This window comes from Impatiens glandulifera, chromosome 2, assembly GCF_907164915.1.
Source record: "Impatiens glandulifera chromosome 2, dImpGla2.1, whole genome shotgun sequence".
In the NCBI taxonomy this organism is placed as follows: domain Eukaryota; kingdom Viridiplantae; phylum Streptophyta; class Magnoliopsida; order Ericales; family Balsaminaceae; genus Impatiens; species Impatiens glandulifera.
In genome coordinates, this window is record NC_061863.1 from 18,930,567 (window position 1) to 19,071,363 (window position 140,797).

The 140,797-nt window shown below is 29.8% G+C and overlaps 11 protein-coding genes across 11 annotated transcripts; 8 read left to right on the top strand and 3 right to left on the bottom strand.

Annotated features, from left to right (window-relative positions):
- Positions 1–4,490: 4,490 nt before the first annotated feature.
- LOC124926599 lies at positions 4,491–7,333 on the bottom strand. Its single transcript, XM_047466850.1, has 3 exons — positions 7,128–7,333; positions 5,722–5,958; positions 4,491–4,724 (listed from the first exon to the last, which is right to left on the bottom strand). The coding sequence occupies exons 1-3, from the start codon at positions 7,143–7,145 to the stop codon at positions 4,674–4,676; spliced, it is 306 nt and encodes a 101-aa protein (XP_047322806.1). The 5' UTR covers positions 7,146–7,333; the 3' UTR covers positions 4,491–4,673.
- Positions 7,334–20,102: 12,769 nt separating this feature from the next.
- LOC124927722 (probable ATP synthase 24 kDa subunit, mitochondrial) lies at positions 20,103–24,933 on the top strand. Its single transcript, XM_047468179.1, has 7 exons — positions 20,103–20,259; positions 20,688–20,778; positions 21,503–21,647; positions 22,150–22,260; positions 23,180–23,326; positions 24,174–24,296; positions 24,698–24,933. Exons 1-7 carry the CDS (start codon positions 20,221–20,223, stop codon positions 24,759–24,761), a joined length of 720 nt encoding a protein of 239 aa, XP_047324135.1. The 5' UTR covers positions 20,103–20,220; the 3' UTR covers positions 24,762–24,933.
- A 992-nt stretch (positions 24,934–25,925) lies between these two features.
- Positions 25,926–29,392, top strand: LOC124926824 (TSL-kinase interacting protein 1). Its single transcript, XM_047467133.1, has 8 exons — positions 25,926–26,078; positions 26,317–26,487; positions 26,658–26,830; positions 26,913–27,154; positions 27,243–27,438; positions 27,731–28,276; positions 28,748–28,867; positions 29,068–29,392. Exons 2-8 carry the CDS (start codon positions 26,367–26,369, stop codon positions 29,089–29,091), a joined length of 1,422 nt encoding a protein of 473 aa, XP_047323089.1. The 5' UTR covers positions 25,926–26,078; positions 26,317–26,366; the 3' UTR covers positions 29,092–29,392.
- Positions 29,393–30,532: 1,140 nt separating this feature from the next.
- LOC124924455 (zinc finger MYM-type protein 5-like) lies at positions 30,533–31,657 on the top strand. Its single transcript, XM_047464492.1, has one exon. The coding sequence runs from the start codon at positions 30,533–30,535 to the stop codon at positions 31,655–31,657; it is 1,125 nt and encodes a 374-aa protein (XP_047320448.1).
- Positions 31,658–32,406: 749 nt separating this feature from the next.
- On the bottom strand, positions 32,407–32,988 carry LOC124924456 (uncharacterized mitochondrial protein AtMg00810-like). Its single transcript, XM_047464493.1, has one exon. It carries the CDS (start codon positions 32,986–32,988, stop codon positions 32,407–32,409), a length of 582 nt encoding a protein of 193 aa, XP_047320449.1.
- Positions 32,989–49,431: 16,443 nt separating this feature from the next.
- On the top strand, positions 49,432–49,905 carry LOC124927814 (protein RADIALIS-like 3). The gene has a single exon (XM_047468296.1). It carries the CDS (start codon positions 49,497–49,499, stop codon positions 49,734–49,736), a length of 240 nt encoding a protein of 79 aa, XP_047324252.1. The 5' UTR covers positions 49,432–49,496; the 3' UTR covers positions 49,737–49,905.
- Positions 49,906–52,923: 3,018 nt separating this feature from the next.
- On the top strand, positions 52,924–53,420 carry LOC124927848 (protein RADIALIS-like 3). Its single transcript, XM_047468330.1, has one exon. It carries the CDS (start codon positions 52,991–52,993, stop codon positions 53,225–53,227), a length of 237 nt encoding a protein of 78 aa, XP_047324286.1. The 5' UTR covers positions 52,924–52,990; the 3' UTR covers positions 53,228–53,420.
- Positions 53,421–56,364: 2,944 nt separating this feature from the next.
- On the top strand, positions 56,365–56,669 carry LOC124924457 (protein RADIALIS-like 3). Its single transcript, XM_047464494.1, has one exon. It carries the CDS (start codon positions 56,430–56,432, stop codon positions 56,667–56,669), a length of 240 nt encoding a protein of 79 aa, XP_047320450.1. The 5' UTR covers positions 56,365–56,429.
- A 5,679-nt stretch (positions 56,670–62,348) lies between these two features.
- LOC124927804 (protein RADIALIS-like 3) lies at positions 62,349–62,588 on the top strand. Its single transcript, XM_047468282.1, has one exon. The coding sequence runs from the start codon at positions 62,349–62,351 to the stop codon at positions 62,586–62,588; it is 240 nt and encodes a 79-aa protein (XP_047324238.1).
- Positions 62,589–68,012: 5,424 nt separating this feature from the next.
- On the bottom strand, positions 68,013–78,989 carry LOC124924458 (zinc finger BED domain-containing protein RICESLEEPER 2-like). Its single transcript, XM_047464495.1, has 6 exons — positions 78,964–78,989; positions 71,493–71,721; positions 71,337–71,387; positions 70,324–70,399; positions 68,136–70,079; positions 68,013–68,056 (listed from the first exon to the last, which is right to left on the bottom strand). The coding sequence occupies exons 1-6, from the start codon at positions 78,987–78,989 to the stop codon at positions 68,013–68,015; spliced, it is 2,370 nt and encodes a 789-aa protein (XP_047320451.1).
- A 5,400-nt stretch (positions 78,990–84,389) lies between these two features.
- On the top strand, positions 84,390–84,727 carry LOC124928230 (protein RADIALIS-like 3). The gene has a single exon (XM_047468763.1). The coding sequence runs from the start codon at positions 84,467–84,469 to the stop codon at positions 84,704–84,706; it is 240 nt and encodes a 79-aa protein (XP_047324719.1). The 5' UTR covers positions 84,390–84,466; the 3' UTR covers positions 84,707–84,727.
- The last annotated feature ends 56,070 nt before the right edge of the window (positions 84,728–140,797 follow it).

Sequence of the window (140,797 nt, forward strand, 5' to 3'; positions counted from 1 at the left end):
ATATATATATATTTCAGTATTTTTTATCTCCTTATCATATATATATTTATATTTTTTTTACACTAATAATATAAAATATTTTTTATCAATAATTTTATATTAAAATATATAATATTACATAACATATTTATTTTTATATTTAATAATAACAATATATATAATAATGCTTAATCTATTAATATAGAAGTTTATATAGAAACTCATCATATATTAATAAATATTTATTTATTTTTATATATAATAACGTTTATATGATTTATTAAATTAACAATAAAAAATCATTATAATTTTCAGTTACTTTCTCTCCTACTCTATTTTTCTTAATTAAATTATATTTATAATAAAATATTAATTATAAAACCTCCAACAACATAAATTCTCATTAATTTAACATTAAATATTAATTATAAAACCTTTGCAATTAAACCAATTAAATCAGACTTTTCATTTTCTCCACCTAAATATTTTTTCTACTTATAAATAATAGATCACATGATATTTTCTCCCTCTTCTCTCTTACTTTTTTTCTTAAAAATTTTGCTTGTAGTGTTAAAGCAGATGGGGGAGATGTTACAACCGAGAATATTCAACTCGGAGTACCCATGGATCGTTGAGCTCTAGTCAATTACATTGGAAACTGCGTAAAGTTTCAGATAGCAACGATAAAGGTTGCATCTTTGAAAGGGGAGAAGGTTTGGCGATGACGATAGCGCCGACTGCTATTCTAGAGGCGATTGTAAGATTGGCTAAATGAGTTGTGAAGGGGGTAGAGAACTGGTTATCTGATGCATGATTATCTGATGCGGATTCAGACTTTGTTGGTCCAAAATTGTATGGCATTGGTGGGTTGCTGCATTTTGAGTTGTATGAGACGGATTTTGGATGGAGCCGGCCGGTGAAGGTGGAGATGATTTCCATTGACACTGCTGGAGTTTTCTCTCCTCTATGATGTTAGAGATGACCAAAGCGGGATTGTCTATGATGCTAGAGATGACCAAGGCGGGATTGCTTTTAATAAACATAAGATTGAAGTCAATCTTCCATGAAGGGCTTGAGGATATTGGTAATATTTAATAATTTAATCTTCCAATTTATTATTGTAGTTTATGGATTTTGTGTTATCCTAAATAAATTTTGTATAAAAAACTTCTTTTTCGTTTCTTATTTTGTCCTTTGTTTAATGGAAATATATATATATATTAATTAGGTTGTACTTTTTCAATTTTTTGAGTTCAAATAAATTGTTTTTTTTATCTATTTTAATGTCTTATTTACGTTTTTAAAACATGTTTATATATTAAATTAAATTTTATTAAGGAAGAACATCAACTTCAAAATTTTTGAACAGGTATTTTTTCATTTTTTTATCAAATAAATTGTTTTTTATTATTGTTTAATATTTTATTATCATAATTAGATTGTTAAAAATACAAACAAATTTGGAGATACTCGAATGACAATTTATTAGGATGAAAAGGACAGAAGATTTAATTTCTATTTTTTTATTTTACGTTCTCTAATTTCGTTTAGTGGAAGTTGTTTTTTATTAATATATAATTCAACCTGTTTTATTTTTTCGATAATATATGATATCTTAAACTATTGTCTTTCAATTTTTATATATGGTCTTTTAAAATTATAAAATAATTCATATTGAATAATCTATTTTAACTTAATTTTTTTATTTTGTTTTCAATAGTTTAAATCAATAGTAAAATTAGTTGTTTTCATAATTAATTTTATATAAATATATTTTTTCTTACACAAATTTTCCCCACTATTTATATATTATATATTTATATATATATATATAAATAAATATATAATTTATATGACTATTAATTAAAAAAAAACACAACTAAATTTACATTAAAAAAATCATTATTTAATATTAAAAAAATAAAATTATAAAAATAAATAAAATAATATTGCAAATTTATGTTTATATGTATATAAAAATATTTGATTCATAAAAGTTTGTTTCATAATTTTTTTCCATATATATATATAATATTACATATTTACCTATAAGAAGAAATAATTACTAATAACTATTTTTTTTCTATGTTTTTCTCTAATTATATGTATATATATATATATATATATATTATATTTTCTCTTCATATAAATATATTCTCTTTTATTAAATTAAATATTTTATAAAAACTTCGAGGATATAAACAGTAAACGATCCACCGAAGATTATGAGAATTATTCGGATAAAAAAATTTCGAAATAAAAAACTTGATCCGACTAAATAAGATGTCATATCAAACAAAATATAACATCAACTCAAATCTAAGTAATTTAAAAAAATATGACACCCCAGTGCTAAAAAAATCATCGAAGAGTCAAGAAAAAATGTTTTTTCAACTTCTCTGCAACTTTATTCTAAAAAGAAAAAAAAAATAACTTGGATGAATTATTTTATAATTCGTAATTATGTAAGAATATTTTAATTTCCCGTACAACGTAGGGTATCCTACTAGAGCATCATAGTTTTTGACTTATAAGTTAATTACTTTTCACTTAATTAACTCTTTTCTTTATTTTGATTTTACTTTTTCCCAACATTTTCACTAAAACGAAACTGATTTAGAGCATCATCTATAAATATCATTATCGACAAAATGAACAACCAATATGAACAAGATGAACAAGTAATGTGAAAAAGATTAACAGTAAGATGAACAATAAGAAAAACTCATGATTTAGGGTTTGAAGATGAATATAATGGAAATAAGAACATAAATCGATCCAATCACATGATATTAGAACGGGTTTTGGTCGTCGATCTGAATGATATGTTCGTTTAGGGTTCTGTCGCCGTCATCGTCGCGAGAGAGAAAGAGAATGCAGAGTATAGAGAGAAAGGAAAATAACGAAATGAAAAAAAATTAAGTATTTATATAAAGAACTTTTTCCAATCGCGTTACGCAATGGGGTATTTTCGTCAAAAAAATATAAAGTAGCCATCAGCGCAATTAAAATTATACGCTGGTCATCAGCACATTTAAGACTCTTTTCACCGGCACATTTAAAACCTTTGTAGGGTCATTTGGTCAAATTTCTCTTAATATTAGTATCGTATTTTCTTATAAACAATTATTGGATAAAATAGTGAAAATCTGTGCAGAAAATCGAGTTCGCAAATAGACTTAGTACTTTATTTATCATGTCTAGTTTCATGGGTAAAAGAAAATATTAAAATATGTAAGTATATATTAATCCTATAAAAAGAATTTAAACAAGTTAAAGAGGATGTTTAATAAGTCAAATATTTTAAATTTATAAAAAGAATTTGTAAGACAAGGAGGTCCTTATAAAAAAATTGGTTCTATGTAATATATAGGACTAGTTTGATTCAGTTTATTCTCATCTTATTAACGTCACCTTATCCAGTTTATTTTCAGGTATGAGGTATGATTGATATAATCTCAGCTTATTAAATCGTTAAGCTTGGGTATGTTTGATTCAGCTTATACGCCCAATTTATTTATTTTTTATATTTATAATATATTATTTAATAATTAATATTATTTAATAATTAATATTATATATTAATAAATTATTTAAATTAAAAAATATTATATATTTGAAAATAAATTATATTAATATATTATTTTTATAAATTTTTATTAATATATTATTTTAAATATTAATAAATAACTTAAATTAAAAAATAATATATTTTTAAATAAAGGATATGATATTAAAAATCATAATGTATTTATATTTTATATTTTATTTAATTATTTTATATATTAAGATACATATATTATAAATAATAAATAAAAATATATTTAAATGTATGTTTTTTTATTATAATAATTTTATATAAATATATAAAAATATTATAAATATATAGAATAGATGAGAGAGAATTAATAAAATGATTAGAGAGAAATTAAATTGATAAGAGAGAATGAATAAAATGATTAGAAATGAATAAAATAAATGAAAGAGAATGAATAAAAAAATATTTAAAATTGATGAGAGAAAAAAACTCTAGATTATAATATGAGATTATAATCTTAAAAGTTAGAAAAAAATTTGAGTTTAAACGCAAAAGTGTGTTTAATTTTAATTTTTTGCGTGAGCTTATTACGCAAAGTTACTGTAGCAGCTTATTACGCAAACGCCAATAAGCTGCTTATTAACGCCGAATCAAACGTGCCATAAAGTTCGAGTTTGGTATCCTTTGATTGGTTCAAACGATAATTTTGGGTCGATACTCTTTTGCAAGTTTTGTCCTTTTATACCTATGTCTCTTCTTATAAATCAAATGCCTATAAAATAGGGTATGAAAAATCAAATGTCTATAAAATAGGGTATGAAAGGACAAAAATCACAGAAAAGCAGCTGCAATTCAGGCTTAATCACATAAAAGCAGCTGCAATTCTGACTGCCAAAATATATTCAGTGAAAAATGACCAAACTTTGAAGTTAACTAAGAAAAGTTTTGCTTAATGCTTTCCAAAACTCATAACTCTAATAAATACTTGTATTAAGTAATATAAATAAGAAGAGAATCAACCATCCACATCCAATTCTAAATAGACCCCAAACAACACTTTCAGAAACCCTCCTTTGCTACAAATACAATCAGCAATTCATATGTTACAATTGCTATGTGCATTGGTTTGTTCATTCTGATTAATGATCTCTCTCCTTTAGGCCTTCACACAACAGTTGAAGCAGCTGAAGATGCTCCTCCTCGCAGTCTGATCAGAGAAGGAAAATGAGTAAGAAACCAGCCGAATAGGCAACTACAAAATGCTAGTACAAGATTTTGCTTTGAAATGCTAGTATTAGATTTGCTTGATTCTTTTGATGTTTTTGTCTGTTGTGATCTGGCTTTGATTGTTTTTGTTTTTGTTAATGTTGGCATGTTTGTAGCTTCTTAATGTCGTCATGTAATACTTTGTGTGTTTATAAATTAAAAATATAATCAACATGTTTCCAGCAAAAACAAAAAGATTGCTTCAGTCAATCCATCACCCAATAAACAGAATGGATCAAATTAACCCACAAAATACCAGTCAAGAAATATATGTACCAAATATAAAACTCATCACTTAGCTTATGATATGACAGTTACTTAATCTAAATGATTAATAATTACCATTTAAAGTCACTTAATTATCTAGCTACAACTCAGTTTAAGCTAACAATTCTGGCTTAATTTAGTAAATTAAGAATAACTTGTTCAAAAGTTCAAAAGATAATGTTAACCCCTGAAATTAAGCAAATTATGTTATTATAATGTAATTAAAGTACTCTCCCCTCAACTTTCATACCAAATACCATTTTTGTTATGTTTATTCAGCATTTAAAATTCAGTATTTAGTATTAGAAGCATCTAACACTTATTTTTCAGTTTTATAAGAAAATATATGCACATCAAATGATTCACTCACTAGTAACTAAAAGGAATTTTGTCCAAAGATGTCATAATTCAATACAAAGTTCATAGTACACCACATTATTAGTTTAGTTTAAAGGTAACTCAAGTGACAAAGTACCTAAGATACCAAAGGTCTCACACCCCAGGGAAATAACCCCGGGGTCACCAAAAAACCAAGAGTTGCAAAAATATTTGTCAATAAAAGGATAGGGTTTAACAATTTGAAGTGGTTAGCACGGAAGTATGGGAATGCCAATATTCATTTGAATATATGGAAATTGACATGAGATCAAAAGGAGGTAAAGGAATCTTACAGTTGGGGAGTGAGTGCTATGATGATAATGAGGAAGAGGATCGATATTCGCTGTATTATCAGTCCTTGTGGTAGAAGAGATGAGCTCTTCTTCATTCCCCAAGCTGGCTCTTGATACATCCCTCTTGTTCTGCTTCCTCATTTCCCTTATTTTCGAGAAATCCATAGAGTAGTCTGGCATTACGCCCTTTTGCTCCCAGTCCCCGAATTGTGGGACTGACATCCATGGCATATTCTTCTGCACAGTTAAGAGATATCATTAGTCTTAGTACTTAAGTTGAATGTCTGTGAATAGTCAATCTGTTCATGAGAGCATGAAATTGAGAAAAAACAGTTTATAGCCATTTCAATCTCTGAGAAAAAGCAGAATAGTCCATGAGAAACAATCAATAAATTTCTTTGGCAACACTTTTTCTGTCAGGTATCTCATTGGATGTGGAATTATATGAAATCACATTTGGAAACAAAACATCCTGAGATACATTAGAATATTTTTGACGGTTTCAAGTCTGTATCCAGAATTAGATTCGGAAAGTGTTTCCAAATGGACCATATGCATATTTGGAAGCAGCATTGTGAATGTTTGATATATATGTGTAGTTCAAATTCAAATAAAAAATGCAAATAAAGACGGTTTTCATGTATTTGAATCAATCAATGTTGTGTGTGACGGTTAATAAATTAGGGTTTTATAAGTAGTGGGTTGAGGCAAATGGTATTTTAGCTTAGGTCTTGAAATGTAGTGGATTGAGGAAAAGCTTTTTTTAACAACTTACCGACATGATCAATATGGTATTTTCATCTAAAATTGAAGTATAAGGTGGGAGAGGAAAAGGGTATTCGGACATTGCATCATTAGGTTTTGAAAATCTATAGAATTGACAACCCATCAAGGAAGTAGGCCTTCTTTAAATCTTGTGTTCATTTATTTACAATATTCTCGATTGTTTAGATTATGCTCAACAAATCAACAACGTAATACAATCACAAGACCATAGAGATTTCAACATTATCAAAATTAGATGATTTGGGTAAGAACACAGTTTTCTAAATAAGAGTCTGCATGTATCTAACTAAAATCTGAAATTAAATTTACCCATTAGTGCATAGAAACAACAGGATGAGAAATTTCACCAGCCATTTCAAAATACTCTATGAGTTTGATTTTATAACATATCTAGGGCTTAAGAGGCTCAAATCAAACTTGGGAGAGAAGTTCGCTGGTTTCAATATCGTAATAGATCGATCAGGAAATGAAAACTCAAAATTCAGAAGAGCGAGAACTGGACAGCGATTGGTCGCATGGTATATGGTACTCAATCCTCAAATCAAATCAAAAGAAATTGAAGAAATCAAGCGGAGAAACCAAAACATTTGGGGAGAGAAGCAGATAGTGAGAGATTTTACCTCTTTTTGATCTTCCATTCGATTACAACTTCGTGGTTGAAACGATGACTCTCTCTCTCTCTTTCTCTATGAATTGTGGGTGTGGGAGATGGGGAGAGGAAATCGTCTTCCTTTAAGAATTTCCCTCGGTGCTCACAGCCAGACGACAGCGCACAGAGCAACAGACCAATCTCTCTCTCTCTCTCTCGTTCAATAGCCGAAAGGTTGGCTCGGCTCAACTCATGAGTTGTCTTTTTGTTTGAAAAAGAAAGTTGTCATCTTTATCCTCGTCATTCCCATGATCCCATCTGCACCTTTCTTTAATATAAATGATGAATCCCAATATAATGAAAAATATATTATCTGTCAATAAGTTAGGCTTGTTTGATTTATTTATTGCATTATATAATAATAAGACATAATATTATATTTATTTAGTTTAAAAAATAATAGGTATAATATTTTATATATATTTAATTAAGTTTTAATTTTTTGTTTTTATTTTTTAAAATTATTCTTATATATTTATTTGTGTTTGAAATAATTAGAATTTTTAAATAGTAAAAAATCAAGAACTTAACTCCAAATATAACACTCCAAATATAACAATTATTATTTTAAGGTCAAAATTTGAACTTTCTTGATAACTAATTTAAAAATTATCGATCGGGTAAAATTCTAACTAGGTTGCATTTATCAGATTTGGACTACCTTATTTTAACTAAAATAATTTATTTCATCTTCAAATAAATTTATATTCATTATCATTCTCAATTATTCTCGTTTAAGGAATAATCGTCATTTTCATTTAAGTCTATCTAGTCATTTTGATTTAAGTCTATCTAGTATTACGAATTTTATATTGTGATGATATTCATAAAATTAATTAATGATAATTTGTAATTATATTATGTCCTATGATTTTATAGGAACAAATGTTTAGATGATATATTTTTCAACAACATTTGAATGTGTGTTTTATTAGGTATATTTTATTATACTCTTTAATTAGATTGTCAAATTAAGCATACAATTCAATATAATTAAAATATATATTATTTATTTTAATTTTAATTATTTTTATTGTTAAATTTTATTTTAAAAATTTTTAACATATAGGAGGAATAAATTATTGAATACTATAAACACTAAAATTTTATCTATTCAATTCATAAATTTTAAAATAATTATTTTAAATAAATAAATTCAAGATAATTAAAATTAAGGTCAAAATGTGATTAAATAATTAATTTGAATAATTATTATAGTAATTAAACCCAATTAATTAAAATAATGGCCAAAGAAAATAAATAAAATAATTTGAGGAAAATGTTGTATTCATTTTTCTTAAATTAATTTTAAGGGGTCAAAATAAATAATTTAGAATAAATATTTTATCAATTCTATCCCAAAAATTATTTATAAAAAGCCCCAAAATATAAAAAAAAAAAAAAAAAAAAAAAAAAAAAAAAAGGCAAAAAAAATGTAAAATTTATTTTTTAAAAAATTATATATTTTGTAGGTTAAAAATGTAGCCAAAAGGTATTAAAAAAATTGATTTCAAACAAGCTCCAAGGTTGGAAAAATGGCTAGAATCTACTGCAACCGAAATCGGGAAAATTCAATAAAACAGACTCTACAACCATTGGATGAGCGTCCAGACTTCATCCTACGAACAATAAGAACCGCGTAACCCACTGCAACGGAAGAGAAGCGCTTCCTCACAACACTATATCAACTAACGCGCGCCTCAACAACGTTAGCCCAAACGCGAACGCGCACGGAACGTCTAAATGTTCATGCTTTGGCCAGAAACGACGTTGTTTAAGACTCCATTAGCGCTCAAACGCAGAAGAATCAAACGACGTCGTTTCCACTCCGCTTTGTCTTCTTCCTCGCGACGAACGACATGTTGAACGGTCGAAATATTTGATTTCTCAAAGATGGAACTCTGACGTTAGTCCACCAAATCGACTAATTTGAAAGTTGAAATAATCACCCTAACATGGTGATCATTTCACCTATGATCATAGGCTTCATCATCACCTATATCGATCAACTTGATGAAGAACAGACAAAAGTCATTAATTGTGTTTTGCCTGAAATTCGATACACTTGGTCGATCAACCAATCTTGTGAGGCTATAAATAACTTCATCTAGGAAAATTGAAGGCAATGATCATAATCCCAAACCCTCAATCAATCCTATACAGAATCCGCCACGCCATTAAAAATTTTAAACAATTCTTGAAAATTTTGAAACTTTGTATAAGGTTGTAATGCTCGGATCTAGGCACTTACGAAGCTTTTATAAGAGTTCAAGAATTCTCTCCAACTCATAGTAAGCTTTCAATCATGTTGTAATTCAATTTATAAGTTCAAATTAAAAAAAATTAGATTTCAATTCTGCCAATTTTATATATTGTTTGATTGTTCAATTTCTTGATTGGGATCATGAGATCATTTACAAGCTTTCTGTTGAAACTAATTTAAATTAATTGATCCAAATCTAAAGTACCCAAATTTTCATTTTGAAATTTTCAAAATTGGGATTTTGTTCTTGAGTTATAGTTCAAAAATAGCAACCCAGAAACATTTCTAAGACGTTCCTAAGGGTGTTAAGAGTATATCCAAGCCTATTCCAAGCCTATTCCAAGCAATTTCGATCATGTTTGAACAAAAACTTATTTTTTTATAAAAATCAAATTTCTGTTTTTGAATTGGTTAAAATGAATAGGTATTGTTCATGTTTTGGTTCCATCCAACCATATGAAATACAAGGAAGTTATTGGCAAGTATTGCTAATATGAGCAATACCAAAATCACCGGCCTCATATGTTGAGGAAAAAAAATTTAACGTGATGTAGAATGAGTATAATCACCACTTTCCACAATCCAACCAATCTCATCACAAGACATATTAACATTCTCAATATCATTATAACAAACAATAAGGAAATAATCAACAATAACAACATCATCATGATTTTTACCTTCATTGTGGTTGGAAGTAGTGGGTGTTTTCGATGTTTCTTTTTGTTCTCCTTCTTCAATTTAAAACAAATTTTATTGATATGACCTTCAGGCCACAATGTTGACACTCACAATTTTCCTACTTATTAGAAACCCCCACGAGATTTGTTACGATTACTTACATCTCACAATTTACTTCCCCCCTTGATTCTGTAACAAATATCTCATATTATAAAAAATATGTCTTTTGTCTCATATCTTCATTCAACACACTAGCTACTTTTTACTAAATCCATTGAAAGAACACCATTTGTAGTAGAATTGGACAAAGTTGTTCTAAAAATCTCTCATTAATTAAGTAGAGTACCAAGTAAACATACACCATATATCTCTTCATCAAAGGTGAGTTTTATTGCCTCCAACTGATTAATAATTCCCACAAAAGTATTCAAGTGCCCAGACATCGGAGAACCAACTTGATACCTTAAGGACATCAATTGTTTGATAAAAAAAATAGCGTATTACTACATGTCTTTCTCTCATACAATTATTCAAGTTAGTCCAAAGGGTACGAGCATCAGTAATCGAGATCATATGGTTCAAAACATTATCATCAACCCATTGACGAATATAAGCACATACTTGTTTGTGCACAAATTTCCAATCATCCATATATTTTTTCTGCAGTCTTAACTGAAGAGAACACTGGTAAATGAAAACTTTTTACATACAACAAATCTTCCATTTTAGCCTTCTAGATATTATAATTAGAACCATTCAAGCTCACCATTCTGGTTGTGTTTGTCTCCATCCTTATACTCAAATATAAAATTAGGCTCTAATACTACTTTAATGGGAAAATTTATTCTTACCAATTATGCAATTTTGTTTTCTCTTGAATTGACTTAGAAGCTTTAGAAAATAGATTTTCACCGTTCAAAATGTATCCTCATAAATAACCAACAAGTTGTCAACGATTGAAGTCGATTAAACGGTGCAAACTCTGACAAACATAATTTTTTTCAAGTGCTACATCAAACTTCTGAATCTCTTTTTGGTTTGCTCTTTCTTGTTGTTCTATAAAACTCATTGAAAATCTAAATGAAAAATAATGTCCATTCACATTATATATTCTAAGCCTAAATAAAGCCCAGATTAGGTCTCTAATTAGGAGGACAAAACTCAACAAAAACATCACATCAGTCTCTCTTTCATTATATCACTTAATTCATTAATTAAAATATTAAAATATAATATATTTTAAATTATTATTTTTTATTTTATTTATATATATATATATATCAATATCATTTAAATTTTCTTTAAAAAAATAATCATTATATCTTTAAAATAATCACTTAATCATTATTTTTCAAACTAGCATGTATCCCGTGCATTTGCACGAGTAATAATATAAAAAATCGTAAAAAAAATATTATGTTAAAATTTTATGGGCGGGTCAACCCAAAATCCGACCCAAGTATCCATTTACTCTCACATATATCCAAATTAACCACAGTTCTCGACCCGACAATCCAGACACTTTAAAAATTAAGCATCATTATATATATATAAATAACTAAATTTTCTTAATAACTTTAATAAGAATTACACTAAATAAAAAAAATCAGAAAAGAAGATTGAAGAGACTTACAATGATAGGGCTTTTTCACGACCAAATATATCGGGAAATTGGACGAAATGACCCTAAAAATTGGGTTATTTGCCTCCGTGGTCACCCAATAATAAAATTGATCTGGTGACCACTTTATTTTTTTTAGACTAAATTACCCTTTTCGCGTAACGCGAAGGGACTTCGCGAAACGCGAAGTGAAACAGTGTGAATATATATACTAAAATTTTTTCATTTTCTTCATTTCGTTTCTCTCTCTTCTCTCTCTGTTCTTGTTCGTCGGCGGCGGCGAAACTTCGGCGACAACAACTTCGGCTATGCCTTGAATCTACAAAGATAAGAAACCTTAACCCTGAATCGATGTTTATAATACAGATTTATGCTCTTATTTCCATATCTTAATTTCAAACCCTAACCCTAACCCAAATCGATTTATGTTCATGTTTCTAATATCTCCATCTGAAAACCCTAAATCAATTTATGTTCTTATTGTCTATTATCTTCATTTCAAACGATTTATGTTCTTTTTAATGAAACCCTAACCCTAAATCAATTAAATCTGTTCATATTGGTTCATATTTGTTCATATTTGTTAATATTGGTTCATATTGGTTCATATTGGTTCATATTGGTTCATATTGGTTCATTTTTTGTTCATCTTATTGTTTTTATGTCGATGATGATATTTGCAGATCATATGGGTTCCGTTTCACGAAGGGCTTCTCGTTACGCGAAGGGCTTCTCGTTATGCGAAGGGCTTATCGTTACGCGAAGGGCTTATCGTTACGCGAAGGGCTTCTCGTTTCGCGAAGGGCTTCACGAATCTAATCTTGGGCGAAGATATTGAAAGAAATGGGTCGGAATTCAGTGAAGAAGTACTTACAGCAAGACGAAAACCGGCTAAGTGTTATGGATGAAGGGTTTTCTCAATAGTCAATACAATTGAGTTGTTTTCATTTAGGTGTTCTATAATTATATGTTAAAGGGTTTGTTTGTAGAATTGCATTTTGATAGGGGGGAGACATAGAGAAATTGAGATTGGACTATTATTTAATATCATTGTTTTACTTCTCACAGCTGATGGGATTGAGGTAATCTTGATCAATTTGATATGGGTTGTTTTAGAATCACCTTAGAGAATGTTTGTGTGTCTGGCTGGGTCCCGTTTTTGATTTGGTTATGATTTGAGGAAAACAATCTTTAATATTAATATTGATTGATTCCATTCAAGTTGTCAAGCTCATTCTTTAGGTCAAAGATTAACATGTCTTATTCAATAGAATTAGTCCATCAAGTTAGATTAATAGGTGAAGAGGTTATCTTGGGCTAAATCTTCTATTTTTATATTTAAAAAATGCTTCTTTAAGATGTTTGACTTGAGATTAACTCAAGTGGCAGATCGTGGGTTCGAATCTTATTTAGAACGCCTTAAGTTGAAGTGGATATGATTGATAGCTTCCAACATTCAAAAAACAAAACTTATTTATATGGAATCGATCAATTCTTAGTGAGGGGGTGAGTCATGTCTTATTTTTGCAAAGTTTTATCTTTTACTATGTTTTTTGTTGATACTATTTAGGGTGCTGATCTTATGGTGAGAGCTGCTAAAAGGTCAATTGTTGATGAGCTTGAAGCAATGCTGGATGTGGTTGATCCTCAACCACCGGGTAAGTCAATCTACTCGAGGAGGAGAACATTTGACATAGAGAAATTGAGATTGGACTATTATTTAAGATCATTGTTTTACTTCTCACAGCTGATGGGATTGAGGTAATCTTGATCAATTTGATATGGGTTGTTTTAGAATCACCTTAGAGAATGTTTGTGTGTCTGGCTGGGTCCCGTTTTTGATTTGGTTATGATTTGAGGAAAACAATCTTTAATATTAATATTGATTGATTCCATTCAAGTTGTCAAGCTCATTCTTTAGGTCAAAGATTAACATGTCTTATTCAATAGAATTAGTCCATCAAGTTAGATTAATAGGTGAAGAGGTTATCTTGGGCTAAATCTTCTATTTTTATATTTAAAAAATGCTTCTTTAAGATGTTTGACTTGAGATTAACTCAAGTGGCAGATCGCGGGTTCGAATCTTATTTAGAACGCCTTAAGTTGAAGTGGATATGATTGCTAGCTTCCAACATTCAAAAAACAATAAGATGACGAGAAGCCCTTCGCGAAACGAGAAGCCCTTCGCGAAACGAGAAGCCCTTCGCGTAACGAGAAGCCCTTCGCGTAACGAGAAGCCCTTCATGTAACGAGAAGCCCTTCGCGTAACGAGAAGCCCTTCGTGAAACGGAATCCATATGATCTGCAAATATCATCATCGACATAAGAACAATAAGTTGAACAAAAAATGAACCAATATGAACCAATATGAACCAGTATGAACCAATATGAACAAATATGAACAAATATGAACCAATATGAACCAATATTAACAGATTTAATTGATTTAGGGTTAGGGTTTCATTAAAAAGAACATAAATCGTTTGAAATGAAGATAATAGACAATAAGAACATAAATTGATTTAAGGTTTTCAGATGGAGATATTAGAAACATGAACATAAATCGATTTGGGTTAGGGTTAGGGTTTGAAATTAAGATATGGAAATAAGAGCATAAATCTATATTATAAACATCGATTCAGGGTTAAGGTTTCTTATCTTTGTAGATTTAAGGCATAGCCGAAGTTGCTGTCGCCGAAGTTTCGCCGCCGCCGCCGTTTCGCCGCCGCCGACGAACAAGAACGGAGAGAGAAGAGAGAGAAAAGAGAGAAACGAAATAAAGAAAATGAAAAAATTTTAGTATATATATTTACACTGTTTCACTTCGCGTTTCGCGAAGTCCCTTCGCGTTACGCGAAAAGGGTAATTTCGTCTAAAAAAAATAAAGTGGTCACCAGATCAATTTTATTATTGGGTGACCACGGAGACAAATAACCCAATTTTTAGGGTCATTTCGTCCAATTTCCCAATATATCAAAGGTAGTTGGTCAAGGGAGGGAGCGTGCACTTAAGAGAGCAATAACAGACTAAAGTGATTTGTTTTTATAGGTACTTTATTATTTAAAGATGATAATTATAATTTATTATTTAAAGATGATTATAGGTGCTTTGTTATAGGTACTTTATTATTTAAAGATGATTTTTTTATTTGAATAATCTAGTTTGTGATTTCTAGTTTGATCGTAGTCGACGATATTGATATTGGGTTCTAACTCCTCCGAACACTAATAAACACAATTAAATTTATAATATTATATATATATATTTATTATATAAAAATTTAAGTTTATTTTTTAAAATAATATAAATTTTTAATATATTATATAAAATTAATTTTTTACATAATTTTATCATATATATATATATATATATTTTTAGATATATATATATATATTAATTAGCTATGTCTTATTAATTAGACTTTCTATTAGTTAATTTTTAAAATATTTTTTAACTAACTTTTTATTTTTATTGAAGAGTTTTATTACTCTTACAAATACATCAATTGTTTTATAAATATTATTTATTAAATAAATCATAAGTTTTTTTAATTCAATCTTGTAACCCTTGGGAAGTTCCTTCCGTAGCTTAGCACGTGTCGATTGACACATGACAATACGGAGAATCGCGGGTAAGCTTGAGGTTTAATGCGTTTCAACATTAGTTTGCGTGTCAGAGATCTTTTTAAAATGAAACATTATTTTTTTTTTAAAAAAAAATAATAGTTATTGGCTGCTAACTTTAAATTTAACTATATAAAAACAATTAATTTTATTCAAAATTTAATAATCTGAGGATCAAATGATAATTTGATTAAAACTCAGTTTAAATTAATTAAACATAATTAATTTAATAAAAGATTATTTATTTGAATTTTAGAAAAATCAGTAAAAGGTAGGCGAATAAGCGTATTTTATACTAGAGTTTCTATAAGAGTTCGTTTTTTGTTACGCTTGGGAAAGGGCTTTCGCGCTATGTCATTCGCGCCCGTCGAAGACGGTTTTATCTTGCTATTGAAAGATTTATTTATAACATTTATTTCATTTAATTAGTAGTATGGGAGTCCTAAACAAGGATAAATTTAAATTATGTAAATAATTGTACAAAATTATTTAGAAGGGCGTACCTACGATTGCGTTGATATAAGATTAAGTATACTACCTTTTGGGATTATTTGAAAATCGATTGGGGTTCCAAAATTACAAAAATAATTTTGGATTTTTTAAAAGTTGAACCAAATAGTCCTTAGGACCGGAGTCCTAGAGCTTGGGTCCATTTTTACTGATTTGGACTCGGACGGACTCAGTCGCGCTCGGTCTAGACTGGGAGTGGTCTGGATCGGGGCTCGGGACACTCGAATAAGGGACCAGAGGGTTCAGCCCTAGGGTTCGGGAGGCTTGGTCTCGAATTCAAGTTATTCAGTCCTAGGTCTAGGAGTCTTGGTCCCAGCTCTAGCTTCCTCGGTCGTGGACCTGGGAGTCTCAGTCTTAGACAAGACCTCTTGGTCCTAGGTTAGAATCCTCAATCGGATTCCTCGGTCCTTACTCAAGAACACTAATCCTAAGGATCGGTCCTAACTCAAGTAAACTCTTTTGACAAGGTTCCACCTTTGCTACATCTCCATCATAAATGTGGAGTTTACTTTATAGTTTATGAACCTCATAATGGGGATGAGGCCCTAAGATCGATAATTTCATTCATTAGTGTGAAAGTTATCGATCTAAGGGACCAATGCGACATCCGTCAGCATAGACATGGCTGGAGAGTGTGATGGTAGAAGAGGAGAGTATTGCAATTATAAAAATAAAAGCAAATATATATGCAAATAATGTGACTTATAGTAAACATCTCATAAGCATTTTGTATATTTGCTTTATGGAACTCCGATTTTATATAGTTCAAAATTTCGGGGTTCATAGTTTTCTATGTTGATTATACTACTACTTTCTAACTCCTCGTTATACAATAGTGGTAAAACTAAAGTTCCATTTTAGGGGGAGCGAGTTATGCTGCAGCAAGTAGAGGTGACAGAATCTTTACTCTCTTCTTCTCCTTGTTGATGTCGATACTCATCTATGATTTGGTCGATGTAATCCTTTTTGTCTTTTGGGATGCCCATTTTGACTACATCATTCCACAACTCAAGGTAGTTTGCAAAGTCATTGTGTTCAATCAGCATGTCTATGGCAATCACGCAATCACGACAAGGAGGCATGCAGTCTTAGTCAAATTGCTTAAAAATATCACTAGTGTAGTAAGAAGTAATCCATTTGAGACCCATAAACATAATTACGAGTTGATCATTCATTAGATAAACCATCTTTTTAATAACATACCATGGTAGAAGTTTGCGTATGGAATCATTGTTATGGATGAATATTTTTGGTTTGGCACTCCTGATGCGTCGACACTAAACCGCGACACACATCTCACTACTAAGGACCGGGGAGGTATACACTCTATCTTTTCTAAGAGTCATATGTAGATTATAATCGAAGTCCCTCTCTTACTGAGGTAGTAGGTGAAGTATGATTCATTTAATCCTAACAATGTTTCAGTTAGAATAATTCCAATAGGATCCTTATTTCCTCTCTTGAGGTGGTAAGTCACTTATAGTATTTTTGAGGATGGTGGACGGTTGCCTAACGGGGTGAGGAGAAAGTGAGCCATCATGATCGTCATGGTGAGTTTCAGTGGAATTTCTCCGGTTTGAGTGGCCAGCTTCACTCAGCGTGGCATGTCCAATTAAGTTCTTGCCAGGATTTTGTTAGTTGTGGTCTTTGTATACCCAAACTCCTCATGGATAAGGCGTTTGAGAGACATGGACTCCGTAAAAGGCTTGAGTCTTATGATGTTCTTGTTATCGATATCATGATTGCTTTGAATTCTTCGATAGTTGGACAAATTTGGCGATCTCTTATGATGAAGTCCATGTGTATTGGATCCCACTTTCGCTACATTTCCATCATAAAGTGAGTGTATTTGAGGGAAGTGTTTAAACCGTAGCCTCGGTAGTATCATTCTAATTCATAGAAATAGTGGCTCTAGAGGAACATATCTTTGTTCTCTAATAGAAACATTCTACGATCATATAATCAACTTGACAAATATATCGTTTAATTTTGATAAAGCATATATGTTTAGAGATGTTTATTTTATCTATTATAGGTATGCATGTACAATAAATAAACACGTACATATTAACTTGTCGAGACTTTGTTGTTTGGGCACGTCAAACAACGGTTGAATATAGTAACTAGGTTTTGTGTGTTAAGGTTATAATCCTCGATCGGATTCCTCGGTTCTTACTCAAGAACATTGGTCTTAAGTCTTGGTCCTAACTCAAGAACACCGGTTCTTAGTCTCAGTTAGGACCGAGGATTACCGATCCTACTTCTCGGTCCTACAGGACTCGGTCCAAAAGGACCGAGTGTTCTTCATTTGGTATGAAGATTGCAGGTTAGTATCTTTTGATACAAATAATGAAAACATGATCTGTAAGTCACAAACAACACATATGGATATAAGGACCATAATCCTTAATCCTAGACACGATCAATCGAGCTTTAATTCGATCAATTTCTCAACCCAATTTAAACCCAATTTATAGGGCAAGAATTGTGAACTTTTGATTTAGGTAATCTAATTGCTTAATTCTTGTTCCAACAACTTCGAAATGATGTTTATAGTCGAACACAACCAAAACAAGAACATCAATCAAACTTTGTAACAACTTTCAAAATTTAAATTTAAATTTTTTATTTCAAAATTTTTAGTTTGATCAAATATGATCGGGATGAATGAAATATGATTTGGAAATCATCCTAACATGTTTACAAACATGTTAAACAACTATTTAAATTAAAAATTCAAGTTCAAAGCTCAAGAACACAAAATTTTAAATTTTCATATTTTCAAATCAAATTTGGGTTTTTGATTAAGATTGAATTGATGAAATCTCTTTCGACAGAAAGCTTAGAAAACATTTAGGGATTGATTTCGACTATAGAAAGAACAAAACTGAGCCCTAAAAATGATCAACTCGATTGAATTGGAAAATCTAATTTTGAATCACAAATTGAATTACAGGTGAACTGGAAGCATACTAATGATTGGAGAACACTCCAATGATGTGTAGGAAGTTTTCTCAATCCATGGATCAAAGCTTAGATCGCCGAAGAAGTTTTTACAAAAATCAGTCGTCGAAGATTCTATGAAGATCTTCAATTAGTCTGTAATTTGTGATGTTTATTCGATGGATTGGAAGAAGAACACCTAGAGATTATTTATACCGGAACTAGGTCGATTTTGGAGATCGAATTCAACTTCAATTTCTCTTCTGAAATCTTTCTTCAACGTTTCTGTTTTGTCTCTAGCAGCCTAAGTCTAGCGTAGGATTTGACTTCTAATCCTAGGGAAAATGATGGCGAGGAGGAGACGTGCACATGAACATGGGTGAAAGAATGGAGGGATAAGGTTGAGAAACGAAGAAGATAAGATTTCTAGAAGGATCGTCGGCGTCGATCACGAGCCTTTGGCGTTCGCCCAGTTGATCGGGTTAGACGAACAAAACGACATCGTTTCATTTAAAAATGAAACGTGCCTTTGCATTCTATTGGCGACCCGCGTGGACCTGGGCGCGCGTTACTTCCATTCGGCTACGCCGCATGTTCCTGGGCGTTGGATGAAAATTCAGCGTTAATCTGATGGATATGGATCTTGCTGCAAAATTTAAACACAATTTTTACCACACAATATTATTAGTTTATATTTTTAATATAAGAGTTATTTGAAATCGAATTTTTAACGCTTTCTTGCGTTTTTTTCACCAAATTAATAAAAAAATATTTTTAACAACATAATAAAAATTATGATCATTTATTTTATTTTTGAGTATTTTTAGATATTTTGGGGTATTTATTTAATTATTTTAACGCATAAATTATATATAATTTATGTTTTAAATCATAATTAAATTATTTTAATCCCTTTTGTGGTTTAATTTGGGTAAAATAAATACAGTATTTTAACCTCAAATTATTTTTAATTTTTATTTATTTTTTTTAATTAAAGTTTAATTATCACACTATTTGGCTCTAATTGACTCTTAATTCTCTTTTTAATTACTTTGAATTAAAAAATTAAAAATATTATTTTAATATTATTATAAATTAAGATAGGTTATGTTACCCAATTTAATTAAAATATATATATTTTTTAATTTAAATTCATGTTATATATATAAATAAAATTTAATCATTTATAAGGTTAACTTCAATTTGAACATTTATAAGTTTATACAAATAAAGTTTAGATCCCATTTTAAATATTGTATCATAATTTAGGTTCATATTGACATTCCTCTTTACCGGTAAGAAGAGCTAATTAGGGCCCAAATGAAATGAAGCCGATAGATCTCTGTATTTCTCCAAAGTCCAAACCTAGGCTGAAGCCACCAGACGACGGGGAAAGACGACGACGAAAACACCACTCATCGCTATGGCCTTGACATCTCGCATCCTATCGAAATCCAACCAGGTTTCTCTCTTACATCATTTTGTTTTCTCGATTCATAGATTTTCGTGTCCCTGTTGCTTCAGTTCATCGATCGAGGAATGGACTCTACTATGATTTAGTACTGAACAGATCTTGATCCTATATCACGGAAAAACATCGGAATTTTTCATCGCAAGACTTCAGTTTGTTTATTATGTAGATAGATGGGTTGCGTCATTCATCCAAATGCTAGTCAACCTAAGAACGGAATATTGTTTAGCATTTTACCAAATTGAAACATAGTACTCAAAGACGAGACAATCATAATCATGTTTTATAGACATGTCTATTGTAAAATAGGATTCATTAGTTGGATTCACCTGGAAAATTTTAAGTTTGATTTAGCTAGTCTTGCCCCAAAAGGGTAGTTTTTGAGTTATTTTATTTTACTTTCTTGTGTGATTATGCAGTTACATGCTGGACGCATACTTACTCAACACCATGGTGTATCTGCTCATTTCTTTTCCAGTGGAGCTCCTCCTAAACCGCTTAAGGGAGATGGTAATACATTTGTTCTCCTTTTTTTCTTCTTTTGACTGATCAATTCATGGTTAAGAAATTGTGAAAATAGCAATGTATATTTTGCCTGCTGCTTCTAACTAGAGTCTGTTGGATAGTAATGGCTATGTTTTTAGGAGAAAGTGGGAGATCAACTATGTTTTAGGCTCTAGCTTGCAGTTAACTTTATAGTCGATATTGGATATTCTATGTTTTCTTTATTTGCATGTTTATATAGATTGTAGGGTAACATTTCTTCATGAGTTTGTTTATCAATGCTTTGAATCACTATGTGACTTCTAAATAAGGTGTGTGTATTCATTGGTCTATCTTTTGCTAGCTAATCTCCATCTATGTGAACCCAATGCCCAATGTTAATATTCTAAAGAATCTGTATAACACAGTACCTTTTTTTTAATGATCTAGGTGCTATGTACACTGACAGATGATATTACTAGCTTCTTGTGCTTAATGAATATAACTTTTGATGATGGTGATGGTGTCATCAAAGCTAACTTTGATTATAGACTTGATTTTTTTCTAAATTATTCTCTGTTTATGTTCTTTCATGCAAAACATGTCATTTGTCTGGGATGTATCTTAATTCTTAGGAATAATATTTTATATGAGTTCCAGGAAACAGTTCGTTACATCCCATGAAAGTGGATTCGTTTCTAGAATCAGATCACCTATGAATTTAATAGTGATCTTTATTTGACATGCACAGAGATGCTGAAGAACATTTTCTTGGATGTGAAAAACAAATTTGAGACGGCCATTGGAGTTCTTCGGAAGGAAAAGATCACCATCGATCCTAAAGATCCTGCTGCTGTTAAGCATTATGCAAATGTGATGAAGACTGTTAGAGAAAAGTGAGTTATTTCTTTGTTTTCTGAATCTATTAAGTGGTTGCAATAGCTAGATCCTCTTATGTCATGTCCTAAAATATGGATGGGAGCTATTAAATTGTCATAGCTTGATGTTCATTCATGTCTTGAAGTAGGAACATGTTATGCAAGCTATATGAAGTCCTTCTCCTTCAATTTAGATAACTAGAATCTGGAGCAATATATTATTGTGATTTGAGACTCTAGGAGCTTGTTTATTCTATTGTTAATGTACTTCATTTAATATCACTCTCGAGGTCGTGAGTTTGGTAGTCGATCCTTTCAGACCAGTTTTGAGCTGTAAGTCATAGACCACATCATAAAAAAGAAGGATGATCAAGAGGTTTCAGATACAGAATTTTCTTTCCTAAGTTGAAGTGGATATATTAATATGCCACCATCTTTTTTACTTCCATTTTGTTTGAGCTGATATATAAATTTTCTGGTTTGTCCATGATCCATCTTCTTGTGCTTTATACTATCTCAGGGCAGATTTATTTTCTGAATCCCAACGTATCGAGTATACCATTCAAACACGCACACAAGGTATCCCAGATGCTCGCTCATATCTTATAACTTTGAAGGAAATAAGGATCAGGTATGTCGTTTTGCTCCTCTAATAATTTAAATAATCTGACTTGATCAATGTGTTCCATGGTTTCTGTTACGTGTGTAATATAAAATATAGAATATAGAATAGAATAGGAGATGAGATAGGAGATGAGACTTAGAGAATATGTGAGACCTAGATTGATATAGAAGAGAAGATAGATCACCACATCATTCTATGCAATACTACATAATTTGAAGCAACCGTCCTTAAATAGGCCTTGGCATAACAACTTCTTCCAGGTCACTATCAAAAGGAATATAGTCTTTATTTATTTATTTTAAAAAAAAAAGTCTTTATTTATTTTTTGAATGAAGGAATATAATTTGTTACTATAATCAATATCTTCTACACCTTATCTTTGTTATCACAATCATTGATTAACTCATGGCCGTGTCCCAGTGATTCTTCTTAATGCTTATCTCATTTATATCCAATTCACATATTTTAGTTTGTGTAGAGTATTGTTTCAAGTCGAGCAATATTTGGTTGCAATTGCTCTCATGCTATGAACTGTGCTTCCACTCCAACCAAAAAGAAGATATTTTTATAAATGTTGAATTTCTGAATCATTTCTTTAAAGCCCGGTATGAGGATGTGAAACTAAGCATTTTCTCAATATTTGATTTATGATTAGAAAAGAAATGATAAATATTTTTCCAACCTATTTTCAAGGTTGAGAATCAAGAAACTTGTTTTCAACTGACACATTTATGTCATTTGATTATATAAAACTTTATCCTAGTATATTTATTCTGGACATTTCTTATTCAAATTCTCATAAATTTCTGAGTCCTCAATTTTAAATGTGTACCTATAATCCCTATAATCTTCCATTAAAGTCCAGATTTTCTGTTCCTTGGTTTGATTGTACTGCATTTCCCCCTCAAGCATCAGTATTTTGCAGGAGAGGGCTAAATGATCAACTTGGTGCGGAGGCTTTGATGATGGATGCGTTAGAAAAGGTTGAAAAAGAGATCAAAAAACCTTTGATGAGGGATGATAAGCAGGGAATGGCTCTTCTTACAGCAGAGTTTGAAAAGATCAACAAGAAGTAAGCATTCAAACCTGTAAATGAATTATTCCTGGCTTGTCTGCATTGATTTCCACTTGTACAGTCACTTCACATGTGACGTCTTTATACTCAAGTCATTAAGGTTTTGGGGGGTAGCTGTAATGAGTAGTGATATGGAATTATTTTGGAATAAAATGCTCTTAAAAAGTAAAGAGGGAAATAAAAAAGTTAGTATTGATTATAATTATTTTGATTGATATTGGGTTGCTGAGAGAAATGTTTTTTATTGAAAAAGGTAATGTATATAAGATTAATTTGGAATTGTGCTAAAAAGTAAGTGGGTTTATTACCGTGATCAAATTTAAATATCTTCTATATAGGATAAATTGAGTATTTAGCATGTTTATGGGAACTAATATTTTCAATTTATACATGGACCTTGTAGGCTTGTTTGATTTGGGGTTATTTTAATAACCACCTGGTTGTTTTTGAATAACCCTGTTTATTATAGGTTATAAAAAAACAAATTATTTGAGTAAAAAAATATTAGGGGTGTAAATATACTTTTTAAATGAATGGTATTTTGTTTACCTTTGTTGATGGTTTTTGAATGATGTGATTGTAGTTTTTATGGTGTAAATTATTATATAGTGGGTTGTATTGATACACACATAAGATGGACAACCATAAACTGTTATTATGCTATGAAGAATTGTCTGCTCTTCAATTATTGTCATGGATTTTGAAACAAAAGTTTTTTCTTTCTGAAAATGACGCACATTCTTTCTGTTTATTGAATTCCAACATTGTCCAAGATGAAAATACGGTTTATTTGTCTTGGAAATAAGAAAAAATTGGAATGGAAACTAATATTTTATGTTTCCAGACTTGGAATTCGCAAGGAAGACATGCCCAAGTATGAAGAAGAGTTGGAACTAAAAATTGCCAAAGCACAGTTGGAGAAGCTGGACAAGGATGCTACTGAAGCTATGGAAACACTAAAGAAAAGGTACATGCTTATGTCGGTCTTCATTTAATAAATGTACAACAGTTATCATGATGAATATTCCTTGTTGTTGTTTTCTGCAAACATCACTCATACTTGGATCTTTATGATTTTAATCATCCCCTTTAAAATGCATGTGGTTGGTATCTTACCGTTGGACATGAGATGATTTTTTTGTAGATTTTTACTGATCATGGTAAAAAAAATGCATACAAAATTAAATTCAAGTGGAAAATCACCAGGTCATACTAGGCTTCTTTGCGATTTCTCTGTGATCCCAATCCAGATTCATAAGTGTTTCCAAATACCAGACCAAAACAATTATTTTCATCTTTTATATACGAGATATTTAGGTTGGTTATGGTTTTCATGGTTCTATGAAGTTTGTTCTTGTTATTTTGCAGGGATGAATTTAAGGATGAGGAACCTGTTGAGGTGAAGTCGTTGGACATTAGAAACTTCCTCTAAACGAGACAAGTTTAAGATTTCCGATTCTTCTCATATCATCAAATAATAGAGAGACGAATCCAATCGCCCTTTAGTTGGAAGTGAGGGTGGTGAAGAATAAACTACTTTTGTAATCTGTATTTGCAAAAACTGATGAATATTTTGCATCTTTCAATTTATTTGGATTTTAAACTAACTGTTTCCTGATTTTCTTATGAGAGTCAACTTAATGTCTTTATTTACTATTCATTATTTGTGAAGAACTGCCTTATTTGATCTGTGATATTAGGAAAGCACCTTTAATACAACTATACAAGTTTATTGACAGTGTTAGTGAAATCTGAGAAAACATTCAAAATTTTGAGTTTATAAAAATACTTTGTAATTTATAAACTCTATTTTTTAATCTATTCCAAAATTATAATAAAAATTTCTTCATCCATATAGTGTTACACAATGTTTCATTTTAGAAAAATTAAAAATTATTTTTATTATTAGATTTTTATTTCACTCAGAATGAAATTCTTTGTATCATTAGTTCATTACTCTTTATTTATATTGTATGTTTATAAATATTTAGTTTTTTTAAATATAAGTAAAAATATGTTAAAAATAAGAAGTTGAAATATTATGTTTACACCTTGTTGATTAATTTTGAACACATTGAGAAGACAAGATGATGGTTTTCTCCTGTCCCCTAATTCTTATCTCATATATTTATATATTTTTTTACCCGAAATTTATTTTGGAACATTTTTAATTTTCTCTCTCTTATTCAATTGCTTCTCTTATTTTGGTTTTAGGAAAGAGATGGATTAGTTGATAAAAATTAGAAAAAAATTATTTTTAAAGTTTAGATATTTTTATTTAATGTTTTTTAATTTTAAATATTAAAATTATTCCGTAAAAACATTAGAAAAAAACAAATTTAGAAATTGGTTGATAAAATGTTTCTAAAAGGAGTGATAGATAAAAGATATTTGGATAAGTGCAGAGGGAAAATGATTTTTTTTAACCAATCAAATTATTTGTTTTTAAATATATTATATTTATAAATAAATAAATAAAAATAAAACAAATAAATATTGATATCTTCAAACCTAAATTATATGTGTGTTAGGTCATAGAAGAATAAAAAATAGATTTTCTTATTACTACATTAAACCCAAATTTGTTTGAAATTTAGGCGGTGAGTTCTTGACAATTCAGTTCCCGCTTCTATGAGTTATCTTTCTCGTCTCTCCTGTGTGAATGTGTGTGCGTAATCTCCTTCCCAAGGAGGCGATACAGTACACACGATTTGATCTACAATCGGTGCGACTATCGACACAAGAACAGGTACAATTTCCCGATCCATCCTGTTTCTTTCGCTATTGGATCTTGTATGTGTCAGCTTCTATCTCAATTTGTTCACAAGAGAAACTTATATGTTCATCCGTTTGTTGTAATAAGCCGGATTTGATACATTATTTGTTAGGATCGTGGATATTCACATCCGGAAGCGCTCTTAAACAGTAGTTGTCTTTTGAATTACGGGTTTATGATGTAAACATGAGTTAATTCCTGTATAATTTAGGTTACTAACAGAGTTATAGAGCTGATTTCGCTGTGAAAAGCGAAGCTGATATGAAAACCACAAAGCGGCTTAAAGAAAAGAGGGTTCCGGCTCCTAAGAAGCCAAATGCGGTTGTCAGTTGCTCTGGAGTAAAGAAACCTAGAGCAAGAATTGAAAAACAGAATAAAATGGGTAAGGCATCTTGATTGAAGCTCTATTTGCAATATTTCAAAACCCTAAGTACTTGTTAGGTTGAAGTATGTGTGCTCAATAACTAGTTTGAATTGAGAAAAATAATACTATTTCATGTTCGCGTTCTGTTGTTAATCTTATTTTTGATGATCTTCGCGTTATTTGTACAGGAATCAACAAAAATCAACAGGATGCCCAACTTTTTCAGCAAGTTACAGTGACAGGCGTATCTTCTCACGATGCAGAAGTTGCACATAAGTCGGAGTCTTTTGATGTGCTTAATGAGAAGATCAAACTTCAGCTTTTTCCTATTGATGAAAAAACTCGGATAGCACTTGAGAAGGTTTGTTCTCTGCTTCTTTCACTGTTTATATATTTTTCTTCTTACTTCTGTTAATTTTTTTATCGTCTTATTTTAACCATAGGATGGTCATAATCCATTTCTGGAGCTCACCTTACGAGCTCGAAAGAAGATATCATCTGTGCTTAAGCATCTACATAGCAAATGGGGTGCATCTTTTGTTGCTGCAGGGGAACCCATTCTTTATCCATACAATATACAATTAGGGCAATTGAATTCATACGAACAGTGGACAATGAGAGACAACAATATTATGGCAGATTTCGTATTTAAAGCAGTAGGACGCCCCTCAATTTTCCGGCTAAGGTGATTATTGTAGTGTTGGCTTCATTCTTTAATTGTTAGAAGCATGATGTTTTTTTCAGCTTAACATCCAACTTTTTTTCCTATCCAGGTATGGATGGTCCTCCAAGAATGAGGTCAAAGGTACTGTGGAAGCACCTATATTAATTTCTTCAGGAGATTGCTCAATGAATGTTGAAGGGAGGAAAAATGAGACACCAAGAGAAAACTCATATATCAGCATAAGGGAAAGAGCGTATACAGATGGAAATCAACATATGCTGTTAGATCAACCTGCTCAAAATATGGTGAATTTATGCTCTAACCATCAATTTTTTATTAGTTCAACCTGCTAGGAATAGCCTGGAACCTTAATTTAATAAATGTAATACAAAGTCACAAAATAAGGAAGTAAAAAAAGAAACGATACCCCATAAGTAAATCTTTTATTTTTTACTTCCTTGTTTTGTAGGTGACTTTTTCTTTCATATGCTAAATTAAAGCCAGGTCCTAGAAAACAAATCCACTTTAGTTTATGGTTTAATTTCTGTTTTGGTATTTTGGTTGTCTGAAGGATGAGTATTTTTGCTTCTTTGTCAGGATGCCAAGGAGAATGCTATTAATAGTCTTGCAAAAACAACAATGCCATGGGATGATAATTTGTCTAACCTCAGCTTAACCCGTCTGATAACTGAAACATCATTTCCTCGAAATACCAATAGCCTCACTCAAAGAGCAAAAGGAAACAGCTTGGAACCACTTCAATTGATCTCATCTGACATAAGTATGGGTGCCCTACTATCTGAAGCATCCATGCAGAATAAGATTGATAACATCAAACCAGAATTCAATGCCCATGATTCAATGCTGAACCCAGAGATTTGGGATGGTGGTTTATCCAACTTAAGCCTTGGAGGCTTGTTTTCTGATTTATCCATGCTGGGTAAGCTTTTGGGTTCAAATTCCGATAAAAGCAAATCAGGCTCACAAGATCCGTTTACTACTTACCCGTCAAATTTACAGCCAAGCCAGTTGAACCCATCATCAAATTTCTCACATTCATCTATCCTAGACGCTGAGGAGACATGCCATGCATTCAATTTCAGGAAAACTTCTTTGTTGGGAAAAGATGCTGCACATTCATCTGTGAGTTCTTATGATCTGTTTTTTCAATTTTTTTACACATACTGGACCCATTTGGAAACGGTTTGAAAGCTAAATTAGTGATCCAAAAACACATATGGATGTGATTCTGTTTGGTGTTTGGTATCCAGATACAACTGTTTCTGCTGGACCCAGATGCTGTATCTCTTATAGTCACACTTTTCATACCAAACACATATTATTGTTCAATTTCTGAGCCAGATCCAGTTACAAATGTACAAATAATTGGATCATTATTCTTTCAAAGCTTCAATGTTATTGCTGTTATATGCTTGTCAGTAAACTTCCAAGTTACAAGTTTCTAGTATGACTGTTAAGAGTTATGTCCTCTATAGTATATCTTGATTGCACATATAATTTTGGAATTCATTAGTATTACAAATTTGTGCAATGTTTCTTTCATACATCAATTTTTTCCTTTCTAATTTTGCCAACTCCTCAATTCTTTTGTAGTTGAAAGGCCAAGCTGAATTGGGTCAACAATCTTCTCCAAATGGGAAGAAAAAATTGCTACCTCCTCAAGGCCAGTACAATCACTCCAACTATAGTCGCGGACTAGCGGATATAAAATGGGTAATTCTTTATTTCCTTGTGATTTTCTCCTACTTTATGTCGTTTTTTCTCAACTCCCTTTATTTATAAGATGATCTTATGCCAAAGACACATTAATATCAATTCTAAACTTGTTATTTTTTTATATTGAGACCGACAAAATATCAGATTTCAACATGATTTGTTGTGTTTTTTTTGTGTGTCTATTTTGAGTTTTGCAGAATGATTCGTTGGGGCCACATTGATTACAGAGGGCTCAAAGTGGCAGTTGATTGATTAGATGAGATGATAATCTAAATTGCAGCTCCTAAAAAGTTAGATAAATGCTTTTCTTGGTGTTGTTAATAGAAAGGAAAAAGGGAAAAACATTTTCTAGAATACTTTAATATACAATTGAGATTAGATAAAAAGATGTTTTTTTTTGACTGTTTGTGTTTAATATTTTTTATTTTTATTTTTATTTATTGATAAAATTAAACATATTCTGAGTATGTTGCTCAAAGAGTATGTTATGTGGATTAATCTGAAAACGAACAGTTACTTGGAGATCTATCTGATTCATATTTTTTCTTTTTTTTTTGTAAGGGAGAGTATATTTTTTTGTAATTCCATATTTTAAGATTTTAGGTTTCATATTTAATTATTAAATTATATTTAAATAAAACTAGTTTGGCTGCAGTTTTGTTAGAAGTTATGCATTATTTGAACAAAAAAACAAATTCCTCCATCAGTTTTGATTATCAAAATCAACCTCTCTTCTCCAACAAAGTTAAGCTGTTTTTCAAGATTGTGGTAATAAATTTATGAAAAAATATTTTGGATGTTGGGTATAATGTAGAATCAAATAATGTTTGCCTAAAAATCACAAAAAAATGATTTCATTGATGCTATGGATACACATTTTCTCTGAAAACATAGTTTCAGTCACCTACACCCTATGGATAATGAGGCATTTGTTTGATTAACTCAATTGTTGCAAATAAATAAAATATTAACGAGTGTAGAATATTTAACAGATTCCCGAAGAGAGCCAACACTCTCCGATCCCCGAATAGAGCCAACACCCTCCAATTGAGCACTTGGGCTAGATATTGTTGTGGGAGTTTCGGTTCTAAAACTCTGTTTAGATTCACTTTTCTGTTATTCACAAAAATGATTTTGGTTAATTCTAAGTTGATGATTCCACCAAGAATTTGATAATAAGTTAACATACTAATGCCTTAGTATAAAAGAAACACAGTATATACAATATGTTCAAATAATCATTCTTGAATTTAATAATTCATTATAAGTATCATGCTATTCAGGCCGGCTATTAGGGTGGGCAAGATGGACCACTGCCCAGGACCCCAAAATTAAGAAGGCCCAAATTTTTTTATGCAGTACTATAAAAAAATAATAATTAGGTTTTATGTTTCTTTCTACTCGGCTCTCTCTCTATAAAATCCTTCTCTCAATAGTGACTCAAAAGTTTAATTAGATCTTTGAAATCCTTCTCTCAACAGAGACTCAAAGTTTAATTAGATTGAAGTAGGTAACATTTGATCGAAGGTGGCAGCTGCGCTGGGATTGGGAAGGTGGGTGGGGATTCGGCCATTCGGGAACATTTGATCGAAGTTTATTTAATTAAATGTTAGTAGTGGTAGACAATAGTTTATCATTTTAACTTTGTTTTGTTTTTAGATAATGCCTCCCACTCGTAAATGTGAATCTGGTTATGACAAACTTAAAAAGAAGAAACGAATAACAGAGTTGATAAATTCTCAAAGGGGAGCTTTGGACAAATATGTTATGAAAGAAACTCAAATTTCAGTTGAAAATGAATCTGATGATGTTGAAACTATGGAAAAGAATGAGAATGACAATGATAATGTTGAGAATCATGATAATGATGGTGTTGTGCGTAGTAGAGACACAAATACAAGTGAAACTTGTAATTACCCTGACATATTTGATCCAAGAAGATGGGATGGTCTTGATGCTAAAATGATTGAATTGTTAGTGTTAGAGGGTCCCAAAAGAGATTTAAACATTGTCAATGGGCCTCTTGATAAAGATAATAGACGATTTTCTTCAAATTTGTATACTAGAGTGTTACCAAATGGAGAGAAGTTTGATAGGAACTGGCTTGTTTACTCAAATGATCTTGATAAAGTGTTTTGTTTTTGCTGTAAAATATTTAGAAAAGGGGTGGGTAAGGGTGGATTAACATGTGAAGGCTTTGACACTTGGAAACATGTTAATATGAGACTTAAAGTTCATGAGGCGAGTATGGAACATGTTACAAATATGAATACTTGGTATGAATTGCGACAAAGATTACAAAAGAATCAAACTATTGATAAAGAAGCTCAAAATCTAATTAACAAAGAAAAAGATCATTGGAAAAAAGTCTTGCAAAGAATTATTTCTATTGTGAAGTTTCTTGGTAAACATAATTTAGCTTTTCGTGGTACTAATGAGAAATTGTATCAGAATAGTAATGGTAATTTCTTGGGTTTGATTGAAATGTTGGCAGAATTTGACCCAGTCATCCAAGATCATGTTAGACGAATTACCAATGATGAGCTTCATTTTCATTATATTGGTCATAACATCCAGAATGAGTTGATACTTTTGCTAGCTTCTGCAAAAAAGAAAAAGATCATTGAAAAAATAAAAAAAAAGTATTTCTCTGTGATACTTGATTGTACTCCTGATATAAGCCACCAAGAACAAATGACTTTGATATTGAGATATGTCGATAATGAGTATAACGTTGATGAATCGTTTCTGGGGTTCTTGAATGTGAATGACACCACTGGACAATGAATTTTTCAAGTTTTAGAAAATGAATTAAAAAATGTTGATCTTGATATTTTTAATGTACAAGGACAGGGTTATGATAATGGGTCGAATATGAAGGGAAAACATCAAGAGGTGCAAAAAGGCTCTTAGACATCAATCCTAGAGCTTTTTATATTTTCAATTCCTTGGTGTTCTCGGAAGGTTGCATTTCGAAACGATTTTGTCGCTAAATCATTAGGGTTTCTGAATTACTCTATTTCTGCATTTACTCAGCTTTATTATTTTGTTCTGCTCTTAAACAATGGGGAATGTTACAAGATTGAGAGAAAAAGTATAATATTGTGCATATTTATTCAATATAATAAATGTATTTATACTTGTGTTACATTAGCAATATAAGGAAAATATAATAAACATAATATAATATATTATATTATATAATATCTTATTATATTATATACACTAACACCTTCCCTCAAGTTCAAGATGAAAGAACATTGAACATTTTGAGATTGAAGACTAAATCTTGAAAACGTTGAGGAGGATGTGCTTTTGGTAAAAATGTCAACAATCTGAGCTTGCAAAGAAATGGGAATCAATTGTATGGTACCATTAACGACATGATGTCGTGTTAGATGACAATATATTTCTATATGTTTGGTACGTTCGTGAAATACATCATTATGAGCAATCTGCATTGCACTATTATTATCACAGAAAAGTGGAATAATTGCGGATGAAGGAACACCCATATCTTAAAGTAACCATTGTAGCTAGAGAAGCTTAGAGGTAGTATCTATAAGAGCACGATATTCGGATTCTGTACTAGAACGAGAAACAACAGTTTGTTTCTTACTTCTCCATGAAATGAGAGATGTGCCAAGAAAGAAACAATAGCCAATAGTGGATCGACGATCAATTGAATCACCTACCCAATCAGCATTAGAGTATGCTCGTAACTCTAGAGGAGAAGAGTGAGCAAAATTTAGTTCATGAAATAAAGTTCCTCTAATGTATCGTAATATACGAAGAACGACAAAGAAATGAGTTGCACGAGGAGATGATATAAATTGACTAACGATATGGACAACATATGCAATATTTGGCCGAGTGATAGTAAGATATATAAGACTACCAACTAGTTGTCGATAAAGTGTTTCATCACTTAATGGAGTACCATCAGTAGCAGCCAAATGTTCTGTGGAGTTAAATGGTGTGTTCACAACTTTTGTGTCAGTAATACCAGCCCGAGATATGAGATCAGTTGCGTACTTAGTTTGTGATAAATAGTAACTGGATTTGTCGAAAGCTATTTCAAGTCCCAAGAAATAACTTAAATGTCCAACATCTTTCATTTCAAATTATTGTTGTAGAAAATTCTTTAGATCGCGAATTCTATTTGTGTCATCACTAGTAATTATCATGTCACCCACATAAAGTAAAAGTAAGGTACAACCTTGATCTATTTTACGCAAAAACAATGCATGATCATAAGAGCTGAATTTGAAACCAAGATTACCAATGGTGTAGCTAAATTTGGCGAACCACTCCCTAGGAGCTTGTTTGAGACCATAAATATCTTTTCACACTCTAAAACTTTATTTGGAGAGGTTGTATATACACTTCTTCTGTTAGTTCACCATTAAGGAATGCACTTTTGACATCCATTTGAAATAGTTTCCATCTTTTGCTAACAACTACTACAATGAGGCTACGAACCGAGGTTAATCGAGTGAAAGGAGAAAACGATTCCTCATAATCAATATCATATGCTTGATTATATCCCTTAGCAACAAAGCGAGCTTTATATCGTTCAACTAAACCATCTGCTCATGTCTTAATTTTAAACACCCATTTACAACCAACGACTGACTTATGTGAAGGTAAATCAACAAAGTCCCAAGTTTTTGTCTTGGTAAGTGCTTGAAATTCTTCTGTCATTGCTTGATGTCATAAGGGTTTAGAGTTAGCCTCGCGAAAAGTACGAAATTCATAGAGAGAGACAATAGTTGAGTACACATGAAAGTTACAAAGACGAACAAAAGGTTGACTTACACGATTGGTACGACGAGGAGGTGGTGGTGATGGAAAATAAGAAGATATTTGAATGATATGATCAAATGAGGTATGTGCCAGATTTTGAGATGGAGAAGATGTTAATGTAGGAAATGTAGATAGAGTTGAGTCGCATGAGTTGTTAAATGCTCCTACACAAGAAATGTCAGGAAATAGAGGTATGGTAGGATCACGAAAAAATTGAGTAGGAGGTTCATTGACTCTAAATTTAGATATAGTTGAAAACATCTTATGTTCCCAAAATGATACACGACGAGAGATACGAAGACGTTGAGACAATGTATCCCAATACCTGTATCCTTTGTGTTTGATTCCATAACCTAAGAAACAACATAATCGAATTCAAGGTTCTAATTTATTGTATCCATGAGCTTGTAATAAAACAAAACAAACACATCTAATTCGAGGTCAAGCACAATGTTTTACCTTCCGTGACAGAATATATAATAGTAGCCAAATAGACATAGACTTTGCTCGAAAGCGCCAACAGAAATGCCCTCGTAGCGGGAACAACGGTGAAACAAACCTAGCCCCTCTTGATTTAGTTACACCTAATTCTTTTGACAATGCCTACTTTAAGAATTTGGTTCAAAAGAAAGGTCTTCTTCAATCAGACCAATCAGACTGACAAAATTGTTCTTAAATACATCAAGAATCCTTCGAAATTCAGAGCAGATTTCGCAAAGGCCATGATAAAAATGGGAGACATTAGTCCTCTCATGACTCCGAAGGGTGTCATTAGAAGGATTTGTAATACACTAAACTAGATACTCATGTCCCTTCGCACAGTCCTCTCTCTCTATATATATGCAATTTGATTATCTTGTTAATTTATTTCATTTGATATAGTGATCCTTCATAAGTGTTCGATCATTCACACAAGTGTATATTCAATAATAAGTTTGTTCATGTGGTCACTTTTCTTGTTATTCAATTCAGTGTAAATTGTAATACCTAAAGTATGAAGCAATTAGAATGTCTATATATCTATCATTTGATAGTTACTTGAGTTGTAAAATGAATGGAGTTTAGGTCGTGTTTGTTCAATTATTAGTAGTTGTACATAATTCTTTTAAGTCAACATCATATTGTGATGGTTTGAGTGAAGATTTGAGTTCTTGTTAAGAGGTAATAACAAGTTAATGTTAGATTCTTTAATTTAGATATTTATTCTATATAAATCTATAATCTTAATACTCTATTTGGATAAATTAAAATAAACATTAGTTATGAAAATTTACCTAAAATTTTAATGAAGAATGGTTAATTAAGTAGTTCTTTATTGTTCTTCGGATGTTCTCTCGATATTAGATTTCCCGGTTCTAGATATTGACCTGGATCAGAATGTGTAATGTGTGTGGGTTTAAGCCTTTCATTCCAATCCTTATTGATAGCCCCTTAAGAGTTCTTGAGAGAACATGTCTTCCACCTTTAATTTGATGAGTTTAACATAATAGGTAGGCTATGTATATGAGTTTGGGGGGGGGGGGGGGGGGGGGGGGGAAATTTGACGAAATGACCCTAAAGATGCATGTATTTTCATCCGGGGTCACCATATAATTTAAATTGATTTGGTGAACACTCTATTTTTTTGGACGAAAATACCCTTTTCGCGTGACGAGAAGGGATTTCGTGTTTCGCGAAGTGAATTAGGTTTTGTATAAATACTCAAATTTTTTCATTTCATTCATTTACTTTCTCTCTCTTCTCTCTCTCTTCTCTCGGCGGCACAACGACGTAATCCTAACCCTAAACGAACACATTATATAGATCGATAAAGAAAACTCGTTCTAATATCAGGTGATTGGATCGATTTATGTTATTATTTCCATTATGTTTATCTTTAAACCCTAAACCATTAGGTTTTTTTATTGTTCATCTTGGTGGTTCATCTTTTCGATGATGATGTTTGCAGTTGATGATGCTTTGATGCTTTGATGCAGTTGATGATGCTTTAAGTTTAAGCCGTTATGTTTAACTAAAAAGTTGACAGAAGGGCCATTGATGACCTTTCTAAAAGTTGAAAGGGCAATTTGTTTCAAAAATTAATATAAAGGCTAAAAGTGAGCGAATGGAGTAATTAGAGGGCCCGCCCAAGTAATTTACCCTAAATAATCAACATAAATACCCTGAGAAAAATACATTTGAACTATTTTAATAATTACTTAATGTTCTCATTTTTCCTTTACTTTGATGCTTCAATTGTTTATTACTTGTATAATAATGTCTTGTCATTATCTTTGTCTTCCCTATATTGATCAACTAAAAGAACCAAGTTGTTTCTTTATTTCATTTATGTAGCTTATTATCAGAGACTATGATTTAAACTAACTTGAAAGACATTTTTTTAATTGCAGGTGAATGTAAATCTTTTTTTATTATCTACTCATACTTAGGCTATATATAAATTTTATGCCATTACATCACTTTCTTCTCAAGATTCTCATTTACATTTCATATGAAAATTGATGAAAAATTTTCTGTATCGTTGATATTCCATGAAACTATTTTCACAGTAAAAATGTTACTAACATGTTTATATGTTTATGCTTCATATTTAGTTTGGAGTAGAATTTTAGACAAGATAGTCAATGTGTCTTCTATGTTGTCAATGAGGCATGTCTTTGGAAATATGAATGTCCACAAAGCATCAATGTTTCTCTCTTTTGTTACATTCTTCCAATCAATTTCTTCTCAATGACATCAATCTGCTAGATACAAATAATATACTGCCAACCAAACACAATTTTTACATCACATTGTCTCCACATTTTAATTGTTTTACATCTGTGAACATCTGTATATTTAATCTGGAATAATAAATTTGTCTTTTTTCCTTATAATTTTGTTTAGTTAAAAATTTATTGAATTTGTGCTAGAATCACTTGATAAGAAATAGTATAACATATATTGATATAATTGGTGGATAACTAACAATTTTTCTTGAATTATTATAGGGTGTAGTTAAACTAATTATGTGTTCGCCTTTACCTTAAAGATGACGAAACTGATAAAGATGCATTTAAGATAAAATTAATCATCATATACAGAAAATAACTTAATTCACAATAATTATTAATATGTAAAAAATGTTTGGATTAGATATTGCTAGAGTGAAGCATTGACCATATATATTAAGACTCTACAAACTATGTTTATGCTGAAATTTTGAGTTATAACATTCTTTTTGTGTTTTTCAGGTACAAGTTTATAAAGTATTGATGACTTTTTGGTCCTCATTGTCCGACACAATATATACATATTTACTTGTCTTGAAAAGAATACAACCACTAGATAAATTTGTCTCACTTCAACGAATTTTGAAACTCATAAATAAAATGTAAGTATCACTTCGACGAATTTTGAAACTGATAAACTGATAATTTCTCCTCAATCATGTGGTAAGAATCAGTTACTTAGTGTATACAATTTTTATATAGAAATTTTGTGGTATCCTCTCTGTACTAAATTGATTGGGTGATAATAGTGGATAATTAATTAAGTTTTTGTCTCTATGAATTATATAGTATCATATTTCAATATACTTTTGTTGAGCTAATATATTTAGATGTTTGAGTTCAATAGTTTAAAATTGTGCAAATAGATAACAGTGTTGCTGGAAGTAGGCCAACTATTTTACCATAGTTAAAAAATGTGCAGTATGTTTATTTGACTTTTAGTTTTTATTTTATTTTGAGAAACTTTCTAGAATTGTAAAGATTTTGGATGCTATGAGTAGATGGTTTACAAGTTTGAATAATTTATAAAAGTTTCAAAATTGGGTATATATAATTTAGCTCCATTATCTTGTGAATAAATGATTAAAAAATAATATCATATTTGAAAGAATAACTTTTTGATACACATATTTCAGAATTTATTGAAAGTTTCTCATATAGATGCAAAAAGTATTTATACATAGGCCTAATTTCATTGCATTTGGTTAAACATTAGGCATATTGATATTAACTTGAAACTGCACCATTTAAAATCACTTTTTTCTATCATATATATACATCATGATATTAATCAATTTTGAAATAGAACTTAGTCACTTACCAATTTATAAATTTATTGACAGAAGGTCTAGAAAAAATTACATCTAATGAACATTTTTGAACTAAATGCAGATACAACTCCAACAAGTAATGGGGGCTTGTTGGATGAAGAATACAAAGAAATTGGTAAGATCATTACTTCATACAGGTACAAAATATTGACTACATTTTATCATTTCTTAATACTGGTTGGAAAATGAAAAGTAAATCGGATGGATTATTGATTGATTTATTTATGAGTTTCTAGCTATTAGTGTGTTTGAAGCCATTTATTTTTGGTACAAATGGTATAATTTAGTTTTTGTCCTTTTGAGGTATATGTTGAGAAACTTTTCTATTAGGATACTTTTGCAAAACCTTTATGATTGAACATTTTTTATTTTTGTTGTTTTTCATTTAGTGCTTAGTTAAACTATATTTATATTATGATTTAAAACATTGTAACTTCTCTATATGAGTTTATTAAGAATTGTTAGTTCATGCACCAATTATCTCCCAATGAATAATAATAAGTTTTATGATCGATTAATTCTTGTGTATGAAAAATTTTCATGTGTTTTAATTGGACAAGTGAAACATATTTGGTGATCTTAATTATTAATGTGCTTTTAATATCGTTTCTTTTAGATTCATTAGGATTGATGACAAAAGTTTTATCTTTGTAAGGTTAACTAATATTCTTATTAAATTGATGTGTTACAGGTTTATTTACTCATACGATTCTCTAAACTCGGTAAGGGTTTTAAACAATTTTTATTTGTATGGTTTTAAGATTATTTTGTGGATCTTGATAATTGAATTAAATAGATTGAAAAGTCAAAATCAATATCCACAATATTTTGATAGCAATGGTTGTATTTATTCTTTTTTTTCTTCATTTTTTAGGTTATGTCTCTCAATTAAAGAACTCTATATAAATAGTATATGTTCATATATGGAAATAGGTAGAAAATATATAATTTGTTGATAAACAGAATTTTGGCATAAAATTTGTGTGATTAATTAAGAATTTTGTGTAATTATTCAATTATATGTTTGTTTAATTAAATATTTGATAATTTTTATGTTATTATTACATTAAATAGAGTTCTTGGCATTTAGTAAATATGAAATTCATTGAAAATAAAAAAAGTAACGAATTAAATAGAATTGGTGAATGAAGAAACAAAATCAATGGGTTGAAAATGCTTTTTTTTTAAATAGACTTTTAGCCACAGTATTTTTATCCTGATGACATATTTTTAGCAACGGTAATAGATCCCGCGGAAAAACTATTGGCGACGGAAGCAACACGGACAATTGGCGACGGGTGAAAACACTTTGGTTTTAGATTTTTAGAGAAAGGAAAATAACCAACAGCGACTGTATTTACCGTGGTTGTTGCTCTCTTTTTTACTAGTGTATGTTGCATAAAAAAAATATGTTATAACAATATAAACAACAATCTAATAAGACAATCTAATAAGAGTAAGAATATCAAATTAATAATATGTTCAATTTGAAAAAATGTGTTATTAAAAAAAATTGATTCATTTACCAATAAGAATATAATTAAATTACTAATATAATTAAATTATTAATATAAATAAAAGAATAATAAATTAATAAGGGTGTGTTTGATGAGGGGGAATTGGAATTGGAATTGGCATTAGAATTCTAATTCCAATTCCAATTCCATGAGAATTGACATTGAATTATAATTCAATGTTGGGAATTTTGAAATGAAGATTACTTTTATACTGTAATCTAGCAATGTGAGATGGGTAAATGCACAGGTTATCCAAGTCTAAAACAAAAGATCAAACACAGAACAAAACAACACAAGATTTACGTGGAAAACCCTCTCAACCTGGAGGGTAAAAAACCACGGGGCCAACCAACAAATTTCACTATAAGCAAAAAAACAGATATAAATGTTCTTCTCAACTTTAAACCAAAGTTGAGGCATACAAACAGAGAAAACCAGATTCATTCAGACTTAAGCTAGTCTAGATATAAGATAACAAGAGATTGAAACCTGAAGGTGAAAATGTAAGATATCTACTGCATTCTTCTCTTCTTCTTCATCTGTTTCTTCTCTTCTTTGTAGAATGGCTTCTCTCTCTAGAAGTGATAGAATGAGCAGCATTCTTAGGGTTTTGCTTGTTTTATTAAATGCCTAATTGGGCTGGACCGAAAGGCCCAACAATCTCCCCCTCCAGCCCACGGAGAGAGGTACACCGATCTTCAAGTCATCACTTGGTATTCATGCCGACAAGCCGACAATAGAGCTCGAGCTTGTCTTTTGGAACAATCTTCGTAAACATGTCTGACGGATTCTTATCCGTGTGGATTTTCTTCAACTTCATCTGCTGGTTTTCTATTACATCTCTTAACCAATGAAACCTCACATCAATATGCTTAGTTCTGGAATGATATGTAGCATTCTTGCTCAAATCTATGGCACTCTGGCTATCACAGAAAACAATTGCATCTTCTTGTTGCATACCAAGCTCTAGGAGAAATCTAATCATCCACAATAACTCCTTACCAGCTTCAGTTGCTGCAATGTATTCTGCTTCTGTTGTTGATAAAGCCACACATTTCTGCAATTTGGATTGCCATGACACGTCTCCCCTGCAAAAGTAAACACATAACCCGAAGTGGATTTTCTGTGATCTAGATCTCCAGCCATATCAGCATCTGTGTAACCTTCTAACACAGCTTCACCATTTCCAAAACTCAAACACAAATTGGAAGTGCCTCTTAGATATCTAAGAATCCACTTCACTGCTTCCCAATGTTGTTTTCCTGGATTAGAGAGGAACCTACTTACCACACCGACTGCATGCGCTATATCTGGCCTAGTGCAAACCATTGCATACATCAAACTCCCTACAGCTGAGGAGTATGGAACACTTGACATTTCATCATTTTCTTTCTCTGTTGATGGACACATCTTCTTGCTCAATTTAAAATGGCTAGGAAGTGGACAACTTACTTCCTTTGCTCCTTGCATGTTGAATCTTTCAAGCACCCTTTCAATGTACTTATCTTGTGACAACCAAAGTCTCTTAGCTTTTCTGTCACGAGTAATCTGCATTCCCAATATCTGACGTGCTTGGCCCATGTCCTTCATGTCAAATGTCTTGGACATCTCCTTATTCAACATTGCTATTTTCTCAGCATCATGTCCTACAATCAACATATCATCAACATAAAGTAAAAGGATCAAAAACTTTCCATTAGAAAATCTTTTGAAGTAAACACACGGATCTGCCTTGGTTCTTTGGTACCCATGACTCATCATAAAAGAGTCAAATTTCTTGTACCACTGTCTCGGAGCTTGTTTCAACCCGTATAGACTCTTCTTCAATTTGCAAACCATGTTCTCCTTTTCTTTCACTTCAAAACCCTCTGGTTGCACCATGTACATCTCTTCCTCCAAGTTACCATGAAGAAATGCAGTTTTTACATCAAGTTGCTCAAGCTCAAGGTCTAAGTTAGCTACTAGACCTAACACTGTACAAATGGAAGTCATCTTTATCACTGGTGAGAAAATCTCCTCAAAGTCGATGCCCTGTTTCTGTCCAAAACCCTTTACAACAAGTCGAGCTTTGTACTTCATAATTTCTCCATTTTCATCTCTCTTTAGCTTGAACACCCATTTGTTTCTCAATGCCTTTCGGCCCTTAAGAAGTTCCACCAGCTCATATGTGCCCATCTCTTGCATGACTTCATCTCATCTTTCATTGCATTCTGCCACTTAGCTTTGTCTTTATGAACTTGTGCCTCTTGAAAACTTTTTGGCTCTCCTTCTTCTGTCAATAATATATACTCTGAAGAAGGGTACCTTTTAGAAGGTTGGTGCTCTCTCTCAGACCTTCTTAATGGGGACTCTTTTGGCTCCTCTTGACGATGTTGCTCCCCCTGCTCAGGAATACCATAAATAGTCTCATCATCATTACTACCATTCATGTCAGAGGTTTCCTCAGTGGCTTCTTCATTTTGTTCATCTTCATCTGTTACTGTTGACTGTACATGTGAAGGAATTGGTATGAGTTCTATGGACTCATCAACCCTCTTTGACTTCTCAATGATTTCCGGATTTATCCCATTCTGACCCTCGAAGAACACAACATCTCTACATCTAACAATTCTCTTCTTTTCTGGGTCCCATAATCTGTACCCAAATTCCTCATTTCCATACCCAAAGAAAATACATGGAATTGCTTTATCATCCAACTTGGATCTTTGCTCCTTTGAAATATGCACATATGCTTTGCATCCAAACACCCTTAGATGCGAGTATGAAATATTCTTCTTAGACCATACACTTTCTGGTATTTCAAACTTCAAAGGAACAGAGGGTGACCTGTTTATGAGATAGCAGACTGTGCGAACTGCTTCTCCCCAAAACTGTTTTGGCAACTTTGCCATCTTCAGCATGCATCTCACCTTTTCTACAATGGTGCGATTCATTCTCTCAGCCACACCATTGTGCTGCGGAGTTCCAGGCACTGTCTTCTCATGTCGAATACCATATTTGGTACAGTATGCTTTAAATTCCTTGGAGGTATACTCTCCCCCGTTATCAGAGCGAAGACATTTCAGCTTACTGTCTGTCTCTCTTTCTACCATGACATGGAACTCTTGAAAGTAATTGAATACCTGGTCTTTTGTTCTCATAAAATAAACCCACACCTTTCTAGACGCATCATCAATAAATGTTAAAAAATATCGATTGCCACCCAATGACTCCACTTTAAAAGGACCACACACATCAGAATAAATCAAGTCTAACACATTATGTTTTCTTTCTGATGTCTGACTAAAAGAGACTCGATGTTGCTTACCAAATGGGCAATAGTCGCATAGATCCAAAACCTCATCTTTGGTTGAGGGGATGTGCAGCTTCCTCACCAGAATTCGCAGCCCTTTCTCACTCATGTGGCCAAGGCGTTGATGCCACAGATTTAGAGAGCTTTCAGCTTGTACTGCATTCAGATCATCTTTGAGTACCTTCACATGTGTTCTGTACAATGAGTGCCACGACTTCACTTTTGCTACAATCATTGATCCTTTGCTGAGTTTCCATTCACCACCACCAAGATAATGCTTGAATCCATCTTTGTCCAATGCATCACCTGATATCAAATTTAGACGCAAATCAGGAATATGCCGCACATCTTTCAGTGTTAACCGATGCCCCTGTTCTGTCTGCAAATAAATGTCACCAATACCCACAATGCTTGAGTGACTAGTATTACCCATCTTCACTGTACCAAGATCTCCAGCCTTGTACGTGGTGAAGAACTCTTTATTCGGTGTAGCATGATAGCAAGCACCTGTATCAACTATCCACTCAACTCCTTGGTGATCTTCTACATGTAGATATTGTTCCTTTTCACAAGAAAGAATAACTACATCCTCTGCAGTTTCTGTGGCTGTGGTATTTCTGTTTTCATCATCTTTCTTCTAATTTTTGCCTTCATTCTGTAGTCTTTTCCAGGCTCTACAATTTTTCTTCATGTGACCTTTTTTACCACAGTGATAACATTGTCTTCCCTTAGATTTTGATCTGCCTCTGGACTTGCTATGGTCTCTTGATTGTTGTCAGTATTCAGCTCTTCCCCCGTTCTCTGTGACAAGGGCCTGTGCACTATTTGTATTAGTTGACTTCCTTCTTGTCTCCTCATTGAACAAGCTGCTAGTAACTATACTCATAGTAAGAACACCATTCGGAGCTGCATTACTGACTGTCACAACCAATTTCTCCCAACTGTCGGGCAATGATCCCAAGAGCAATAAAGCTTGCAACTCATCTTCTAAGGTCATATCCATCACTGACAATTGATTAATCAAGCTCTGGAAATCATTTAAATGCTCAGTAACACCTGCACCTTCTCTGAATTTCAGATTTCCTAACTTTCGAATCAGAAACGCTTTGTTACCTGCTGTTTTCTGCTCATACAATGACTCCAGCTTCTTCCACAACTCATGTGCACTCTTTTCACTTGCTACATGGTGGTACACGCTATCATCAAGCCACTGTCTGATTGTGCCAACTGCTTTCCTGTTCAATTTTGTCCAATCACTGTCAGACATATCTTTTGGCTTCGCACTATCTCCTTCAACCGGCTCATACAAGTCTTTACAGTAAAGGATATCCTCCATCTTGGATTTCCAAATCTGCCAGTTATTATTTGTCAACATGATCATTGTGCTATTGCCTTCCATCTCAACCTAAAAAGCACTCTTCAAAATAAACCTAAACAGCTCTGATACCACTTGTTGGGAATTTTGAAATGAAGATTACTTTTATACTGTAATCTAGCAATGTGAGATGGGTAAATGCACAGGTTATCCAAGTCTAAAATAGAAGATCAAACACAAAACAAAACAACACCAGATTTACGTGGAAAACCCTCTCAACTTGGAGGGTAAAAAACCACGGGGCCAATCAACAAATTTCACTATGAGCAAAAAAAACAGATACAAATGTTCTTCTCAACTTTAAACCCAAAGTTGAGGCATACAAACAGAGAAAACCAGATTCATTCAGACTTAAGCTAGTCTAGATATAAGATAACAAGAGATTGAAACCTGAAGGTGAAAATGTAAGAGATCTACGTCATTCTTCTCTTCTTCTTCCTCTGTTTCTTCTCTTCTTTCCAGAATGACTTCTCTCTCTAGAAGTGATAGAATGAGCAGCATTCTTAGGGTTTTGCTTGTTTTATTAAATGCCTAATTGGGCTGGACCCAAAGGCCCAACATTCAATACCTATGTTTGGAAAAATGATAGAATTGTAATTCAATTCCAATTCCTATGTTTGAGAAAATGATAGAATTGTAATTCAATTCTAATTCCAATGTTTGTAAAATAAAATATCGGTTCAAAATGTTAACTTTTAAAATATGTTTTCACGTTTTGACACGTTTAATACGTTTTTGACATTTTTCACACGTTTTAACACGTTTTTCACACATTTTCACGTTTTTCACGTTTTTCAAACGTTTTTCACATGTTTTTCACGTTTTTCACACGTTTTTCACGTTTTCACGTTTTTCACACGTTTTCACGTTTTTCACGTTTTTCACACGTTTTAACACGTTTTTTTTACACATTTTCACGTTTTTTACGCGTTTTAACACGTTTTCACATTTTTCACACATTATAACACGTTTTTCACATTTTTCACACATTTTTCACGTTTTTCACACGTTTTCACACGTTTTTCATGTTTTCACGTTTTTCACACGTTTTAATACATTTTTCACGTTTTACACGTTTTTCACATGTTTTAACACGTTTTAACACATTTTCACGTTTTTTACACGTTTTAACACGTTTTTCACGTTCTTCACACGTTTTAACAAGTTTTTCATGTTTTTCACACATCTTTCATGTTTTTTACATGTTTTTCACATGTTTTTAACACGTTTTCACGTTTTTTACACATTTTAATACATTTTTTTACACGTTATCACGTTTTTACACATGTTTTACACATTTTTGGCACATTTAACATGTTTTTGACATTTTTAATACGTTTAACATGTTTTACACACGTTTTGATATGTTTAAAACGTGTTAAACCTATCAAAAACATAAAAACATGTTAAACGTATCAAAAATGTGTTAAATGTGTCAAATAAGTGAAAAACTTGTTAAACGTGCCAAAACGTGAAAAACGTGTTAAAACGTGTTAAACGTGTTAAATGTGTTAAAAATGTGTCAAACGTGTCAAAAACGTAAAAAACATGTGAAACGTGTCAACAACGTGTTAAACGTGTTAAAAACGTTTTAAACGTGTTAAAAACATGAAAACGTGTCAAAAACGTGTTAAACGTTTCAAACATGTGAAAATCTTGTTAAACATGCAAAAACGTGAAAAACGTGTTAAACGTGTAAAAAATGTGGTAAACGTGTCAAAAACATAAAAAAAGTGTTAATTGTGTTAAAAACGTGAAAACATGTTAAACGTGTCAAAAACGTAAAAAAAACGTGTTAAATGTGTCAAAAACGTGAAAACGTGTTAAACGTGTCAAAAACGTGTTAAATATGTGAAAAACTTGTTAAACGTGCCAAAACGTGTTAAACATGTCAAAAATGTGGTAAACGTGTCAAAAACGTAAAAAAATGTGTTAACTGTGTTAAAAACGTGAAAACGTGTTAAACGTGTCAAAAACGTGTTAAATATGTGAAAAACTTGTTAAACGTGCAAAAACGTGAAAAACATGTCAAAATGTGGTAAACATGTCAAAAACGTAAAAAAAACGTGTTAAATGTTTCAAAAACGTGAAAACACGTTAAACATGTCAAAAACGTAAAAAAACGTGTGAAATGTGTCAAAAACGTGAAAACGTGTTAAACGCGTCAAAAACATGTTAAATATGTGAAAAACTTGTTAAACGTGCCAAAACGTGCAAAATGTGCCAAAATATAAAAAACGTGTGAAACGTGTCAAAAACGTGTTAAACGTGTTAAAAACGTGAAAATCATATTAAACGTGTCAAAAACGTGTTAAACGTGTCAAAACGTGTTAAACGTGTCAAAGACATGAAAAACGTGCTAAATGTGTCAAAAACGTGTTAAACATGTCAAGGACGTGAACAATGTGTTATATGTGTCAAAACGTGTTAAACGTGTCAAAAACGTGTTAAACGTGACAAAAACGTGTTAAACGTGCCAAAAACGTGTTAAACGTGTTAAAAACGTGAAAATCATGTTAAACGTGTCAAAAACGTATTAGACGTGTCAAGGACATGAAAAACGTGTTAAATGTGTCAAAAACGTGTTGAACGTGCCAGAAACGTGTTAAACGTGCCAAAAACGTGTTAAACGTGCCAAAATATGAAAATATGTTAAACGTGTAAAAAACGTGTCAAACGTGTTTAATGTGTGAAAAACGTGTTAAACATGTCAAAAACATGAAAAACGTGTTAATTTGGAATTATAATTCCGACCTAAAAAGATAGGAATTGAGAACTATCAAATTACACTATATTGAATTCCATTGGAATTCTAATTCCAATTCCAATTCTTAATATTAAAGTATCTAACAAACATAAGAATTGGAATTGGACCCTCCAATTTCAATTCCAATGCCAATTCCAGGGTTATCAAACACACCCTAATAGTATTTGATTATAGATATAGAAAATAATTACACAATACAAGAAGATGAAAGTTTCAAAATATAAAATAATTTAAGAAAGAAATATGTAAAGAAAGCATCAAAATAAGAAATGTAACTAATCTAAATTTTGGAATGAATGATGAATTTTATTTTTTGAAAAATGTGTGATTTTTAATTTAACCCCGTTTTGTGGTGGAGATCACTACCAAATGGATAAAATTTTGGGGTTAAAACTCCAAGCCACGTAATTTTTTTATAAAAAGCATAACTCACACACTTAAAAAAAAATTAACTGAAACTTTAACAACATTCAAATGTTTACATATTCTAAATCTTACACGTTCCCAAATAATTGAAGCCTCTGTTCGGTTACGTTATGCCACCAATTCCCAAAAGAAATGCGGATACAACTTGGAAGTAACCAAACACAATTCATATTTTTTGTCGCGGTAGTCCAAACGTGTCTCGAAACTCACAAAACATGAGTAATTGTATCAATATTTATTTTCTAACTTTCATCTTCTTAATCCAATTAAAACTATTACGTCGAACTCTTCAAACGTCGACTTGGAATCGAGGGCGCCTCGAGCTTGAACCTAATCAAGGCGTCTTTTGGTATGACTTCAATTCTCGAGGATGATATGTTTCTCTATGGAACGGATTTAAAACAACATTTATCATGCCAATTTATAAGTGTATTAGACCCTTAGTCGATGAAGGAATCTGATGACTCGTTAATGGTCGGTCGGTTAATATTGAGAATTCAATGTTTGTTGCACTAAACACATCATAAGAACCCACACAAATAGCAAATAGGGAGGATACATGTATTTGATTGTTTGGAATGCCAAAGAATATACAAAATCATGATCTTATTAGTTGGGCCAGTAATGATTTTTGAAAATTTATTGAGCTCGATGAGAACACGAACACCCTGTTATGGTAGAAAATCGATTGGATTAGAATTAGGGTGCATCACTCCGATTCATATATTTGTTACCCATAATTCATTTGTGCTGAAAACGGAACAAAAGTGTATAAGGTGATGGTATAGCCCGAATGTCATATTATCGTGTCTCTTTCATCGGGAATAAACATATCGATCTGCCCGTGTTGAAGCCATCAACTTCGTTTTGGTAAACACAAGAGTCAATGAAAAAATATTAAGTAAGCTATTTTGGGTGTAAACTTTAATGTTAAAAACCCAAGGACAATAATGCATAAAATGTCGAGGCTTCGAGCTTGTATAAAGAAACATTAACATCCATATAGCAACTACAAAAATGAGAAGTATTTTTAGATGGATAATTTTTTTCAAAAAATCTATTTCTATGGTAGCAGAGAAATGTGTATCTAAATATTCAATTAATATAATTTGGAATAAAAGAAAAAAAAAGAAAAAGTGCAGCCTCAATATTCTAAAGCTATACATTTAGAGGGAGGGGTTCACCTAGCTACCTAGAGAACAAGATACATCTAATCATCATCCATCAATTAGACATCACATAAATATCTTTATTTTTTTCATCATATAAAATATATATAATATTGAAAGATAGAATAAGAAGGATATAAGTGGCCAAGTTTATTCTCATCAGTTGAATAAACTTCACTAACGCGATTCACTAACGCGATTCACTAACGCGACGTATATGCACTGATTATCACAACTATACATATGCTGAAATCTGAGCTAGAACACCCTATTTTTATTATTTTTTCTAAAATAGTTAAATGATAATAAAATGTTGAGATTTTTGTAAGTATACAAGGACACAAAGTATATATAACATAAGAGAAAATAAAATAAAAATGCCACAAAACAAAATCAAGTAATCTAGCGTATTATCGAGCATCTATGTGCTCGAGAAATATGATTACGCTCCCACAGTTTTTAGTGATACAATTCAGTCGAAAACAATCTGAAGATACAATAATTTCTTTTGAGCCTAATCAAAATAATTACTCAAAAATTAAGACACCTATATCAGTTGTCTCAACCAGTGAATCTCAACCCTATTCTAAAATAGACTCTAATACCAGCCACATGGACAATACAAAACATGTGAGATACAATTCAATCTCCACAAGTCACATATTGCGACGACTTATTATAATACAATAGTGTTTTTCATCCACACGTCATTCTCACAATATTTAAATTTTTTTTTTATCAATTTTTCAAAATAAGTTGATGATTTTCTTAATAATATTTAGCCGTTAAAACTGAAAACTGAATAGTGAAGAAATCTTATAACTATTTATTGTTTTCTAAAATCTTATATATTTTCCCTCTTGCAATAATTCCCTTATTTGTGGGAAATCTAATAATTTTGTGGTTGGTAAGGAAACGAGTCATTCGGATCTTTACTTATTCCTTGTTCTTCTTACCCTATTATCTCTTTTTATTTTTTTATATTATAGAATATGAAATTCTCACCCACCAACTTGCATAGGTCCTGATGAATCCCACATTCTCTTCTCCAAATTAAGCATTATATAAACACCCAATTCCATCCAACTTCTTCACACCACCAATTACTCTATCCTTTTAATAATAATCAATCTGTTTCTCGAGTTCAAAGTCGAGTACTCAATATATACATCATGGCTTCGAGTTCAATGAGTTTAAGAAGGTCAACATGGACGGCCCAAGAGAACAAGCTCTTCGAGAGGGCCTTGGCACGTTACGATACTGAAACACCCAACAGGTGGCACAACATTGCCATGGCCGTGGGCGGCAAGACTGCGGAAGACTGCAAGTTTCACTTCCAGATTCTTCTAGATGATCTATACCAAATCGAGTCCGGCCGTGTTCCCTTTCCCAATTACATGCATTCATCATGATCGATGATCAGCTACCGATTGCATTAGATGGCTAAACAACTATGTCTGACCATCAAGAAAGGCCCCTAATTACCCCAACCACTAATTCATCTCCTTTTTTATTTTAATTAATTTAAGTTGTATTCGCAAAGTGCATGCGCATTCTCAATTTCTTAAACTATTAATCCATTTCAACACTATGAATCTTGCTCCACATTTCATTATAAGTTTTATATATAAAATGATATGGAGTTGGGTCTTTTTATTTATATTTTTGATTTTAAATATTTAGTTTATGTATTTATATTATATTAAAATAATTATCGTAAAATTGAAACTTAAAAATAATAAAATCATCTACAGAATAAACATATATATCGGCATTTTATGTGTTTGTAAATATTATTATCGACGCATATTAATCATATACCGACGTAATCTTATGTGTCAGTACAAATTATTACTGACACATAAATAAAAATGTTATATTTAAATATATTAGAATTTGTAATTTAAAAAACAAATTGTTAAAAATATTTTTAAATTATCATTGAGTTTAATAATTATAAATTTATTATATTTATATATAAAAATCAAATAATTAATTTTATTAAAATTTTAAATCAAATTTTAATTATAATTTCAATTATTATTAATTTTTATTTTAAATAAAAAATTAAGTGAAAATACAAAATATTTATTAAAAATAAATAAATTTTAAGACTATATATTTTTGACTGAAATTCACTTAAAGAAACTAAAGTAAAAGGAAGCTTGACAAAGAAGGTTGAAATTGCTAATAGTTGAAAAGTGTGGATAATACAAGAATCGAGCACTAACATCTGTCGCTAAAACTAAAATCATAGACTAAAAAGTGTTTCTAAATACTAAAATCAGCGGTTAAAAAGCGTCAATTAAAATTCTTAAATTCCTAAGTGTCACTACAAGTTTACATACATATCTTCTGACGCAATTTTCTCTTTTTTCACCTATATATAGTTATATATATACAATAAGACCATCTATATAACAAATATAAAAATTTAAATACAAAACAAATAAAAGAATGCAAATCTAATTCTATTACAGCTCCGAAAGAGATTCATATATTCAAATCATATCATTTGGAATAAATGAAAAAAAGTGTGTACCCTAAATATTCCAAAGTTATACTTTCAAGGGGGTTCACCTAGCTAGATTGTATTCCTTGTGAGAACAAGATTCATTTAATCATTGATCAACTTAATTAGACATCTCACAAATTTCTTTTTTTAATCACACATATATTACTTTTTGAAAAGTTATATATTTTTTTCAATAATTTCCGGGTGGAGTTGGATACGAAGGAATAATAAAAAAAAAATCAAATTAACATAAATTATAAAAAAAATCCAACAAGATCGGAAATCACACAAATTTCTACCGGTAGCACCATCTATATGTTTGCACTGATCTCTACCATATATAAATTTACTCTAATTTTATTATTTTCTCTTTTTTACTTTTTATTGATTAACTTATCATTTTTTTTTTTCACTTAATATTTTCTCATCAATTAAAAATTAAAAATAATTAAACAAAATGAAAAGTCATTTTACTGATCACTCTTTAAGTTATGTTTTTTTTTAATAAAGCTTTTATTCAGTAGTAAAAATAAATAAATTATCATAAATAAAAATTAAAATTAAACATAAGAAAATAATAGATAAGAAAGTATCTCAATAAAACTTAAAAAATTTTGATAACAATTTTAATTGTGATGATATAATAATATATAATTATAAATTTTACCCACATTTTCATTAAATTATAATATAATAATACTAAATATGTAAATTACAAATTCATTAAATTTCTACCCACTTTTCGCGTCTACTTTCTCAAATTACCCACACTTCCCATTTCTTTCCCCAAAGTACTAACCATTTTCTATTTTTACATTAACATTCTTAAATTAATAGTCTTTCTAAATTTATTTAGATTTTCATTCAACAAATAAATTATTTAATTTTATAAATTATTAACTTATTTTATTCAGATAATTATTTAAAAGTTTTAAAATATTTTAAATAATTGATATTCAAATTATTATTTCTAAAACTATGTACATGTTAAAATTTATATCTACACACCTTACATATTTAACATATTAATTAATTTTTTAAATAACATATTTAACACATTTAAGTTTTCTAAATTAAAATAAATTAATAATCTTATTTTATATTTTTACTAACAATATAATTTAATATAAATATAAATAATTAATTAATTAACATTAGTGTGTCAAGATACGACATGACAGACATGCAAATGAGCATCGACACAACACGACACGAATAAACTCGTGGACACGACATGAAAGAGGTGAATCATAATATTTTAATTGGATCAAGACACGACACGTCACGCATAAGATTGATACACGATACGATACGATATTGAAAGTCTAACACGACTTGCCCGAATCGAATACGACCGTTTATACACGCTTCCCAACTCTACAACCAATCAATAATATGTCGTGATAAAAATATCACAAAAAAATATATGAGATAGAAAAGAAGAAAACCTAGAAGGAAATTAAGCTCAACCTGGTTAGGTTAGAAGGAGGACCATAAATAAACCGACTTATGAAGTAATGGAATAAAGAGTCAATTGGTCCAAACCTTGGCTTTGGAGAGATCTTTATACCACACCAATTTAATATATATATATATATATATATATATATATATATATATATATATATATATATATATATATATATATATATATATATATTAGTGAGTGAAAAGAGGCAGAATTATATTTTCTTTGATCTAGCCGGACCCCATTTATCTATCTATTTTTAGATATGGAGTTCATGCAACAAAACTAACTTTACCGGCGCATAATAATATACGCCGCAAAAAGTACATGTTAGATACCGACGCTTAAATGTAATATTTTTGATATTGGAATGAAGGTGGTGATTCTGTGGTTGTTAAGGGGACGAGTCACTTGGATTCTACATCTCATTTTTAAATTTCTTGTTAAGTATTCTCTTTCTCTCTACCAGCTTTTGGCTTAGAGAATCAAAAGATCAAAGTCTCTATGTGACCCCACCAACTTGGGTTCCTCAATCGATCCCACTTGCTTAATTTCTTTCCAAACAAACCAATATATAAACACTTAAATCCATGTCCAATTTCAATTCACAGCAAGCACCAAATATCACCTGCTTCATTATATATCTCTTTTTGTGTCTCTTTAATTCTTTCATATATTTATATATGGCTTCATTGAGTTCGAGAAGGTCAACCTGGACGGCCCAAGAAAACAAGGTGTTCGAGAGGGCTCTAGCACATTACGATACCGAAACACCCGACAGGTGGCACAACATTGCAAGGGCCGTGGGCGGTGGCAAGACGGCAGAAGACTGCAAGTCTCACTTCCAACTGCTTCTGGAAGATGTATGGAAAATCGAATCTGGTCGTGTTCCCTTTCCAAATTACATGCATTCATCATGAAAGGCCGCAGCCTTGCTTAATTCTGAAGAATACACGAAAGAACAAGTGTGGCCATTGTAAGGAAGGCCTCCACTTCTAATTCATCTACTTTTACTCTTTTATTCTATTTTAATGTCACTCTAATTAATTAAGTAACCTCTTCAATATATATTATATTGTGTATGGCCTGCATGATTTCTGCAGTTTATGTCAAGTTGAACTTAATTATTCTACTACCTTTTAAGAATATTTTCAATTTTGGATAACTAGCAGATTATATATATTACACAATGATTCATGATTTTTGTGATCAATATCACAAAATAAATAATAATTCGTAAAAATCAATTCGATACAAACATTAAAAATTCACCGAGAATTTGTGATCTATAAAATTAAAATAGGTCAAAACTAACGAAACATCAATAAAGAAAATCTCAAGACTCATAATACAACAATATGTGAACTTGGAAAGTCGGTATTCGACTTCATTATAAGCTCATCAACTTGTCTTTTCCGGGTGTACTTAAGTCGTTGTGCATAATATAACGTACTTAATGTCGTTATGCATAATAAAACCACGTTACCCAATATGTGATTGAGCTCGTAGATAATTTCATACTGAATTCATCAGTTTTTCGAAACGAATCTAAAAAAACTTATGAGTTAATTTTCATATTATATTTTAAAAATAGAAAATTTATTTTATCTATATCTTTGTTTTTCTAAAATCTCATGCGTTGTTTGGTTATTACATTTTTACTTTATTTTCCAATGAAATTTCTATTTTAAAGTATTATTGAATGACTATTTCAATATAAACAACAATCTAATAAGAGTAATAATAACAAATTTATAATATGATTCAATTTGAAGAAAACATATTAATTTTTAGAAAAAAGTAATATGGTTCAACTTGTAATAAGAGTAAAAGAAAATTAATAATATAATTCAATTACTAATAAGAGTAAAATAATATATTAATAATAGGATTTGATTAAGGATAAGTGGTCAAAATTTATAAAGATGAAAGCTTGAAAAAATATAAATAATTTAAGAAAAAAAAATGTAACTAATATAAGATATGGAATAAATGATGAAATGTTTGAGAAAAGATAAATAAAGAAATAAAAGAAATGGTTCAAAAAATTTATGTACATGTTAACAAGATAAAAAAATATAAAAAATATTAGAAGTATTTTTATTTTGTAATAAAATGTTAATGAAATGGGTTGAAGAATATGATTCATAAAATAATGTTAAATTATATGATAAATAAATAAAAAACAAAAAAAAATTCTGTACCATTTATGCATGTTAATTAATTACTGAACATTTTTTATATAGAGAGATCATGAACAGAAGATCACCTTTCATCCAGCATCCATATAAGGAATTTACCCACGCTAGCTAAAATAAATTATGTAGGTAAATTTATTTTATTTTATTATTTTTTAACATAATTAATTTAGCAACTTAATTCTATTTATTTTTGTCCATATTTTTTTACCATTTTCAGACATTAATAATTTTGAAAGAAAATGATCAACTTAATCCATGATAGTTACAATATTATACATTGCATGCATCTTTTTTTTTCTCTGGTTCAAGAACTCATATTGATATAAATCAAAATGCATACATTCAGTTTATCTTAAAAATCACTAGGCAACTAATACATGAAGATTATAATAATTTTAAAAAAATTGAGATACAAAAATATATTTTGTACATAAATCCAATAAAACCGCTTCATAAATCCGTTTTCAATTTATAACATGTTTAAAAGAAAATACAAAACTTGTTTCCGCTATATACAATTAATGAAAATAAACTTACTCTAGTAATTAGTAGTCTTGTTTCCCTTTTTTAAGTAAAATATATAAAATATTCAAACAATGAGAGACTGAATATATATCACAAAATTAAGCTTGATAAGAAATTAAACAGACTTTTTTGGGGTAAACTTTAAAGTCAAAAAACCTAAGGATTAACTATGCATGCATAACACGTCAAGGGTTCGAGCTTGTCCTAAAAAATATTAACATAACTATATTAACTACAAAAATGTGAAGTTTATTTAGATGGATAATATTTAAAAAAAAATTACAAATCTGTTTCTGTGGCAGCAGAGAAAGACATGTCTAAATATTCAATTCATGTCCATCAGAATAAAAGAAAAGTGAAGCCTCAATATTCTAAAGCTTTACTTTAGAGGAAGGGGTTCACCTATAGAACAAGTGACATCTAATCATCGGTCGATTTAATAAATTAGACATCACATAAATATAAATATATATATATATATATATATATATATATATATATATATATATATATATATTTATTGTAAATGAGAATAAGAAGGATATAAGTGGCCAGGTAATTCATTTTCATCAGTTGGAATAAAATTGACTAAACTGATGTACATGCACTTGATGCCACAAATATGCATATGATATAATATGAGTACAAAATTATAGTAAGATAGCCATATAAAATTAATCGGGATGGGATGGTTATTCAAAAATTAAAGTGCAGTCGTATTATTTTTCTAATACACACTTCTAAACTCTGTACTCAAAACATTTAGACATTACCCAATTAATCTCAATTATACTTCACAAAATATTATTCTAGAAACCAACCACTCCAATATTAAAAAAAAGACGAGACACCAATTTTACCATAAGACATTTTTATTAAAAAATTGACATAATACAATATTTTTTTATCATTACTTGGTTATACTCTTAAATGCTTTATTTTTATCAATTTCTCAAAATTAATGGATGGTTTTTACTCTACAAAAATTAAATAAAATGATGATTTTCTTAATAATATTTAGCCGTGAAAACTGAATAGTGAGGTAAACTTTAAAGTTTATTTTATCTTTTCTAAAAGTAGAATACATACTCTTGCATTAATTCCATTATTTCTTATTTGTGGGAATCTATTGATTTTGTGGTTTGTAAGGAAGCGAGTCATTGCTCTTTTCTTCTTCTTAATTCCCCATTTCTTTTCATTTTTTTATTATAGAATATGAAATTCTCACCCACCAACTTGCTTAGGTCCTGATGAATCCCACATTCTCTTCTCCAAATTAAGCATTATATAAACACCCAATTCCATCCAACTTCTTCACACCACCAATTACTCTATCCTTTTAATAATAATCAATCTGTTTCTCGAGTTCAAAGTCTGAGTACTCAATATATACATCATGGCTTCGAGTTCAATGAGTTCAAGAAGGTCAACATGGACGGCCCAAGAGAACAAGCTCTTCGAGAGGGCCTTGGCACGTTACGATACTGAAACACCCAACAGGTGGCACAACATTGCCATGGCCGTGGGCGGCAAGACTGCGGAAGACTGCAAGTCTCACTTCCAGATTCTTCTAGATGATCTCTACCAAATTGAGTCCGGCCGTGTTCCCTTTCCCAATTACATGCATTCATCATGATCGATGATCAGCTACCGATTGCATTAGATGACTAAACAAGTCTATCTGGCCATCAAGAAAGGCCACCTAATTACTCCACCACTAATTCATCTCCTTTTTTATTTTAATTAATTTAAGTTGTATTCGCAAAATGCATGCGCATACTCAATTTCTTAAACTATTAATCCATTTCAACACTATGAATCTGCCTTGCGCCCTCCACATTTCATTATAAGTATTATATATAGAATGATATGGAGTTGGGTCTTTATATTTATAATTTTGATTTTAAATATTTAGTTTAAGTATTTATAATGTATTAAAATAATTATTGTAAAATTGAAAAATAATAAAATCGTCTATAGAATAAACATATGGATCATATACCGGCGTAATCTTATGTGTCAGTAATATATATATATATATATATATATATATATATATATATATATTTTTTTTTTTTTAAAATTAATCCATGCAAAAGGATATAAATGAAAATTATTTCAGCTCAACGAAAAAAATATTACAAAATTGAAAGAAAAATTTAGAAAAAAAATAACACAAAATAATTCACTAATAATGAAACAAATTTCTTTTTTTAACGAGCACAGAAGTCTTAAAAAAGATCAATGAGTTGTCCAATTGTCTCAAACGTTTTATCCAATGAAACATCCCTGATATTCATAGAATTAATTTTTTTTATGGAATTAAAAGAGAACTAGCATTACACCTCACATCTATGGGGGAAATTTGATCAAATAATCCTGAAAAGGGTTGTTAGTTTAAAAATAACCTAGCCCAAAAAGTTTATGCAAAAGTAACATTTTTTCAAAAAATTTGACCATTTTACCCTTAATATACATATTTTTCTTTTTCTTTTCTCCCTGATTTTCTCTTCTCTTCTTTTCCTCTTCCCCCGGGCGACCGTTCCTATCCTCCTTCCCCGACTCTCCGAACGATCATTCCGAACGATCGATCGCCATTATTCCTCGACCGACCGACAAGCAAAGTCGAACGCTTCCTCGCATCAGCATTCACCATTAAGTGAGTTTTCGTGTTTTTTCCCTACTTGCATGCTGATCAGTATGATAGGTTTTAAGGTTTTAGAGTTTTAGGTGAATTTTTTTCTAAATAGTTTGAATGTGGTTTGAATGAGAATGGTTATTCTGAATGAATGTGTGAGAATCTTTCTATATATGACGTCCCACGCAAATTACATTTTCCGTGGGACGCAAACTTCAATTTTTGTCTCACGCAAATGGTAATTTGCGTCCCACGAAAAATGCAATTTGCATGGGACGAAAAATGAAATTTGCGTTCGTCACCTTCTTGTTGATATTATCCAAATCTATTTCTGAATCTTCAAAATATGGTAAATCCTTTTCTTCAGCTGGCATACTTGCTCCATCTGTGGTTTCTGCAGCATTGTAGGTAGTTCCTGGAAAGGTCTTGGTGCCTCCAGTTGTTGATCATGTCCTGGGACAAGCCCTAGATGCTTCGCAAGTACTTAAGGTATCATCATTTTTTTTTGTAAATGCACTTTCATGTCTTATACATGTAAATGCAGAGAAGTTATTAAGAGAAGTTATCATTTGATAGATTATTATTCTCCTTATTTTGGTTTCTTGTAGGAGCACGGTTTCTAAAGTTTATCCTACAATGTAGAATGTTACTGAACTTTCTTTTGATGATGTTACACCAAAAGACTCTAACTTTCCGTCAATTTAAGGTAGCAATAATTCTTTAGATGTTTATTAAAATGATATGAGAGTTATTTTTCTTTATCCTGTTCATCATTGTTTCTTGGTTCTCTAGGCCTAGCTGAAGCTGGACACATCTCAAGCAAGCTCTCAAGACATGATCTTTCTTCTTCATTGGAAGACGATGAAAGTTCCTTGTTTTTTTCACCTCAAAGGCTGACATTTGAATTGACAACAATAGTTTCGTCGCTTTTCTTTCTTTTTATTATTTTTTCTATTCCAGGATAGTCAAGAAAATAAATATAGTCGCACTACAAATATATGTACTAAAATAGAAGACATCCTTTTATTGTATGAATGGTAGCTCAAATGGTGATGTCTCAAATCCGATTTCTACTTAAAACACATTGATTAAAGTGGAGTGTCATAACCGTTAGCCTCCTGCACGGAAAATAAACAAAAAAATATGGGAATTCTAATTTTCCATTAAACTCTACTTCATTGTGCTGCATCAAGCAAAAAATATTTTTTATTCACTATGTATAATAAGCTGTACCTTACTTCCTTTTGCTTTTATGAACATATCCTACAACAACTTTCTGGTTTCATAGACATTAACAAGATCAACCCAGATGCCTGGCCTGCTATTGCTGCTGATGTGGCAGCGGGAGAACAAGGAATCATAGCTCTTGCATTTGGTAAGTTTCTCTATACCTTAATTTTCAACCTTAATTTAATTAACTTCAATTTAACTTTAGTTTCTTGAGCATATTCTTAAAAAATAGGCTACATCAGGCTGTTCCATCCAGATAAGCCTGTAACTAAGGCACACGCCGCAATTGCTCTTGCAACTAGCGAGGCTTCTGAAATAGTCAACGAAGAGCTTGCACGTATAGACGTAGAAGCTTTAGTAGAGAATTCCGTGACTGTACATAATGCATTATTAGCTGAGGTTGAGAGAGAGCTGTAAATGCTACTTTTGAAAAAGAGCTATTGTTAGAAAGACAGAAGATCGATGCCCTGGACAAAATGGCAGAGGAAGCAAGAATTGAATTGGAGAGGTTAAGAGCTGAAAGAGAGGTAGATAAAATTAACTTAATGAAAGAGAATATTGCTGTTGAGTTAGAAATGGATGTTCTCTCAAGGTTAAAGGCATGAAATAGAAGAACAGTTGGAGGGCCTATTGAGTAACAAAGTTGAGATATTATATATGCATAGAGATTAAAATGCATTAAATGAGAAACTTGAGTTTAACTTTTTAGTACATGTGTGATGAATAAATGTGGATTATGAGGTTATATTATGTTTATACAGTTATTGATATTGATCATGTTGATTGTAATAATAGTGGCTAATATTAAAGTTCAAGGTCTTCTGCATGGTTCTCATCAATTCTGAATGTGAATATTTTCTATGCATAAGAGATCAAATAAATAGCGATTTTACATAATAAAGATGTATATTTTGTTCTCATTAATTTTGGCATGTGCATAGTTTGTATGCATAAGAGAAAGAGATCAAATAAATAGCAATTTTACATAATAAAGTTGTATATTTTCAAAACACTAAACCATACATGTTGATATTGTGGTCATATTTTTTTTACCAACATAGTTAAAATCGAATAAATCGAAGAGAAGAGAAATAAAAAAAAATATAAAACCTGTTTCCGCAATATACAAATAATGAAAATAAACATACTCTAGTAAGTAGTCTTGTTTCCCATTTTTTTAGGTAAAACACAATTAAAAGAGTTGGAAAATATATAAAATATTCAAACTAGAGACAAATATCAAAATCAAGATTGATAAAAAATTAAATAGGTCATTTTGGGCGTAAACTTTAAAGTTAAAAACAAAAGGAATAACAATGCATATATAAATAACACGCCGCCGATGGTTCAAACTTGTACAAAGAAACATTGACATCCTTATAGCAACCACAAAAATGAGAAGTTTATTTAGATGGATTAATTATTTTCTCAAAAAAAATTGATAATCTGTTTCTGTGGCAGCAAAGAAAGACAGATCTAAATATTCATATCATTTGGAATAAAAAAAAAGTGCCGCCTCAATATTCTAAAGCTATACTTTTATAGGAAGGGGTTCACCTAGCTACTTAGAGAACATGATACATCTAATCAATTTCAATTTAATCAATTAAACATCATATAAATATTTTTTTTTCCTTATATCATATATATATATATATATTGAATTGGCCAGGTTTATTCTCATAGCTTGGAATAAGCTTGACTAAGTCCACCTATATGCACTCGTTAAGTAACGGATTTATGTAGGGTTCGGGTACCCAAATTTATATTTTTTTTTATCTAATTATTAAAAAAATGATAAAATTTACCTTTATCCACTAGTTTTATCCAAAATTTTCTCATTATGTTATTAAGTTCACCCAAATTATTTTCAAACCCACTCTAACTCTAAATCATGGATTCGTCCTTACTCGTTACTACAACTATATATATATATATGTTGAGTTAACATATTATTATTAATAATTTTTAAATAATTAATGATAATAATGAATGATAAGAGTTGCTTAAACATTACTGCACAATTATATAAAAAATAAAATAAAAATGTCATTAGACATAAAAAGAAGAAATAACATGTCATCCAACATATTATTGAGTATGTAGATCCTCCAGAAATGTGATTAATTAAGCTTCCCAATAGACTCCACATATAATTAAGCGGCTACAATACTTGAAAGTAAGGCGACTATTTTTTGATAACTATAAAAAAAACAATTGGGATGATTACTAAAAAAAATTAAAATACATCGTATTAGTTGTCTCAATCAAACTTCTATATCTTAAGAATTCAGATATCACTTAGTGACTCTCAATTATATTTCACAAAATATTATTCTAGATACCAACTCCCATACAATGAAAAAAAAGATGAGACACCGATTTCACCTCCTCAAGGCATAGAAAATAACGAATTGACATAATACAACAATTTTTTCATCAACATGTAATCATGTTATTTTATTCTTGAATATTTCTTTTATCAATTTCTCAAAATAAATTAATGATTTTCTTAATAATATTTATCCCTGAAAACTGAATAGTGAGGAATGCTTCAAACTTCTTTTTTTTTTCTTTTCTAAAACTTTTGCATTAATTCCCTTATTTCTTATTGGTACATGGGAATATAGTGATTTTGTGGCTTACAAGGAAACGAGTCATCTCTCTTTTCCTCTTCTTCTTACACTATTTCTTTTCATCTTTTATATGAATGAATATGAAATTCTCACCCATCAACTTGCTTAGGTCCTGATAAATCCACCTTCTCTTCTCCAAATTAAACCATTATATAAACACCCAATTCCATGTCCAACTTCTTCACAGAAGCAATTACTCTATCCTTATAATAATAATCTCTTTGTTTCTTGAGTTTAAAGAGTATTTCAATATATACATGTCTTCGAGTTCAATGAGTTCACGAAGGTCAACATGGACGGCCCAAGAGAATAAGCTCTCCGAGAGGGCTTTGGCATATTACGATACCGAAACACCTGACAGGTGGCACAACATTGCTAGGGCAGTGGGCGGCGGAAAGACGGCGGAAGAGTGCAAGTCTCACTTCCATATTCTTCTAGAAGATCTCTACCAAATTGAGTCCGGCCGTGTTCCCTTCCCTTACATGCAGTCATCATGATTCCATGATCAACTGCCTAGCTATCCTCGTTTCTCATCTTATATTACATGAATGAATATGTCTACTCCACCACTAATTCATTTCTCTTTTCCTCTTCTTCTTACACTATTTCTTTTCATTTTTTTATATGAATGAATATGAAATTCTCACCCATCAACTTGCTTAGGTCATGATGAATCCACCTTCTCTTCTCCAAATTAAACCATTATATAAACACCCAATTCCATGTCCAACTTCTTCACAGAAGCAATTACTCTATCCTTATAATAATAATCTCTTTGTTTCTTGAGTTTACAGAGTATTTCAATATATACATGGCTTCGAGTTCAATGAGTTCACGAAGGTCAACATGGACGGCCCAAGAGAATAAGCTCTTCGAGAGGGCTTTGGCATATTACGATACCAAAACACCCAACAGGTGGCACAACATTGCTAGGGCTGTGGGCGGCGGAAAGACGGCGGAAGAGTGCAAGTCTCACTTCCAGATTCTTCTAGAAGATCTCTACCAAATTGAGTCCGGCCGTATTCCCTTCCCTTACATGCAGTCATCATGATTCCATGCCTAGCTATCCTCGCTTCTCATCTTATATTACATGAATGAATATGTCTACTCCACCACTAATTCATTTTCTTTTTATTTTAATTAATCTCTATTTATCGATCTAATTCGTATGCGGAAACTGCATGCGCATTCTCAATTTCTTAATCCCCGTTCCAACACTATGTATCTGCCTTTCAGCACATTTTTATTATAAGTTTAATATATATAATAATAGGTTTTAAAATAACACCCAATGCAAGATGGAAAACAGGTCAGTTCTATTTCATTAAATAACTGTCCTACTTAAAATACCTAGAGCATCACCAAATTTAAAATTAAAAAACAAACGACAATATAGGAGATTGGATCGACATGATCCCAATGATGTGATTATCGCCTAATCCCTCGATAAAGCAAGTAAGTGCCTTCACCAAATGGTGGAGAATTTATTTTGTAGTTGTTTACTTAGAGACCAATATGTTGTCCCTTTTATTCACCTTGTTGCTTGTTGAAATGGTCCTATCCATTACAAATAAGTGAGCAAGGAGAGTTTCGAAAAGAAAACTTTGTAAACTCTAGATATGGAGTTCGGTCTTTTTTATTTATAATTTTGAAACAATAATAGTAAAATTAAAAATAATAAAATTGTCTAGAATCAATATATCGGCGCAATTTTATGTGTCAGTAAACATTATCGGCGCATATAGATCATATACCGGCGTAATCTTATGTGTCAATAAAAATTATTACTGACACATAAATAAAATGTATTATATATATTAGAATTTGTAATTTAAAAAAACTCTTTGTTTAAAAATCTTTTATTTTTAAATTATCATTGAGTTTAATAATTATAAATATATTATGTGTATTTATATATTTAAATTATTAATCTTATTAAAATTTAAAATAAAATTATAATTTTAAAATATTTTATTATTTAAAATAAATAATTAGTGAAATATGGAATATGTATTAAAAATAAATAAATTTTAAATTGAAAATGAAGTGATGCAATGGTTTGTGATTGCCTTTACAGATGTTTGACTGAAATCCACTTATAAGAAACTAAAGAAAAAAGAAGGTTGGAATTGATAATAGTTAAAATGGTGCCGTTAATTTTTTTTTTAAACGACTTCATGTTGTTTCATTAAAAATTTTCAAAAACGGAAAAAAAACTTAAATGTGTTTCTGTATTTTCCTAGACAAATCTATAAAAATTAAGTTCGTTACGGTCTATAAAAACAAATGAACTACAAAGAATCATCAGAATTACAAACAAATTTAAATTTCGTTTATCTCGCTAAAAAAATAGCGTCTTTGGTGACTTATTGATATGATACCTTACAGTTCCTGTAGAGAATCTAATTCTGTTCATTTTTCGAGACTCTTTTCCACGTCTGGATGTATGCGCTACAATTAGTTACAATATCATCACATGTCTACTCCAGACTTCTTCGATTCCTCAAGAATGCCCTTGCGTTTCTCTTCCGCCAGATGTTGTAAACTGTTGTAAACTGTTGAGCGAATCCGCATTTGAAAGTCTTTGACTTAAACTTTGTTCCCTTCGCTTTCTTCACAACCACTTCCTTGATTTCTTTCTAGTCTCCCAGGAATCTCTTCATCTCTATATTTTTTACAAATTTATTCCAAAGTTTCGAGGCAAATGAACAGTTCCCGAATAGATGATTAGATGTTTCTTCATTCCCTTCACACAACACACAACTTGAATCTGAAATTTCCATGTACTTCATGACTCGATCTCTCGTGTTTAGCTTTTCCCGAAATGCAAGCCATATGATGAATCGGTGTCTCGGGATAACCTTTAACGACCAGATCAAATTAACCCTATATATTGTCTGCTCCTTCACTAGGATAGTGTTCCACACTTTACTTGAAATCATCTTCTCGTTTTCCTCGGCTTTCCATCGATGTACGTCAGTTCTTTCTTTGAATTGGATGTTACTGATATGTTCAAGAATGCACCGCCCCACCGGTATTCGTCTAATGAGCGAATTCCATAGCCCGTCTTTAATGTCTCTAACCTTGTCATCTAGACAGTCTCGTATGATCCTCACGTTTCTGAATTCCTCTTTATTGATTAGCGGTTGATCGTCATACAAGGGATCATGCCAAAACAATGTATTTCTACCGTCTCCCCAGCAAATATCAAAAAGTCTTGCAATATTGTTTCTTAGCTTAAGGATTTTCTTTAACGATCATCCCATACCTTCGCTTATTCGTGTTTCATAAACCGGGTGTGCACCCACTTGATATAGAATGATTCTTGTTTGCTCTCGATGGCTCATAGGTGCTTATACGTCAACGCTTTATTCCATTCAACACAGTTCTTGAGTCATATGCCGCCTTCTTCCTTTGGTTTGCAAAGTGCGGTCCACTTAACCTTCTTCCCACCTCTCCCGTTACTTTCTCAAATAAAGTTTCTCATTAGCGCGTCAAGTTCTTTCATTACCTTCTTCGGGAGCACGAGTTGTTGCGACTAGTAACCGATGATTCTCATTACCATGCTTTTGACCAACTCAATTCTTCCAGCGTATGTAAGTTTCTTTGCTGCCCAACCAGAATTTGTGTTTTTCACTTTCTCGACCAATGTCGCTAACTTGTTAAACCTATAACTATAAGGTGTCGCTAATACGAGAATGAACCGCTAAAAATTGTCGCTAAAACACAAGTTATATATATACAACATGACCATCTATATAACAATTTAAAATTACAAAAACATAGAACTAAAGATTGCAAATATAATTCTACCTCAGCTTAGAAAGAAATCCAAATATTCAAATCATATCATTTGGAATAAAAGAAAAAAAAAAGTGTACCATAAATATTACAGAGCTATTCTTTCAAGTTTTCAGAACAAGATTCATCTAATCATTTATTAACTTAATTGGACATCACACAAATTTCTTTATTTGGCTCATTATCATACATATATATATATATATAAATATATTATAGAGAGAGGGAATTTGAGAGAGGGAATGGGGAATGAATAATGTGTCACTACTAGTTGAAAAATCATAAAAATTGAGGAGGGAGAAGAGAGAAGAGAGAAATATTTTATTATTCTTTTAAGGATGGTTGAAAAATTAGCCTAAATTATAAAAATGATTATCATAAATTACAAAAAAAAAAAAAACATTCAAACACAGCCACAACTTTATGTGGTGATAGCGCCTCTATAGGGTTGACACTGATTTGATTTATGTATTGTAGTTTTCTTTCATTTTATTGTTTTGTATTTTTAACTTTTTATTTATTCTTACCATATTTTCACGTAATATTTTCTAATCAATTTAAAATTTAAAATAATTAAACAAAATACAGGCGTTTTACTGACAACTTTAAGTTTTTTTTTTTAAATAAAGAAAGTTTCTCAATAAAACTTAAATAGAACTAAACAAAATTGAGAAGGTAAAATGCATTTATACCTTACTCAAAGCTAGTTATGGTAAATTATTGTCAGTTATTTTTATATCTTTTCAAACGAAATATCTTATTATTTTATCATACAAAGTTATCAAATAAATATTTTGTTTTTAATTTAGAAAGTTAACCTACCAAATAAATATATTTATTTCATCGAGAATCAAATTTAAACAAATTTGTTTAACATTCGAGCTATCCTAATAGTTTAAGTCAAACAAATATCTTAATAATATATATTTTTTAAATTATTTTTATTATATTATTTTTCAAACATAAAAATTAAAAATAAATTAAGATTTAAAATTTTTTCAAACATAAAAATTGAATTATAAATAAATGCCTATTCATATCAAATTGCAATTAGCTAGAATTCAATTTTCTCTCCTCCAAATATATTCTAATAGATATTTAGATTATGAAAGTGTACATTCAATATTCTAAACATCACACATATATATATTCCAAACCTTTAGTATTCACCTCGATCACCCTTTTTGACTATATTATAGAAGATTCATCTAATGATCAACTTGAACATCACACAAATATCTTCTCATCATTTCTAAAGAGATAAAATAATATATGCCTCCAATTGGTTAATTTATTCTCATTGGTTGGCTTTCGTTCAACCAGCCTAGATCAACTTCTTATCTCCACTAGTTTATGAGATAGAAAAGAAAACTTAGGAGGAAGGCTCCAAGTGGTTAGGAAGAGGACCATGATTAGACCAAAAATATATGAGGAAATGGAATGACTGTTCGAATCGGTCCAAACTTTGGCTTTCGAATTGATACTTTCGAGAAATACCACTTTTTATACAACACCAATTCTTATAAGAAAAACAAATATATTGTTTTCACCTCATACATATATATTAGTGAGTGAAAAGTGGCATCATCATATATATTTAGGGCTGAGCATTTGGGTAAAACCAATCCGTTTTACCCAATCCATAATAGAACCAAATTAAATTTGTCCAATCCATAATCCAATCCATTTTCCTAATTAATACGGATTGGATACGGATTGGATTGGATATGGTTTGGACAATCCAAACTAAATAATATTCATATTTTTTTGTTAAGTTTCAACTTAATATTATTCAATAATAATTTTTATTCTATAATTCACTAATTTTATTTATAAATAATAAAAAAATGAAAAAGTGAATTAAGTATGTTATATATATATATATAAGTTTATATTTATTTATTTTTATATATTCGACAAATTTTTTTTACTAATTTAATTAAAGAAGTTTTTATCATTCATACCAAATAAAATATAAGAGTTAAATATTTAATTAAATATTATAATTAAAATATCTTAAAAAATTAAAATTTTACTGAATTTGACATATTTTTTACATCCAACTTTATTAATTGATCATTCATAGTTTAATAAATCCTAAACATCATACCTGTAGATCATATTAACAATAAAAAATCTCAATTTTTCTATTTTCATTAAAAAAATCTAATAATAATTGAAAAACTTTCTTAATAAAAACAAATCAATTAAAAGAAAAAACAATAAAAACAAATACACAATTAACTAAACAAATCTTAATCCAAATCAAATTTACAAACTTAAAAAAGTAAATTCAACAATAACATCATCAAGGAGAAGTTTCACTTCATCAAGAAATATCTCAAAAGTTGATTTCATCCCACCGAAATTAAAATAGATTAACAATCTCTTTATCAACATTATCAACAATCTCTTAAAAGGTAAACTCAACAATAACATCATGAAGTAGAAGTTTCACTTCATCAAGAAATATCTCAAAAGAGTATTTCATCCCACCAAATGAATTAAAATAGATTAACAATCTCTTCGATCGATCTGCGACATAATCAATATAAAAGTTGCTCTAAAACAATTAGTTTAAACCAAATAAAAACTATTTAACAAAAAGAATGACAACGTTTCAATTTATATATACCTGCAACTTTATTTGACTTCATTTGTGATTTGACGATTATCACATTTCCATTATCGTCGAATCAATAAGTAATTCTGACAAATCTGTAAAATGAAACAAATTAAATTATATAAAGTAAAAACATAAATATTATAAAATCTTATAAATAGAATAATATAATACCGTTATCTAATTTTTCCATGTTATCTATCTCTTCAGCAATGTCTTCAAGAGATGGAGATGCACGAAGCCAATCTTGAGCGCATATTAGACTTTGAACAATTCTTGGAGTAAGTGAGCTTCTATACACATTTAAAACTCTTCCGCCAGTACTAAATGCAGACTCTGAAGCAACGGTGGAAATTGGAACAGCTAATACATCACGGGCCATTTGTGAAAGGATAGGAAATCTATGATAATTAATTTTCCACCATCCCAAAACATGAAATCCATCAACATCTTTTTCAGTATCTTCATTTAAAAACTTGTCTAACTCTGACTTTGTTTCTTCACTCCCGGTTTCCATTTTGTGCCTTTTGTAACGCATCGTCATAGTATCTTTCATTGGTGTTGACGTCGATACCAATTCACTTACTTGTCCTCTTTCACTTGTATCATTGGATGAATTCAATGCATCTTTGTATCCGTTGTATAATTCGTAAATAGCTTGTTTCACTTGTATGCTCATTCTTACTCCAATGACTTCACCGTACATTTCTTTTAAAACAAAATCGACATAATCCATCTTTTGTCGGGGATCAATTATAGCAGAGATAAAAATCAACTTATTCATCTTTTCTATGTCTCCCCAATACTTGTCATATTTCATTTTCATCCTCTTCGCCATATCGCGTATATGACAATCATCACTCATTTCACAATCTTGCAATATGCAATGAACCGTACTAATCTCATTTAGAAAACTATTGCAAGTCACATATGCAGAACCCGATACTCGTAGAGTAAGCTCATAGAAATGTTTCAACATGAAACAAAATGCCCGACTATATGTCCAATCATCAACATTTGGCATTCCAGCCCCATTATCAAGGTCAAAAAAAAGAGTAGCATCTTCTCTTTTATACCTATCAAACACCCTTTCAAATTTTTGAGCAGTGTCCAACATCAAATAAGTCGAATTCCAGCGAGTTGATACATCTAAACAAAGCCATCTTTTTGATTGCACCTTTTCTAGTTCGGCAAATTGTTTAAATTTAGCCAGTCTTGATGGAGATTGACGCACATATCGTACTGCACCTCTAATTCGACTTATAGAATCATCAACTTCTTTTAAGCCATCAGTAACTATTAAGTTGACAATGTGGGCAATACATCGCATGTGCATCAATTTTCCTTCTAAAATGTTAGTTCCCCAGTTTGTAAAAGTTTTCTTCAAATATGCCACTGCGGTATCGTTAGAACTAGCATTATCGACAGTTACGGTGAATATCCTATCAATGCCCCAATCAATTAAACATTTCTCCACCGTTTTACCAATTGACTCGCCGGAGTGACTTGAAATTGGACAGAAACATAGTATTCTTTTCTTTAACATCCAATCAATATCAATAAAATGACCAGTTATACACAAATAATTCACCTTTTGATTTGAAGTCCAAGTGTCGGTGGTAATTGAAACCCTTTGATCATTGTTCTTGAAATAAGTCATTAGTTTCAGCTTCTCAATAATGTACAAATCATAACAATCTCTAGCCACTGTCCATCGAGATGGAATAAGAAACTTAGGACAAGTGTATGACATGAACTGTCTAAATCCTTCACCATCTACAAAGGAAAAAGGAAGTTCGTCTATGATAATCATACGGGCCAAACTTTTGCGTGCTCCATCTTGATCAAATTTCCATGCCGGAGGAGTACCCTTCCCTTTCAAAGGATTTTCTGGACAACTATTTAAATGTTGTTTTAGAGTAGTTGTTCCATTTCTCGATTGTGCATTGTAAACCTTCTTACAGTGCATGCACCTAGCCATCTCATTTCCGTCATCATTTACAAATCTTTCATAATGCATCCAAACATCAGATCTTGGTTTCATTTTTTTCCTTTGCGTCATTGAATTTGTAGAACCAGAAGCATCATTACTCATATTATTTGTGACACTCATCGACTCTTCAGAAATTAGTGACATCTTGTAACGAAAATTCGAGCAGAAATTAGGAAAGGGTCGCAACTTTGTTTGCTTTGGTATCCTCCTTCAGTCAGATAACTCCCAAATTGTGCCACACGAATCCGTTCATATAACTCCTAAAATCGAACATCAAATTCCATTGGTCAGGACTTATTTGAAATTGGTTATCTTCCACCTAATTAATCTCAACATTGAATTAGATGAAAAAGAATGGAGACAAACAACCTTTTGCAAGACCAGGAATACAAATCAGCCATGCCTCTTCTCCTGGAGGAGATTCAACCAACCGATTCGATAATATCTGTATAGACATTAGGCAAAATAACAGTTGATCAGTAAAAGTATTTGGAGAATAAAAATAATAATAATAGTAATATGAATGGATAAATGATGTTCCTGCACCTCTAAAATATCAAATTTTCAAATAGGATCATTGACTAGTAGTAGTTAGGCTCGTGGATAAATGTATATGGGTTGTGGGCTTGTGGTTAAGATCACTTATTTCACTAACTCCAAATATAGAGAATGCGTCTGACAAGTGGGCTTCAATTGAATTTCAAAGCCATGGATGGAGACTTCTGAGTTCTGTTATGACTAGAGGATTTAGAACCTAAGGCATGCCAAGTTTGTTACTTATTGATGAATTTTGAAAACAGAAAGAAAATAAAAAAAATTCTTGCATAAATGCATACAAAAATCTCGGTCAAGAAACAATGCAATGAGTTGAATCATACATAGAAAAGGGAGTCCCCTTTCCCAAGTAAAAGGTCTCACTCCTTTTTCCTAGTTTCAGGACTTTATAAACTGCTAATAGCACTTAACTTTTGCTACTTAACCCAAGTTTTGAATGAAACGAGTTCTTATAAAGAAACAAAAACAAACTGGTACTGGTCAAAGACTAATTAATTGTTACGGTCAAAAGCTAGAAAAGATTCATTCAACATGCCTTTCTACCCTATCTACAAAGTAGAGCTTTGTAGAGCACCAGTAGCAGATTCTTGAAATTTCAAGTTAAGTTGAATATATTTAAGATAATAAGCAGCCAATGTGTTAGGTGTATGAGAAACAATAATTTGTAAAAACAAAACATAAAACTACATCTTAAGTCTCTCAATACATCTCTAGGCTATAAATAATGAAACTTTCAAGTTCTACCAGCAGATCTAAGGAAGGAGAGGAAAGAAGAAGACTCACGACTCCAGTTGGGGAATAGGTCGTGATGGTGAATTTTTGGTCACTCTGATAGTCCCCTGTATTATAGATTGGGGAGTAGGACCTGTATAGAAGATCTAAAGACATGAAATTGGAAATGTAATCAGTACAAAATTGAAACAAGACCCAAATTCGTGGAGCTAAGAAGGGTAGAGAAAACAATAATATTTCTTTACACTTACCAGTAGGACTAGAAAAGAAGCATTTACCGGATGAGTCTTGACTATTGAACGACCTAGCAAAGGTTTCCGATGAGGAAGACGAATCAACCGGATATGTAAAAGAAGAACTTGACTGTTGAGCGAACTAGCGAAGTCGCCGGCGAGGAAGTAGAAGTTTTCCGATGTCTCCACAATCGCCAGTCGACAGTCGAATCTTGAATCTGTAGAAAGGGGCCGGTGTTCGCCAGATCTGTAGAAACTAGAAAGAGGTGAAAACTGAAAACTGTAGAAAAAAAATAAAAATATTCTCTTATTTAGGTAAATATATATATATATATTTTTTTAATCAGAATTATTTTGGATATATTGGATAATCCGAATCCAATCCGAAATATACTCGATCCGAATTTAATCCGATCCGAATTAAATCCAAACCGAAATAGTGAATCCAATTTAACCATTTGTATTTGGTTCGGATTGGATTTTGGATTAACCCATCCAATGCTCACCCCTATATATATTTGCTCCGATGTAGCCGTTCCCCCATCTAGGGGGGAGCAAACGGGTAAACCCAACCCGTATTACCCAACCCATATTCAACCCAAATTAAATTTACCCAACCCATAATTCAACCAATATTATTTACTAATATGAGTTGGGTATAGGTTGGGTTGAGTATGAGTTGGATAACCCAAATTATTATTTTTTTTTTATTTAACATGTATTTGACTCATTTAAGACATTTTTATTCGTTTAACACGTTTTTCACGTTTTTGACATTTTTAATACGTTTTCACACGTTTAACACGTTTTTGGCACGTTTAACACATTTTTGACACGTTGAACACATTTTTCATGTTTTTGGCATGTTTAACACGTTTTTAACACGTTTAACACGTTTTTGACACGTCTGACACATTTTTGACACATTTGACACGTTTTTCACGTTTTCGACACATTTAACACATTTTTGACACGTTTAACACGTTTAACATATCTTTCACATTTTTGACACGTTTCATACGTTTTTCACGTTTTTGGCACGTTTTGACACGTTTTCCACGTTTTTGACACGTTTTCTACACGTTTAATATGTTTGTCACATTATTGACACGTTTCACACGTTTTTCACATTTTTGGCACGTTTAACACGTTTTGACACGTTTAACACGTTTTTGACACGTTTTTCACATTTTCGACACGTTTAATACGTTTTCGACACGCTTAATACGTTTTTCACACATTCAACACGTTTAACACATTTGACACGTTGGACACTATTTTCATGTTTTGACATGTTTAACACGTTTTTAACACGTTTGACACATTTTTCACGATTACGACACATTTTGACACATTTTCACGTTTTTGGCACGTTTAACACGTTTTGACATGTTTAACATGTTTTTCACATTTTTCACATTATTAACACGTTTGTAACAAGTTTAACACGTTTGTAACATGTTTAACACGTTTGTAACATGTTTCACACGTTTGTAACATGTTTAACATGTTTTTACATGTTTTTCACGTTTTTGGCACGTTTAACACGTTTTGACACATATTCCACGTTTTGATACATTTAACATGTTTTTCACATTTTTGATACGTTTAATACGTTTTCACACGTTTAATGTCAAACGTGTGAAAACATATTAAACGTGTCAAAAATGCCAAAAACGTGTTAAACATGACAAAACGTGTTAACGTGCAAAAAAATATGTTAAACATGTCAAAAATATGTTAAATGTGTAAAACGTGTTAAAATGTCAAAAACGTGTTAAACGTGTCAAAAACGTGAAAAACGTGTTAAACATGTTACAAACATATTAAACATGTTACAAACATGTTAAACGTGTTAAGAATGTGAAAAACATGTTAAACATGTCAAAAACGTATTAAACGTACCAAAATGTGAAAACCGTGTTAATGTGTGAAAAACGTGACAAATATGTCAAAAACGTGTTTAACAATTAACATGCCAAAAACGTGAAAAGCATATTAAATGTGTAAAACACGTGTTAAACATGTAAAAACGTGTTAAACATATCAAAAACGTGTTAAAATGTTAAAAACGTGTTAAACGTGCCAAAAACGTGAAAAACGTGTTAAACTTATCAAAAACGTGTTAACGTGTCAGTTATGTTAAAAACGTGTTAAACGTGCTAAAAACGTAAAAGAAACGTGTTTAATTTGTCAAAACGCGTTAAACGTATTAAACATGTCAAAAACATGTTAAAATGAGAAAAACGTGTTATTAGTATGAAAACGTGTTAAACATGTCAAAAACTTATTAAACGTGCCAAAAATATAAAAACGTGTTTAACGTGTAAAAACATGTTTTAAGTGTGAAAACGTGATAGAAGTATTGAAAACATGTTAAACGTGTGAAAAACGTGTTAAACATATAAAAAACGTGTTAAAATGTCAAAAACGTGTTAAACGTGCCAAAAATGTGAAAACGTGTTAAACTTATCAAAAACGTGTTAAATATGTTTAAAACGTGTTACATGTGCCAAAAACGTGAAAATCGTGTTAAACTTATCAAAAACGTGTTAACGTGTTAAATATGTTAAAAACGTGTTAAACGTGTCAAAACGTAAAAAAACGTGTTAAACTTGTCAAAACGCGTTAAACGTATTAAACATGTCAAAAACGTGTTCAATGTGACAAAAACGTGAAAAACATGTTATTAGTGTGAAAATGTGTTAAACATGTCAAAAATGTGTTAAACGTGTCAAAACGTGAAAATGTGTTAAACATGTCAAAAACGTGAAAATGTGTCAAAATGTGAAAACGTGTGAAAAACGTGTTAAACGTATGAAAATCGTGTGAAACGTGTGAAAAACGTGTTAAACGTATGAAAATCGTGTTAAACGTGTGAAAAACGTGCTAAACGTATGAAAATCGTGTTAAACGTGTGAAAAACGTGTGAAAAACATGTTACAAGTGAAACGTGTTAAAAATATTAAAAACGTGTTAGATGTGTACAAAACGTGTTAAACGTATGAAAAATATGATAAACATGTCAAAAACGTGTTCGACTTAAAGTTGGAAGATGATTAATTTATATTGGATTAATAATAGAAAATTAAACTAAATTTATATAATTTGGGTAACCCTAACCCAACTCATACTCAACTCAACCCATACTCAACCCAACCCATATTAACCAACCCAAATTAATATTTTAGGTTTGGGTTAGGGTTGGGTTTGGGTAAACCCATATTATGCTCACCCCTACCCCCATCTATCTATCATTACCCTGGTCCAATAAAAATGACTTCTGCTGGCACATAATATACGCCGTAATGAGTAAAAATGTTTTTCACCGAGAAAACTAGTCACGAGCTGTTTTTCAACCGAGGATGGAAGCCTCTGGCCTGGTCCGACCGAGAAATGGAAGCCTCCGATCGATGGATTACCTTGCGAATGATTAGCCAGGCTCTACGCCTGATTTCTCACCAAAACCACCAACTCGCTTACTGCACCCGCCTGCATGCCGACCCACGACCTATCCCATGACCCGCGACCTGAACCCGACCAAATGCCTCGTTTGATATCAGCTTTTATTTTATTTTCTTTTCTCCCATTTTTAATACTTCATTTTTTTTAAATACCAAAAAATGACTTCTAAAATTATTTTTAACCAAAATAATATATATTCATTTCAGGCATGTTAAAATTTTACCTTTTACTCAATTTCTTTTATTTATCACTTCACCTTATTAAATGTTAAAAATATAAAATCAAGTTATTCATGTTCACAAAATTAATTTATTGGTTGATATGTCAATGATGGAGCATTCCCTATATTGAAGTCACTCAATCGATTAATTTTAATACACTTTAAAATTCTATTTGTGTTTGTATTTGTATTTATAATAAGTGTTTGAATTACGTCTTTATTCATTTCATCTTGACGTTTCTTCTAAAAATCAAGTATAGGGTTTGTCTAACTTGATACAAACGATTCATGTAGGCTTTTATCATTTTGGGTTTTTAATAAAATGACGTTAAGTCATTTTTTCAAACAAAAAAAAATAATTTGTGACAATAATAAGATAGTTTTCAATTTTTTTGGATTATTTTTACTATCGAACTCATTTTTGTTTCAATTTTAGTTTCTCTTTTAAATCCAAAAATTTGGGAACTCCTTATTATTGTTCATGAAATTAGTTTAATCTCTCTCTAGTTTTAATTTTTTAGGTAAGTTCCTAAAGATGAGGAAATTCCTCTTCCAGTTGTAGCAGAAGAGGGAAGAACAACAACAACGTATGAAAGACAGGGTCCCAAATAGATTGTGTCAACCAACACACAAAAATCTCAAAGACTCAAAATATCGGTAAATCGGGAGAGTCCAACATCAACTTTCTTATAAGCCTAACAACCTTTCTTTTCCTTTCGTATTTAACATCGATATGTATTTTTTTATACCTCCTTCTCCGCGTGTAATTTTCTAGGGTAAATTGGGAGAGTCAATATCAACTTCTTATAAGCCTGTCAACCTTTCTTTTCCATTCTTAACATCGTTATGTCTTTTGTATGCCTTCCTCTCCACGTGTAATTTTCTATCCCTCTATGCCTTTTCCTCAATATACTTTTTCGAGTGTTGAGATTTATCATCATGACCACTAACCATATTTCTCAAGACTAAATTGTCTGGGGCACTCATTCTTGAGTTCCAACTTCTTAGCACATTGTACATATTTTTCACAATATCTATCAATTAAGCTAAATAACATACACATCAATCATATATGTTTTAAATAAAATATAGGTCAAACTTACAAACATGATAACTAAATGTGACCAACATAAGATGTAATAGATATATAATTTAATATAACATTACATTTATGTTTAATATATGACGCCCAACAAATGAACAACTAGATAAAGTTATATTCTTCCTCTTAAGACTACAATATCTTTTACTAAGATTTATTGTGTACTTCCTTTATCTCTATTCAGAGTTTTGTTGCATTTATGAGAGAGATCGAAATTGCTAATAGTTAAAAATGTGTCGCTAACTTCTAAACCATGTAACTGATAAGTGTCGCTAATACGAGAATCAACCTATAAAACCGTCGCTAAAACTTAAATCATAGACTAAAAAGTGTTTCTAAATACTAAAATACTGTTAAAAAAATTCAATAAAAAATCCTCAAACGCCGCATCAATCCTACTTACCTATGTCACTAAAAGTTTACATATAATATACCTTCTCACACATTTTCTTTTTTTTCACCTATTATAGTTATATATACAACAAAACCATCTATATAACAAATATAATTATTTTATTAAACAAAAATAAAAGAATGCAAATCTAATTCTATTACAGATCAGAAAGAGATCCAAATATTCAAATCTTATCATCTGGAATAAATGAAAAAGAAAGTGTACCCTAAATATGCCAAACCTATATATACTTTTAAGGAGGTTCACCTAGCTAGATATATGTAGTCTTCTGAAAACACTATTCATCTAATCATTGATCATCTTAATTGGACATCACACAAATTTATTTTTATTAATTTGATCATGACCACACATATATATATATATTACTTTTTAAAGTTAGATATTTTTTCATTCATTTTCGGTGTCACAAGAAGATAAAATAAAATCAAATTAGCATCAATTATAAAAATGATTATCATAAATTTACGGGAAAAAAATCAAACAAGCACGGATAAAATTTCTGTGACGGTAGTGCATCTATCACTACAACAAAATATAGTTTCAACAACGCTTGTATGCCAACGCATATTAAGCGTGGGTAAAGGTCAAGAAAAAAAAGGTTTTGCCCACCTTTAAAATATATACTAACAACCTTTATTAATTTTTTTTTTTGTTTTTTTATATATACTTGTTGACAAACTTATAATTGAGTCCTTATAATTTTAATATTTTTAACTTTATAAATATTTTATTTCATTATTTTAATTTTTTATAAACCAATTTAATTTTAAAATTTTATTAATATTAAAATTTAATTATTAATTTTTTATAACATAACTAACCAGCTGTCTTTTAATTATTTATTATTTAAATTAAATTAAATTAAAAAATATATATAAACTAAATATAAATTAGGCATTATATTATATTATATTATATTATATTATATTAATATTTTAGATTTTCTTATGAAACTAAATATATAGACATTCCAATCTAACCTAATTCTATTATTTAATTTTCTTCCTCTCTTCTGAAATGCTTCGCGCAGGCTCTTGACGAAGAAGATGAGTATTGTGAGCAGCGACGAAATCCAACACCGAGAAAAAGAGAAGGAGCTTCTAAAATAGCTGACTCCTACAGTGAGCGGAAAAGGAAAGACCGAAGTTGACTTCCAATTTGAGATCGAGTCGTCTTCATTGTTGCTGGTTAGGGATCGAGTCGTATGCTACTAGTCCTCTTCTCCGCTACTGGTTGTAGATCGATTTGAAGGAGGCACAAGGGGTTTACCCCGCATTTCGTTATATTTCTTGGTAAGTTGTAAAAAAATAGCTCTAAACCTCTAATGAATCATAGCGAGTTTATTGAGAAATTTGGTTGATCGATTGTAACTGTTATTTCAGAGCAATTCGATCTAGCTTTAAAGTTTTGTTTTTAAGTCGTGATTGGTTTATGTTTATTTCAATTTGGACGACTATCAGTTTGATTAGTTGTTACTTTTTGTTGTTCCATCCACATGTCTGATAAAATACTTAAATCAATGAGATTTCGTGTTTGAACTTTCTTTGCTCAGATAGTTTAGAGATTTTAATAAAATCACATGCCGTTATACACTCACCCCAATGCATGTTTGATGATTGCATTCTTTGTTAATGTTTTGATTTCTAGTGTTTTTGTTTGTTTGTTGGGGAATCGTTGTAGTTTCTCTTTAGGTATTGTTGTTGGAATTGTTTTTTTAGCTATGACTATCATATTTCAGAATTTTAATTTGAAGTGCATATTCAAATGTAACTACTCCATTCCCCTGAACTTTACCTCTTCCATCTTCTTCTATTTGTCCCATGGAATCTACAATATTGTATAGTAATATTCAATCATTATATTATTGAGATTGATTTGATTTGTCTTTTGAGGTGGTTACGTTGAGTATTATGTGACTCTAGCACCACCTGCTTCTTGACATTGCTTGGATTCATGACATAATATTTTGTACTAACTCTATCAATATCCATGCCGACATAAATGGGCTTGAAGTTAGGAAAACAGTTGTTATTGCATTTGCTGTAAATGAGCCATGTTTTTTGAATGATGATTTGTTTGTTAATAATAATATATAGAAAAAGTATTTGAGATGTTTTACGGCCTTTGCAGATGTTGATAAACAATGGTATGCAAATTGAATTATGTTCTAATTCTGAGTACAAACCAGCATGTGTATTTTATATTTATCTTATTCAACCATTACTCACAATTTGCTTGGCTTTACTTTCTTTCAGCTAGTAATAATAATTAATGATGCCTATACCTGATATTATCCTTTGTCCACGCCATCTACTGTCAGTGTAAGTATCAACTTTTATGTTATTGATGCTACATTGACACTAATATGATAGATATTTTTAATACATTTTCTAGATTTGGCCAGCAAACAGAATTATTGACCGGGACAAAAGGCATGACAGGTACGTGTCCTCGAGGGTTATGGGCCGAAAATCAGATCAATCGCTTTTTGTTGCATCAATAAATTTTCAGGTAATTTTTATTATTTATCAACAAATGTTTCTAAATGAATAATTCAACAAGAATTCACATATATATGTATGTTATTTGATTATGCTTGTGTTTTATAATGAGGTGGTTCCTGACTAGATAAAACATGAACATTAAATTGAAATTTCAATCAATAAAACAATTCATCAATAAATATAGATTAAATTGAAATTGATTAACTTTCTTTATACATAAACATGTTGTTTTATATATATTTACATGTTGTTAGATACTTTGAGTCAATCAATTTCAATTTAATAATACAAGTTTATTTTAGGAATATTTATTTAGGTTGGAAGAGGGAAAAAAGTATTAGAATAGAAAGAATTAGGAGTTATTCTTTTGATTAATCATATCTAATGCCTGATTTTAGCTTGTAGTAGCTTGATTTTTGTTGAACTATTGAATTTCAATAAGTTTTAAAGAATGATTTTGAGTAAGTACGTTATAAATTATAATATGTATTAAATTAAAATTTTGTTTTGTGGTTTCATAAATTAACATGTTAGCAACTATATCAATAGGGATGAGAATAGGAAAGGAATGCAATATTGTATTGGTATCATGAACTGATCTGATATCAAGATTAATAATTTCATATTAAATGTTCCTTGTATCTGTAACACAAATTTTATTATTAACATAGCTATTCACTTATATTCATAAGTTCATTTCATGGTAATCTCACTAGCCTTATAATTCTGATTTGAAAAGTAAGATTTATCATAAGATTAGGTTTTCATCTTATTTGATCTTTATGATCATTTGTTATTATTAATTTATAGGATAACCACATTTTGATTATATGCTATTGTTTCATTGTCTTTATATTCAGTTACTATAAATAAATCTTACGAGATCTTTTGCACACATAATTGCCAAGAGTTCCATGAGTTATTCGATGTGAGTTTTTCTGATTTCAGTCATTTTCATTTGAGCATTCTTAAAACAAATATGTAATATTGATGCTCCTCTTAAATATTTAGTTTAAGTACTGATTTTATTTATTTCATTGCAGATTTTCTTATCATACAACAAACAATTGATTCAAAGGTAAAGGTATGTACATATCTCTCACCTACATAGTTTTTGATATTTGTTTTCTTTTCTTATTAAAGAAATATAAATGTAAAGTACATTTTACCAATAAGAAAAATAGTATGGATAAATAAAGGTTATTAAATAATGAGGAAGTAGATTAAAAAAATACCCAATAAGTAAATAATGTAAAGATAGAGTATAAGAGATGAAGATGGTGACAAAAAAGGGTCTTACCACTATGTTTCTATTCCCATTCTACCATGTTTGCTTGCTAAAATCAATTTTAAGTTGTTAATATGAATAGAAGTGTCTTGTGACCATGTTCAAAAATATATATTAATATATTTATTATAAATTAAACTTTTCTTTTAACTTTCTTATTCTTTCCTATTCTAAAATAAAGTACTTGACTTTAAGACTTTAATAGAAGTGTTTTGTCTTATTTTAGAAGCCATATGCATAATTTTTTATTAGGCAATTGTGTGAATTCAAATAAATTATTATGATAAAACATATATGTTTGGTATCAATTTAATGATTAAATTAGTTCATTGTAAATAGATATAATAATGGAGATTTTGATGAGTTATATTTGATTGCAGGATAACTTTTTTTGTTATGCCCTAACATCTTTATATTATTTTGTTGAATTTGTAGTAGAATATAAGTGTTAATGCTTTTAATATTTTAACTATAGTTTGTGTATATGCAATTAATAGACACAACTTTAGGATGTATTTTAATGGTTTTTATATTTTTGATTAAAAATTTTGTATCTCATTAGTATTAGTATTTTTTATGTATTTAGAATTTTTGTTTAAATTTGAAAATAATTATTAAAATATATAAATAATAACTGTAAAAAATGAAAATATAATTGCTTGAAAAACAGAAAAGAAAATATGCAGAAAAAATATAAACCGAATTAAAAAATAAAAAAATAATCCGAAAAAATAATGGGCTAAAAATTAATTAAAAAATATATTTTTTTAGCGACGCTTATTTTAATTTTACCAACGCTTATTTAAGCGTCGCTGGAACCTACAACGACCCTGCTTTCGGCGACGCAAGTTTAAGCGTCGGTGACATCTTTAGTGACGCTTTTAAGCGTTGGCACAAGTCTTTTTAAGCGTCGGCGGATGTTTAATTTGTTGTAGTGTATGTGTTTGGCACTACTAAGCTTATGTACAATCGTTTTTCTCTAATTTTATTGTTTTCTTTTTTCACGTTTTATTGATAAATTTAACATCTTTTCACTTAATATTGACAACTCTTTAAGTTAATAAAGTTTATATTAATAAAATAAAATTAACTATCACGATTAAAAAGAAAATTAAAAAATAAATAAAAAACAAGGAAGTTTCTCAATAAAATTTAGATAAAACTAATCCAAATTGAGAGGGTAAAACGCTAATCTCATATCATTTTTTCTACACTACTTAAAGTTAACGTAAATTGTGGTGAAACCAATACAACTAATCAATAATAAATTATTATAAAAATATAGCAAAGAAAATAATGTGAGATAAAATTATTCTTATTATAGATCAGATAAAAAGGAAGAAAACCTAAGAGGAAATTAAGCTCAACTTGGTTTAGGAGAGAAGGATCATAATTAGACCCACTATATAAGAGAATGAAATATGAAGTAATGGAATAAAGAGCTCGGTCCAAACTTTGACTTTGGAGAGATACCACTCTATACTGCATCAATTTTTTTTTTAAAAAAATCAAAAGCATAGGCATCATATTTGCCCCCATCTATGTATCATTTAGCTATGGAGTCCATGCAACAATACTCAGTTTTCCCGGCGTATAATAATACACGACGCAAAGAGTAAATGTTGAAGACAATATACCGACACTTAAATTTAATAATTTTGATTTTCACATTTTGTTTGTTAGGGGATGCGATGATTCTGTGGTTGATAAGGAGACGAGTCACTTGAATAGATTCTGTGGTTAGATTTTTGAATCAAAAGATCAAATTCTCTTGATCGACCCCACCAACTTGATCCACTTGTTTAATTTCTCTCCAAATGAAGCATAGTATATAAACACTTCAAACCATCTCCAATTTCAATTCACAGCCAACACCAAATATCACCTTAATTATATCTCTCTTCTTGTGTCATTCTTTAATTCTATATATATATATATTTTTTTTAAATTTCTTTTAACATTTGTATACATTTGTATTTTTTGTTCTCTTGTTCAAGAACCCATTTTGATATATATAAAAAAAAATGTGTAAATACAATTTATCTTACAAACTACTTAGACAACTAAGACATGGCTGTTATTATATATATAAAAAAAATGAGTTACATAAATATATTTTGTACGTAAATCCAATAAAACCCCACATAAATCCGTTTTGATAACAACATGTTTATAAAAAAAATATAAAACCTGTTTCCGCAATATACAAATAATAAAAATAAACATACTCTAGTAAGTAGTCTTGTTTCCTATTTTTTTTAGGTAAAACACACTTAAAAGAGTTAGAAAATATATAAAATATTCAAACTAGAGACAAATATCAAAATCAAGATTGATAAGAAATTAAATAGGTCATTTTGGGTGTAAACTTTAAAGCTAAAAACCAATGGAATTTCATATATAAATAACACGCCGAGGGTTCAAACTTGTACAAAGAAACATTGACATCCTTATAGCAACCACAAAAATGAGAAGTTTATTTAGATGGATTAATTATTTTCTCGAAAAAAAAATTGATAATCTGTTTCTGTGGCAGCAAAGAAAGACAGATCTAAATATTCATATCATTTGGAATAAAAAAAAATGCTGCCTCAATATTCTAAAGCTATACTTTTATAGGAAGGGGTTCACCTAGCTACCTAGAGAACATGATACATCTAATCAATTTCAATTTAATCAATTAAACATCATATAAATATTTTTTCCATATATATATATATATATATATATATATTGAATTGGCCAGATTTATTCTCATAGCTTGGAATAAGCTTGACTAAGTCCACCTATATGCACTCATTACCAGTGACGAGTGACCGATATATGCAGGGTTGGGGCACCCTAATTTTTAATTTTTTATTTAATCATTAAAAAAAATGATAAAATTTACATTTATCTACTAGTTTTATCTAAAATTTTCTCGTTATTTATTAAGTCCACTCAAGTTATTTTTAAGTCCACCCTAACTCTAAATCAAAGATTCGTCCTTGCTCGTTACCGCAACTATATATATATGCTGAGTTAACATATTATTATTAATAATTTTTAAATAATTAATGATAATAATGAATGATAAGAGTTGCTTAAGAATTACTGCACAATTATATAGAAAATAAAATAAAAATGTCATCAGACATAAAAAGAAGAAATAACATGTCATCCAACATATTATTGAGTATGTAGATCCTCGAGAAATATGATTAAGCTTCTCAATAGACTCCATCGAACTTACAGAATGAATATTAGAAATCATCTGAATATAAATATTAATGATACATATAATTAAGCGGCTACAATACTTGAAAGTAAGGCGGCTATTTTTGGATAACCATAAAAAAATAATTGGGATATTACTAAAAAAAGATATTAAAATACGTCGTATTAATTACCTCAATCAAACTTCTATATCTTAAGAATTCGGATATCACTTAGTGACTCTCAATTATACTTCACACAATATTATTCTAGATACCAACTCCCATACAATGAAAAAAAATGACACCGATTTCACCTTCACAAGGCATAGAAAATAACGAATTGACATAATACAACAATTTTTTCATCAACATGTAATCATGTAATTTTATTCTTGAATATTTCTTTTTATCAATTTCTCAAAATAAATTGATGATTTTCTTAATAATATTTATCCCTGAAAATTGAATAGTGAGGAATGCTTAAAACTTTTTTTTTTTCATTTCTAAAATTTTTGCATTAATTCCCTTATTTCTTATTGGTACATGGGAATTTAGTGATTTTGTGGCTTACAAGGAAACGTGTCATTTCTCTTTCCCTCTTCTTCTTACACTATTTCTTTTCATTTTTTATATGAATGCATATGAAATTCCTGATGAATCCACCTTCTCTTCTCCAAATTAAACCATTATATAAACACCCAATTCCATGTCCAACTTCTTCACAGAACCAATTACTCTATCCTTATAATAATAATCTCTTTGTTTCTTGAGTTCACAGTCGAGTATTTCAATATATACATGGCTTCGAGTTCAATGAGTTCACGAAGGTCAACATGGACGGCCCAAGAGAATAAGCTCTTGGGGAGGGCTTTGGCATATTACGATACCGAAACACCCGACAGGTGGCACAACATTGCTAGGTCTGTGGGCGGCGGAAAGACGGCGGAAGAGTGCAAGTCTCACTTCCAGATTCTTCTAGAAGATCTCTACCAAATTGAGTCCGGACGTGTTCCCTTCCCTTACATGCAGTCATCATGATTCCATGATCAGCTGCCTCTACTCCACCACTAATTCATTTTCTATTTATCGATCTAATTCGTATGCGGAAACTGCATGCGCATTCTCAATTTCTTAATCCCCGTTCCAACACTATGTATCTGCCTTTCAGCACATTTTTATTATAAGTTTAATATATATAATAATAAGTTTTAAAATAACACCCAATGCAAGATGGAAAACAGGTCAGTTCTATTTCATTAAATAACTGGCCTACTTAAAATAGCTAGATCATCATCAAATTTAAAATTCAAAAACAAACCACAATATAGGAGATTGGATCGACATGATCCCAATGATGTGATTATCGCCTAATCCCTCGATAAAGCAAGTAAGTGCCTTCACCAAATGGTGGAGAATTTATTTTGTAGTTGTTTACTTAGAGACCAATATGGTGTCCCTTTTATTCACCTTGTTGCTTGTTGAAATGGTCCTATCCATTACAAATAAGTGAGCAAGAAGAGTTTCGAAAAGAAAACTTTGTAAACTCTAGATATGGAGTTGGATCTTTTTTATTTATAATTTTGAAACAATAATAGTAAAATTAAAAACAATAAAATTGTCTAGAATCAATATATCGGCGCAATTGTATGTGTCAGTAAACATTATCGGCGCATATAGATCATATACCGGCGTAATCTTATGTGTCAATAAAAATTATTACTGACACATAAATAAAATGTATTACATATATTAGAATTTGTAATTTAAAAAAACTCTTTGTTTAAAAATCTTTTATTTTTAAATTATCATTGAGTTTAATAATTATAAATATATTATGTGTATTTATATATTTAAATTATTAATCTTATTAAAATTTAAAATAAAATTATAATTTTAAAATATTTTATTATTTAAAATAAATAATTAGTGAAATATGGAATATGTATTAAAAATAAATAAATTTTAAATTGAAGATGAAATGATGCAATTGTTTGTGATTGCCTTTACAGATGTTTGACTGAAATCCACTTATAAGAAACTAAAGAAAAAAGAAGTTTCGAATGAATTGATAATAGTTAAAAAGGTGCCGTTAATTTTTTTTTTTTTTTTTTTTTTTAAACGACTTAAGGTTATTTCATTAAAAATTCTCAAAAACGGGAAAAAAAACTAAATGAATTTTTGTATTTTCCTAGACAAATCTATAAAAATTAAGTTCGTTACGGTCTATAAAAACAAATGAACTACAAAGAATCATCAGAATTACAAACAAATTTAAATTTCGTTTATCTCGCAAAAAAAACAGCGTCTTTGGTGACTTCTTGATATGATACCTTACAGTTCCTGTAGAGAATCTAATTCTGTTAGTTTTTTGAGACTCTTTTCCACGTCTGGATGTCCGCGCTACAATCAGTTACAATATCATCACATGTCTACTCCAGACTTCTTCAATTCCTCAAGAATGCCCTCGCGTTTCTCTTCCGCCAGATGTTATAAACTGTTGAGCGAATCCGCATTTGAAAGTCTTTCACTTAAACTTTGTGCCCTTCGCTTTCTTCACAACCACTTCCTTGATTTCATTCCAGTCTCCCAGGAATCTCTTCATCTCTATATTTTTTACAAATTTATTCCAAAGTTTCGAGGTAAATGAACAGTTCCCGAAGAGATGATTAGATGTTTCTTCATTCCCTTCACACAACAGACAACTTGAATCTGAAATTTCCATGTACTTCCTGACTCGATCTCTTGTGTTTAGCCTTTCCCGAAATGCAATCCATATGATGAATCGGTGTCTCGGGATAACCTTTAACGACCAGATCAAATTAACCCTATATACTGTCTGCTCCTTCACTAGGATAGTGTTCCACACTTTACTTGAAATCATCTTCTCGTTTTCCTCGGCTTTCCATCGATGTACGCCAGTTCTTTCGTTGAATTGGATGTTACTGATATGTTCGAGAATGCACTACCCCACCGGTATTCGTCTAATGAGCGAATTCCATAGCCCGTCTTTAATGTCTCTAACCTTGTCAGCTAGACAGTCTCGTATGATCCTCACATTTCTGAATTCCTCTTTATTGATTAGCGGTTGATCGTCTTACAAGGGATCATGCCAAAACAATGTATTTCTACCGTCTCCCCAGCTAATATCAAAAAGTCATGCAATATTGTTTCTTAGCTTAAGGATTTTCTTTAATGACCATCCCATACCTTCGCTTATTCGTGTTTCATAAATCGGGTGTGGACCCACTTGATCTAGAGTGATTCTTGTTTGCTCTCGATGGCTCATAGGTGCTTATACGTCAACGCTTTATTCCATTCAACACAATTCTTGAGTCATATGCCGCCTTCTTCCTTTGGTTTGCAAAGTGCTGTCCACTTAACCTTCTTCCCGCCTCTCCCGTTGCTTTCTCAAATAAAGTTTCTCATTAGCGCGTCAAGTTCATTCATTACCTTCTTCGGGAGCACGAGTTGTTGCGACCAGTAACCGATGATTCTCATTACCACGCTTTTGACCAACTCAATTCTTCCAGCGTATGTAAGTTTCTTTGCTGCCCAACCGGAATTTATGTTTTTCACTTTCTCGACCAATGTCGCTAACTTGTTAAACCTATAACTATAAGGTGTCGCTAATACGAGAATGAACCGCTAAAAATTGTCGCTAAAACACAAGTTACATATATACAACATGACCATCTATATAACAAATTTAAAATTACAAAAACATAGAACTAAAGATTGCAAATATAATTCTACCTCATCTTAGAAAGAAATCCAAATATTCAAATCATATCATTCGGAATAAAAGAAAAAAAAAAGTGTACCCTAAATATTCCAGAGCTATTCTTTCAAGTTTTTAGAACAAGATTCATCTAATCATTTATTAACTTAATTGGACATCACACAAATTTCTTTATTTGGCTCATTATTATATATATATATATATATATATATATATATATATATATATATATATATATATATATATATATGAGGAGTGATATAGAGAGAATTTGGAGGGAATGATGTGTCACTACTAGTTGGAAAACCATAAAAGGTGAGGAGATAGAAGAGAAATAAATTTTGTTATTTTTTAAGAATAGTTGAAAAAGTAGCCTAAATTATAAAAATGATTATCATAAATTACCAAAAAAAACATCCAAACACAGCCACAACTTTCTGTGGTGATAGCACCTCTATAGGGTTGACACTGATTTGATTTATGTATTATAGTTTTCTTTCATTTTATTGTTTTGTATTTTTGACTTTTTATTTATTCTTATCATATTTTTACTTAATATTTTCTAATCAATTTAAAATTTAAAATAATTAAACAAAATACAGCCGTTTTACTGACAACTTTAAGTTTTTTTTTTAAATAAAGAAAGTTTCTCAATAAAACTTAAATAGAACTAAACAAAATTGAGAAGGTAAAATGCATTTATACCTTACTCAAAGCTAGTTAAGTTAAATTATTGTCAGTTATTTTTATATCTTTTCAAACGAAATATCTTATTATTTTATCATTTACAAAGTTATCAAACAAATATTTTGTTTTTAATTTAGAAAGTTAACCTGCAAAACAAATATATTTATTTCATTGAGAATCAAATTTAAACAAATTTGTTTAACATTCGAGCTATCCTAATAGTTTAAGTCAAACAAATATCTTAATAATATATATTTTTTAAATTATTTTTATTATATTATTTTTCAAACATAAAAATTAAAAATAAATTAAGATTTAAAATTTTTTCGAACATAAAAATTGAATTATAAATAAATGCCTATTCATATAAAATTGCAACTAATTAGAATTCAATTTTCTCTCCTCCAAATATATTCTAATAGATATTTAGATTATGAAAGTGTACATTCAATATTCTAAACATCACACAAATATATTTCCATCATATATATATATATATTCCAAACCTTTAGTATTCACCTCGATCACCCTTTTTGACTACATTATAGAAGATTCATCTAATGATCATCAACTTGGACATCACACAAATATCTTCTCATCATTTCTAAAGAGATAAAATAATATATGCCTCCAATGGGTTAATTTATTCTCATTGGTTGGCTTTTGTTCAACCAGCCTAGATCAACTTCTTATCTCCACTAGTTTATGAGATAGAAAAGAAAACTTAGGAGGAAGGCTCCAAGTGGTTAGGAGGAGGACCATGATTAGACCAAAAATATATGAGAAAATGGAATGACTGATCGAATCGGTCCAAACTTTGGCTTTCGAATTGATACTTTCGAGAAATACCACTTTTTATACAACACCAATTCTTATAAGAAAAACAAATATATTGTTGTCACCTCATACATATATATTAGTGAGTGAAAAGTGGCATCATCATATATATTTGCTCCGATGTAGCCGTTCCCCCATCTATCTATCATTATCCTGGTCCAATAAAAATGACTTCTGCTGGCACATAATATACGCCGCAATGAGTGAACATGTTTTTCACCGAGAAAACTAGTCACGAGCTGTTTTTCAACCGAGGATGGAAGCCTCTAGCCTGGTCCGACCGAGAAATGGAAGCCTCGATCGATGGCTTACCTTGCGAATGATAGCCAGGCTCTACGCCTGATTTCTCACCAAAACCACTAACTCGCTTACTGCATCCGCCTGCATGCCGACCCACGCCCTATCCATGACCCGCGACCTGAACCCGACCCAAATGCCTCGTTTGATATCAGCTTTTATTTTATTTTATTTTCTCCCATTTTTAATACTTCATTTTTTTAAATACCAAAAAATGACTTCTAAAATTATTTGTAACCAAAATTAAAAAAATATATATATTTTTTCATTCCAGGCATGTTAAAATTTTACATTTTACTCAATTTCTTTTATTTATCACTTCACCTTATTAAATGTTAAAAATATAAAATCAACTTATTCATGTTCACAAAATTAATTTATTGGTTGATACGCATTCCCTATAATGAAGTCACTCTCAATCTATTGATTTTAATAGGCTTTAAAATTCTATTTGCGTTTCTATTTGTATTCACGATAAGTGTTTGAATTATGTCCTTATTCATTTGTTGTTTCTTTTAAAAATCAAGTCTAGGGTTTGTCTAGCTTGATACAAACTATTCACGTAGGTTTTTACCCTTTTGGGGTTTTAATAAAATGACATTAAGTCGTTTTTTTAAAAAAAATAAAAATAATTTGTGAGCCTAATAAAATAGTTTTCGTTTTTTGGATTATTTTACTATCGAAATCATTTTTGTTTCAATTTTAGTTTCTCTTTTAAATCAAAAAATATGGGGACTCATTATTGTTCACGAAATTAGTTCAATCTCTCTCTAATTTTAATTTTTTAGGTATGTTCCTAAAGATGAGGAAATTCCTCTCCCAGTTGTAGCAGAAGAAGGAAGAACAACAACAACGTATGAAAGACAGGGTCACCAAATAGTTTGTGTCAACCAACACACACAAAAATCTCAAAGACTCAAAATATCGGTAAATCGGGAGAGTCGAACATCAACTTTCTTATAAGCCTGACAACCTTTCTTTTCCATTCGTATTTAACATCGATATGTATTTTGTATACCTCTTCTCCGCGTGTAATTTTCTTGGGTAAATTGGGAGAGTCAATATCAACTTCTTATAAGCCTGTCAACCTTTCTTTTCCATTCTTAACACGGTTATGTATTTTGTATGCCTTCCTCTCCACGTGTAATTTTCTATCCCTCTATGCCTTTTCCTCAATATACTTTTTCGAGTGTTGAGATTTATCATCATGACCACTAACCATATTTCTCAAGACTAAATTGTCTGGGGCACCCATTCTTGAGTTTCATTTTCTTAGCACATTCTACATATTTTTCACAATATCTATCAATTAAGCTAAATAACATACACATCAATCATATATGTTTTGAATAAAATATAGGTCAAACTTACAAACATGATAACTAAATGTTAGCACAACCAACATAAGATTTAATAGATATATAATTTAATATAACATTACATTTATGTTTAATATGTCATGCCCAACAAATGAACAACTAGATAAAGTTATATTCTTCCTCTTAAGACTACAATATGTTTTACTAAGATTTAGTGTGTACTTCCTTTATCTATATTCAAAGTTTTGTTGCATTTATGAAATTATGAGAGAAAGAGATCGAAATTGCTAATAGTTAAAAATGTGTCGCTAACTTCTAAAACATGTAACTGACAAGTGTCGCTAATACGAGAATCAACCTCTAAAACCGTCGCTAAAACTTAAATCATAGACTAAAAAGTGTTTCTAAATACTAAAATGCTGTTAAAAAACTTCAATAAAAAATCATCAAACGGCGCATCAATCCTACTTACCTTTTTTTTCACCTATTATAGTTATATATACAACAAGACCATTTATATGACAAATATAATTATTTTATTACAAAAAAATAAAAGAATGAAAATCTAATTCTATTACAGCTCAAAAAGAGATCCAAATATTCAAATCTTATCATTTGGAATAAATGAAAAAGAAAGTGTACCCTAAATATGCCAAACCTATATATACATTCAAGGAGGTTCACCTAGCTAGATATATTTAGTCCTTCTGAAAACACGATTCATCTAATCATTGATCCGCTTAATTGGACATCACACAAACTTATTTTTATTAATTTGATCATGACCACACACATATATATTACTTTTTGAAGTTAGATATTTTTTCCATTAATTTTCGGTGTCACAAGAAGATAAAATAAAATCAAATTAGCATCAATTATAAAAATAATTATCATAAATTAACGGAAAAAAAATCAAACAAGCACGGATACAACTTTCTGTGACGGTAGTGCCTCTATGTGTTTGGCACTACTAAGCTTATGTACAATCGTTTTCTCTAATTTTATTTTTTATTTTTTCCCTTTTTATTGATAAACTTAACATCTTTTCACTTAATATTTTCTCACCAATTAAAATTTTAAAAGAATTAAGAAAAATATAAAGCCATTTTATAACAACTCTTTAAGTTAATAAAGTTTATATTAATAAAATAAAATTAACTATAATGATTAAAAAGAGAATTAAAAAATAAATAAAAGACAAGGAAGTTTCTCAATAAAATTTAGATAAAACTAATCCAAATTGAGAGGGTAAAACGCTATTCTCATATCATTTTTTCTACACTACTTAAAGTTAACGTAAATTATGGTGAAACCAATACAACTAATCAATAATAAATTGTTACAAAAATATAGTAAAGAAAATGATGTGAGATAAAATTATTCTTATTATAGATGAGATAAAAAGGAAGAAAAACTAAGAGGAAATTAAGCTCAACTTGGTTTAGGAGAGAAGGACCATAATTAGACGGACTATATAAGAGAATGAAATATGAAGTAATGGAATAAAGAGTTCGGTCCAAACTTTGACTTTGGAGAGATACCACTCTATACTGCATCAATTTTTTTTTTAAAAAAAATCAAAAGTAGAGGCATCATATTTGCCCTCATCTATGTATCATTTAGCTATGGAGTCCATGCAACAATACTCAGTTTTCCCGGCGTATAATAATACACGACGCAGAGTAAATGTTGAAGACAATTTACCGACGCTTAAATTTAATAATTTTGATTTTCACATTTTGTTTGTTAGGGGATGCGGATTCTGTGGTTGATAAGGAGACGAGTCACTTGAATTCTATTGCTCATCTTTAAATTTCTCTCTATCAATTTTTGGCTGAGAGAATTAAAAGATCAAATTCTCTTGATCGACCCCACCAACTTGATCCACTTGTTTAATTTCTCTCCAAATGAACCATAGTATATAAACACTTCGAACCATCTCCAATTTCAATTCACTGCCAACACCAAATATCACCTTAATTATATCTCTCTTCTTGTGTCATTCTTTAAATCATTCATATATATATGGCTTCATTGAGTTCGAGAAGGTCAACATGGACGGCCCAAGAGAACAAGATGTTCGAGAGGGCTCTAGCGCATTACGATACCGAAACAGCCGACAGGTGGCACAATATTGCTAGGGCTGTGGGCGGTGGCAAGACGGTGGAGGATTGCAAGTCTCACTTTGAAGTGCTGCTGGAGGATCTCTGGCGCATCGAGTCTGGCACTGTTCCCTTCCCCAATTACATGTCATCGTGATCCACCAATGAAACTAGCTTGCTAACTTTAAAATTCTGAAGGCCTGCTAATATTTCCATCAGGCACCATTAGTATTAGTTCATGTCCTTTTTATTTAATTCCACGTTCTATGCATGCAAAAACTGGGCGTTCTTAATTTTTATCAATCATTTTAAACACCATGAATTCTTTGTCTCCATTTATATATTATTATTTTTATCAAGAGCTGGCCGGCTTAAAAAAATATGCCACTTCTTAAAATAGAGCCGGTCAATCGGTAAATGTATTTTTTATTATTATTATTTTAGCGACAGTTATTTAATTTTCATATGAATAGACTGTCAGAAACAAGTATCACAAAAAGGACCCATTAATTAATTAATTAATTGACTAATCATTGGGAAAAAAGTATATTAGTATTTAATGATAAAATAATTTAAAAATAAATAAAAGAGAGAATATTTTAATGAATGAATAATTCAATGATGTAATTAATTAAACGAAATAATTTTTTATTATGGTTGTTAAAAAAAGGACCTCCGCTAATTATCAGTTTGTGGCCGCCCTCGTATTCATCGATTTACCCACTCTAAACATAAATTATGTCGGTAAATGTATTTTATTTTATTATTTTTGTTAATAGTATTATTTTAGAAACTTCTCTTTTTTTTGTCCAATTTATTTTTATCCATTTTCAGACATTAATAATTTGAAAAGGAATGATCAACTTAATTTGACAGCAGTTGGTGTTTTGAAAGGGTAACTGATCAGGATATATATATATATATATATATATATATATATATATATATATATATATATATATATATATATATATATATATATATATATATATATATATATATATATATATATATATATATATATATATATTGTTTTAAATTTCCTTGTACATTTGTATACATTACATTTATTTTTCTTCATCTTATAAAAAAATTGTGCATTGATTAAAATAACACTTGATAAAAAAAATTATACAGATATATTTTTGGCGTAAACTTTAAAGGTAAAAAACCCAAGCACAACCAATACATAACAAGTCGATGGTTTTGAACCGAAGCTCGTATTAAAAACATTAAGATCTCTATAGTAACTACAAAAATGAGAAGATCTTTTAGATGTATCATTTTAACAAAAGAAGAAAAATATTGCAAATCTATTTCTGTGGCAGAAGAGAAAGAGATTAAAAAAAATATTAAATTCATAAAATTTGGAATAATAGAAAAGGAGAAAAAGTGTAGCTTCAATATTCTAAAGCTATATATACTTTTAAAGGAAGGGGTTCACCTAGCTAGCTAGCTACCTACCTAGTAGAGAACAACATACATCTAATCATTGATCGATCAATTTATTTAATTAGACATCACATAAATATCTTTATTTTTATCATATATATATATATATATATATATATATATATATATATATATATATAATATTGATAGAATGAATAAGAAGGATATAAGTGGCCAGGTTTAGTATTATCATCCGGTTGGAATAAGCTTGACTAATATATATATGTGCCACTACATTCACTTACCGACGTATATTGGCCCTTCTACCAGCACAATATTATGAGCCATTAATTATTACTGGCGCATAATGGTTCTTTACCGAAGTAATGGTATATGTCGGAAACTTTTTTGCTGACTCTACTTCAAACGACACTATGTTAAAAAACGGTAAGAATTTTGATACTGTCGCATATATGCGTCGGAAAACTATGTCTTGTGTGCCCGTATAAATTCAGTTAGGTGTAGTGTGGTTGCACATGAAGGAGAAGAAATCCTCCTTTGTGTTTGTCTTCCTGGATTTGACCGAATTTTTAAATATTCACCATTTTGTCATGTCCGTAAAGCATTTGTTAATATTATTGGCTAAATTATTCAACATCATATCTTTTATTTACTATCTTTTATTTACTATGAACACTTTAAAATTGCATGTCATCAAGATGCACCAATGAAGTTCTATGCAAAAACTGGACGCTCGTAATTTTTATCAATCAGTTTTAACACCATGAATCAGTTGTCGGTCTCATTATGTCTTTGCTTAAAATAGAGCCGGTGAAAAAACATTATGTCCGTAAAATACTAGACAAAGTTAAAGCTGCTAGGCTAGTTCTTGGGGAATAAAGAAGAAGAACTTATATAACACCATCACAAGTTGAAGAATGTTCTTAGGCATGGCTGGCCTCAAGGTAAGCCAACAAGCCTATGGGTTAGGGAAAAAATAATTAAATCTAAAGTCCATTAAATCTAAAGTCCACCTATTAGATAAAAACAAATTTTTTTTCTAATTTATTATTTAAATGATTTATAAATAATTTATCTATAGGTAAAACAACTTATAAATGTGAAATATTTGTTAAAATATTTTTTTTAACATGTCTAGGGCAACTAATAGTCAGGGCCAGCAACACTGTGCTTAGGAAGAGCACATGTATAGCAGTTCTATTATTCCCTTCTATTATTCCCTGAAAACTAATGTCACAAATTTGAAATCAGTATCAATCAAAGATAACAAGTGTTATAATTAACAAATAAAAGTCTTTCTTCAAATCTCTTTTTAAAGGATAAAAAATAACATTATTTCATTATCTTTGTGAAGTACGCAAAAAGCTTTTTAAAATCAGTAAAAAAAATTCGGTACAAGTCATAACAGTAAGTCATAACAGTATGTATCATAAATTATTCAGTTACAAACTCAACAAATATAATAAAATCGCAAACACTTGTGATTTATAAGGATAAATGCGACTCTGCACAAATAACAAAACATCAATCAACACATAAAAAATAGGATTGTTGAGCCGGGAGAGTCGTCATTGACTTCCTATAGGCTCATCAACTTGTTTTTTAGGTGTAGTTAACTTCTTTATGCATTTTGCACAGATCTCTTTCCGCACACAATTTTCTTTTTCTTTCCGTCTTTTCTCAATCTTTTCGATTTGTTTAATTTGTTAGTCGACTAACTTTTTCAAGTGTTAGAATTGAACTCCATGACCAAGGTTCTCAAATTGTCTGGCCTCAACCATCCACATCATCCATTCTTGAGTTCCAGGTAATTGAAACCTACAGTTGAAATGAGTCACTAATACGAGAATCAATTGTTATAAACCGTTGCTAATACTAAAACCAGTTGTTAAAAGCGTTAGTAAAAACTCTCATATAGAACCTAAATCCTTCTTACATGTGCCATTAAAAGTTAACTACACAATTTTCTCTCAAATAACAAAAATAAAAAATAAAAATATGCAAATCTATCTATTTATGGGGTAGTATTCAAATATTCATCATTAATTTGGAATAAAAGAAAAGGAAGAGTGGACCCTAAATATTCCAAAGCTATACTTTCAAGGGGTTCACCTAGCTCCATAGCTATACCTTTTAGAACAAGATTCATCTAATCATATCATCAACTTAGTTTGGACATCACACAAATTTCTTTTATTGCTCATCTTATATATAATATGGTGAAACAAACCAATGCCACCAATCTAAAACAATAAAATTAAGTCACTATAAATATATATATAAACTAGTGCCACCAATCTAAAATAATAAAAAACAAGTTACAGTAAAAAATCAGAACAGACAAATGAAATACCGTAACTTCATTTTTACGTGAACTATGAAGCTTGGAAGAAAGGAAAACAGATTTCAGCACAAAGAAAACTATGATTAGTATCGATCTTTAACTCTTTTGACATGCATGTATTGATTATGTTTTTATCTTTTGTTTTGCTTTTTTTTTTTTTTAAGTTTTATATGTAAAAAAATCATGTCACAACTTGGTTTGTATTGGTGAATATTTTCCTTTCTTATTCTTGTAATTTTCACGAGACCCCGAGATGAATGAAAAAACGTCTTACTTTTTTAAAAAAATATCATAAAGTTACTATTATTAATTTGATAATTATTGATGAGAAAGGAGGAAAACTAAGGAAGTTTTTGGGTAGTTGTGAAGTTTAGATTGAAACGGCTGATATGGAAAAAGTACATATTTGGGCTGTTATTTCGATTATTTTCTAATGCACTAACTAGTTGGAGAGAAATCGTGAAACTTCCGTGCAGTGAAAACAGTCAGGGAGTTACAAGAATATTTTCCTTTCTTATTCTTGTAATTTTCAAGAGACCCCGGGATGAATGAAAAAACGTCTTACTTTTTTAAAAAAATATCATAAAGTTACTATTATTAATTTGATAATTATTGATGAGAAAGGAGGAAAACTAAGGAAGTTTTTGGATAGTTGTGAAGTTTAGATTGAAATGGCTGATATGGAAAAAGTACATATTTGGGCTGTCATTTCGATTATTTTCTAATGCACTAACTAGTTGGAGAGAAATCGTGAAAACTTCAATAATCGTAGTCGTCCGATACATATTATTTATAATATTATTATTATGACTATTTGTAATTTTCGTTTTGGAAAGTCATGCAGTGAAAACAGTCAGGGAGTTATTCGTTCTTCTTGAGGATCTAGGAGCTCGATAAGTTGTTAGGAAACGTTTTTTCTCATTAATATTTTGTCGTTGTGTGCTTAACCGATTCTTATAATTTTTAATATACATGGGTCATTTAAAAAAAATTATGTCTAAGGAAATCAAATATGAAGTAATGTAATAAAGGGTTAATTGGTCTAAACTTTGACTTAATTTGGAGTTGTTTTATACACACTATTATTTTTCAAAAACATTTAGCACAACATTTAAAAAATATATATGTTTGTTAGGGAAAAGTGGAAGTATAATATGTTTCGTATTTGGATCCCAAAATCTGAAATGCTTGAAATAATCTAAAAAAATGCAAAAAAATAAGAACACAAAAGATACAGATTTATAGTGGTTCACTCAAAATGAGCTACGCCACTTCAACCGCCACCTAATTTCATTACAAAGAATAAGGAATATAGAGTTTTGTATCATATTATTTATCTCTAGAATGATGTATTTTTATGTAAAATTTTTAACAATAACATAGTTATAAATTAAACATTCATGTAATAAAACCTAAATAACTCTTGGTCGGGTTAAGTCCAAACTCAAACACAAACCCAATAAAATTTAATTAACTTCGAATGAGTTTATTATATAGCCGACCTCATCCATCTTATATTTAGTTAGGTTTAAGGACCTGGGAGGGAGTCACTACAAAAAAAAAAAAAATCAATTCTCCCTGTTTTTTAAATGTATTGGTGGGAATGTAGTGATTTTGTGTTCGGTAAGGAGACTATTCACTTTGATTCTATATATCCCTCATCTTATACTCTATTTCTATTTAACTTTTTGGATCAAATTCTCTCGGTCGATCCCACTTGTTGTCCAACTTCAATTCACAGCTACCACCAAATATCACTTAATTAAATCCTTATCTCTATTTCTTTCTTTAATTCTTTCAACTATATGGCTTTGTTGAGTTCGAGAAGCAGTGGCGGACCTACAAGGGGGCCTTGGGGGGCCGGGCCTCCCCCAACCTTAAGATAAATTATTTTTTATATATATATTTCACAAGTATATCTTAGTCCAGTTGGTTTGATAACTAAACTTTGAAGATGAGGTCAGGTGATCAAATCCTGGCCTCACCTTTAATTTATTTAAACAATCCTGGCCTCACCTTTAATTTATTTAAACAAGGTTAAGGCTAAAATCTATTAAATTAGATTTTCATATTTTTTTTATATAGTTAATTTTTTATGAATTTGTTTTTGTTTTAACATATATTAAAATAATAATAGTGTTTTATATTTCTTAATTTTATAAATTTATAAGAAAATATAAATTAATATTAATAAACAAGGTTAAAATAGTTAGGCTAAAATCTATTAAATTAGATTTTCATATTTTTTTTATATAGTTAATTTTTTATGAATTTGTTTTTGTTTTGCATTTGATGAAAAATTTATTGGGAATTACAAGTGAGTTGTCACTTTGCCTACAAAGAGGAGAGCAAAATATAGTTCAAGCCATGTCATTGATTTCGAGTTCGAAAAATCAATTATAAAAATTTAGAGAAGATGGATGACATGATATTTTGGACCAAGTTAACAGTTTTTGTCAATTACATTCGATCTTAATATTTGATATGAATAAGCATATGATAATTGATAGCAATGATAGGCGGAGAAGAAAAGGGGAACTCATCACTAATCTTCATCATTATCGTGTGGAAATCTTTTGTCAGGTATAATAAAAATTATTTTTTATCTATTAATAGTTATTATTTATTATTTATTAATAATTATTATTTATTATTTAATGTTAGGTTGTTGACTTGATTTTGCAATAAATGAATAATCGTTTTTCAGAATTTAATACAGAATTATTTGGCTGCATATCATGTCTTCCTCCCAGAAATTTATTCTCCCAATTTGATATTCGTAAACTCATTCGTCTTGCCAAACTTTATCCCAAAAATTTCACAGGCAATGATTATTTATTTTTGGAACAACAACTTCGGGCTTACTTATTTAATTTGCGGGATGATCCTCAATTTTCTTAAATTGAAGACTTGGGAATTCTTGCTCAAAAATTGATTGCAACAGAAAAACATATAGTCTTTCCATTGGTTTATCGATTGATAGAGTTGGCTTTAGTTTTATCAGTTGCAACTGCATCCGTTGAAAGAGTTTTTTTTCTGCAATGAAGACCGTGAAGATTGATTTGCGTAATCGAATGGGAGATGAATAGATGAATGATAGTTTAGTTGTATATGTTGAGAAAGATATTTTCTCAATAATTGAAAATGAGCCAAATATTGTAATATTTTCAACAAATAGAATCTCGTAAAATAAATTTGTCTTCTTTTGAACCGACTCATGAACAAGAATAATTTAGTGATTGTGTTTATTAGTATTTTGTAATCGTGTTTGTTAGTATTTTTATGTAATTATCGAGTAAATTTTAATTAGAAAATGTATTTAATTGATCACCAAAAAATGTTACGTTACCATATATTTGGTCCCCCCGAGAAAACATTTCTGGGTCCGCCACTGTCGAGAAGGTCAACATGGACGGCCCAAGAGAACAAGATATTCGAGAGGGCTTTGGCTTACTACGATAGTACCCAAACACCTGACATGTGGCACAACATTGCCAGGGCTGTGGGTGGTGACAAGACGGCAGAAGACTGCAAGTCTCACTTCCAGCTGCTTCTAAAAGATCTCTGTGAAATCGAGTCTGGCCGTGTTCCCTTTCCCAATTACATGTCATCATAATCCTAGGACTCAACCTTGCTTGATCCGAAGCATACACGAAAGAACATGTCTGGTGAAGGCTTACACTACTTTGCCCACCTCTAATATTCATCTACTTTTTTTAATGTCTATTTATTCTAAGTTGTATGCCCAAAATGCACCCTCTTAATTTCTTATATATTAACACATTGAATTAATCAGTCTTTCATCAATCCACATTACTTAATCATATTGTGAATAACATGTTTTCACTATCCATTTTAAGTCAAGTTGCCACTTAATATACTACATTGTTAGAATACTTTAAATTTTAAATTTTAGATAACTAGTAAAAAAATTATATATTAATAATAAAAGAGGGGATAGGAGAGCGAATTTGAAAGAGAGAATGATGTGTCACTATATCACTAGCTGGAAAAAGAATAAAGGGTGAGGAGAGAATGAAGATAGAGAAATTTTGTTATTTTTTCGGCCAATCAGATTGCGCCACGTCATTCCCTCTTCAAAATTTCTTCTCCCAATCATTTCTCATATAAAAAAATTTTAAAAATTATAATAAACTAAAATTAATGTGTAATACAACTCTTCATATATTGACTTAATCTTTTTTCTTACAAAAATCACAATATAAATACGTAATGACCATTAAAATGATAAAAAAAAATTAGAAGTGAAAACAATTTGTAAGAAGAAATGGCAATGAGAGTGCTCAACATATCATAAAACCATAGCATAATCAATTCAGACCCAAATCAATTTTTGTCAAATTTGTCTCCATATTACTTTTAAAAAGAAAATTCTACTGTCCCACATGGTATTTTTATTAGATAATTAAAAAAAAATAGATAAAAAATTGAATTCGAACCGAAAATCAAATTCGTACATATTTAATTTTATTCTAATTTGGTTTGGTTTTCGAATAAACTTAAAAAAATAAAAATTCAAAGAACCCGAACATTGAAACTCAAATAACTCGAAAATAGAACCGATAAACACTCTAGATATTGTGGGCTAATAAAGTCAATAATTACATACAAGAATTATAATAGTTTCCTAAATTTAACAAAAACAAACTACATATATAAAAAGTATGGCATAAAAAATGAAGTCATAAACACTAAAAATCAATATCCATCTGTCTCATAGTGCTCAGATTTATCTTGCGATCATCATAATTCATACTGCAATTAAGTTTATGTTTCTTTTTCAAATTAGAAATTATTATTATTCGCCTATTCTGGCGCTCCTCTAAGAATTATCATTTCAATTATGTTGAGCACTACTCTGTTCATATTAGTATAATTTCCGAACTTCTTTAGTAGATCCCTCCATGGGAGATTGGCCTTCCTAATCAAGTGAAAATTCACTCATTTTGTGTGCTTTCTAATGTACGTGGAGTATCATCGCAATCTTTATCATTACAATCTTCCATGGTCGCGTTCTCTCTTGCTCGAGAATCAATGGTTTAGTGGAAAAAAGGGAAATTGGGACTTCAACCCGACTCACAACCTCTTCTGCCTCTCTAAAAACCTCCATCGGTGACTTTTCTTTAATTGTCTACATTTCCATAAAACATTCCATTTTGACTCAACTCAAGTTTGATATTCCAAGCTACCCGTATTATCCACAATAAGGATTTTTGAGGGATCCATTTTAATATTGTAAGGACAACCTCAACTTGCAATTGTGGAAAAATCATTTCTGAAATAGAAGAGAAGTTGAAGAAAAAATGCCACAACAAGTTGAACAATATGTGTAGGGAGAGCTTATAGGCGTATTATCACTCCTTGAAAAATCATGTCACAAATTTGAAATCAATCAAAGATGACCTAATTGTCTTATAATTAACAAAATAAAAGTAATTCTTCACTGCATATAACAAGCTAGATAACATGCACTTCAATCACACAAGTTTTAGTCCAAACATAAAGACATGGTAACTAAATGTTAACACAACCAACATAAGATTATATAATAAATCTTAAACCTACAGTGTCGCTAAGTATGTAAACGTACAGTCGCTAATACGAGAATTAACTACTAGAAAAACAGTCGCTAATAATAAAATCGCTCAAATACCGCATGAATACTACATAAAATAAGCGAAATCTAATTCTGGGCAGCAGATAAAAGAGATATCTTCATAATATTCAAATCATTTCATTAATTTGGAATAAAAGGTGCACCTCAATATTCCAAACCTATATATATACTTTAAAGGGGGTTCGCCTACTATACCTTTGGAGATAGAATAAGATTCATTTAATCATGATCAACTTAATTACACATCAAACAAATACCTTTTTTGCATGGTTTCGTCAAATATCTTTAACTGGAATAAATAAAAAGAAAAAGGTGCACCTCAATATTCCAAAGATATACTTTAGAGGGTTCACCTAGCTAGTCCCATTTTGAAAACAAGATTCATTTATTATCAACTTAATTAGACATCACACAAATTTCTTTTTTTGCTCATCAAATATATAGAGAATAAGAAGGATATGCCTCAATTAATTAAGTGGACTAGCTAACTACGTATATGAACTTCTTACCACAACTATGCATATGCTAGTGCACATACCATTAAATATTTTAATCTGTTTCTCAAGATAAATAGATGGTTTCTACTTACAAAATTAAATAAAAAAATAATTTTTTAATAATATTTAGCATGTCGGGGTTGTTGTTCACACATTAAACATTATTATATATATATATATATATATATATATATAATATAATATATTCTCTTTTTTTTTTATTTATATCATATTACATTAAACTTTTTCAAAACAAAATCTCTCTTATTCATTTATATCATATTGCATGAAACTTTTTTAAAAAATAAATTAAATGCCTATTGCATTAATTCCCTTATTTTATATTGTTGAGTTTTGTCCTCCTAATTAAAGAGACCCAACTTGGTGTGGGCTTTATTTAGGCCCACGGTATATAATGTGAATGATACTTATTTATTTATTTAGGTTAATTGGATTTTATGAACAACAAGAGAGAGATCAGAGCAAAAATAGATTTAAGAGTTTGAATTAGCAGCTGAAGAAGATTTCTGTTTGCTGGAATTTGCACCGTTTGATTGACTTCAAACGTTGACAATTTGTTGGTTATTTCTGAAGCTACTTTCTAAACGGTGAAGATCTGTTTTCTAGGTCTTCTAAATCAGTTGAAGTAAAACCAGAATTGCAAAATTGATAAGGTTGGTTGATCTTACTCTTTTTGCTCTTTGTTATTGTTGCCAAGATTGTTGTGTGATCTTGATGCAATTGATTAGACTCTAGTTTGGTTATATCTAGAATGAACCCTTGTTTGTAACATTGTTGATGATAGTGAATTGTTAAGTGGTCTGACTGGTCCTGTGGTTTTCTACGCCAAAATTGTCTTGCATTGTCGTTTCAATTTCCTTTTGCTTTGCTCATCTTTTATACTCAATTAGTTTGGAAAGTGTTTTGTTTTGAACAATACATTTTCCCATCAAAGTAGTATCAGAGTTTAGTTTTATTCGAGTACAAGGATGGAGTCTAACACATCCAGAATGGTGAGCTTGAATGGTTCCAATGATAATATCTGGAAGGCTAAAATGGAAGATTTGTTGTATGTGAAAATTTTGTATTTGCATGTGTTCTCTTCAGTTAAGCCTACAGAAAAAAGTGTTGATGATTAGAAATTTTTGCACAGACAAGTATGTGCATGGTTATATTTGCCAATGGGTTGATGATAATGTTCTGAACCATTTTATTTCTATTATTGATGTTCGTACTCTTTGGACTAAACTTGAAAATTTGTATGAAAGAAAGACATGTAATAACAACCTGTTTTTGATCAAGCAATTGATGTCCTTAAGGTATCAAGTTAGTTTTCCGATTACTGATTACTTGAATACTTTTGTGGGAATTATTATTCAATTGGAGGCGGGAAAACTCGACTTTGATGTCGAGATACAGGGTTTATGTTTACTTGGTACTCTCCCTAATTCATGAGAGTCTTTTAGAACAACTCTATCTAATTATTCTTAGATGGTGTTCTCTCAATGAATTTAGTAAAAAAAGTAGTGTGTTGAATTATGAGATGAGACGAAAGACACACGATTGTTCTTTACAATCTGAGGTCTTGGTTATAGAATCCAGGGGGAAGTAAATGACGAGAAAGTAATCGTGGCAAATCTCGTGGGACTTCTAATAAGTGAGAAAATGTTGAGTGTCATTTTTGTGGCCGGAAGAGACATATCAAGAAAAATTGTTTTAAATTGAATAAAGAGAATAAGAAGAAAACTCAGAACACACTCACTGCTTCCAACCATAGAGAAGGTAAAAATCATGATGATGTTGCTATTGTTGATGTTTTCTTTACTGTTTGTTATAATAATGTTGAGAATAATAATGTGTATTGTGATGAGATGGACTGGATTGTAGATAGTGGTGTTTTTACTCATGCTACATCACAACGGGATTTTTTTCTCATATATGAGGCTGGTGATTTTGCTATTGCTCGTATGGGCAATACTGGTCAAGCTCAAGTGGTTGAAATTGGTAATGTTTGTGTGGAGATGGTCATTTGTACTACTCTTGTTTTAAAAGGTGTTAAGCATATTCCTAATATTCGCTTCATTTTTTTATCGGCTAGAAGATTGGATGATGAAGGCTTTTGTAATTCTTTTTCTGGCGGTGAATGAAAGCTTATAAAGGGATCAATGGTTGTTGCTAAAGGTAAGAGACTTTAAAATCTATATATTGTTCATTCTGAAATATCTAAATGTTACATCAACACTTGTGAGGCTAATTCTTCTTTGGAGATGTGACACAAATATTTGACTCATATTAACGAGAAAGGCTTAGCTATGTTAGCTAAGATAAATGTGACATATGGAGTTTCAAATGTGCACTTGAAGAGATGTTCAGATTGTTTAGCTGGAAAATAGAGATAAATGTCATTTAGATCATCTAAATCGAAAAAAAGTCAGAATCACTAGACTTGGTGCATTCTGATGTATGTGAGCCAATGAAGTTAAGATCACTTGGTGGTGCATACTACTTTGTAACTTTCACTGATGATTATTCTCAAAAGTTTTGGGCATGTAAATTAAAGATAAAAGATCAAGTGCTAAACACATTCAAAGTGTTTCAAGCCTTAGTTGAGAGGAAAACGGGAAAAAAGGTGAAATGTATTCGTAGTCGCGATGCTGTACTTATGGAGAATTATACCATTGAAGATATCGACAAGGTAGACGAGGTTGTTACCACTTAAGTAAATGAGGAGATAGTTGAAATGAATTCAATTCTAGTTGCTACTAACTTGATAAGCACCAACAATGATCAAACTGAAAATAAAGATATGGGTTTACATTCTGGTAGTCATTTAAATACTAATGATTTTGTTGATGTTAACTCTGGAAATGAATCTAATGCTGGAAATCAAAATGAGCAAGGGGATGAAAATGTTGAGGAGTCCATACTTTATAATGAACCAAGACGATCTACTCGACAGAGACGTCCTTCAGTTGGATACCCATCAAATCAGTATGTATTTTTCACTAATGTTGAAGAACCTGAGAGTTTTTAAGAAGTATTAGAGAGTGAAAATAAAAAGGAATTGATGGATTCCATGTAGGATGAGATGAAATCTATTCGTGTGAATAACACTTTTGAGCTAACAAAGCTGCCTAAGGGCAACAAGGCTTTAAAAAATTGATGATTTTATCGGTTGAAGAAAGATGAGCACACTTCACAACCTAGATATAAGGCTCGGTTGGTTGTAAAAAGCTTATCGTGAATAAAGGGTATTGACTTTAGCGAGATCTTTGCTCCTATGGTGAAAATGCAATCTATTCGTGTGGTTCTTGGTTTAGTTGCTAGCCTTAATTTAGAGATTGAAAAAATAGATGTGAAATCAGTCTTTCTTCATGAAAATTTATAAGAAGAGATATATATAGAGCAACTAGAGGGTTTTCAAGACAAACTGAAAGAAGGCTATGTTCGCAAGTTAGTGAAGAGTCTTTAAGGTTTGAAACAAGCACCGTGACAATGGTATCGAAAGTTCGGTTCAATTATGATTGAACATGGGTACAAGATGAACAAGACCGATCATTGTGTTTTTGTGCAAAAATTCTCTGGTGATGATTTTATTATTCTTCCGCTCTATGTAGATGATATGCTAATTGTTGGAAGAAATATTTCTAAAATCAGTGAGTTAAGAGAGAACATTTTTTGCTCATCTCTTATACTCAGTTAATTGGGAAAGTGAGTATCTAGACACTAGATTGATTATATCTAGAGTGAATCTTTTTTGTAACCTTGTTGATGATAGTGGATTATTAAGTGGTCTAACTTGTCCCATGGTTTTATTCTCATTTTGAAGAAAGGTTCTCCACACTAAAATTATCTTGCATTGTCATTTTAATTTCCTTCTGTTTTGTTCATCTCCTATACTCAATTAATTGAGAAAGTGTTTTGTTTTTGAAGAATATATTTTCCCATCAAAATATTCTTTTCAATAATTTTCGGTGTCGATAAGAAGTTATAAAACAAAAATCAAATTAGTATAGATTATAAAAATGATTATCATAATTACAAAAATAGATAGACTTTCTCTACAATAGTTTTCTCTAATTTTATTTTTTTCTCTTTTTAACTTGCTATTGATTAACTTACCATTTTTTTACTTAATATTTTCTTATCAATTAAATTTTAAAATAATTAAGCAAAATAGAAAGTGGTTTTAATGGTCAATTTTTAAGGTTTTTTAAATAAAGATTGCATTAATAAATAAACCATTATGATAACCAGCTAAGATAACTTAATTAACAAAAATATTCTGAGAAACCAAATATCACGAGTTCAATTTTCACTTAAATATTATAGTTGGGAGGTCATTAAATTCAGTCACTTAAATTCTATTATATTGCTCATCTTTAAATACACTTAATTTTTTGATTAGGAGAGTCAATTAAAATATAAAATTCTCTACGTAGACACACCAATTCATTTATTTTTATTTGGATCATAGCACTGCTTAATAAAAATATGACATATTGCTACCGGTAAAAATACATTGAGACAATAAAAAACATTAGATAATGTTTAGGATGGATTTGATTTGTTCTAGGCTGCTGGGAATATAGAAAGAGCACATATATATGTGTTATATTATTATAATAATAATTATAATTCTTATAATAATTACTATTGTTATAATTATTATAATAATTATTATTGTTATAATTATTATTATTATATTTATGATTATTATTATTATAATTATTATTATATATAATTATAATAATAATAATAATTATTATTATTATAATTATTATAATTATAATTATTATTATTTATTATTATTATAATAATTATAATAATTATTAATATATTATTATAATTAATATAATTATTATTATTATATATAATTGTTATTATTATAATTATTATAATAATAATAAATAATAATAATTATTATTATTATAAAATTTATTATTATTATTATTATAATTTTTGTTATTATTATTATTATTTTAATTATTATTATAAATATTATAATTATTTTATTTATTGTTATTATTATTATTATATTTATTATTAGTATAATTATTTTATTATTATTATATTTATAATAATTTTTATTATATTAAAATTTTTATTATAATTATTAAATTTATTATATTGGTTATTATGATTATTATATTTATTATAATTAATATAATTAATATAATTATTATATTTATTACAATTATTATATTTATTATAATAATAATAATAATAATTATTATATTTATTATAATTATTTTAATTATTATTATAACTATTTTATTTATTATTATTATTATAATAATAATTATTATTATAATTATTTTATATATTAATATTATTATAATAATTATAATAATTATATTTATTATTATTATTATTATTATTATTATTATGATTATTATATTTAATTTTTTTTATTATAATTATTTTAATTATAATTATAATTATTATAGTTATTATATTTATTATTATTATATTTATTATAATAATTATATTTATTTTATTATTATATTTATATAATTATTATATTTATGATAATTATTATATTTATTATTATTATTATTATAATTAATATTATGATTATTATTATTATAATTATATTTATTATAAGTATTATATTTATTATTATTATTTTTAATTATTTTAATTATTATTATAGTACTTATATTTATTAATATTATTATAATTATTGTTATATTATTTATTATTATTAAATTTATTAAAATCTTATATAAATTTTCAAAATTTACTAAAATTTGTAAAAATAGCTTTTTTAACATTTTCACAAAATTTTAAAAAATTTGTAAAATAGCATGTGTAAATTTTAATATTTTACAAAATTTATCAATTTTGTAAAATTTGTTGAAACCATCTTTTATAAATTTACAAAATTTTATAAAACCAGTTGTAATTTATTTTAATTATTATTATTATTATTTTAATTATTATTATTATTATTATTATTATAATTATTATTATTATAACTGAAACATAATGAAACATAATATATATACAAATAAATAAATTTATTTAAACAATAAATTTAATAACAATAATTTATATAAAATAATAAAATAGTAATCTTCGTAAACTTTATAAACAGACAATCAACAAAAGATTTCATTATAAAATTTTAATAAAATTAATAAATTTTGTAAAATTAATTTTTTACATTTTCACATAATTAAATTAAGAATATTTATTATAATAAAATATAATAATAATAATAATATAATTATAATTATAAAAATTATAATAATAAAATAATTATCATTAATATAATAAATATAATAATTATAATAATAAAATAATTATAATAATAATAAATATAATAATTATAATAATTATTATATGTAATATAATAATAATTATTATTATAATAATAATATTAATAATACTAATTACAATATTATAATTATAATATTAATAATAATAAATAATATAATAATATTTATAATATATATTAATAATATTAATAAATATAATAATTATAATAATAATATTAATAACTAAAATAATTGTAGTAATAATAAAAAATATTATAGTTTTAATAAATATAATAATTATAATACTAAATATAATAATAATAAAAATAAATTATAATAATAATTATTATTATAATTAATATAATAATTATTAGAATAATTATTAGAATAATTATTAGAATAATTATTAGAATAATTATTAGAATAATTATAATAATATATATTATAAATATATTAATTTTAATAATAACAAATAATTATTATAATAATTATAAATTTATAATAATAATAATTATTATAATAAATATAAAATTTATAATAATAATAATTATTATAATAAATATAAAACTTATAATAATAAATATAAAAAACTGTGAATATTTATTTTATTAAAATTATTATAGAGTTTTATTATACATAAATCTAAACTAAATATTTCTTTTTCAGTTATTTTATATAATAATTATTATATTTATATTAATAATTATTATATTTATATATTTATTCTAATTATTCTAATTTGTATTGTAATTATAAAATTAATTATTATAATTATATTAATAATAATAATTATAATATATATCCTTAATTTAATTTTGTGAAAATTTAAAAAATTAATTTTATTAAAATTTTATAATGAAAACTCTTATGTTCTGTTTATATATAATGTTTATAAAGTATGATTTATTTCAAATAATGAAAAATATAGTTATATAAATTTAAGGAATATACCTCATAAATATTATTATTATATTATTTTATATAAATTATTGTTATTAAATTTATTATATAAATAAATTTATATATTTGTATATATATTTATTTGTATATATATTTATGTTTCAGTCATAATAATAATAATAATAATAATTAAAATAAATTATTATTATTATTATAAAATTTTGTAAATTTATAAAAGATGTTTCACAAAATTTTGAAAATTTAAAAAAATTGATAAATTTTGTAAAATATTAAAATTTACACATGCTATTTAAAAAAAAAAAATAATAATAAAAAAAAAAATAAAAAAAAAATAAAAAAAAAATAAAAAAAAAAAAATTAAATACTATAAAAATGTTAAAAAAACTATTTTTACAAATTTTAGTAAATTTTAAAAATTTATATAAGATATTAATAAAAATAAATAATATAATAATAATTATAATAAATATAATAAAATTAATAAATATAATAACTAAAATAATTAAAAATAATAATAATAAATATAATACTTATAATAGTTATAATAATCACAATAATAATCATAATATTAATATTTATTATAATAATAATTATTATAAATATAATAATTATATAAATATAATTATTATAATAAATATAATTATTATAATAATTATAATTATAATTATAATTAAAATAATAATAATAAATATAATACTTATAATAAATATAATAATCATAATAATAAATATAATTATTATAATTATTATAATAATATTAATATATAAAATAATTATAATAATAAATATAATAATTATCATAAATATAATAATTATATAAATATAATAATAAAATAAATATAATTATTATAATAAATATAATAATAATAAATATAATAACTACAATAATTATAATTATAATTATAATTAAAATAATAATAAATATAATACTTATAATAAATATAATAATCATAATAATAATAATTATAATAAATATAGTAATTATAATAAATATTAATATTATGATTATTATAATTATTATATTTATTATAAGTATTATATTTATTATTATTATTTTTAATTATTTTAATTATTATTATAGTTATTATATTTATTAATATTATTATAATTATTATTATATTATTTATTCTTATTAAATTTATTAATATCTTATATAAATTTTCAAAATTTACTAAAATTTGTAAAAATAGCTTTTTTTAACATTTTTACAAAATTTAAAATTTTTTTAGTAAAATAGTGTGTAAATTTTAATATTTTACAAAATTTATTAATTTTTTTAAAATTTCAAAATTTTGTGAAAGCATCTTTTAAAAATTTACAAAATTTTATAAAACCTGTAATTTTTTTTATTATTATTATTATTATTATTATTATGACTAAAACATAAATATATATATAAATAAATAAATTTATATCAACAATAAATTTAATAGCAATAATTTATATAAAATAATATAATTTATTAGATATATTCTTTAAATTTATATAACTATATTTTCCATTATTCGAAATAAATCATACCTCGTCAACTTTATAAACAGACTATCAACAATAGTTTTCATTATAAAATTTTAATAAAACTAATAAATTTTGTAAAATTAATTTTTTACATTTTCACAAAATTAAATTTAGGATATTTATTATAATTATTATTATTAATATAATTATAATAATTAATTTTATAATTATAATACAAATTAGAATAATTAGAATAAATATACAAATATAATAATTATTAATAAATATAATAATTATTATTATATAAAATAACTGAAAAGAAATATTTAGTTTATATTTATGTCTAATAAAACTATATTAAAAGCTGATAAAAATAAATATTCACAGTTTTTTATATTTATTATTATAAATTTTATATTTATTATAATAATTATTATTATTATAAATTTTATATTTATTATAATAATCATTATCATTATAAATTTTATATTTATTATAATAATTATTTGTTATTATTATAATTAATATATTTATAATATATATTATTATAATTATTATATTTATTATAATAATTATTATATTAATTATAATAATAATTATTATTATAATTTATTTTTATTATTATTATATTTAGTATTATAATTATTATATTTATTAAAATTATAATATTTTTTATTATTACTACAATTATTTTAGTTATTAATATTATTATTATAATTATTATATTTATTATATTTATTAATATTATTAATCTTTATTATAAATATTATTATATTATTTTTTTATTATTAATATTATAATTATAATATTGTAATTAGTATAATTAATATTATTATTATAATAATAATAATTATTATTATTATATTAAATATAATAATTATTATAAATATTATATTTATTATTATTATAATTATTTTATTATTATAATTATTATATTTATTATATTAATGATAATTATTTTATTATTATTATATTTTTTATAATTATTATAATTATTATTATATTTTATTATAATTATTATAATAATATTATTTGTTAATATTATTATAATTATGATTATAATAATTATTATTATATTATAATTATTATATTCATTATGTTTATTATAATTATTATTATAATTATTATATTTATTATATTTATTATTATCATTATAATATTATTATCATTATTATATTTTTATATTTATTATAATTATTATTATATTAAAATATTTATTATATTTATAATATTTATAATTATTATATTTATTATAATTAATATATTTATTATTATTAATATAATTATAATAATTAATATTATAATTATAATAAATATTATAAATATAATTATTATTAATATTATTATAATTTTTTGTTATTATTATTATTATTATTATTATTTTATTAATATTATAATTATCACTTATTATATTTATGATAATTATTATTATATTTTATTTTTGAAGTAAACAACAATCATTTTTTCAAATTCATGTGTAAGCCATTTCCATATTTCTCTTGTCAAGCTATGTTAATCCTTCTCTTATCAAGCTCTGAATTAAGTACATCATATTTCAAAGATTTCAGATACTTTATAAATCCTTAATGCATAACTTGTTCTGATTATAGATGCTAAAGAAGTTAAAATCCCAAAATAAATATAGGGCAAAGTAGAAATTAATAAAATACCATACAATAAAATCGCAGCTAGAGTCTAAATTACAATCAACATCCACATAAAAGGCCTAAAATACCATACACTAATAAGGCATGAAATTCAACCATTGACTGCACAACACATAAAACTTCTAAATATTTTATTATTTATTAGAGCTGAATTATTTGTGAGTCTAACGGTTACAAAACAAAATGCAACAACAAATGACCATTTGAAAAAGATTAAATTAAGAATTTTGGTTATTACGTGATACATTGTATTACAAATCAAAGTTTCTCATAATATATATCGAAATAATGACAAACTTATTTAAAGTTATATAAAAATTTGAAATAAACTGTTATAGATTTTAACTAAGAAACTACTTTGAACCTTTGAACCACCATGGGAGACTATGATTCAAGAAATATGTCTCTTAAACGAAATAATTTGGGATAGTTGTTTCTGTAAACTCATGGTTTTGAAATAAGAATCGATACTTTGGATAGTTGTTTCTACAAACTCAGTTATATCTCTAACAGTTAGAGAAACTTATGGTTCAAAAATGAGACTCGATACTTACTTTTGGGACGGATAATTTGGTGGGAACTTTTTGAAACCGACAATTATGTATGAAATCGTCGGGCATAGGTTTCGATGGAGAAAGGAAAATAAACTTTGGCGTCCGATAGAGAGAAATAAGCTTGCGGCAATAAAGAAATAGAACTAGTTGAACTTGGAGAAGAAGAAACATCACGAGAAGTCTTATGGTCGCCAAGAACCTGAAAGAGAGACAGAGAAGAAGAGTTGAAAATGATTAGGGATTTGGTAAAGTGAAGAAACCCTAATTCCTTTCTTTGCTTATTAAATAAATGGACAGGGTTATGACCCAGAACTAATATGGCGACCCGATTGCTGTATAAACACGTGTGAGTCAAACATTAAAAATTTGTATGGCCCCTGTATAAAAGTACTTTCGCTATTAGGATATTATTGATAGTATTAAAATTATTTTCAGTTTTATTAAACAAATGGCGACGGTTATAAGAAATTGTCGCCAATTTCTGTCGCTATTACTCACTTTTTTACTAGCTACTGTGATATAATGAATAAGAAGATATAAGTGGCCAGGTTTATTCTCATCTATTGGAATAAGCTTGACTAACGTAGACGTATATCCACTAATTACCCCAGCTATATCACTACAACAAAAAAGATTTTCGGCGACGCTTAAAAATACTTCTGTCAACCCTTAAAAGCATCGCCAAAAATATCACTGGCACTTATTCTTGCTTTGCTAGAAGTAGGGTGGGCGCAAGTTCTAGCAACGCTTATTTAAGCGTCGATATTCTTAAATTAAGCGTCACCAAAGGGATATTTTATTTTTAGTAATTTTCTTTTCTATTTTCTTTTTGGATTCTTTTAACAATTTTTATTTTTATATTTGTTTTAAATTACATAATTATTAAATTTGTTTGTGGTTTTCTCATTTTCATTGTCGTCATTCTTATTAGTTTCTGGTAAAGTTATGTTCAAATAATTTATGATCTTCTTTTCCTATTGTATCTAGTTATGATTCACTTTCCAACACTCTAGTTGAAAAATCAACTCGAGAATTTGTGACATAGAAGGCTTAAATATGGTTAATCATGTCATAATTATGGGTCAGATTATTCCTCCATCACCAAACGCAAGCATGTTATACCAAATTAATATTCTCATTTTCATATGGTTAGAAAAAAATCTCACAATCACATATCTATAAACTTCATTTTATTGTACATAATTCTTTATTTAAAATAGACACAATATATTATATTGAAACTAGATAACATGACTCGTAAGTTCCACCAACTATATAATTAAAAAAATAAATTATATATACCTAAATGTCATATATAAAATCACCTAATGGTCTGAAAACCATATAACATTGCATGTTTTACAAAAAAAAAAAAAATTGACATGTTATACATTTACAAAAATGTTATATATGCCTACACATCATATATAATATGACATAATGGTCTAAAAACCAAACCATACAATAGTGCATATTTTGCAAAAACAAAGTGACTTATATTATCAAAAATAAGTAATGTAAGTATATTCTTTCATAACTAGTCAAATGAGAAAGTCATTCGGTGAACAATAACCTGTCTACATCATCGGTCAATGATGCAAATACGTCCACAAGTCGTGACTTAGCCCTGATAGCAATAGTTGCATCTATCTTATCAACTAGATCAAGAGGAAGTCGAGAAATCATTTCATATACTTGCACTCTTTTCGTTGATAAATCATGATGGTAATTTTGTTTAGCAACTAATGCAGCTAAATTCTCTGATAACTTTATAAAATATTCTCTCGTTGTGACATTAAGATCCTTCATATATGCCATCATGGGATCAAATTTACTTCTTTTACCTTTTCTTCCTTCTTCCACATCACTAACTACCTAATCCCGGTAAAGCTTATTTTCTAGCATTTTGATTCTCCATATCATAATTTCCAACTTCATTCTCCATTGTTGTCATTACTTCTATAGGTCCTTTAACAAATTCTCTAGCCGCTCTATCTTTTCCAAACACAATACACCAATCCTCATAGAATGGAAGAGATTTATCTCTCAGTCCATGTGCATTAGGATCAACCTAGTCAAAATAAAAATTATAAAATATAAAAATACACTAAAAAAATTAAATGCAATATTAACTAAAAATGATTTACCTTAAATGTGACTCCCAAACAACATCATCATAATAAATAATACTTTTGTCTATATCATTCCATCTAAATCTTGATAAAGTATGTATTCGTTCAACTTCAGTGGTGTAGGGTGCAAGTCAGTACCAAGAAATACAACTACCATTTTTTTCATACAAAACATTTAGATATCCTAATCGAAATGCATTATATGTCTTCATTCCTAAGCTCACAATATCTATCAATGCTCCAATAAGAACTTGTTGTTCTTTATGAGTATAACTTCTTCTACTAATAACCTTCATTTTCCTTCTTTTATTTATTTGATGAGCTTGTGCATCATCATCTTGACTATCCATACCTAAGCATTCATAGCATAAAAGATAATATGAAACATAATAAAAATAAATAGTATTAAACAAAATAGAATATAATTTTTCCACTATAATCAAAACACATTTCATTAAACAAAATATAATTTTAAGTTATAACATTCATATATAAAAATTACACATAAATATCTATCTTCAAATCCCATTAATTTTTCCTGATCTCCCTTCAAGAAATATTGTCTTGGATAACTCAATTCTCCATTATGTCCAATCATAAGATGTCTCTATAGCACTTACTCTGTCTCAAATTTAAGAATTCAAGTGTTGTAAAAGTTCTTCGATTAGCAATTATTCCATATGATCTATTGACATTTCTCTTCTTATATAATTATGTAATAGACAACATGAAATGATTAAACGACATTGTGTCTTAATTGAATAAAATATATGGTTTCTTAGCCCATCTAAGTTTGATCAAACCAAATATTCTTTCAATAAAATTTCTTGCAGCAGAATGATTCATGTTAAAAAATTCTTCAAAATTAGAAGGCGAGCTAAAAACCCTCTCAATTGTGTATCCAACATCTACTAAGTAATAATAATATGTGTTAATGTAGCTATCAATTAACATTTCTATTAAAATTTTGTAGTAGTATATAGTCTAATATATATATATATAGTCATATATATATATAGTCATATATATATATATATATATATATATATATATATATATATATATATATATATATATATACCTCCTTCTTTCTCTCTCTATATATTACCATGAAGAATTTTTAAACCACAATTTCTATTAATTTTATCTATTAGAACTTTATTCCCACCAGATAACACATAAATGAACATCATATCATAAGAGCAAAATCCAAGCATATTTTCTATTAATTTTATCTTTTAGAACTTTACTATCAGCAGCAGAACCTTCCCTCCATGTAACACATAGATGAATATCATATCATGAGAACAAAATCCAAGCATATTTGTTGTAATTTGTTATTTTCGATTTACATATCTTGCTTTCATATCTTCTCCCATATTTACAGGAATATTTGTTCCATCTAGAGCTTTTAAGCAATTCTATTTAATATATACAAAATTATTAAAACCTTTAATGTCTTTTTAAGAATAAAAATTTTGTATTTACCTAAAACCATTTGTACCTTTCATTTGTATGAGAACTTTGAAAAGGCTTAGGTTTTTTTAGAAGATCAGCTTTAAGACGTATAAGAATTTTTAACCCTTCATACATATATTTACTAATAGTCCATCCAGAACGGAGGAATGCAAATGAAACATTCCTTATCTTAATGTGATGAAATAGAATATAGAGAAATGTAGTTATTTTTTCTTCTAGAGACACACTTTTAGAGTGAGATAATCCTGGCATTTTCATAAGGTTGCATAAACGAAGGAAATTCTTTATATCCATTCTTAACAAGTCTAATACATGTAGTATCATTTTTGTTAGAAAATAAACTGTTAAGTCATATCAAGTATATTAATTGGTTTAAATATAACAAGAAGGTGCTGTAGCGTAGTGGTAAACACCCATGCCTGTCACTCATGTGACCAGGGATCAAATCTCACCGACAACAAATAATATTTAAAGTTTTGCTATTTCAGGGAAGCTGAGCAAAATCCAAAATTTACCTATAGGCAAGATCGGCTCAGTCAACCGGATCGGTCAAAGCGTTCGGTCAACCGGTTCGGTCAAGAAGTTCAAAATCCGAACAGTTTCAACCTATGTGCAGAAATCCGGACAGGTTCAAGTTCAGGACCGGTTGAGTTGTAAACCGAAAGAACGGTCAAGAAATCTAACCGGTCAGAAATCCAGCGGCTAAAAGAAGCAGATGAACAATCCTGAAGTTATCAGGTTGAATATCAAACCGGTTAACCTGAATCTATAAAAAGCCTGAAGTCATCCGGTTAACCTGGAGCTATGAAAAACCTGAAGTCATCCGGTTAACCTGGAGCTATGAAAAACCTGAAGTCATCCGGTTAACCTGGAGCTATGAAAAACCTAAAGTCATCCGGTTAACCTGGAGCTATGAAAAACCTGAAGTCATCCGGTTAACCTGGAGCTATGAAAAACCTGAAGTCATCAGGTTAACCTGGAGCTATGAAAAACCTGAAGTCATCCGGTTAACCTGGAGCTATGAAAAGCCTGAAGTCATCCGGTTAACCTGGAGCTATGAAAAGCCTGAAGTCATCCGGTTAACCTGGAGCTATGAAAAGCCTGAAGTCATCCGGTTAACCTGGAGCTATGAAAAGCCTGAAGTCATCCGATTAACCTAGAGCTATGAAAAACCTAAATTCATCCGGTTAACCTGGAGCTATGAAAAACCTGAAGTCATCCGGTTAACCTAGAGCTATGAAAAACCTGAAGTCATTCAGTTAACCTGGAGCTATGAAAAACCTGAAGTCATCCGGTTAACCTGGAGCTATGAAAAACCTGAAGTCATTCGGTTAACCTGAAGCTATGAAAAACCTGAAGTCATCCGGTTAACCTGAAGCTATGAAAAACCTGGAGTCATCCGGTTAACCTAAACAACCGGTAGACATCCTAAACCGAAATACAGTATCCAACCGGAAAACCGATGAGACGACTACATAGAGAAAGAAGTCAAGAATATCAAACTAAGTACAACTTACAAATCGGTGCAAACAGATACTTTGGGTATCTGCAGAAGATAACATCAAAGGGACAGACTTTGCTATTGCCATATTCATACAAGTCTGAGGATAGTCTGCAGGTTGCAGAAGATCGTCCTACAAGATCTTTCCACTCCAGGATAAATCAGAAAGGCAATCTTCCAGGTACAGACAACTGTCCAACCGACAATTGCCATATTAAGTAAAAGACAAACCTAGCCGGTTTGACCTACACACTGGAAGACTAGACCGCCAGGTCTGAAAAGTTGACCGTCAAGTCTGAATCACTGAACCTCTGCTCAACCAATTAAATTCAAGGAAATGAAATGTGACCGTTGGCATATTTCACCTATAAAAGGACGAGCTGAAGAGGAATAAATGCGGGTCACAAGTTTTGAGAATCTTCTACAACCTAAGTCAAAAACTGTGTTTCATCTCTCTAAGATCAAAAGATCAAGTGTGTGTTTACAATTTCGGTTAAAATTGTACGGGTGTTATCGAGCAGGAAATAAGTCTCGATCGGATTGTGTTTGTGTATTCCTTAGTGAATATCCTTCTCGCGGTTTCGAGAGGAAGGGGTGACGTAGGAGCTTTATCTCCGGACATCCATAAAAACCTGTCTTGTTATTTACTTTCTGCCGGTTCTATATTCTAACCGATATGTACTAACCTACTTACACCGCTTTGACCGATTCAACACTGCCTAAACCGAATCACCAAGATCCAAAAACCGAACTTACAACCTCCAAACCTGTCTTATCCAAAACCGGTTATGCCTATCTCGTGAGTGTGCTGCTTCAACCTGAAACAAACCTCTTCCGCGCTTGAACCTTGTTCAAGGGTTTGTGATAGTTTGTGTAGTATTGAAACCCCGGTGTTAATCTCTAACAGGATTAATCACCACCCTTTGAGTGAGACGCGGTAACCGGTCAACCCCGGTCCTCCATCCGCGACCTAGATCCTAACAGTTGTGTTTTGTTATCATATTTATTGTGGTTATTCTAAGTGTGCATGATTGATAGATGGAGGAATACAATATGAAATGTAGATTGATATTTCTTATAGGAAAATATCATAACTATGCTTAAAACAACAAAATTCATTTTCATTTTATATAGTTTAAAAAACTATACACATTGTATTATTATTGTCATAATCATTTGAATCATCATTGTCATATTCAACATCATTAGCATCCATCTATAGTAAGAATTAAAAAGTAATATTATTAAAAAAAAACATGAAATTAAAGTTATATATAAATATTAACATCTATTACACATAATTGGAGACTGTAATACACTATCTATTACATATAATTAGGGTCTGTAGTTACACATAGTTGGAGGTAGTTGTAATTATCATTAGACATATATTTTAATTACTCTTATAAAAACCATATAGTCAGTCTTATAAAAATCATATAGTTACTTTATAAAGATCATAAATAAAGATAATACAGTTACTCCTATAAAAATAAAATAGTTATCAATATATTTCCAGTTACTCCTATAAAGATTTACATCTATTACACATAGTTAGGGTCTATAATACTAAAATTATCTATTACACATAGTTAGATACTATAAAAATCACTCCTATAAAGATCATCATCATTACACATATATTTTTAGTTACCTTATAAAAATCAACATCTATTACACATAGTTGGAGACTGTAATACTAAAGTTATCTATTTCACATAGTTAGATATTATAAAGATTAATTACTCCTATAAAGATAATCATTTATAAATATTAACATCTATTACACATAATTAGAGTCTGTAATACTAAAGTTATATATTATACATAGTTAAATACTGTAAAGATCAATTACTCCTATAAAGATCATCATTTATTAACAAATATCTGTAAAGATCATCATCATTACACATATATCCTCAGGTACCTTTATAAAGATCAACATTTATTACACATAGTTAGAGACATTTATACTAAAGTTTTCTATTACACATAGTTAGATAATATAAAGATCAATTACTCTTATAAATACATATACGGTAATACAAAAGTTCAACATCATGTATTCTTTAATAAATCAACCTTTCTAAAATGATGTATGGGTAAACTTAACTCAAATAAAATATATTAAACTTAGTTTTGTGCCCTATTATTTAAACTAAGTATTATAAAATTTTATAGATCTCTAATTTCCGAGCAAATAAAAGAAGATGTTATTCAGTATATAAAGAAATATTGAAAAACATGATTACTTGATGATGCAAGGAGTCTTAACATAGATACAAAACTGTTATTCTTTAGATTTGTTCTTAGATTATGCTTTAAAAGATTCACTTCGTTCACCACTATTGTATTTGTGTTTGATTAGGTTGAAGATGAAGACTTTTAACCGCCACCGCCTCTTCTTCATTCGGTTTATGATTGATTCATCTTAGATTTGCACATTAGATTAAGAAGAAGAAACAAATAAAAGTTGAGAGATAAAATGAAAGATGAAAAATGAAAGAGTTTATTGAGAAAGGGAATTTATATAAGGTTAAATATGGAAAGTAAAAATTAGTAAGCTTTATACCTACTTGTATCAATTATAATTTTATACAACATTTGAGGTATAATTTATACTCATTTTAATTACTATAGATATAAAATTTTATAACCAATCAACTTATTAACTTTACTCTACATATTATTATCCTATATCTACATGGTTATACCTCCAACCAAATGAAGGCTAATTGTAGTTAGGTCCTTCAAAATCCTATATGTTGATAGGTGAGAAAGATCATTTTTATTTGATTCCGCTAAAAACCCTAGTTGTTATTAGGTATCTAAACCCTATATATGGATAGATGCGAGAAATCGTTCGTACACGATTCCGTCATAAACCTTGTTTGTTAACAAGCATAAAGAGCATTTATAAGATGATCCGTTAACAATCTTGTCTGTCGACAAAGACCTGAGATCATACGTACATGATCCAGTGAAAACCCTATATATCGATAAGTCGAGACATTATTTGTATATGATTCTTTATAAACCTTATCTTTAGATAGGTCAAGACATCATTTGTATATGATTCCGTATAAAGCCTATTTGTTGATAGGTACGAAAAATCGTTCGTACACGATTCCGTATGTAAACTCTATTTATCAATAGGTCGAGACATCATTTGTCTACTATTCCATTAATAAACCCTATATGTCGATAGGTCGAGACATTATTTGTATATGATTCCGTTAGAAACCATATATGTTGATAGTTGCGAGAAATTGTTTGTACACAATTCCGTATAAACTCTATCTGTTGATAGGTACGAGAAATCGTTCATACACAATTCTGTCTACAAACACTATTTATTGATAGGTCGAGACATCATTTGTATATGATTCCGTTAGAAACTTTATCTGTTGATAGGTACGAGAAATCGTTCGTACACAATTCCGTCAAATCCTATTTTTCAATAGGTCGAGACATCGTTTATATACGATTCTACTAAAACCCTATAGCTCAAATATGTATTCCCTACTATAACATCAATGCAATCAAAGCACTACCAAACCAAGCTCTATCTTTCAATAAATCCTTCAATCCTTGTCTGTAGACAAGCCAATAGATCATTTGTACACGATCTAACCATACAAAACCCTGTTATCAAAATAGGTAATTCAAACCCTATCACACGATAGGCCCTCAAATAAAACCCTATCGCTCGAATATGTTTTCCGAACCCTATCATCCAAACAGGTAATCCAAGACTTATCACTCACATATGTACTCAAGCTAACTCTATCTCTTGATAGGTATCCAGTCAAAACCCTATTTTTCAATAGGTACATCTCCCAAATCGTAAAATCATTAAGCCTTGTTTGTCAATAAGCACAATGATCATTTGTACATGATCCCGATCAAACCCTTCCATTTAAACATGTATCTCAAAATTCCATCTTTTTTGATAAGCATTAAGCCTTGTTTGTTAACAAACATATCGATCGTTCGTACATGATCCTGTCCAAACTTCAAACCTTATCACTCGATAGGTCCTTAAAAAAAGCATATCACTCGATAGGTAATCAATCTCCATCTCTTGATTGCATACTCAAGAAAACTTTATCTCGTGATAGGTATTTAAACAAAAACCCTATCACTCGAATAGGTATCCAAACCCTATCACTCTATAGGTACTTAAACCATGTTTGTCTACAAGTACATCAATTATTTGTAAATAATTCGGTTCAAATCCTATCTTTGGATAGATAATCCAACAAAGTCCTATTCAAAATCCTAGCTCACGATAGGTAGTCCAATAAAGTTCAAGTTCTCTGATACTATTTTGTTCCGGTCTCATCCAAAATCCTATCATCCGATAGTTACCCCATTGATGCTCTATTCCCAATTTCTGATACGAATGCCTCTCTCTTGATAGCACCACAATCATTTATACATGATCATTTTCAACCTCACCTGTGAGTGATCTTCACAGAAATTTTATTAACTTCCGTAATAAATAATTGATGATACCTTGATCATAATACATGATCACACGATAGAAAACCTATAGGAAAGTTGCTTAACTTCCTTACTAAGACTTATCTGTTGATGAGTCTCATGATAATATGTTTGTGATCATTATAAGAAGTTATTAGTAACCCACATAAAACGTTACTAAAATTTTCATGTTCCCTACATATCTCATAACGTTAACTCTTTAGCCATTTATACATGACTAAGACATTAATAATCTATTGATATTCATGCTAGACATGAATTGATGTTTCAATACCTATGATTACCCATATCCCATGGATTTACGGATACTTTGTCAAGTTTTGTAAAAACAGCTTTTTCAAGAATCATCCTTGTTAGGATAAGAAACCAAGGAAACAATTTCCTAAAGCAATGCTTGGAAGTACCATCGACAACTGCTACATACAACATCAGGGTCACTCCAACCGCAACACGCTACAAGTTCAATCTTTCCTAACTCTCTTATTATAAATTGGACAAGATAACTTGGTGAAGATGTTAAGCTCGAAACATCATTTTCAAAAACCAAGTTGTTGTATTCAAACAATATTTGAGAGGGGCACTCTATAAGCACTAAAAATCTACATCCTCAATTTATAATATTAAAATAATTATTTTGAATTATTTTAAATAATTAAGATCAAAATAATTAACCCCAATGCCAAAAACCTATTTAAAACAATTAATTATGATTAATTATTGTGCTAATAAATCAAATTAATTAGGGGTTAAGGCCAAAATAAAAAATAAAAAATTATTTGCGATAAATGATGTACCCATATTATCTCAACATAATTTTAGGAAAAATTAAAGGATAAAAATAAATAATTTTGATTAATTTTTGTATCCATTTCATCTAAAAAGAATTATTTATTTAAATCCTAAAAATATACAAAAACAATAAAATAAATTGGTAAAATATTTGCCATATTTATTTTAATATTTTGTGTATTTGAAAAGATCAAAATTAAACCAAAAAGGTGAAAGAAAAATAAATATTAAATAAACATTTAAGGTTTTAAATAAAAACAAATATCTATAATCGGGTGTAGCCAAAAATAGATAAAATGGTTGTAGTAGGAATTGCATCCATCGGATGAATGCTCGGTCTTCATCCAACACGCTAGACAGCTCCGCGTAGCCCATTGTAGTAGAAGGAAGTGCACACTAAGGTACAGCGAATCAACTAACAGGATGTCAACCCTGTTAGCCAAAAACGCCCAAATGCCAACGCCTTTGAACAGAACTCCAGGACGCCATCAAAATGACGTCGTTTGGCCTCCGATCTTCATCTTCATCGCAACGACGATCAGATAAGCTCTAAGGAACCATGATGTTCTTGGCTTTTTGGAACCCAACCATTGGTCCACTAAATGAGCTTATTCAAAGTATATGTAGTATAAGGAAGCTATTGGGTAGCTCATTACACTTCAAAACAATTTTAAAATCAAAAACCAATTTTTTAATCATAAACTGTTTTGAACAAATTGATCATCATTTAGGACGATCCATACCTTGAGATGATGATTAACATGTTCCTGGGAGATTTGTGAAGCTACCCAAGCTCTTGGATCAAAGCATCATAGCTAAAACAATGAATGATCCTCGGTCCGGACCGAGACCAAGGATCGAGAAAAATAAGCTAAGACCTAGGACTGATGTTCTTGAGCTAAGACTGAGAAATTCGATCAATGATTCTCACATAGGACCAAGAGGTCCAACCTAGGACTGATAAAGTTCGGACTTAGGACCGAGATTCCTAGGACCCACAATTGAGAAATCTAAACCTGGAATTGAAAATCCCAGGACCTAGGACTAAGAGGTCTAAGTTCGGGACCGAGAATCTCAAGTCTCAAGATCGAGAGGCCTAACATTGGGACCGAGTATCCCAAGCTTGGGACTGAGGGACTTAGCCCAAGCTAGCCTCAGACCGAGAGGTTTATACACATCGACCGAGAAACCTAGCCCTAGGTAAGTCTAGGACCGATAGATTCTTACACCTAGACTGATAAGGTTAGTTAAGGACCGAGAGTCTCCAATACTCAGACCGAGAGCTCCCAAACCCAAACCGAGGGTTTCCGGACCCCAACCAACAAAAACAAACCCAAGTCTTAGGACTCTGGTCCTAAGACCTATTTGATTCCATTTCTTAAAAATTCAAAATTATTTTTGTAATTTTGGAACTCAAAATTATTTTCTAAATATCTTGAAAATAGAAAATGCATTTTAAATATTTTTAGGATGTTTACATAAAAATATTTTGACAAAGGCTTGTTTGGCATTTATTTCTAAACTCTAATGCCTTTAAAAAATGACTGATATTCTTCAGGTATTTTGACCTTAGTTATCATCCGCAACAGGTACTAGCATTTTAAATATTATTGTTTCAATATTTTAAATAACGCTAAAATCTAGAAGCATTACTATAACCGAAAAATAATTGGTTAAAATTCAAACGTTATACAACCCTTTTTTCAAAAGTCAACTTTACATGTAGAGTCCATTTTTAAAACGGGTACGGAGGATAAAGCGCGAAAGCCGTTTCCCGAGTATCACTAAACTATGAACTAAAAAAAACTCTAGTCATACGTTTGTATACGTTTGCCAATTTTTATTGATTTTCAAAAATATCAATTGGCGACTCTATTTCAAAATAAATAATCTTTTAAATTAATTATGTTTAATTAATTTAATCTTAAGAGTTTTCTAAAAATCAAACTGTGATTTGATTATCATAAATCCCAGATTATTCAAAATTGAACCCTAAAATTAATTATTTTCAATTAATTTCAAAAAATTGTCAGTAATTAATGATATTTTTTAAAGTAATGTTTTATTTTAAAAGAAAATTTCTGACACGCAAACCGATGTTGAACTTCTCAAACTTAGAGGTTTTTACGGGACCTACTCTAAAGGGGAGTTTTTTGGGTGTTACAATATTATTTTATGTCTTGTCTTTAATAGAATTATATTGGTTCTATTGATGACACTCATGTACGAGTACATGCTAAGGCAAGAGAATCACTAAATTGGTGTGGTTGAACTGGTTATAGAACTACAAACGTCATAGCGATATGTGAACACAATATGTACTAAGGGTTCTATGCACGATTCATCGGTCCTTGACAAAGTTCAGAACAATCCAATATATGGTTTTCTACCTACAATACAAGGTATGTTATTCACTTCATTGTTTCAATTGTGAAATAAAATATACAACAAAACTTATGTATTATTTTGGTAGGTAAATATTACCTAGTTGTGGAAATATATAAAAATATGGCTGGTTACATGGCATCATATTGCCATACCCAATATCACCCGCATTAATTTTTGTCACAACAACAACAATCATATAATGCAAAAGAGACGTTCAATAAACAACACTCGTCCATCAGATCTATGATTGAGATAAGTTTTGGAATTTGGAAAAACAAATGGAACATAATATTTTATTTGGGTTGTCTTCGAGGATTTTCAATTGAAAAACAATTGAATATTATTAATGCAAATGCAGGATTGCATAATATTATCAAGAGAAATATGATAAAAAAAATCCCGTTAATTTTGATAGACATCGCAATGAAGGAAGAATTGGGACTACTAATGATGATTATATGGAAGACGGAGAATATATATTGAACCAAATGCCATGAATATTTTTCGAGATTAAATTGCCACACAAATTTATTGTTGCATTAATGAATCTTAACATTTAGTATTTTTTATAGTATTGTTCTTGTACAATAAAAAATAAAAATAAATAAAAAGGTGCTAATAATAAAATTTTGTTTGATTTTGAATTTATTTAAAAATAAGAATTTATTAAATAAAATATAATAAATAAAAAATAAATAATAAACTAATTATATTTTGTAAACTAATCAATATAGTAAAATATAAAACAAACTAGGTCATAATAAAAAATAAATGAAATGAAAATAATAATTTTTCATTAAAATTTTATAATAAAATATTTAGTATGTAAAAAAATAAATTTAAAAATAAAAGTGTGTTTTAGTATTTTGGAAATTATTTTAAGTGATGTAATTGATGATAAGTGATTGATTGGAAAATTAAGTTGGTATAAATTAAATAAAAAAACCTTGGTCGAACAAGGCCTATGGTATGCCTATGGTATGCCTATGGTATGGACTAAACAATGCTTAGATTTGAGAATGTTCTAAAATATTGCACAAGTTACTTACAAGGTTAGCCTTTTTTAAATTTTTAGATGATAAATGATATATATTAATTTCTCCTTTAATTATATTGTCAAAAAATTCACCACCATAAGGATTAGTACTATGTAAATGAACATCATATTATAAAAAATATATATAATAATCATACAAAAAATATCTTATATAATAAGAGGAGAAAAATTTTCGGATGCTATTGGGATTTTTCTTTGTACGGTAATTGAGCATTTGTCTCCAAGAATCAATTATTCCAAAGTGCAAATATGTATCACTTTTCAGTGAAAGCAAGTCTCCTCTGTTTAGCGTGACTCAGTCTCTTTGGAATAAACTTCTCTACAAAGACAAATAAAGAAAACACGTCCTTATAAGAGTTAAGAAAACATTATAATAACTATGAAGAGTTCTAAATATGTTACCTTAAATCAGAATCTGCAAAAATTATGCCCGCAAGTTGTTGATCAAATTCAAAAATTCTAGAAAAATCGAAGACATGAGATAAATTCTTCATAACTATTGTCATGTAAGGAGAGGAAAGAGCTATCCCAGGTTTTTTAATCCTCTTAGGCTGTGTTCAACGCGGGAGTGTGGATACATTTATAACCTCTTTGGGTTGATGTTCTACTTTTACAGCAAGAAGTGATGATATTTCAACTCAAACCTCTAGTCGATTGTTAATCATTAACTTCCTCTTCCTCTTCTTAATTGGCTGCACCACTTCGGATGATTCAAGTATAACCTTCCTCTTAGACTTCACCACTTTGGGTGGTGTTTCTACTCGAACATCTGCGGGTTGATGATCTGCAACAGTCGCATCCTCCACCACCACTTTGTGTCGTATTTCAACTCAAACATCTGCGGGTTGATGATCTACAACAGTTGCATCCTACACCACCACTTCGGGTGGTGTTTCAACTCGAACATATATGGGTTGATGATCTATAACATTCCCATCCTCTACCACCACTTTGGGTGGTGTTTCAACTCGAACATCTGTGGGTTGATGATCTGTAACATTCGCATCCTCCTCCATCACAACTTCGTGTGTATTTCAACTCGAACATTAAAATAATTTTGTTCTTCTATAGGGGTGCCTTTATGAAATAATTGTGAATTGCATCCCTAAGAAATTGATTTATGTTCATAGCCTCGTAAAATACATGGATGGAGGAATCAAATAGGACAGATGGGTTGAGTTTTTGTTATTGTGATGAAACTTCTACATTTGCCAACACTAGTGTTACTTTTCTTATATTTTGTGAAGATCTAGTCATGTTCCGTGCAGATCTAGCCATGTTCTGTGCAGATCTAGCAATAGTGTCTAATACATTTTAAACGATATAGAAGGTTAATACATGAGGCTCATCCTCTACAATCTGAGCTCCCTCCACATTATCTGCCACCTAATCTTACAAATGATCTAAAAGATGATCTTCAAGATCATCTACCATCTCATTTTCCAGATGATCTTCCACCTCATCTTCCACCCGATCTCGTACATCACCTGCCACCATCTTAGGCTCATCCAGATGGGTGCTTAGAAGTGGAAGGCGTCCAACATTCCTTCCATATCTGAATCCTCCTCGTTTCATTTTCATCAGAATCCTACTTCTTAGATTATTATCATTCCAACATGACAATATCAAAAATTGTCGTTTGTTAGGTAGTTGGAGTTTAGGGTCTGCAATCCTATCCTAATAGAACAACTGAAATAATAAACATTATGTTAGAACATTTATTTTGACATTTGAATAAACCATTGAATTAAAGTACTGACAAAAAATACTTACAATGAGAAATGTTTGCGCTTCAAAGAAATGACAATTTTCATTCTTTTTCCACTGCTAATTGTCTTCAACTAAGTCTTTCATTGTGAATTGACACCAATTATAATTTCAAATATTATTAACATCAAATAAATATTTCAGGATTTTAAACCTACATGTACAAAATTTGGGACGTGTACATAATTTAATGATGCTTTGGAATGTAAGTTTTGAGAATGTAAGTGGATACATGCGTTGTTGATTATGTGAGGTATAGATAAAGCTACTGACAACTTAGACTACAAAGTCTATCTTAAAATTAATTTCAGTTGCTCTATTGTTTAGAATCGTCTTTGTCATTGAAGTTGTTCTAGGACCAGAACTATTTTGTTTCATTTCCCGTCGTCTCCTCTAGTCCCTCAATTGTTCACCATATTCGGGGGACTCTGTATCATTTCCAATAGACTCAAAAATTTCAATTTCCCCTTTAAGGATTTCTAGTACGCACTGAACATCCTCTTCCTCAATTTTGACTTTCTCGCCATTCCATAGTTTGATCGTACAATTATCGCAGTCAAATGACCTAACGTGGTAGCGAGAGAGTTTTCCTGAACATTTTGAAAGGCCAAGTGTAAGAACCCTCCAAAGTCTATGGTCTTCACAGCCTCTTTTTGTTCTTTTGTCGATTTCTTTATTAGCCTAAAAGGTCATTTGATGAGGTTCTAGTCAAGAAAACATTGTGTTCAGATTGTTTTGGGGAGGGAGGAGGTGAGGGAGGAGGAGAGGAGGGAACGGAGGGTGAGGTGGAAGTTGGAGATGAGGGAACGAAGGGTTGGGTGGAAGCTGGAGATGAGGGAGCGGATGGTGAGGTGGGAGATGGAGGTGAGGGAGTGGAGGGATCTATAACAGTATTGGCCAGTAATGACAAATTTGTTGTCGAGGGCTGACGACGGTTCATTTTATATACTCTACAAAAAAATAAACAGGATATTAGAAAAAGCCAAAGAAGAAAAATGATAGAGCGATGATATTAGCCAACGAAGAAATAGTCCCAAACATTGTCATGTTCAGGGCCATTTATTCCCGAACATTACCATGTTCGGGAAAATATTACTTTTTGTATGAATTCTGAGAATAACAATATATCAATTTGATGTTTAGAAAACTAGAAAATACACAAAAGTAATAACATCACTAAGTAGTATATGCTGACAGCGATAATGAAGATATAAAACCGATATTTATCCTTATTAATGTCATCTAATATCATAATAGGTTTTCATTTATACTGGAACTGCTTTCTAACTTATTGAGACTCGGAGATTAATTCTTTATTCTAAAATTTATTCGGATTTTAACTCTTATATTTTAGTTTTTTGTGAAAGTTGATACCTCTAAGAAAGCCTTGATTACTTTATTCTTCTAAAAATGGAAGCAACATTTAGTCTCCACATATGAAATAATATTTGATATATGAGGTTGTCAATAAGGTTTGAGATCAAACACAATTCTAGAAAAAGGACAGATAAGTTATCATATATTTTAAACTATCATATTTGTCCTGACACATGTGTGTGATAGAGTTTTATGCACCATGTTCTGAGCCCAGACCCATATAGAGGTGTTTTTGGTTTGGTTCGAGAAAAATATGATAAAGAATTGGAGGATCATATGTGAGTCTATATATGTAACTATTTGTAGTTACCTTCGTGATATATATTAAATCAAGTTCCCGAACATAGACATGTTCGGAAAATCCTAACTGTAGGATAATCATGTTCGGGAATTTACCTTATATAAGTTTTGGAATTGGATGTAGTTGAAGAAAATCGATTCTCCTGAAAAGTATATGTAAAACGTTCTTAGGGTTTCAGTTGTTCGCTAATATTGTTGTTCGTCATTGATTTAAGGGTTTACCATTTTCGAAGCTCGGAAGAAAGAAGAAATCACTGAAGTCTGAAGTCGCAGAAGAAGGAGAAGAAATCGCTGAAGTCCGGAGTTGTGTAAGGAATAAGGAAGAAGAAAGCAGAAATCACAGATGAAGGAACACGAACGGTTCAAAACCCAGAAATCGAAAATGGAGAGAGTGAGAAAGAGAGGAAATGAAGAGGGAGGAATTAAAAAAATTAAAAATATGTTTTGTTTTATTTTAGTCCACCGTGACTTTTTTTTCCACGGTGACTGCCAGGTGGGACATCGTTGGGTCGCTCACCCTATTATATTTCATTCTATATATACACAACTAATGAATAAAAGAAAAGAGAAAATAAAATAAAATATTTGTAACAAATTCAGACGATGGGAGGTACAAGATAATCTTATTTTGTTGAGCAGTTGTGCTCTGTTTGAGCTTGTACTCATACAAAATTAAAATTTGATCAAACCCATTAATCTTTAGGTCTCCAAAAAATTAGAATCTTGTCTAGGTGGTTCCTAGAGAACCAATTATTGATAATCTAAGTATTTTGAGGTGGTGGAGACCTCTATTATATATGTCAATGAATATTTTTTAGGAAAATAATGCTCCAAACATGTCCATGGAACCGAGTCTCTATATCCTTTTCAAATGTTGAGGGGATGGATGTAGATGTATTTACACCCCTACGATGGTTCCTTATATATAATCTACAAAACATAAACAGGATATTAGCAAAAACAAAAGAAGAAAAATAATATTAGCAATTATATTAGCCAAAGAAGAAATAGTCCCGAACATGGTCATATTCTGTATGAATTCTGAGAATAAAACAAATTCATTTATTGTTTAGAAAACAATAAAATACACAAAAGTAATAACATCATAAGTAGTATATGCTGACAAGGATGATGAAGATATGAAACTGATATTTGTCCTTATTAATGTTATCAAATATCATAATAGGTTTTCATTTATGTTGGAACTTCTTTCTAACTGATTGAGACTCAGAGATTAATTCTTTATTATAGAATTCATTGGGATTTTAACTCTTATGTTTTACTTTTTGTGAAAGCTGATACCTCAAAGAAAGCCTTGATTACTTTATTCTTTTAACAATGGAAGCAACCTTTAGTCTCCACTAGGGCTACAAATGAGTCGAGTCGAGCTCGAATTTTCTTGAGCTCGAGCTCTATTTATTAGCTCGACTCGAACTCGACCTCGAACAAGTTTATAAATTTAAGCTCGAGCTCGACTATTTACCTATAAGCTTAGCTCGACTCGAAAAGCTCGAATTCAAGATCGAGTTCGAGCTCACTCTCAAGCTCGAGCTCGAACTCAAACTCGAACTCAAATTAAAATTTATTTTCAAAATGAAAATATCAAACTTTCAAACATATTCAACATTTAAAACATAATATTTAAAATTGAAAATATGAATCAATCATAACTATTTAAGATTCCAAAACCATGATAATCCAAAAAGCATCCAACCACCCTTATTAATCAAAATTCTAAAATTAAAGTACAAAATTATATAAATTATTTGAATATTCAATATATTAATATTTTTTAAGCCACGTTCTTCAAGCATAACACAAGTATAACTTCTTGCATTTAATAATATGAAATGTTAAAGCTTTAAATAATTAATATAAAAAATACATGTTAAAACAAATAACTAAAATTTAACTTACTTTAAGGGTAGATACGGATAAAAACAAACTCAACCTATTTTCTATTAAATATTGTTATATATATTTAAATTATTTGAGTACAAATATAACAAGAATTTATTAACTTATTTATAGCAAGAATCTATTAATTTATTTATATATTATAATATATTATTATCTTGTAAATTTATTTTTTCTCTCAACATATTATATATAATGTATACTAACATTTTTTATCTCTTTATAATATATACAAAATATATACTAACATTTTTTTATCTTTTATTATATATAATATATTAACATTTTTTTATCTCTTTCAATATTATATATAATATAATATTATTTAAGTATCAATATATATAATAGTGTTTTTCTATATAAATCTATGATCAATATATATTACAAGTATTTTTCTATATAGATCTATGAATTTTAATATATATAATTGTGTTTTTCCATATAGATCTATATAAGCACAAATTTCTCATAATACAAAAAAAATCAAGGTTATTTCATAGTAGGAGCAATAGCTATAGTAGAAATAGAAATATATTTTAATTATCTGTAGGTTTCTTGTGAATGAATAAGAGAAATAGTGTAGATGAGAGATAACATGAAAAATTGTATTAACCTATTATGGATGAGTGAAAGTAATGATGAAGACGAAAGAAGAAGAAATTGTGAAGAAGGAAGAAGAAGAAAAAGAAGAAATGGTGAAGACAGAGGAAGAAGAGGAAGAAGAAATGGTGAAGACAGAAGAAAGAAGAAGAAAAAGAAATGAAGAGTCACTTATGATTGATATATTAGAAATTAGGGTTATATTTTATGACAATAGAATATAATAATGTGGATTATGGCCCTTCTATATGGGTTTTGAAAATAGAGAGAAAATAAAAAAAAAATTGTTTAAAATTTTAAGTTTTTTTATATTAAATAAATAAATATATTATATATTATCAGGCTCGAAAAATCTCGACAAGCCAACGAGTAAGCATTATATGATCTCGAGTTCGGGTCGAATATTAAATGAGTTGACTCGAGCTCGACTCGAACTCGATAAAAGTCAAGCTCAAGTAGAGCTTTGACCGAGCGGCTTGACTAATTTGCAGCCCTAGTCTCCACATATAAAATAATATTTAATATATGAGGTTGTCATAGATAAGGTTTGAGATCAGACACGATAGTTCTAGAAAAAGGATAGACAAGTTATCATATGTTTTAAACTATCATATTTGTCCTGAGATATGTGTGACAGTGTGTTGTGCACCATGCCCTGAATCCAGACCCATACACATGTGTTTTTGATTCGGATGGAGAAAAATATGCTAAAGAATTGGAGGATCATTTGTCAATCTACTATTTGTAGTTACCTTCGTGATATATATTAAATCAAGTTCCTGAACATGGACATGTTTAGAAAACTCTAACGGTAGGATAATCATGTTCGAGAACTTACCTTATGTAAGTTTTAGAATTGGATGTAGTTGAAGAAAACTGATTCTCCTGAAAAGTATAAGTAAAACGATCTTAGAATTTTTAAAAATATATTTTATTTTAATTTTATTTCATCGTGACTTTTTTTCACGGAGACTGCCAGGTGGGGCGTCGTTGGGGTCACTCTCTCTATTATTTTTCATTGTATATATATACACAACTAATGAATAAAAGAAAAGAGAAAATAAAATAAAATATCTGTAACAAATTCAGACGATGGCATGTACAAGATAATCTTATTTTGTTAAGTAGTTGTGCTACGTACGTTTGAGCTTGTACTCATACAAAATTAAAATCTGATCAAACCCATTAATCTTTCGGTCTCCAATAAATTAGAATCTTGTCTAGGTGGTTCCTAGAGAACCAATATTGATCATCTAAGTATTTTGATGTGGTGGAGACATCTACTATATATGTCAATGAATATTTTTTTTAGGAACATAATGCCCCCAAACAAGTCCATGAAACCGGGTCTCTATGTCCTTTTCAAATGTTGAGGTGATGGATGTAGATGTAGGTGATACAATATTTCAGAAATTATAATTTTGATGATGATATATGACCTACCAAATAAGAAGAATTAGATTTTGTGGAATGACTATTCATAGAGGTTAAAATTGGCAAATAATGAGACTTGAATTAGAGATAGTTATGTACCATGTAATAAAATACTCCTTACAAATTGAAGAGCTTTGCTTCGCTTTTTAGTACAAATAATGAAGTAGAAACCATTAAAAGAGTTGAAAAGACTATAAACTAGTGTTACAATAACTAGACAAAAAAATACAGTCATTGTACATGAATCTCTTGAGAGTATATCTTTGGAGATTTTCTGTGGGCATTTTCAGGTTATTTTTCGGCGAAATTTTCCGGCAAAGAATTCTTGAAATTCTTCTACAAGAACGTGCACATCATTCCACTCAGCAATAATAACAAATTAGAAACTCAATTGCATCACCGGAAAAGCAAAAAACGTTGTTCCTCGATTGAAACACGATCGCACGGTTGACATAACACAATCGACGACACGATCAGCACGGTTGATACAGAACAATCGACGACACGATTGGTACGAACGGTACGATCGATACAAACGACACGATCGACACGAACGACACGATTCACGAAGTAAATATCGATAACCCTAAATCTCTCAGAATTTCGTTGGTAGCTTTTCAGGATGCTTATTTCTTGATTGTGAGCTTCGGTGTGTTCTCTAATATTTGGTGTTCTCGGAAGGTTTTCTTTCGAAATGATTTTATCACGAAATTGTTAGGCTTTCTGAATTACCCTATTTCTACATTTACTCTGGTTTATTATTTTGTTATGCTCTTCAACAATGGGGAATGTTAGAAGATTGAGAGAAAAAGAATAATATTGTGAATCTTTATCATAAAGGTATATATAATTGAGTTACATTAGCAATATAAAGAAAATATAATAAATATAATATAATATATTATATTATATAATATATTATTATATTATATACACTAACATCCTCCCTCAAGCTCAAGGTGGAAGAGCATTGACTATTTTGAGAGGAGGATGAGATTTGGTAAAAATGTCAGCAATCTGAGCTTGAAAGAAATGGGAATCAATTGTATGGTACCATTAACGACATGATGTCGTGTTAGATGATAATCTATTTCTATATGTTTGGTACGTTCGTGAAATACATCATTATGAGCAATCTGCATTTTAATATTATTATTACAGAAAAGTGGAATAGTAGCGGATGAAGGAACACCCATATCTTAAAGTAATCATTGTAGCCAAAGAAGCTTAGAGGTAGTATCTATAAGAGCACGATATTCAGATTCTGTACTAGAATGAGAAACAACAATTTGTTTCTTACTTCTCCAGGAAATGAGAGATGTGCCAAGAAAGAAACAATAGTCAGTAGTGGATCGACGATCAGTTAGATCACCTATCCAATCAACATCAGAGTATTCTTGTAACTCTAGAGGAGAAGAGTGAGCAAAATTTAGTTCATGAAATAAAGTTCCTCTAATGTATCATAATATACGAAGAACGACAGAGAAATGACTTTTACGAGGAGATGACATAAATTGACTCACGATATGGACAACATAAGCAATATATGGTTGAGTGACAGTAAGATATATAAGACTATCAACTAGTTGTCGATAAAGTGTTTCATCACTTAGTGGAGTACCATTAGTAGCAGCCAAATGTTCTGTTGAGTCAAATGGTGTGTTAAAATCTTTTGTGTTAGTAATACCAACCCGAGATATGAGATCAGTTGTGTACTTACCTTGTGATAAATAGTAACTAGATTTGTCGAAAGCTATTTCAAGTCCCAAGAAATAACTTAAATGTCCAAGATCTTTCATTTCAAATTATTGTTGTAGAAAATTCTTGAGATCGCGAATTCCATTTGTGTCATCACTAATAATTATCATGTCATCCACATAAAGCAAAAGTAAGGTACAACCTAGATCTATTTTGTACAAAAACAATGCATAATCATAAGAGTTGGATTTGAAACCAAGATTACCAATGGTGTAGCTAAATTTGGCGAACCACTCCCTATGAGCTTGTTTGAGACCATAAATAGCTTTGCGGAGTCTACAAACTTTATTTGGAGGATGATCATACCCATGTGGAGGTTGCATATACACTTCTTCTGTTGGTTCACCATTAAGGAATGCATTTTTGACATCCATTTGAAATAGTTGCCATCTTTTTCTAACAACCACTACAATGAGGCTACGAACCGAGGTCAATCGAGCGAAAGGAGCAAACGTTTCTTCATAATCAATACCATATGCTTGAGTATATCTCTTAGCAACAAGGCGAACTTTATATCGTTCAACTGAACCATCTACTCATGTCTTAATTTTAAAAACTCATTTACAATCAATGACTGACTTATGTGAAGGTAAATCAACCAAGTCTCAAGTTTTTGTCTTGGTAAGTGCTTGCAATTCTTCTGTCATTTCTTGATGCCATAAGGGGTTAGAGTTGTCCTCGCGAAAAGTGCGAGGTTCATAGAGAGAGACAATAGTTGAGTACACATGAAATTTACAAAGACGAACAGAAGGTTGACTTACATGATTGGTACGATGAGGAGGTGGTGGTGGTGATGGTGGTGGAAAATAAGAAAATTCTTGAATGATATGATCAGATGAGGTATGAGCCGGATTTTGAGATGGAGAAGATGTTAATGTAGAAAATGCAGATGGAGTTAGGTCGCATGAGTTGTTAAATCCTCCTACACAAGAAATGTTAGGAAATAGAGGTATGGTAGGATCACGAAAAAATTGAGTAGGAGGTTCATTGACTCTAAATTTAAATATAGTTGATAACATCTTATATTCCCAAAATGATACATGACGAGAGATACGAAGACGTTGAGACAAGGGATCCCAACATTTGTATTCTTTTTGTTTGATTCCATAACCTAAGAAACAACATAATCGAATTTGAGGTTCTAATTTATTGTATTCATGAGGTTGTAATAAAACAAAACAAACACATCCAAAAACATTGAGAGTTTGATAATTCGGAGATCGATTAAAAAGACGTTCAAAAGGAGAGATGTTACCTATGACAGGAGAAGGAATGCAATTGATAATATAAACAGCGGTGAAAGTTGTTTCTTCCCAAAAGTTATCGGGACAAAAAGATAAGATGAGAAGAGCTCGAACAACATTAAGAATGTGTCTATGTTTTTGTTATGTCCGGCCATTTTGTTGAGAAGTTCTAGGACAAGATCTTTGAATAATTATGCCCTATTGTGCTAGAAACTCTATGAATTTTGTGTCTTTGTATTCCAAGGCATTATCAGTGCGCAAGATTTTTATTTTGGAAGAAAAATGATTCTAAATCATATTAGCAAACCGAATGTAAATTGAGGACAATTCAGACCTATTACGCATCAAATAGATCCATGTATAACGAGAAAATTGTCAATAAATATCACATAATATTTTAAACCACCTATAGTATTATGTGGTGTAGGATCCCAAATATCAGAGTGAATCATATCCAAATGTACTAAAGGAATTAGAATCATTAGGAAAAAAAGGTAAAGCGTGTCCTTTAGAAACCTCACAAGAAACTTAATCAAAAGTTTTGGTCTTAATAGGGCCTAAAGAACCACTAGAAATTAAAGAACTCAAACGATCTGTAGATGAGTGACCTAATTGAGAGTGCCAAATTTGAGAAGTGATAGCTCAAACAATTTTTGTGATAGAAGAGATAGAGAAGTGAGTTCAAACAATCGTCCGATCTTACGTCCTATTCCAATGGTTTTATTTGTTTTAGAATTTGAACAACACAACCATTACTCGAAAAAATTATGTTAAAACCGAGATCACATAGTTGTCCAACAGAAATAAGATTTAACGAAAGTTTTGGAACAAAAAATGTTTCAGGTAAGGACAATATAGAAGTTTGAGTGGTATCAATTGTTTGAACATTCAAAGTATTATTATCAGCAGTATGAACAACATATAAAATAACAGGCTTTCTAGTGGATGTGAGAAAAGATGATTCAGAAGTCATATGATTACAACATCCTGAATCAAAAAACCATGAGGTAGAAGTACCTAGTGTGGTAGATAACACTGAAGAATATAGGATTGGAAAAGATGTAGTACAATGATTTAATTGAAGTTTTTATAAAAGTGACTAAATGTCTGTAAGAGAAAATTTGGGAAAAGTGTTCTCTAATGAAGTACATGCGGCAGCAGCAACGATAGAGAATGCAAACTTGGAAAACTTATTCATTTAAATTGAATTAATATGAACATCATTATTCAAAAATAAATACACAAACCTTAAACAATCATAAAACCTAGAGCCTAAGCTTTGATATCATGTTAGAAGATTGAGAGAAAGAATAATATTGTGCATCTTTAATCAATATAATAAAGGTATTTTTATACTTGAGTTACATTAGCCATATAATATAATATAATATAATATAATATAATATAATATAATATAATATGATATAATATAATATAATATAATATAATATAATATAATATGATATAATATAATATAATATAATATGATATAATATAATATGATATAATATAATATGATATAATATAATATGATATAATATAATATAATATAGCAATATAATATATAATTATATTATATACACTAATAGGGAAAATGAAAAGTAATAAAGCGAAGGAAGTTAAAGAATTTGTATGAAGGTCTCAAAGAGATTGCTGAAGAAGTCAATCAAACAAAAACAAGACAAAAGCAAAGGAAAATCAAATGTTGTGAAAAATTCTGAAGAAAATATTGCAGGAAAGTAGGGGAAGAAAGTTTCTGAAGAAAATAATACAGGAAAGCAAGGAAAGAAGGAAGAAGTCTGAAAGGTTGGTTACACCGAGAGAGCTAGCCAATCTATTTGGCCTTAAAAACCAGATCACCAAGCTTCTGATGCATTCTAAAAAAAGAGAGATTGTTCTTAATAAGGAGAAAGTTCAGCATATAACAATTCAACTCAATATTCATTATCTTCATGACTGGAATTTACTGAAGAAGGAAGAATATGAAGAGATAATAAACTGGTCAGTGGCTATAATGAGGGAACTGATGAAGGCCCCTAAATCAAAGACTTATACTATTAGGAGCAAGACTACCTGGAAAGTTAATGAGGTATAGAATAAAAATGTAGAAAATAAAGTTGAAGACCATGCCTACAAAGGGAAAATCTTCTTGGGGATGTTAAAACAAAAGTGGAGGTACTTAATTCTCTTTTTGAATTTAAACTTCCCAATGAAGTAGAACAAAAGTGTATAAATGAATAGAAAATGTGGTGGTAGGGAATTATATTGGAAAAAACAGAGTATCATTTTCAATCACTAAAGTAGCTTTTATGAAACAGTGGAAGGAAAATGGGATGGAGAAGATCTCTGCAAATATTCATGATCTCTAATTTCTTCAATTCAAGAATGGGTCGAATCTAGATGAAATTTTGGAACATGGACATACATATATTGGATCCAACTGCATGAAGTTGGAAAGATGGTCTGAAGATTTTAACTTGTTAAGTAAATCTAAGGAGACAACACAAATATGGTTCGAGTTTTAGAATATCCCTACACACATGTACAAAACATAACTCAATAGTCATTTTGCAGGGTTATTAGGAAAACTATTATACATGGACCTAATAACCGAAGGAGAAGAACATTTATCATTTGCTAGAATTAGCATAAATGTGAATCCTCGTAGCAAATTGCCGAATAATATGACAATGGTCGATAAGAAGGGAAAATCTAATGTCATGAGAATCATTTATGAGTGGAGACCGAACATGTATGCATTCAGTAATACTTTCCAACATGCCATCACGAAATATGTTCAAGCTATGGAAGATGAGTAGAAGATACTAAAAGGCCAAGAAGTAAAAAATCAAGAAAAAAAACAGGGGAGTCTAAAATCAAAGAGCAAAATATGGAGGAAGAGAAAGAAGCAGAAACTAATGAGGACTCTTAAAATGAAGAAAGCAATGAAATTGAAGAAAATATATTAAAGGGGTTTCTGTTGAAGAATAGAATAAATATAGCAATGAAACAGAGAATGAAGAAGATGAAGGAAGTTGATTCTCAAACAAGTCAAGTTGTAATAAAAGAAACCAGAGGAGGATACTCAGAATAATCAAGTTGATGTAGATGTTACCAAGACTATTACAGAGGATACCATAAA

Excerpts from the sequence above, each read along its gene's own strand:
- LOC124924457 (XM_047464494.1), top strand. The coding sequence starts at position 56,430 with ATGGCTTCGAGTTCAATGAGTTCAAGAAGGTCAACATGGACGGCCCAA.
- LOC124926824 (XM_047467133.1), top strand. The coding sequence starts at position 26,367 with ATGAAAACCACAAAGCGGCTTAAAGAAAAGAGGGTTCCGGCTCCTAAG. Across the intron at positions 27,439-27,730 it reads ATCAACCTGCTCAAAATATG|GATGCCAAGGAGAATGCTAT; the intron begins GTGAATTTATGC and ends CTTCTTTGTCAG. Across the intron at positions 28,277-28,747 it reads AAGATGCTGCACATTCATCT|TTGAAAGGCCAAGCTGAATT; the intron begins GTGAGTTCTTAT and ends ATTCTTTTGTAG.
- LOC124924455 (XM_047464492.1), top strand. The coding sequence starts at position 30,533 with ATGCCTCCCACTCGTAAATGTGAATCTGGTTATGACAAACTTAAAAAG.
- LOC124927814 (XM_047468296.1), top strand. The coding sequence starts at position 49,497 with ATGGCTTCGAGTTCAATGAGTTTAAGAAGGTCAACATGGACGGCCCAA.
- LOC124924458 (XM_047464495.1), bottom strand. The coding sequence starts at position 78,989 with ATGGCGTGGACAAAGGATAATATCAG. Across the intron at positions 70,080-70,323 it reads TATTCCTGGTCTTGCAAAAG|AGTCGATGAGTGTCACAAAT; the intron begins GTTGTTTGTCTC and ends TAATTTCTGAAG. Across the intron at positions 68,057-68,135 it reads CATGGAAAAATTAGATAACG|ATTTGTCAGAATTACTTATT; the intron begins GTATTATATTAT and ends TTCATTTTACAG.
- LOC124927722 (XM_047468179.1), top strand. The coding sequence starts at position 20,221 with ATGGCCTTGACATCTCGCATCCTATCGAAATCCAACCAG. Across the intron at positions 20,779-21,502 it reads TAAACCGCTTAAGGGAGATG|AGATGCTGAAGAACATTTTC; the intron begins GTAATACATTTG and ends TGACATGCACAG. Across the intron at positions 23,327-24,173 it reads TTTGAAAAGATCAACAAGAA|ACTTGGAATTCGCAAGGAAG; the intron begins GTAAGCATTCAA and ends TTATGTTTCCAG.
- LOC124928230 (XM_047468763.1), top strand. The coding sequence starts at position 84,467 with ATGGCTTCGAGTTCAATGAGTTCACGAAGGTCAACATGGACGGCCCAA.
- LOC124927804 (XM_047468282.1), top strand. The coding sequence starts at position 62,349 with ATGGCTTCGAGTTCAATGAGTTCACGAAGGTCAACATGGACGGCCCAA.
- LOC124926599 (XM_047466850.1), bottom strand. Across the intron at positions 4,725-5,721 it reads ATAGCACTCACTCCCCAACT|ACTGCGAGGAGGAGCATCTT; the intron begins GTAAGATTCCTT and ends TTCTCTGATCAG.
- LOC124924456 (XM_047464493.1), bottom strand. The coding sequence starts at position 32,988 with ATGAAAGATGTTGGACATTTAAGTTATTTCTTGGGACTTGAAATAGCT.
- LOC124927848 (XM_047468330.1), top strand. The coding sequence starts at position 52,991 with ATGGCTTCATTGAGTTCGAGAAGGTCAACCTGGACGGCCCAAGAAAAC.